Source organism: Mytilus trossulus, chromosome 10 (genome assembly GCF_036588685.1).
Source record: "Mytilus trossulus isolate FHL-02 chromosome 10, PNRI_Mtr1.1.1.hap1, whole genome shotgun sequence".
In the NCBI taxonomy this organism is placed as follows: domain Eukaryota; kingdom Metazoa; phylum Mollusca; class Bivalvia; order Mytilida; family Mytilidae; genus Mytilus; species Mytilus trossulus.
The window spans coordinates 70,423,360-70,566,427 of NC_086382.1; the positions used below are offsets into that span (position 1 = coordinate 70,423,360).

The window sequence follows — 143,068 nt, forward strand, 5'->3', positions numbered from 1 at the left end:
CTTGACCTTGATTTCTCGAATCGTGTATGTTTATGGTAAACTTGTAGTAAAATTTATAGTTATGACTATTAACATCAATGGTCATTAAGGCAGATTCAACTTTTCAGGGTGTGGGCTTTTGTTATATACGTTATTTTGTTATCAATATTAAATAAGTTGTATTTTTTAATTCATAGATGATACGGTTGTTCTGGATGGAGCAGGAGTAGGTTCGAGTGCGAATGAACACGAAAGCCATATACTTTTCCCTAGTATGTAACTTATTAGATCATTTTTTTCCACATAAGGTACCGCAACTCAATCGTGAATTCAAATTTAAAATGTATATGTTTAGTTGTTTTTGAAGCTGTTCTAGGATTTTCAAAATTAAGATAATCCTATCACTGTCTTACGCTCTCTCTTGCAATGCACATTGACGCGCAGTCTAATCTTGATTTTCCAACAATTGTTTGTGCTTCTGTATAGTGTAAAATGAAACAAAGGAATAAACAATAACTTTCTCTCAAAAAAGATACCCGATGCGTCGAGATGGACAGATGTTAAAAAACCTTTATTTTCATGATCATATAAAATTTTCCTTTATTTGACCGTTAAAGTCTGACTGTTAAAAAAATTGTCCACATGTACTTTAAAATATATACATATATCATTCAATTAATTTGTTCACATACATGTGCATGTGAAATTGAGATAAATAACGAAAATTTACAACGGGCATAAAAACATTTGAATAGCAGGTTAAAAAGTGGGAAGATATGCAATGATAACTATACAACTATGAATTAAACAATAAGAGACGCAATCCCTTTCGACGTGAATGTCGAAATGCGCCATCAGGAAAATATATTTTATTTCTAGTCCTCAATGCATTTCAGATGTGTACTTTACTTCGCCCTTTTAACTTTTTGATTCGAGCATGACTGATGAGACTTTTGTAGAAAAAACTTAAGTCCGGCAAATTTACTAAGTTCAATATTGGTATCTTTGGTGAATTTATTTGCACATCTATGTTTTTTTAAATTTAAAAGTTTCCTTTTCTTTAACTAAAATTAATCATCTATCAATTCTTAAGTAATGCCTTTCTAGAGAAACAAACATTTCCCTTGAACATATTTAAGAGAAAATAATTCAACAGCAACCGAAAAAATATATGCAAACTGACCTTATAAGCACTTTACATTGAACATCTGCTTCAAGATAGATTTTATCTGCGATATGTTATTCAAAACTTTTATCTGCTGCTATCATGTCTTATTAAACAACCAATGTTCGAAGCTTCAACACATCAACGACAAAGCAAAATTTGTTACCATTGTTGAGTAAAATTAAGCTCAAAGGTTAAAATAAGGTATCTTATATATTATGATGAAGATCATGATTAACCAATCAGTATAACTATCATGACTATTGCAGTAAAGTAATTTTCATAATAGTTTTACATTGTGCATTAAGTAAAACAAGAGAAAATAAAAATTTGGCAGTCATAATTAAATGTAAGGTGTAATCATTTCTAACAGAGTTTATAATCATGTTTTAGTTTTAAATAGTTACAAATAAGTGTGTAAATAAATATCTAAATGATTCGAGTTCAAGTTTTTCTATTACATTAACACATAAAGCAACTTATGACTGATATATGCCTTAAGACTAGGCCAAGTACTTAGACAGCTCTGATTAACACTTTAGACACTTTATTTCAGACACTGCTATTCCGTTGACAAACGATACCACACTCAAAACTTCCAGAGAAACAACTCGCCCATCTACCAAGACAAAAACGCTACGAACCTCTAAATGGAGCACAATTTGGACAACAGAAGCAAATACACGTCTGAATAATAAAGAAACTATACTTCTCGCTTCTGAAAAACCTGTTCTGCCAACTACTGAAAAACAGTCACTACCAACTACAAGAATGATTACACGACCAACAACAAGAAAGATTAGAGAATCAACAACACGAATGGTTACGCTACCAACCACCGGACATATTACGTTACCAATCACAGGGAAAGTTAAAATGCGAACTACTGGTGATATGACAGTACTTAACACCGAGGAAACTACACTGCCAACAACTAAAACACCTTCTTCGTCTACAACTGAAATAACTACTGGTTCAACAACTGCTACCACTACAATTCCTTGTATGTGTTATTTAGTCATTCTTTTTAGGATTTATGATTTAAACGTATACATGTTCCAAATTGATGTGCAAGTCAATTAGAACTTTTTTCTTCATTTTTATTATGAAAAGAAAATCTACGATAAATACACACATCTTGAAAGTGTTTGATTACACAAAACTTTTTTTCAGTGTTTCATTTACCTATAATCAATTTGCGAGAAATTATGCATGACATACATATATAAGTAATTTATTTATTGTTGTCTTTCTTTTAATTTTCTAAAGTGGCTACTGTTTATAAAGAATGTGGTAAGTAAAGTCTTTTCATGCAAACTACTTATTATTAAACAAAGCATATGACATATAACATGTAGCTTGATAATATACTATTGCTGTTTCAAAATTTCGTAATTCACGGGCCACAGAAGTGGTTATAACCCTTAAGGATCTACTTGAAGTCTTTTCACCAAATTCTCTTTTTCTACTAAATGCAATTACACTTTAGATAATACTGCTTTGTACAAAGTTTTCCCTTGGTATATGTACAAAATGGCCCATTTCTATTATTCATTATCTTTGCTGTTTTGATAATATTGCAGTTTGACAATTTCGTAATTGACAGGCCATAGCAGGGGCCATAAACCTTACCTGACTGGGTTTCCGCCTAAACTGTCCTAGGGACACTTTGGGGGAAAATTTCCTTCAGTTTTCTAACGAATTAGGGGTTGTTTAAACGCAACGATGATAATAAGCTTTTCAGTAGACAAAATACGAGTCTACACAAAACTCATAAGTGGTGCTCTAATCAGGACATTTAAACGCCCAATTCAATTACATAGAATCAGACGTTCAACCTGCTTGCATGCATGTTTACTAGTATACATTATTGGTTAAAAGAGAGACGCGTAAGATACAAAAGATATATTCTAACTCTTTATTCGAAAACGAACTAACAAAGCAATAACATAATATGAAAAACTCTTAAAACAGGCAACAATATACAAAACCAAACAAAGAAAATTAAAGACTGAACAACACGAACACAAACAACAACCTGAATTATCTCAGGTGTCTGGAAGAGTGAACAGACCCTGATGCACATGTGGCATCCTTCATGCTGCACATGCAAGTGATGAGTAGTTAGTTCATATTTGCAGAAGAAGGAACGGGATTGTGCATTTATTTACGACATTTTGAACATATCAGTCATCATCTGTGATACAGTTACTCAACAACGGTCAACCATTGGCTTTCTTAAAAAAATCCCCTTTGAACTCACCGCTTGCAAATCTTGGTTTAAAAGCTTGTTTGTAAGCAGAAACCATGCATTTAAAAAGTGTGCTTTATTTAGATTCGGCATAGTATACAAAAGGAGGACATAACATAAGATCTAGTGACCTTTTTATAATAGATTGACCAATACATTGTATATGCGTCTTTACTCACGATATATACATTGTTGTTGTCTTATATCTTTTGAAAACCTGAATAGTACGTTGTCTTATCTGTAAGTTGACCTATTTACTGCTATATCTTATTTTAAGGTAGTTGGATGGTATACCGCCATCTGGGATTGTACAATCACAGTAAAAACTAGAGGCTCTCAAGAGCCTGTGTCGCTCACCTTGGTTTATGTGCATATTAAACAATGGACACAGATAAATTCACAACAAAATTGTGTTTTGATAATGGTGATGTGTTTGTAGATGTTACTTTACAGAACATTCTTGTTGTTACAATTATCTCTATCTATAATGAACTTGGCCCAATAATTACAGTGGAAAATATTTTCTAAAAGTCTACAAAAATTTATGAAAAATGTAAAATATTGACTATAAAGGGCAATAACTCCTAAAGGGGTCAACTGACCATATTGGTCGTGTTGACTTATTTGTAACTCTTACTTTGCTGAACATTATTGCTGTTTACAGTTTATCTCTATCTATAATATTACTCAAGATAATAACCAAAAACAGCAAAATTTCATTAAAATTACCAATTCAGAGATAGCAACCCAACTAAAGGTTGTTCGATTCATCTGAAATTTTCAGGGCATATAGATCTTGACCTGATAAACAATTTAACCCATGTCAGATTTGCTTTAAATGCTTTGGTTTTTGAATTATAAGCCAAAAACTGCATTTTACCTCTATGTTCTATTTTTAGCCATGACGGCCATCTTGTATGGTTGACCGGGTCACCGGACACAATTTTTGAACAAGATACCCCAATGATAATTGTGGCCAAATTTTATTTAATTTGGCTCAGTTGTTTCTGAGGAGAAGATTTTTGTAAAAGATTACGAAGATTTACTAAAAATGGTTAAAATTGACTATAAAGGGCAATAACTCCTATAGGGGTCAACTGACCATTTCGGTCCTGTTGACTTATTTGTAAATCTTATTTTGCTGAACATTATTACTGTTTACAGTTTATCTCTTTCTATAATATTATTCAAGATAATAACCAAAAACAGCAAAATTTCCTTAAAATGACCAATTTAGGGGCAGCAACCCAACAAAGGGTTGTTTGATTCATCTGTAAAGTTCATCGCAGATAGATCTTGACCTGATAAACAATTTAACCCATGTCAGATTTGCTCAAAATGCTTTGGTTTTTGAGTTATAAGCCAAAAACTGCATTTTACCCCTATGTTCTATTTTTAGCCATGGCGGCCATCTTGGATGGTTGACCAGGTCACGGGACACAAATTTTAAACTAGATACTCCAATGATGATTGTGGCCAAGTTTTGTTTAATTTGGCCCAGTAGTTTCAGAGGAGAAGATTTTAGTAAAAGTTAACGACGACGACGGACGACGACGGACGACGACGGACTTTTTTTATCTTTATTACGGACGACGACGGACGACGACGGACGACGCCGGACGCCGGACGCAAAGTGATGGGAAAAGCTCACTTGGCCCTTCGGGCCAGGTGAGCTAAAAACGGTCTAGTTATTTGTCTAAATCTGCAAATTTGGAGACAGATTTGCAATTTGATGATTAAACTGTTTATTTATATAAGGAAAACTTGATTATTTATTGTTTTATACAAAATATTTATACAAATACCACTTTTGTTTGTTTTTAAAAATCATTTTCAAATGAGACATTTAAAGGAAGGTAACTCTTTTGACATGTTCAAAACTAAAATTGCAATGATGAGAACACGTGAATGATACGTTACAACAGATATGTACCAGTTTACTATCTTAAAGGCATGGCATTTGTACTATCTTATTAACATAGATTTCTAATAAAAAAAAGTAAATGATATATCTTTTTCGTTGAATTATTATATGTCACTGTTTCGAACAGAAACACCTGGAATTCTCTTCCTTCAAGATTCGCCAAAACAGTATTCCGGTCTGAAATAAAATCCAGGTTTTTTTTCTTATTTTGATGAATTTTATAATATCATATGTTAGGTTTTTTTTATTCAGCAATATATCGATTGAAAGGAGATTTAAAGAGCGGACAATTAAATTCTGTTAGATTCCAATGTTCTGGTGTTAATCATTACAGAGCTTGCAGGCTGAATCATAATACAACAGCAAGCATATTTTTGAATTTTACCTCTAGTAAGTATAACACTTGTATATCTAGATTGATAAATAAGCGATAAATTAAATGAAACTACGATTGTTTTTTTCAAAATTTATAGAATAACATACCGAAGAAAAAAACATTCAGCAAGTAACCGAACAACACATTAATTCACGGATGCACGTAGCGCACCATGAGTTAATTATCAATGTTGTTCGTTCACGAGTTATTAGAAATTATTGATTAGTTGTTCTTTTTATTACATTTCCAAATGTTGTTTTTTTATGAAATTGAAGCAGATAATGCAAGGAACTGTATCTGTTTCTACGTTTTCCGTCTTTTTTATCCGACGTAATTGACGTCTTGATAACGCTTATTGTCAGAGGAATGAAATAACCACGCTTATTGCACATATGAAATTATCGGGAAACCAATGCAATTAATTGCAACCAATGTTATAACAATTTTAAATACAATTTGTTTTCAAATTTTCTACTACAGATGTTGAAACAACAAAAGTAAAAACAATTGTTCGTGTAATACCTTATGGTATTCCCGATCTGTTACCTCTGTTCAGCCATGTTTTAATTAATGACGGAGATGAAGGTCTCCGATTTCTTGGTATTGAAGAAGATGCCTGTCTTCATAGAAATGTAGACCACTGCCATATAAAATCTGGAGAAGTTGTTCAATACTCTAACGCTGTTTTCATCAATCCAAGATATCCATTGGTAAGTTGCAATTGTAGTTTAATTAGTAGTTTGTGCAGGGTGGAAATTGACTATGGATAAAGTCATTTCATATACTAAATTATATTATATCACGCTCTGTAGCAATTGAATTAATTAACATTTGAATATTATATTGACTTTTTTTTAAATCTACTAGTAATAAGGTTAAACGTAAACTCCTAATTTGTGTAGTCAGCTTTAAATACTATTAAAAATTGTCACACGTTTAATATTTTTTGCATGCGAAGCGCTTTTGTGGATTAACTTTCATCAGGAACGATCAAAGTTAAACATTTGAAATCCAAAGATGTATAAGAAGTTTTTATTAATGCATTTAATGTGAATAATGGAATAGGTACGTATCGCAATCATAAGACACTTGAGGTATTTGGGGTATATTTAACCATGAAGTACCAAATGTTTTTAATGATGACTTGCCTAAACTTATTCAGGATATGGAATGAACAAGGTAAAGAAAGAGTTTTGTTTCGTCTTCACCTAAAAAATCAGAAATTCCCGGTATGATAATAGAACCTACCTACAGTATTTATTGTTAACATGATGTCCTTCAAGTAATGCATAAAATATTTGCTACTGTACACGCTATGTCTCTTGTTCGTGTGGCTTTGGTGATGCTCGAATCTAAAACCTTTCTTAAACCTGATAACCAGTTAAAGTGAAAGGGAAGTCAATTCTGCTGAAAGCCCTCCATGCAATATTCAGATTAAAATAAAAAGGAGTTTATTAGTACAACATAATTCCCTTAGTAAACTTTTCATAAATTATTCGTATGTTCGATTTAAATGAGCATTAATACTTGCAACTGAACAATAAGCAATTTCAGTCAAAAGTTAATTCATATGTAACAAATTAAATTTTAAGTTATTATGATAATCACCAGACGGTATTGAACAAACTAATAATAATTAAGGACCACTTCATCAATTGTGTCTCCTTTCAAATAATAGCCGTAAAAGTTATTGGCATTATTCAGAACATACATGTATTAGCTTTAAAAGACCTGAGACGTTCTTACAGTGGACACGGTTTGACAAATAATTGAATATTATGGACACGTCTGGGGGTAAAAGACACGTTTGGGGGAATCGGACAAGTTTGGTATAATGGACACGTTTGGGAGTGTTACATATTTTTTACCTCTTCTGTTAACTCCATGTTCGGTAATATCCGTTAGACGTGGCTCAAAGTTTACACATTCCTCAATTGCATTATTGTGATATGGTTATTTTTTGGTATTCTTGTCTTTTATTTTTGCTTTTGTGCTTTTTATTTATTGTATATATGCCTATTAGTTTTTATTGGTTTGGTGACATGTTGCTGTTTGTTTTAAAGTAATACAGTTATATCATATTGTATATTGCTGGACCCATTTTGGACATTTTCACCCATTTTTCTGTTTGGTTGGCTCACACGTTGTTGTCAATATAATGGAATGATTTTCAACTGTTTTACAAATGAATAGTTTAAATGCACCATTTTTTATTTGAAAAAAATGTCTATACCGAGTCAGGAATATAAGTTAATTTCCACTCGTTTGATGTATTTGAGTGTTTGATTTTGCCATTTGTTATAGACTTTCCGTTCTGAGTATTCCATGGAGTTTGGTTATTTTGCGATTTTACTTTTCCACAATTGCAATCACCTGGTCATGTACATCTACAACGTGATTACCAAATACTTTTCTTTATCGTGAAGATAAGCTAAGACAATGCGTATCCATTGTAATTACTGTGGAACTCTTATGGATGATCAATATTTACTTTCATGATGTAATTTCTCTCATTTACTTAGGATTCGACATATTCTTAGGTTCATTCTATTATTTCTCATGCATCAGTAGGTGTTAATGCATTATCCATCCGTAGAGATTCTATGCATCGATATACAGTTTCATACTTCGTTCATATATTTCATACTATAAGACCATATTTTGATTATTCATTTCACTTGCTTGATTATTGGTAAAGATAGCAAGATGTAAATACCAGTAAATTATTAAAGTAGAAAAAATATAAAAAAAAATATAAAAAAACAAAACAAAAACAGATTTACAAATATCGTAGCATGCCTTTATTATCAACTACTATTTCTTTTTTTTCAGGAACGTATGACCATAATACTTGCAATTAGAGATGATCAAGATAGAGATCTTGCTTGCATTAAATTTCCAATTGAAATATTTCAGTAGATAGTCATAATAAATATATTTTTTTGTCGCCATATTTTATCATAGGAAAATGCCTCCAGATGGGTTCAAAGGACTATTTTGATACACATTTGTTGTTAAACTGCTGCAAAATTACTATGGGCATAGGTCAGAAACGTTATAGGAGTCACATGTCATAATTAGCTGTAGCAGGTGCCATCACAATTTATTGGTCTATACAGAAATTGTGTTTCAAACATGTCTTATACAATAGCTGCTATGTGACCAATACCACGCCTTTTGGCATTATTTCCGGGTGTTTTTTTTTTATTTCAACAACAAATTAAACCGAAAAGTATATCTTCACATTGCTGAACTTTTTAATCGACAGCACAATATGTGTTGAGTTGATATTTTAGGAGATTGTCGGTATTCCAATAAGTACTAATTGTGCGTCACTATTGATTCTTTTTTATTCTTACTCAAAGATGCATACAAAACCTTCTCAAAGTCAAAAGCAAAAGTGTTTTGCAAAGATTCAACTTTCAGGTATGCTTGTGAAGTTCTGTCACACAAAACCCAATATTTTAATGAATGCTTACATCTCATTTATCGATGTGAACTTCAGATTAAGATACCACAAGTAGAATGTCTGTTTTATACTGTGGTCTTTTCTAAGATTATGACACAAATAGAAGACTTCAAAATAGAATCTTGAATACATTTAATGATTTAAACTTTCTAAATGTAACTTTCACATTTCTCATCATTAACATGCCCATTTCTCCGTCGCATGATCGTTACGTATTCCAGTTAATACGATAAACTCTTGCATTGTTTCACCATTCGGACTTTAATTACAGGGCTGCGCTCTTTACAGTTACCCTGGAATCGACACTATGGTCGCTATATCGATTTGGTTGACCGATACGATGTTTATCATGTATTCGCGGTCTTATTTTCAGGTACAAGTAAAGTAGTCTGATCATCAATTTGACCGATTGTGTCCAATTTACGAATGAATTCATATGGCGCGTGATGCATTTGTAGCAGGAGACGCTTACGCACCCAATCTCGCTTCTTTTGAAGATCACTAGAACAAAGCCACGAAATCGCGGGAATTTAGAGCTTGGTTGAAAGTATGTATACTGTTGTAGGGAGAAATTTTGTAAAAGATTTTTTGTCTGGAAACGGTAAGAAAAGGTAACACAATTCAAAGGTTCTTGGAAACAGTTTCAGCCCTCTCACTTGTTTTCAAAGTCCATTTATTTTTTCTCTGTTAAATTCCATTATTGTCGCGTTTCTGTATACCTACGTATCCTATAAATAAAGTGTATTTGCTATCAACTATCAATTTCAAGTTTCTTCTCACAGGCGACCACTGCTATATTGTAAAAAAAAATGGCCAACGTAGATACAAGAATCTTGTCTTAGGGAGGGATAAATCCTACTTTGTAAAGGATTACTCTGGTTCAAACAAAACATTCTCTGAAACTTATATTATCAAGATGCTTGATTTCTTGATTGACAACATATTTGTTACGTTCGGAGGACGTGTTTGTCAACAGATTGTCGGCATTCCAATTGGAACAAATTATGCCCCTGTACTTGCCGACTTTTTTCTTTATTATTATGAGGCTGACTTCATGCAGAAACTTCTAAGGAAGAAATATAAGAAGTTAGCAATATCCTTTAACTCTAATTTCCGCTATATAGATGATGTTCTTTCATTAAATAATTCAAAATTTGATGAATATGTGGACGCATCTTTCCCATCGAACTAGAGATAAAGGATACTACAGATACAGTAAAGTCGGCTTAATATCTTGACTTACATTTAGAAATTGACATTGCGGGTAGGTTTATAACAAAAATTTACGACAAAAGAGATGATTTCAGGTTTCCAATTGTGAACTTTCCATTTCTAAGTAGCAACATTCCAGCAGCACCTGCATACGGGGTATATACCTACCAATTGATACTAAGGCTTTTTCTACCTCAGGCAAAACTTACCTTAGCTGGATTTGGCAAAACTTTTAGGAATTTTGGTCCTTAATGCTCTTCAACGTCGTACTTTATTTAGCCTTTTTAACTTTTTTGGATACGAGCATCACTAATGAGTCTTTTGTAGACGAAACGCGCGTCTGGCGTATAAACAAAATTTAGTCCTGGTATCTATGATGAGCTTATTTACTACCACTGGGTCGTTTATTTATTTCCCTGATAGTATCACAAGCCCAGTAGTCAGCACTTTTGTGCTGACATGAATTATCATTGTTATGATTATATTAATTTTATAAATAATATGTTAACAATATTTAGAATTTTTGAAATACTATGGCTTTTCTTCCTCAGGCATAGATTGCCTTAGCTGCATTTACTTTTTTAGCTGGACTAACTTTTTTGGATTCGGGCGTCACTGATGAGTCTTTTGTAGACGAAACGCGCGTCTGGCGTATATACAAAATTTAGTCCTGGTATCTATGATAAGTTTATTTACTACTCCTGTGTCGATGCCACTGCTGATGGATATTTATTTCCCAGAGGGTATCACAAGCCCAGTAGTCAGCACTTTTGTGATGACATGAATTATCATTGATATGGTTATATTTATAAATTATATGTTAACAATATTTAGAATTTTTAAAATACTAAGGCTTTTCTACCTCAGGCATAGATTACCTTAGCTAGATTTGGCAAAACTTTTAGGAATTTTGGTCCTTAATGCTCTTCAACTTCGTTTTTTATTTTGCCTTTTTAAATTTTTTGGATTCGAGCGTCACTGATGAGTCTTTTTTAGACGAAACGCGCGTCTGGCGTATATACAAAATTTAGTCCTGGTACCTATGATGAGTTTATTTACTACCACTGAGTCGATGCCACTGCTCGTGGAGATTTATTTCCCTGAGTGTATCACAAGCCCAGTAGTCAGCACTTTTGTGCTGACATGCATTATCGTTGAAATGGTTATGTTTATAAATTATATCTTTACCAATTTTAAAATTTTTGAAATACTTAGGCTTTTCTACCTCAAGCATAGATTACCTTAGCTAGATTTGGCAAACTTTTAGGAATTTTGGTTCTTAATGCTCTTCAACTTCGTCTTTTATTTTGCCTTTTTAACTTTTTTGGATTCGAGCGTCACTGATGAGGCTTTTGTAGACGAAACGCGCGTCTAGCGTATATACAAAATTAAGTCCAGGTATCTCTGTTGAGTTTATGTTGTATCTTTCGTCCCTCTTTTATAGAGAGAAGTCTCTATCAAACTGATAATTATTGTGCTGTCCCCGATTACTATTATGAAATTTATGTGCAAGTTAAAACCGGAAGTCCGATTTGACTTAAAAGCGAAATCTCTTTTTGGAAGAATTTTGAAAACGATTTTATGTCTGGAGAATTTATGAAATATCAAAATTTATATAGGTACATATGGAGACAGGACAATATTTTTGAGCACTTTCTCTTTTTTTCAAAGTCGGTTATCATTTTGTTTTCTGTGTTATATTCATTTGTTTTCGCGTTTCTCAGTTAATACTATGAACAGAGACAAATAACACAGTCTTTGTCTCTGCTAGGAACATACGTATCCATATTATAAATATCAAAGTGTATTATATTTTCTATTAGCTATTAATTCTAAGTTTCTTCTCCATGGCGATCACTGCTATATTATATGGAGTGTCTATATATATTATAGTAGTATTTTAATTCAGTATACAGTACATGCCGATACACGCAAAGATAATTGTCCTGTACTCGTCCGAGTACTTATGAAAATCATGTGGAAGTTAAAGGGGCACTAGCTGTCAAATTCATGAACACTGATTTGACTCAAATTCTCATATTTGATTTATAACAATGTAAAACATTTATTCAAGCTTCCAAATGTCCAAAAGAAACAGTTTATAGAGCATGGGGTAGATAATATGTAGGTTCGTTTTGTGTGCATTTTAGTCCAGACGCCATCTAATTAACAATCGATTTGACCTCAAATGACCACATAAGCGATGTAAACATAAATAAAGATATGAATAGATTAAACCAAAACGTGCAATATGGATTTTTATAGGTCTGTTTGATATATTTTATTCAACATATATGTTTCTTATCGTTATTAACCGTATAAGAATAATTTTATAAGGATCGAATAAGTAATCAAATGGTTTACCGTAGTTTCACTTTCATTGTTGACATTATTTTTCTTTAAAAATATCCAGTACACGTACAATGCATGCGTTGTCAATCTCTAGCTAGGGGTTAAACTGAAGTTCACATGAATACAAATTTAATGAGGTCGACTGATTCACTTCCAAGTGAATTAGAAAATATCAATGTTTCTTTGCTTAATTTGACAAAATTGAACTATTTTGGCTGCTTAAAGCGAATTATTATTTCACTATTTCACTTTCATTGTGAAAAAAAAACCTGGATAAAACAGTTATGTGTGGTGTTGGAACTTTATTATTCAATTTTAAAAATTGAAACCAAATAGTATCATGACCAATTTCCAACAGAGCTGGTTTATGTTATCCATGCCCACCGTCATTTTCACCAAATTTATGAAATTTTGAAAGCCTTTTCCAATAATTCTCTAGAAAATATTTCAATAGTTTTAAAATTTATATTGTAAATTTACACACTGCAGTTATTTATAGTTAAATAAAAAATATAGTGTACCCTTACATCCAATCACACCGCTCTTAAGTTGACTCCCTACGCCATGTCTTGGGTACACAAAAGGCCAACCTAATGCTAGGAAAATGTAATACATGTACTACCGTTTTCCCTATACTGTGACATAAAGATATAAAGAATACTTATGACACTATTATTTCAATACTGGGTTATTGTGAAACCCTTGGCTATAATTAATACTTGAATGTCCCCATTACTTAAGAAAACATGGATCATTATATGTCCCCACCCCTACATGCTGGTTTACCTCTTTCTCTACTTCTTTCAGATAAGGCTTAGTAAACAATCTGTATCCAGTTATATCTTATCTTATTTAAAAAGAACAGTAAACAGTTCCATTAAAACAGATAGAATTTACAATTCCATTCAATTTATATTCATATCATTCAAAATTTGCAGCAAAAGCACAAATTTAAGATTTTCATACTAATCTCCATTCCATGCTTTAGTATATGCCATATTGTGGTGCAAAATTATAGAGGTTGTTATAAAATCAATTGTTCTGTCTTGAGATGATAAAAACAAAGATATTAGACACTAAAAACATTAAATATGCAAAATACTCAGCTGTAAAGTTACCTTTGTTGCCTGCTTTAATCTATGAACACGCTGAATTATGAATTATTAATTTCCAACATATGTCCTTTCAACAGTAGAAAATGGAAAATTATATATGCCTCATATAATTAAAGATATAAACTACACAATGAAGCACTTTTGAAATATTAACTGCACAAATTGACAAGAATATAAACAATTCTTACACAGAAGTGTATAAATTCTATCAAAATTTAGCCTCAAGTGGGCCTTTTTTTTCTTAAATGGACAATTTTCTGTGTGTGTTGCGTTTCGGTGTTGTGTCGTTGTTCTCCTCTTATATTTAATGCTTTTCGCTCAATTTTGGTTTGTTACCCCGATTTTGTTTTTTGTCCATGGATTTATGAGTTTTGAACAGCGGTTTACTACTGTTGCCTTTATTTAAATACTGAAAATGCTTCTAGTATGAACAAATATTACTCCATAAACAGTACAAAAACAAAAATACCCAATTGATACAATTAAGGAATTACAAAGCAAAAAAGACAAATATATCGCTTAAAAATATTTGTCGCTACTAGAATTCTGGGTTTTCCAATTGAATTGATCATTGCGAAAGGTGAAAACAAACACAAAAAAACAATAATTTGGTGCACTTTATACAATATAGTTAATATTGAAATCCTAGGATAAAGTTTTATATCAGCACCTATCAATTTTACTTATTATGAGGACTCAGCACTTTTCTCAACACGGTATTGTTCTCAGTTAAATTTCTATTCTTTGTAATGAAAATCAAAAATAGTATAATATGACTGACATTTATGTGCAAGTTTAAAACCGAAAGTCCGATTTGACTTAAAAGCGAAATCTTTTTGCTATCTTGAGTATAGGGAAAACGGTACTATTTATTCTGCCATAGGCGACAATGTTAAAACCGGTAGCCATGTCTGACATAAAAATCGGTCTGATGACGGAATAAATATCCATACACCTTTTTCTCGTTTGTCTTCCAAAATATTCCAAACTGAATAGTCATAAGAATGAATGACAAATGCGACTATAAATGGTCTCTATAGGACACAGAGGCATGATGATCAATTTATTGTGGGAGAAAGGGAAGCGGCATACAATATTGCTACCTTAACATTTCATCAAAGTTTCATTAAAATTGATGGAAGCGTTTTTGAGTTATTGTCAGAAAACTGGAACATTCCTCTTTTATTAAAGATAAAGAAAGCTTCATAAAATGGAAACGAAAAATCTGAAATTTATAAAAATCAAAAGTAAGCTTACGTCAATAGTTATAAACAATTCACCAAAGTTAATTACAGTTGAAAGAAGCGTTTTTTAGTTATTGTCTGAAAACTGGAAAATCCCCCTTTTGAAGGATGAAGCTTCAAAACATGGAAACGAAAAATCGGAAAATTAAAATAATCGAAAGGGGGCTTACGTCAAAAGATATAAACAATTTAGCAAAGTTTCAAAAAAGGTTGGTGAAAGCGTTTTCTAGTAATTATCCGAAGTGTGGATGATGGATGGACGAACAGACGGATGGAAAGACGGACAACGATTTACCATACTATGTCCCGTCTTAGACGGCGTATAAAAGTCGCAGTAGTCATTGTTTACAATTACCGCTTGTAAAGTTGTTTCTATAAAGTAGGATTTAAGGGGTATAGCTGTTTATTATGAAGGCTGTTGTAAGCTAACTTTTTTCATTTAAGTAGATATTATTGATGTTGAGTGATGAAAAACTAATCTGACAGTGAATAGACTCTAAGCAACATATGTCAGCACTGATTTGTATAGGCAATAAAACTTTAACGGGCCGATACATAAAATAAGACAGCCTTCAAATGTTGTAGATCAGATTGTCCTTGATATCCCACATTATAAACATCTGATATATCCCGAATTACATAAGATAAATTTCCAATTTGTGTGATCCAAACTGTGCAGTATTTATTCTCCAGTTGACATGATATTACAATGGTAAACGTTTCTACTAAGGATACTCGTAATGATGCTTTGGAAATAATAGTAAAATAGATGCCATTTTCGACTGTAAAAAAATGGATATCATGATGATTTGTTTGATCTTGATCGGATATCTGTATGTAAGATTATCAAGGTAGCAGCATTAGTCAAGAGTATATGACAATTGACAGCAGGAGCTGCTCGCCATTCCGGAGAATCTGATAATTTTCTCAACCTTTTGTTCAGGTTTTATCGACTGTTGTCATTTCGTCTTTCGTTTGGCTATGATGTTGTCTCAGTGTCCGACTTTTGGATATTGTCTCGCCATTGGTTCAGTTATTCCCTCCTTTGTCATCTCTTTACAATGTATTTTATTTTTTTGGTTTTTTGGGGTTTTTTTTTATTTTGTATTGGATCTTTCTCACTCTCAATTGATCATTCATTATAAAACCAGCCTCACTATTAACTAAACTCAAACATACCAGCGGATAATGGATGTCGACAATGTATTTGTATACTGGATTATCTCCCCTTTAGTAATATTTTAATGGTTAACATTGCTAATGCAACCGTCCTCGGCAACTCCGTTAAAACGGACACGAAGAAAAACTTCAGCGACACCATTTAGTATACCATGAACAACTGTTTTTACTTTGCTCGTATTAACATCTGGAAAAAAATACAAGTGATTTTAATAAACCACTATTAGAGGCTGATTCTTTATAATGTATTCAATATCGTTTTTGTAGTCGGTTTGATAATTTGATTTTCTATGTCAAAGGTTATTACAATTTGAAACTTCAAGGGTGGGATAATGATATTCATATCAAACGTAAATATGAGTTTAAAGTGTAGAAATGCGTTGTTTGATCCAAACATGTTCTTTTACATTTCAATATGATGCAGTTGACATTACGCTATGGGGCATCCTTTTTTAATTTCGATATCATTAGCCATTTCTACAGACAAAATCACCCAACTAGTATAACACTTTATATTTGTAATTTTTTTTTTTTTTATTATACAAAATTAAAATCTAATAAACTGATTGAAAGTTTCTTTTTCCTGGTACAAACTCAACAAAGATCGACCAAATAGATTATCTAAACTGCATTCTGTTACTTCTTGTTTAAACATCATTTTACATGATTAAAACAATTGTTCTTAAATATGACGAGCTGCTTTTGCTTTCTGTCAGAAATTTTGAATGTGCATGACCGGCATACAGGGTTTCCCCTGGGTCAATTATTTTTTTCGCCACCTCTTTCGCCAAAACAATATATTTTTCGCCACTTTATTATTTTTTTCGCCAAGAAACACAAATATTTTTTTTTCTCACATTTTCCTTTTTTCCAGCCCCCCCCCCTAAATAGGAAGTGTTTTTTACAACAAAACGAAGAATCTCATCACTAAGAATTGATCGCTCGTGTAAGGTGTAGTCATTACATTGAAGGGTAACTCTCATGCCAACCTTTTGAATAGATTTCTTCATAACGACAGTTTTCTTCTCTAGACCGGCATCGTAAATAAGTAAAACAAAATGCTTGAAACACGTGTGTTACTGCAACGACTTTGAAGTTCCAATTCAAAGCAATGACCTATATGAAAGTTAAATGATAGAGTTTTAAATCAGAGACCTTTCTTGCTTTTGAACATTTTTCGTCATAACAACAATTTTCTTTGCTAGACTCTCATTAAAAGAAGGAGAGGAAGCGTAAAAATTTTGCTTCAAACACGTGCGTCGCAAAGTGGTTAATATATCCCTTTTGTGACATGTGACAGAATCCATTTAACAATATCGTTTTGTCATATCATACAATCAACACCTTTATTAATTAGTCCTTTGATGTCGATAGCTATAAATGCAATCAGCTGATTATTGATTTTCTGTCAAAATCTTAACAAGTTCAAGGTGAATTCCGAGTATTGTCTGATCGGTAAGGTCAGAGAAACCCGATAAAAAGTAGATAAACAAGATGGCTGAAAATAAATCGTTATATATTTCTTTCGCCAATGACGAATTTTAATCGCCACAATTATAATTTTTTCGCAATTTGCGAAAATGGCGACCGCCAGCGGAAACCCTGCCGGCATATAAAAGAGTTATTCTTTTTAAGATTGGATCAGGTTTTTTTCTTTACTTCTTGTTTATAATTTAAAGAATAAAATATAGGTTTACAGTTGGGTTTTGAAAAATGACCTGCCTTTTCATTTATTAAATACTCACTTGAAGTAAAGTTTGTTGATATTGAAACATTTGTTCCACGCTGTAGTCTACAATAATTGTTAGATTCGACTCCAACACAACCGATATCAATCGATTTTAATAGTCCAGCTTTACTATCAGTTTAACTTAGACCTGTTAAAAAGATATGATAGATAATTGCATTGTCATTGCGAAGTATTGATAATTTTGACAAGCTTCGGTTTTGTCATTGGTTTTCTATGTGTATGTACATGGTAGTAACTTATATATTTATATATTTAATATTTATACAATATAACGGATGACATCGAAAGTTACCTGTAGCATCAAAAAAATAATTCAAATAGGTTTTTTGTAATGAGCCTTCCTAAACCCCTTGCTTAACTTAATTTGGGAGACATTGATTGACTATTTGACTAATTAGGATGTATATACTATCGATGTCAAATAATTAAACTTGCATTAATTTTGAAAAACCCAAAAACTGTTTGAATTAAGTTTTTTATCCTTCGTTGATTTTTTTCATGTCGTCCCTAAATGGAGGCAAACTACCATTATCCATTGTTTAGTCCTAAAGGAAAGACGCTAGTACAATAGGGACATTCAAGCTCATAATTGAAAAGTAAACTAACAACGACATGGCGAAAAAGTACCGAAAGGCAAACAATAGTACACAAAAACAAAACACAACACAGAACAGAACAGAAAACTAAAGAATGAGTGACACGAACCCTCCAAAACTTTATATGATCACAGGAGCTCCGGAAGGGTAGGATTACAAGTTTTAATAAAAAAATAAGTTTTTGTGTACGCCAGACGCGCGTTTCGTCTACATAAGACTCATCAGTGACGCTCAAATCAAAAATATTTATAAACCCTAACAAGTACAAAGTTGAAGAGCATTGATGATCCAAATTCCAAAAAGTTGTGCCAAATACGGCTAAGGTAATCTATGCCTGGGATAAGAACATCCTTAGTTTTTCAAAAAGTTCAAAGTTTTGTATACAGGAAATTTATAAAAATGACCACATTATTGATATTCATGTCAACACCGAAGTGTTGAAATCATAGTTAACTCCCCGCAATTGTGGTAAATTGGTACGCTACATCTAACAATATAACAACAGCTAGCAAGTAGTATTATAAAAAGGTACTTCATAGTAACAATGTAACGTGTTATTGGTATAAAATTCAAAGTATCTGAAAGTCAGAATTATTAAATAATCACCGTGATCACAAATATATACTACTACTACAAACAATGGGCTGATTTGTTGTATCCAATTGAGTTTCCATAACTGTATGGTCCCATAATCGGTTAAAAGTCAAGTCATGCTTATCATTTGTATTCTCCACAATAGTTCTCGTACGATGTTTGTTATCCTGACATTCAGATAAGCTGTTAAAGTGCAAAACCCTAAGCTTGATATTGAGTTTGCGTTTATACATGAAGCGATATTATGATTCAAGTATTTCATTATTTTAAAGACACTGATATGTGTTTTAATGAATGGAATGAACGAAAATGCATGATTCAGAAATAAATATGTGTGCGTTAATGTAAAATTCCTAATAAATATCTTTCGCGTTGTTGTGTTTTTTTTCGAACAAAACTCTCTATTGTTACAAATTGATCAAATGAATAAAGTAAATATAAATACAAAGTTCGTATCGCATTTCATACAATACTCATAAATGCAAGAGTTTCGCCACCGGTATTTAGGTAATGGTTCCCTTTCTATATATTTTCATTTTAGGGTTTCAATATTTGTTATCATCTAACTTATTGTAACTGATGATATGGTCATATTTATAAATCATCTTTTTTGCAAAAACTTCAAATGATAAGGCTTTACTCCCTCAGGAATAAATACCTTTATAATTAACAGCATAACTTATAACAATCTAAGTCTCAGATGCAATACCCTAAATTCAGTATGTCGATTTCTAGTGAAGATATAGTGAATCATGCTGATCACTTTTGCAGTTAACTTTGTTTTTATCTCGCTCTTTCAAGTTTCAAGATGACCTAAAAGAAATCTATGATAATCTGAACGTTTTTTCTGGCACAACAACATTAATATGCATAACATAGCTTCAATGATATTGAGATAATAGCCAAAGAATGGAAAAAGATAATCGAAACTTACACACCATGTAGAACGCCACATGCGGGGCGTCGGCTATGTTTGACAATTTGATGGCAATTTCTAAGGTAGAAAAACTATCGAGGTAAGTTCAAGTTTCCAAATTTCTTTTTTTTAGAACTCTCAGTACCATATATGTATTGCACGGAAAGAACTGAAACATATCATATTTCCTGCAAGCAGAAGCAGTCGTTTTCAGTGCTTTGTTTTCTAAAGCACCTTTCCCTAGTTTTCATATGCAAATTTTTTTTAATTAGTTTTTCGCTCGAGATGCGTCTAAGGGGGATAGAGGCTTTTAATAAAAAAAAAATAAAAAAAATTAGATCTGCATATATATCGGTCTTTATCTGATACTTTTTAGTTCAAACACCAAACACATCTACTTTATTATGACAACACATTACAAACTGAAGGTACTTCATTTTGCCTGTTTTTTTGTCTTATAAGACATGTGGTTTTGATTTCATACAAAGTAAAAAAATGACTCAAAAGATATTGTGCTAAAGCTAGAGAATGAGTTCTTTTCCTTTTCAGTTACTATCATGGTCAGAAAAAAGTCACGTCAGTGTCCCAATGCACCGAATCATGGAGAACAATCACAGATCATACCTCCATAAAAGATTTGCCCGAAGCAGTCAAACTCAATCAAAGTTCATCACCAGGTTCCTCTCAAAAGCACTCGTGCATGCCGCACAAAGCACTCACTCCAAAACGAATTCATTAACTCTCTCCAATGAAACACTCACCGTATCTTTTTCTTCAAATGACAAAACAGCTTCATTTCGACGTAAAGACCATGACACTGATATCCTTAACGATTTCAAAAACAGAGATTCAAAATCTTTAAAAATGTAATCAGGCAGTTGATTTTCTATCTTTTGTCCAAATGGTAAAAGAAAATATTTTTCTTTAGACAATACTTTCTCATTCTTTTCCTCGGTGACGGTCAGATTTAGGTCAAAAAGAATAGCATCGAAAATGTGGTATCGGGAAACAACAAAGAGGTTTTAGAAAACTGCCCCAAACTTTTTTACGGTTTTTTTTTATATTCTATGGGTGGACCAAAAGTATTGGACACATTACAGAAAACTTGTGTGAGCCCGGAATGGTCGATCATCAAGAATGCAAGACGCAAGAATTAATTTTGACTTTCCAAGCCAAAAGATACTACCAGACTTCAGCGCCATAGAACTTGATATTCCAAAGTCAACTTCTCCAGGCCTTCTTTATTCTATATTGAATATGTTACGTAACCAACAAAATGAGTAGTTTATGTTATATACTGATAGAAAAAAGGTAACAGCAGGGGTAGATGGCAAGAATGGGATGTAGACATTTTCGGTTTTGCAGATGGGATATTATTTAAGGCTAGGAAAATACTACTATAAGACCAAATAAATCATTATTTAGAGGTGTTATTTGTTTCACAGGTGTAATTGGTTTGGCTAACGGAACTTGTGGGAAATGGTATATTTTGTATCAAATCGGTTCTTTCTAGTGCAAGTGATATATTTGAAATACAATCATATTATGTTAATGAAAGTACAGTAGACATCTTGTATTAAGGAAACCATGTCAGCCTCATGGAACATGATGCAATGTTTCAACGTTAGAACCAATATATCTAAAGCAGAGGTCAGAACTTGGAATATTAAGTTCCATGGCGATGAAGTCTGATAATATATTTTGACTTCGAACTCCAAAATTAACTCCCCCGTCTTGGGGATCGGCCATTCCGCGTTCGACAAGATTTCTGTAATGTGTTCTCAATACTTATATTAAATGGTCCACAAATAAAATTGACCGTGAAAAAGTCTGTAGCCAGTTTTACAAAACCTCTTTGGTGTTTCCCGATACCACACTTCCTATGTTATCTTTTTGACATAAATCTGACCTAGGAATCACTAGGAAAAGAAGAAGAAAATATTGTCTAAAGGAAATTTATTTTCCTTTACCATTCGAATAAAAGATAGAAAATCAGCAGCTATATTAGTTTTTTTTAAAGATTTTGTCATTGTCTTCAGATCTTCTTGAAGATGTATTTTCAATTGATGAGGGTAGATAATATGTGGGTTCGTTTCGTGTGAATTGTAGTCCAGACGCTATCTAATTAACTATCGATTTGACCTCAAATGACCATATAAGCGATTTAAACATAATTAAGATATGAATAAATTAAACCAACACGTTCAATTAGATTTTTATAGGTCTGTTTGATTTGATTTTATAGATTAAACATATATGTTTCTCATTGTTTTTAACCGTATAAGAATGATTTCATATGGATCGAATAAGTAATCAAATAGTTTATCGTAGTTTCACTTCTATTGTTGACATTCTTTTTCTTTAAAAAAAATAACCAGTACACGTACAATGCATGCGTTGTCAATCTCTAGCTAAGGGTTAAACTGAAGTTCACATGAACACGGATGTAATGAGGTCGACTGATTCACTTGCAAGTGAATTCGGAAATATTAATGTTTCTTCGCGTAATTTGACAAAATTGAACTATTTTTGATTGCTAAAAGCGAACTATTATTTATTTAAGAAAAAAAATCTTTCTTTAGATTTTTTATATATCTCGTAGCTAGTACCCCTTAAAGGTTGAGAAAAGTTTAAAAAAAATAATAACCATTTGTTTCTAACGGTTATCATGGTTATTTAAGAAATGTATAATTAATGCAAGCTATAGATGTGTTAGAACTGTTAAGCACATGTCCTGGCCGAGCTATTCTGTTAATTGTATCGGTCTCTAATGCTAAGGGTGAAATTCGAACAACAATGCACATGTCCTGTGTAAATTGCCAACAAATATATGGCTTCCATGAATAATGTCATCGTACGGCTGTCAACAATGAGAAAAGATCATACCGCATAGTTAGCTATATAAGGCCCCTTAATGCCAATGTAAAACAATTCAAACGAGAAAAATTATGTTGTGTATAAATTTCAAATCTTGAAATGTGAACAGGTCTTTCTTATAATACATTTGTACTAAATTTATTTAAAATGCTTATATGGAATTTTATCACATTTAATCTGACCTTTTAGATGGTTTTTTTCAAATTTCATTTACATTTTATCTATTAAAAAAAGTTTGCAAATATTAAAAATGATACAATTTATTGCTTTAACTGAATTGGTCAATATAGCATTGTGTTATTACCTTACAGTGAGGACATGTTGATTTACAATAGGCAGGTGTTTCAGATTATACATTGTTATACAGGTTAGAATATTATGAAATGCAAATAATATTTAACCTCTGCGTTTCATGAAGAAGAAAATTATATCACTCCTGCGAAAACTCATATGAACATATTTGAATGTGCTTAAAATTACGGTTGACATCACCGAATGAAACTTATCTCCATATGTAAAAGGCACGCATTTATAGTATTGATATAAATCAACATTTCAATTCAAACCGATTGGAAAACGATAGGTTTCGCCTATATGTTCGATAACAGTCACATATTACAGACTACAAGAAGATAGATAAGTTGTAACGGCAATATAAAAGTAAAATAACTTTGGGGGAATGATAATTTCAATTTTAAAAATCTACTAGTTTGTCATAGGTTCTTGTATTTAGATGAACACTTATCCGTTTCTAGATATAAGTCTTAAAATGGGGCGAATGATTTCTTTTATCTCTTGGTTTGGTTGATATACTTATGGAACTCAATTACAAACAATCTAAATAAGATAGACCAACATCAAAGCTATTGTGTGTTTACTACGATACACACGACACGTCCCACAAATGAATTTGTGTTAGTTGGGTTCGTGTTGCATATATTGTTTAGTGTTGTATCCACTGTGTTGTGGATTGTTGTTAATCGTCTCATTGTTATTTTTTTTTTTGCCATTGTTTTTGGCGGTTTCTGCAACTTATGCGTTTCAACGACATCGGTGTTTTGTTGCTTTATCAAAATGTACAAACACAAAAAAAAAACGCTTCCCGAGGGTAATTTATTTTTTATTATTCTTTCATTTTGGAAAAACGAGTTTGAATATGACTATTTTATATTCGTGATACTATTATCAAAAATTCTAATGATCTGTAAGAGAAAACAAATTGAAATCACGCAAATTTTTTTTAAGAAACTCAAACCTTACACATCAACCTCTACTGACAAAGTGAAGATTTTTTTAGATGACCATGTGTGGAATATATTTTGGAAAATAATGTCGCCTAAACAATTGTTAATTAGAATGGCATATTCATACAACGATAATTAATATTTTTACAGTTTATTTTAAAGCAAAACATATGTAAACACAATATTTGGGATCGAAATTCTACCATGTTAGCAAGCTCGGTTTAATTCACAATTTCAACTGGTATTTTAATGCAAACTAGATTGTTGTTCTGGTCATCTCTAATTTCCCATTTTACGGTCAAACGGAGCTGAAACAGGTAATTACATTTAATGATACATTGTTCATGGAAATACATCGATAAAGAAAATAGATTTTAATGAACAGAATGTTTGACTAAAATAATATTGTGAAATTAAGCATTATTGAAACTTTACAGTTTGTATGCAAAATGGTATGGTATTAATGTTCTCATATAAACATGAACAAAAATCGTATTTTCAAATAGAGATATGATTTTGTTTATGCTTAGATATCTCTTCCATAGAACAGATGATGGCTAGCCAGTTCTAAGAGTCTGTTGACTGAACTCCGAAAATGATGCGGCAGTCTAATGCATCGTTTTATATTATCATTGTTTCGTAGTAGGTTTTAAGGGTAAAGTCGTGTATTACAAATGTATTAAGTAGGGTATTGTAACCTCAAATTTTGTCATGTGTATTTAAACAGATAGTATCGATGTTAAGTGGTATAACTAATCGTAAAGCAGACATTTGACTTAAAGAAACATATGTCAGCACTGTTTAAAGTCAATGTTTGAATTGGTATTAAAACTTCATGGGGGTTAATACATTTAAATAAAAGCCTTCGAATGTTGTCGATCAGATTGGCCGTGATTTCACACCTTATACACGTCTTATATATATAAAAAAAAAAAGAGAGAATATATAACGGTTGGTTATTAACTCTATTCATCAAAGAGACGAAATTAATTTTAGCTTTCCATAGTAAACTTTTGATTTATGTGAACCCAAAACAAAAAAAAACATATAGTTTGTTTATAACAAAAATCGTGATAATTTATGGAATCAATGACTCTTAATGGTAAAAAAGACGATATGTTTTACTGTTAATGAATAGATGTCACATGATTTGTTTGATAGTTGTCGAATATCTGTATGTCAGATCATCAGTTAATTGTAGGTACCAGCAACAGGCAAGAGAAACATGACAGATGACAGCAGGAGGCGCTAGCCTTTCTAGTGCATTCGAGAAAGTCCTCAACATTCTGTTTAATTTTTTTTTTTTAAATAATAGTGTTTTTATGGCTTCCTTTTGCTTATAGAATTGTCTCAGTGTCTGACCTTTTGTATTGTCTCGTCATTTCTCTGACATTTCTCTTTTTTTGGTATCTTTTTATGTTATTTTGATTTATATTTGTTTATCTTTCTGACTTTAAACATTTCATATAAAACCTCAGTTTAACGATTGATTAAACTCAAACATACCAGCGGGTAATGGACGTCGACAGGCAATGTATTGGTATAGTGGATAATCTCCCCTTTGGTTATATTACAATGGTTAACATTGCTTATGCAAGCGTCCTCGGTGACTCCGTTAAAACGCACACCTTCCTCTCCATCCTTGCTAAGTAGGTGAAGAAAAACTTCAGCGACACCATTAAGTATACCATGAACCACTGTTGTTACTTTGTTCGTATTAACATCTAAAAGGAAAATACATGAGACTTTTGATAAACTTTTCGTTTTGTAAAAACCAAAAGGGAATTCGAAACAATGTCAATATTAGTTAACGATGTAGGAATGCAATGAGTGATCCCTAAATGTTAATGTGTATCCCATAGTTAAAACCTTTTGTATGCAATACAAAGTCTTCTAACGGCTGTGCTATTTACTTTCGAATTATATATTTCATTTATATATAAAATGCATTAAAATGTTTAACATTCTTGACATTCTTTTAGAAAATAGATGTTTGTGATTTTGTACGACTTCCATGAATTCGTTATGATGATTTGATAGATTTTTCTTCTCTTTGATTCTCATATCTACATAAGGTCCGGTTTAAAAAAAAACTTTTGTTGACATTTATTTGTCTATCTCCATAATTTCATACCATCACTTTCATCATTTATTCACAAAGAATAAGAGAAATATACAATTGTAGGTTTTATTTATATTGATAAATGCATGAAATAGCATGTTTTACTTGGCCACAGTAGTGCATGAACTGAATGTGAATAACACAGTTATTTCCCTCAATCAGACTAATTCAATTTTATCATGATCAAAATGCTTGATTTTCCATATACCACTTTATAATTGTTTTCTCATATTTGTACTTTGGTGGTTTCTTGGGAGAAAATTGTGAACGGTCACGATCGCCATATAAAAGAGTAATACTGTTTTGACTACGAATAAGTCAATATTTGTTTTAATTTTTCTTAAAATTCGGCGAATACAGAAAGTTGTCCTCAGTTACATTAATGTTGCCGCAACGATTGCTTAATTGAAAATTACCTACCTAAATATCTTTAAATACTAACTTGAAGTAAAGTTTGTTGTTATTGACACATCTGTTCCACGCTTTAGCTTACAAGCATTATGAGCACTTAACCCAGCACAACCAATATCCAAAGATTTCAATACTCCAGTTTTACTATGAGATGTACTTGGACCTGGAAAAAGAGATGTACCAGATAATGGTAGCGCAAATACGAAAGGTTTGATAATATCAACAAGCGTCGATTTGTCATTGGTATTTTATATGTTTATATCCTTAGAATATATCTTAATATTTATCTTTTAAAAAAAAACTACTGAATGTTTGAGCTTAAACGTTAATAAGAATGCCATTATGAAAAAGTACACATTTCTAGTTAGTACGTAAAGTACTTATTAGTTTAAACATGAATAAGTTAAGGCAGATCACCTGTTTGAGCCGCTCAGTCCTCATAACATATGTGACTGTCATAGTTTTCTTTTTTCTTTTTCAAACAGTAAGAAAATAGTTACAAAAATATATCCTTGCCAATATAGAGTTCCTCAATGCATAAACGCACTCTCCGTTAGGACTCTAATTATCATATGAGTGCAAAATGAAATGTGACTAGTGAAAATAAATAACAAAGAAACAGAGCTATCACATTAAAAAGTAGGTTAAGGCGGCACTTTTTTCCTTGTCAGACTACTAGTATTTGGGTGTCATGATATTGGATTACCGGAATAGTTGGTAAATCTCAAAATCTGCTTATTAGTTCATTGAGCCTATGCCTGTAATCTATAAAAATCATAGACCATTACAACTATTAAATAAACCACGTTAGCGGCATAGTATCATCAAAAGTAAAGAGCCGTCAAAATTGAGGTAGAAATTTTAAAAACACACCATACATCATTTTGTTCATAATGATTTGTTATAAGTCTGCTAAGACATAAGACCGAGGTACGTAAATCGTTTTCAAAAGATTGTAGTGTCTTAGATAAAATTATACTGTAAGGAATAAGTTAAAGAAGTTATGGGCTAAAAAAATTAGCAGACTTTTATCAGTTATTAGTAATGAGGCATTCTTCTTTTGATGTACAAAACCTAGGGTTAAACATAATTCGTACTTTGAAGCTTTATGACACGAATGGTCCTGGCGAAAGACAAATTATTATTTGCATTCATAAGCAATTGTCTATAGAAGGGCTTATTTTCAACTCATAATTTTGACCCTTAGAATATGAATGAAAATTTGATAAAAACACGATGTTAAAAAATTAAACGGTTTTCTTTAGCGGTTTATTTTTGACGTCAAAAACGTAGGGTAAATATTTCAAAACTTATTTTTGGCATATTTGGTCAAATGTATGAATGTTTTCAGGAAATTTAACGGTAGCACCTCACCTTGCCATTTCTCGACACAAAGGACTAAAATGAATTCTATTGCTGTTGAAAGTCAGTATATTTGTAAATATGAAGCTGCTATACAATTATTTTTATGATACTTTCAAAAATAATACAGTTATTAATACATTGCAAAGAAGATTTTCTTCGTAAAAAAAACACATTTTCAGGACCTTTAATGGGGGGTATTACTACTTCTTATAGTAGAATAGTTTTATCAATTAACACTGAGCACACTAGTATGTATTCTAATTTGTCGTGTTATACTAGAATTGTATGAGAAAATACTACTTGCTTAAACACAATTAGTCTTTGTGAAATAGAAGATTTCAGATCCAGTACCAATCTTTCAAAGTACCTTGTATATATCAAATGAAGATAATACTAAACATATAGCTAGTTCACTTGTTACAATATAATGTTTAAACCTATTCATAAGCATAGTTAACTCACCGCACTCGTGGTAAGGTGGTAAGATACATCTAGCAGTATAGCAACAGCTAGCCAGTAGTATTACAGAAAGGTATTTCATATTAACTATACACCGATATAAATTCAAATGATCAGAAATCAGAATTATTTAACAATTACCATGATCACAAATATATACTACTACAAACAATGGGCTGATTTGAGGTATCCAATTGACTTTTCGTAATTGTATGGTCCCATATTCGGTTAAAAAGTCAAGTTCTGCTTATCATTTTTGCTCTCAACAATAGAACTCGTACGATGTTTATAATCTTTACTTTCAGATAAGCTGGAACAGTGTGCATGCATGCGTGAAGTGATATTATAATTGAAGTATTCCATTATTTCAAAAAGACACTGATGTGTGTTTTTTTACTGAATGAAATACAATAAAAAGCATGATGTTTTGATACTTTTGCTTGTGAATATTCGTTTATATCTTACTTATTGTAAGTGATGCTATTGTCATATTTATCAATCATCTTTTTACAATATTTTTATTTTCTACCTCAGGAATTTTGCCATTTATAAATAAAGGCATAATATTAAAAAAAAATAGGATTCTGGGGTAATGCCCCAAAACAGTTTGTCGAATTTAAATATTGAATTATGCTGATCACTTTTTCCGTTTACTTTTTTATTTCGCTCATTCAAGTTTCAAGATAACATTAAACAAATTTATGATAATATGGACATAGGATTTTTTGCTACAACAACAGCAGTATACATTCTTAACACAGCTTATGTGACGGGTGCCACATAGGGAGCAGGATCTGCATACCCTTCCGGCGCACCTGAGATCACCCCTAGTTTTTGGTGGGCTTCGTGTTGTTGTTTATTCTTTAGTTTTCTATGTTGTGTTATGTGTACTATTGTTTGTCTGTTTGTCTTCATTTTTAGCCATGGCTTTGTCAGTATATTGTCGATTGATGAGTTCGGCTGTCCCTTTGGTATCTTTCTGCCATCTTTTCTATGGTATTAAATAGGATAGTCCAAGAATGAAAAAAAGAGAATCGATGTTTAAGGGGGGATAACTTTAAAACAAAATGTATTATTTCCTCAATTTTTTTACGAAGAACTTGTTAACAATTGCTGATAATTTTTGCAATTAATATTTATACCTAGCTCCAAAGCTAAGGCGAAGTGAAACAAAATAGTTAAAAACCAAGCCTTCCAATTGATATTTTATCGTGTGTTTCCATGTCGTGATGTTGTATTAACGTTTCAGAAAAAGAGAGAAGTTTTGGTACCATTGAAACGTTTCATCCCGCTGCAAATGTTTGCACCTGTCCTACGTCAGGAATCTGATGTACAGAAGTTTTCGTTTGTTTATGTAATTTATACGTGTTTCTCGTTACTCGTTTTTTTTTAATATATATAAGGCTGTGGGTTTTCCCGTTTGAATGGTTTTGCACTAGTAATTTTGGGGCCCTTTATAGCTTATTGTTCGGTGTGAGCCACGGCTCCGTGTTGAAGGCCTATAACGGTTTACTTTTACAAATCATTATTTGGCTGGAGAGTTGTCTCATTCCACATCTTCGTATATCTATTCTGTAAAAGTGTCATCACAATTCAAGAAGGTTTGCAAATGTATCATGTAACCCTTCTTTTATCTTTCAGAAAAATACTTAAAACAATTATATTTTCAAGAGTATGCTTCAAACATTATCTCTTAATTGTTAAAAAAATGTTGCTTCAAAAGTTTCATAAAACTCTCTCAAGATTACAAAAAAGTCATTAATAAGTAACAAACTTTAACACCAGACTATATCTACTTGTTAACTGTAAAAAAAATATGTTTATTTATCAGTTTAATATTGAAACGTGAAAATTAATATTTACAATATTTTACTCTGGATACTTTTTTTTTTTTTTTTTTTTTTATCAAAACAGTTATCAAAGGTACCAAGATTACAAAAGACTCATCAGTGACGCTCAGATTAAAAAAGTTAAAAGGTCAAACAAGTACAAATTTGAAGAGCATTGAGGACCAAAAATTCCAAAAAGTTGTGCATAAACAAATTTCTGACCAAATTTTATAAAATTCCATGAAGGTTTTCAAACTAATTTGACGTAATCCTTTTCCTTCTTAACCTTTAACTGTGCCATCACTGAAAAGGGTTCTTGTTCCGATGTAGAATTCAAAGCAAATATATAGTTACATCAAGAGCATAAAATCACTTTTCGTATGCATATTAAATTAATAAACAAATATATTTTAGTACAGTAAAATGTTACTGCATTCAATCACAACAACTTAAACTAAATTAAGGCTGTAAAATAAAAATCAAAACAAAACACTGATACGTATCCCTCATGAATAACGTCAAATTATTTTCAGTATAATGTACAAACAAACTTGATATCACACCATTGCAGACAGTAGCAGTTCTTCAAAAGAATAATCAATATTTCAAGGAATAAATGAACCAAATTTGAGTTAATGATAGAGGGTCCCTTAATTTGCAAAAAAATTTCGTTTAAATCTTAGTTTCATATTCCAATCAAATAATATTCCCCGTATCATGTTTATGTTTCCTTTTAAAAGAATAACCTAAAAAAAATGAAGAAATTAATAATTGGTTAAGCTTGAAAAGAGTTGTAACTGCAAAGAAATGGAGGATTGATATGAAAACTTCTTTATTTCCTGGATATTTACGAGACCGCACAGCTGAATTGTACGAATCCTCAGATGAAGTTAAAAAGTGAAATTATCTAACACTATGTGACCCTTTACGAAAATGATGCATGCCAACAGAGTTATTATCGTTATATTCATGTAAGCATACTGGAGCAGAGGACAAAACATTGAAGATTTTGTATCAGAAACATGACTAAATAGTAATACGTGCATATCCAGACATGCAGAGAAACCTGAAAGTTGTGTGTATAAAGATATTTTATAAAAGGCTTAATCCCAGACTTCAATAGCTTTGATATGTTATCAAACCGTGAACAATCGGGGATTTCCACAAATAACATTAACACCCCGATTTTGTTTTTTGTCCATGGATTTATGAGTTTTGAACAGCGGTATACTACTGTTGCCTTTATTTATAGGAATGCAATAATACATGTATTTAATAAGAATTTAAAAAAGTTCGATCAGCAGTAACATTCTGAGAGATAATAAGATTTAAATGAATTCACAAAAGAATAAATGAGAAAAATGAAGTGGTAGAGGAAATCGAAGGAATTTTCAACCATGGGGAGAAAAGGAAAGGACCGGGGTAAGAGAACATAACAGAAATGTGAGTACAACGGACGGTAGGCACATTATCAACTGTTGTATTATTAGACTGTGTATCGATTGTGGACGGATAAATGAAGTAATGAAAAAGAACGTTTATCCAATACCTCGTAAAGACGAAATTTTCGGCGCTCTAAATAAGTCCAAATATATATAAATATATAGAGATATGTGTCAATAATGCAATTGAGTAATTTTCATTGAAGCTGACAAAAAACTCATCTTTTTCGGAGGTCATTATGCATTCAATGTTATGTTGTTTTGATTTTCCAACATTGCTCCTTATGTTGCACCGTCTCATGGGTATATTCCTTTCTTGATAACCCTACCCTCGTTTAGATCGACGAAAGCATTTTTTTCTCTTTAATTTCTATGATCAACAAGTGAAAAGAAAATGTCTTTATTAGATTGTTAGTGTCCTTCAGACATTTGTCCAAAACAAGAAAATCATAGAATCCAAATCATTTAATTTCACATTCGGATGTTTTGATGATGTCCTTTCAATTAACAATCCCAACTTTTCTAATTTATATATCCTCCTGAACAAGTATTATAGAAATGCCTGTTCTAAGTAAGGAAATAACAGTTGTTACCCATTCGTTTGATGTGTTTGACATTTTAATTTTGCTATTTGATTGGGGATTTCACGTTTTGAATTTTCCTGGGAGTTTGGTACTTTCGTTTTTTTTAATTTTCAAATCTCAAGGCAAAAAAGAAGTGTCTCTTTGCAAACAGAAGTTATTTTCTTTGGGCATTGTGTAAATGTACATGTGATCACAGATGTTTAGTAAGATTCATCACATATTATATGAAAATTGTTGCCGACTTGTATGAAACACTTAATTCAACATGAATGCGCAAGTTTTGCACTACTTAGCATTATTGGAAAACAAAAGTAGGAGGGTGACAGATTTGAAAACAGACTTAACAACTCATCACTATTGAGCTCCTGACCATATATGAAGTCATTCTGTTGAGAGGTTGTGAGAAAAGTGTGACAAAATATTTCAATGTCAATTCTACACATTAAAAATTATTTAAAAAACAGGAAAATCCGAAAAGTGATCATACACTACACTTATCACTGTTGAGCTGCTGATTTTAATATGAATAAATTATGTATAACAGATTCTGAGAAAATAGCAATGAAAATGTTTGTTGTATGGAGGGCTGAACATACAGACAGACCAACAGACAGACAAGATGGTTGCACTTTTGTATAATATTCTTGGCAGTCATAATCTCTTCAACTTCTTACTTTATTGTCCATTTAACATCTTTTGATTCGAGCGTCACTGATGCGTCTTTTGTAGATGAAACGTAAATGAAATGTTTTATAAAATTTTAATCCTGGTTTCTAAGATGAGTTTATTATCATAAAATAAATAAAGAAGAATTGATATATTATATTTTTATTTAGTATTACTGCTAGTATCAATAACATGTTTGTTTCATGTACAAAGTTCACAACCAATGAATGAGTGTCACAACCATGTACTTTAATGATATGTGGTCAAATAATCACATAGTGGAAACTTGTGGTCAGATATGTGGTCAAATAATCACATTGTGGAAACTTATGGTCAGATATGTGGTAACAAAATCACATTGTAGAATTAAATTTTATGGTGAGATATGTGGTAAAATAGTCATATCTTATTCAATTGAATTTGGTGGTCAGTTTATTCAATTATTATTACATGGAACTTAAATCTGGATATGTAATCATATTGGGAAACTGATGCAGATTTTAGATGACTATCAAATATCTGAGCTGTAGTGTTGCAAAAGTGAACATTTATTTTTAGTATTCACATATATAAAAAGAAAATCCGAAATAATTTTGGCAAGCATGAAGAGTAATGTTTACAAGCAAGATAGGTAGTCAGTCGTATATCATTCCACCATCTATGACAAAAGGGAAGCAAGGACATGCTTGTAATTGTGAATATTGTTATTCAAACTGTTATTTCATTCTTAAATTTAACTGAATATAACTTCCTTCCTTGCCTATAAGTTATTTGTTTGTCTTATGTTAATTTCAATTTTATTATTCATTTATAATGCTTTGAATTTAAAGGATATATTTGTTTGGAGAAAAATAATTATTTGACTGGAAGACAAACAATAAAGAAATACATTGTCCAATCAAAAGCAAAAGGTGCTAACAATGAAAGGATTGAAACTAGTATAGAAAAAATAGAGAAAATGGCATTAGAAACTATAACATGAATTCTTCTTATTTTAAATAATTTTCTTGAATACCTTCAAGTTTATGTTTAAATGAACACTACAAAATATAAGTTTTATCTCAGGGAGAAATGGTACAATCTTCAGTCCTCCCTAAGTATTTAGTAAGGTGTATTTGTTTCTGCATATAAAATTAACTTAAACCAGTTTATATTGTTTATAAATCTCCATAAACTGGAAATGTAAACGTATCTTTATAATACTGAATTTATCTAAATATGCTAATATAGAATTTGATCACACTTAATCTGACCTATTACATGTATTTGAAAATTTTATTTTCATTTGAACTATAAAACAAGTTTCTTTATTCCATATTGTAGTTATAAACTTTCCTAAATTCAAATATCAAAAATAATAAAATTCTACTGTGTAAATCCAATGTCTACATGGTATCCTAGCACTGCATAAATAAACCTATACTTCACCAACCTAGCACATGATATGAGATATGCAGTTGTTAAACAACTTGGTTAATATGAAATTATGTCACAATATATACTACCTGTATAGTATGGACACCTTGATTTACAATGTACAGGTGTTCCAGATTACACAGGGTAAATCAAATTCAGATACCAAAACAATAAATAAAATGTACAGCTTGTGTGTTCCATGAAGGAGAGAATAAAAAAATACTTGTCCTGAATATTGAAGTTTATTTAATTCTAATTTATGTATCATATCTTTTTATAATGATACTTTATTGTGTTGTCACTGGCTTCTATCCAAGACATGTGACTTGAAACTGTTAATTTGGTAAAATTCATAATTATGTATGGGAGAATATGTGGAAAATACTAGTAAACTAATTTGAAGTGGACAGTTATGTAATGCATATAATTAAGAAACACATATTCATTTTACATAGATTTACAACCTTCATATCCTGATCTTACATCCATAATTTCTTAAAAGGTGCTCCTTCAAAGGAGTAAATAAAATACAAAAGCTTGATAATGGTGCATAAATTTAGTACTATTATAACATATATAGATTTATAGAATGTAAACGATGGAAATGTAATGTATGTGGAATATATAATATATATATGTAATGTCTTAAAATTTGTTTCTTATTTACATATATACATATGATAATTATACTTATATACACCTTTAAAAGAAAGAGAAAAAAACAATATATAAAATAACAACCTTTCAATTTCACTTTCAACAAATAAATTTTCAGACATTTCACTCATTTTTTTACCATGTTTTACACACTTATTCTGGTACTTGTATAATGTTCAACTAATCAAATTTCTGTTTGATAAATAAAATGCATTGTATTTACATAATAAAATAGAATGATACACATTATTTGCTGTACTCAAGAACAAAATTGTGACTAAAAAAGGCACTCTTAAAAATGCATATTTAAGGGCAAAAAAATCTTAAATGTATAATTTCATAAATTCTGACTTCCTTTCATTGTATTCCTTTTAGAGAAATTTTCTTACAGATATTTTTTAAAATATTGTTAATAATCAGATGTATGCTATTAACCCTCATTGACACGGTGTTTAAGGAATTCTTTTAATGCAATATTGTTGCTAATAGAAAATAGAATATAGCAGTCAATGTAAAAAGTATTGTGAACATTTCCCGTATAATAATCTCTGTATAAGATTTAATGCTTATTTGTATTATTTTGTATATATAATTATGCATATTAAAAATAATTATATTCATGATTAACATGACATTACAACAGTAAATAAGAAACAAATATTCCAGCAGTGACAACCTTCATTCAAACAACCATTCACATTAAAAAAAAAAAAAATACTATTTCATATTAAAATTAACATCCCAAATAATATAAAGTAAAATAATTTTGCAAAGTAAAAACATCACAATCTGTAACAGTGTAATATAAAAGTTGACAAATAATATCCTACACTTATCAAATCACATGTTATATATATATAATTAATCTATGATTTCTCTAGAAAAATTCAAAGCAAAATTTTCACCAAATTTTTCTTCATTCTATGAAAGCACGAAACTTTTTTCTAGAGAAATAACATCAGAACTATTTCTTTTTAGCAACACCTTTAATCAAAGTACATGAAAAAATCCTTGTGTGCAATATGATGTGTCTATAGTCTTGTATTTCATTATTTACATACTGGAAATATACTAAAAAGAAATAATCTGACAACTTAAAAAATCCAATAAAATGCCTTTATAAAAATAAACTGTCCTCTGTATATTTGATCACTGTCCGTTATGTAACTGAGATTCTATATTTCTCAATGTCCGTGAAGCTTTTGGTTTTTCTTTTGGAGTATTTTCTCCTGCTTCTGCAGCGAAATATTTCATTTTATCTCTAAATGACATTCGTTCAGCCCCAGGCCCCTTTTTAATGTTAGCCTCTTTCTGAGCTGCTATTCGGTTTCTAGGATCTCTGTATATTTCCTGTGAACCAATAACACTGGGGGTATTTTCTGATGTTCTATATTTAGGTTCCACATGATTTTGTTGTGGTGAATTATTAAACACAGAATCATTTTGACTCGGTAATGGCATATTTTGTTCGAAACTAACATTGTTTGTGTCGGATGAAACTGACGATGTTCTGTATGATGACTGAGAACCATGAGGGGTATACAAATGAGTGTCTGGTTGTGTATTAAATGAAACTGATTTTTTCGTATTCATTCCAGGTGGAGCACTAATTTCGGGTCCAGGATGTGAACGTGACGTAGACATTCCACGATAATTATTTCCATTATTAGTTGGAACATTGGTCTGAATGTTAGAACGACTTCCAAATGACTGATTAGTCATTTCATACGACGACGTTCCTCTCTGTGGAGGAGGAGGGGCTCCTTTATCAAACTGTGACTGAGCTGGCAAGTTTGCGTAAGGTTGATAACCTGTGTGACTATTATTTGACATATTTTCAAGTCTCTTTCTTTCTTCATTAACTCTTATTTCTCTTTGTTCCTGTCGTTCTTTCTCCCTCTGTCGTTCCATCTCTTCCCGTCTGTATTCCTCCTCACGTCTCCTAGCCTCTGCCCTCAGTGCTGCCTCCTCAGCATCCCTCTGAGCCTGCATTCTCTGTAATTGTTCTCTTTCCTACAATTATCAAAACATTTTATATTATTTTGTTTAAGGGATGTATAGGTGCCAGGTCGTGTCTGCTTTGTGTTTTTGTCAGATGTGTTTCTGTTTGTGTCCATCTGATGAGTTGAGCCATTTTAATCAGGAGCCTACAGTTTAGCATTTGTCATTGGTTCATGTTAGTTATTAGTTTTTCGCAAACTGTTTTGTTCTAAATAAGGCTCAGTTTTCGAAATTGGATCATTTCATATTTTTATGTTGAGGCCTTTTAAAGCCGAACTTACGGTATGAGTGTCTTATTGTTGAAGGTCGTATAGTTCCCTATAATTGGTTACATCCACTTCATTTAACCTTTGTTGGATAGTTTTCTGATTGAATCATACCACATCTCTTTATTTTTATATTTTTATAAACACTTTTTTTCATCTTACAAAAAATATGTTTAAATTAAGAACTAGATGAGTATAACACATTTAGGTGTTCTGATATAATTCACAGCATACAAATCTCAACATAAAAAAGGTTATTATAAGATACTTATGTCTGTGGACTTTATCAGGTTTTATTTGATTTTTTTTACCCTATCATTAATTTTAATTAATAGGTGGAATTTGCAATGAAACAGCCTCAATTTTCTTAAGTGACAAAGAGAAAGTGCTTAGTTCTGTAGTTATAACAAATCCAAAACTACATCTGTTCTGCATACTTCACATTCATCTTAACTCCTTCTCCTATGAAACCAAATAACTCTCTCTCTCTCTCTCTCATAAATCAATCTTGCCTACTAACCATTTCCTTTCTCCTTTGAAGCTCCTCCTCCTTTCTCTGCTGTAGTTTCTCAGCTTCCTGTATATGAACACGTTTATTGGCTTCATATTCTTGTCTTTGTTTCTCTCGTAACTCCTACAACATAAATACAAATATCCTTTTAAAGAAGTGTGAACATTTATTCCCTCTCGTTGATAAGCTAATGACTTAAGTATATCAAATATACAATAGATGTTATAAAGTATTTCTTAATGATGATTGCTACAATGATAATATTTCAGTTTACCTTACTTTTTACATCAATTCAACACTTGGAATAAATATTCTTATGTCACATTCAAAGTCCATGGCGTAATTTTGTAAACATGTGTTGTTATTTTATGTATTCAACACCTCAAAATGAGAGAGTCAGTCCCGTAATTAATACTTATATTGCTGATTATTCTTCATTTTGCATTAAAACAAGGTTGATGCTTGATCACCATTGTGGAAGTGAGTGAAAACCTAACCCTGTAGCTGGAAAATCTGGTGTGAAAAACTATATATGGGTTTACAAGCTGATCATCTGCTTATATCAGAGTTGACCCTCCTTATCTAAGCATAATGTTAGTACAGTGTTATTTCTGTGATTTCATTCATTTTCATTGGTACCAATTTTCGTAGATTGCGGAAACTTTGCACTTTGTGGATATGTGACAAAGTGTGGATACAATTTTAAAGGAATTTATATTTCATTGAACATTTAAATTTGTTGTTCACCTGTACCCACGAAAATTAGTATCCAACAAATAACAGTGAATCCACAGTATCATGAATTATAATGTATTCATAATTGAATATATATCTTCTTGTATATGTTTTCCATACAGTAAATTAAAATGTCAATTAGTAAAAAGTAAAGCCCTAGATATGTTGATGGATAAACTTAAGGAGAGACAACTCATGTTGACCATACCAGCACTATTATAATTGATAAGTTTCCACACAAGTGCATTGATCAATACTACTCACTAAATTATCTATCTGCTCTTTCTACAAAAACATAATTAGTCTCATAAATTAGGTGTATTTCATTCCTAAGCTGTAAATTTATTTCCCAAATAGAAATTATTCTAGTTTGGTCTAATTGTCTTGGCAGTTTTTCACGCATAAAAACACAGCTTCCAAAGAAATTAAATCATTCAAATTTTTCAATTTTTGTTTTTTTTTATTTTTAGGTTTACTAACTAAAGGCAATCATGGATACCATTGAGAAATCAAGACCAATTACAGACAGAAAAACAATTACTTCATACTTTTGATAGATTCTGTGAACAAAAATTACTTTGTACATTATAGTTCTTACTGATAGTGCTTTGTTTGAGGGTCATTAGTTAATTTACATTTGTGATTTATTCTTTATTATAGCAATAGAATGCTGAGAAGAAAATTTACATCTGTATTGATGTAGATGTTTTTTTATACCAGATGTTGACTTGGCAGCAGTAAACTCAATAAAATTTACCTAAAATATAATTCTACCCCAATCAGTTTCTGGTTGAATTCATTCAACTGACAAACCTTTTTGAACAACTACTAATATTTACCCTCTTAATTTCCAGTCAAAAAATAAATAAATAAGTTACAGTATTTTTTTAGTACAAACCTTTTGTTTCCGTAAATATTCATCATGTTCTCTCTGTTTTCTCTCTTGTTGTTTCTGAAGCCTCTCCTGTCTTTCTTGTCTTTCTCTTTCAAATATTTCTAATTTTCTTTCAAGTCTATAAAGTGAAGGTTGGTTTATAAATATTGTACTGACCATTTCTAATTCAAGCCATATTTTAAATACTAACATTTGTTTATTCAGCATATGTATTGAGTCATGTGCTAAATAGCAAGTCAAATTACAAACAGTGGAGGCCTCTGTATATATTACACATTGTTAAGCATGCGAGTCATTCATATCAAGACGGTATTTTCTACTTTTGTGCTGTTTGCAATGAAACACATTTCCTTCATTAATATACATAATTTAAAAACAAAAAAATCAAAATACAGTAATATAATATCTACCGCCAAAATGGTTTTTAAAGTACTTTTCTTTTTTTCTGTCTATAAGATCTCATAAATCTCCAAGACTTTCTAAACTGTTATACTACTTCTATCATTTGTAAAACACTAGGTAAATACTTATATTATGAAGATTTGTTCCACAAGGCTATTTGTTGTCTATGAGTTCCATCATATTGTACACATTCTTGGGAGTTATATTCAAAAATGCTATGTTTTGACATTACATAATTTCCACTAATGTCTAACTACATTTTTTTTGAAAGCCTGTAATTAATCACCATCTGTTTAATTTGTTTATTGTGGTTTAATGTTGTTAAATGTTTCCCCAATGATGAATGTCGCCACTTACAGTAATGTTTGTACTAAGACAATAGATATACCAGTGACAATTAATCATCCAGTTTTCAATATCATAACTCTTGCACATTAACCCCTTGATCAGTACCACAAAACCACATCAAACACAAAAATTTAAACATTTTTTCAAAATTTACTTGTATTAAAGAAAAATGCGATGACAATATTTGTGTTTGCAGTATAAAAGATGTCTACGATTAGCCAAAAATACATAATCCTTCTAAATTTCCTTCCAACTACGAAAATCTTCCGGTTTTTTTTCAAACTTTGGCTTATTTTTTTTATTGAACATAATAAAAATCAAATGCGACTTTTTTTACTTGAAAAAGGAATCACATATTCAATGAAGTCTACAATAAATATTCCATACCTTTGCATTCTATCCTTTTCTTTCTCATATTCCTCAAAATGGTGTCTAGTTTCTAAATCTTTCATTCGTTTCTGAGCTTTATGAATATCATCTCTAATTGATGTTATCAAAAACTCACGCCCCTGAAATCCAATAAAAAGTTTAAATAATCCTGAATATTATTATTCATAGAAAAAAGAAAATTTAATTTTCATCTCTATGAACTGAAAAAAAAATCCTCTTCCAATCTACAATAATGAAAAGCTTATTTTGAAATTAAAAAAAAAACTCGGGTGATCAGCATTGTATCTTTAAAATAAATTAGGATTATTGCCTATTCTCATTCAATAGTAAAAATGGCATTGAAAATAAGCCACCATATAGCTGTCTTGTAAATGTATCTTTTAAATCAAAACACACATAATAGTATAACAATAAATAGTTGGTTTTGATTATACCTTATGTTACGTCTTATAATTTTCTTGTTTTTTTCCTTATCAATCAAATCTGAAACCATTATTACATAATTTCACATATTTCTTCATACTGTAGACTTTTCTTGTTAGTTTAAAACATCAGTATAAACGTACAGAATAATGTTTCACAAATAATAATTTCATCTCACTATGAAACTGATAGTAAATTACATGAAAACTGTATAATTATAAATAGATTGTTAATATTTACACTTGATGTTCTTGTCATTTCTGTATCAGAGTCATCATCATCATCTTCACGACTAGCTACCTCTTCAACACGTCTCTGAAATTCCTGTTCAAATCGTAACTTCCGCAGTCTATCCTGTTCTTGCGGTGACAGGTATGACTTGGCTTCTAAGAATGCTATTTCCTCATTCCTAGATCTAATGACTTCTTCCTCCTTTAATTTTTCTTGTTTTTCTTGTTCTTCTCTATCCCAAGGAGAACTTGGACCAACTTTTCCATCTTTTGTCCTATCTTGCATTTCTTGAACGATACGAACTTTACCCTGTTGAATTAACATTTGGTTCTGTTGTATCATGTTCTGTTGAAGCCCACCCATATTTCCTGGTAAGGTTTGTGCTCTGTGGTCGTACTGTTCATACCCAACGTGATTAGGTGATTGTTGGTGCGGTGAGTCGAATGAACGATTTTGATTTTTATTGTCGTATGTAATGTTCTGATAATCATGGTTCGTTTGAAATCTCTGTGGTGGTTGTGAGACCAGGCCTTTTGTTGGTTGCTGACGTTGTGGCTGCGTGATGCCCACATTCCTCTGAGGATTATCTTGTCGACCAGGCGGCTGAAACATATGTGTTGGTTGATGAGGGTTGAATGAAGGATGATGATATGGTTGAGGCCCATTCAAGTTAACACGAGCATCTCCCTGGTTGATATACTGTGGATCACCATGACCAGGGTATTCCTGCGTGGGTGGTGGCGGTAAGGGAGGCAACTCCTCTGACAAGTCATCCATTGCAGGAGGAGGTGGTAATTCGGGCGGTATATCTTGCGGAGGTGGAGGAAGTTCTGGACTTCTGTGTGTATTATACATTTCTCTACCAGGAGAAATCTTCTTGATAGGTCGACTCATTGGTGAATGGGCTTCTGCATAGCTTGTAGGAAGTCCTGTCATACTTGGACTGAAATTAGGCTGTGAGGTACGTGGTGATCTTTGATCAGTAGCCTGTAGTCTTGGATCAAAGAAGTGAGGTTGACTTTGACGATTATCAACTTCTACTTTTGGAATGTCAACTTGTGGCATTTTTTGTGGCATAGGTTTAGGTGCCACATGAGGTTTGTTTACATTAGGGAGTGACTTTGACTTATCAAACTGACTACCAGGTCCCTGTAGCTGATGGAATGCTGGAGAATTATCGTTTTGTCGTGGAACAGTATTTTCATAAAAGTTTGGCTGATATGACTCATTGTTTGCATTTAATTTTGGAATGTCACCTTGGTTTACATATCCAGCTAGTTGTGCAGTAGGTGGACGAGTGTTCATATAATTAGGATCTCGATGTTCGAAACTTTGATTATGTGGAGAGTTTTGTCCTGGGTCCATGCCATATTTTTGCTGCCACTCATGGACCTTGTTAGCATTGATCTCCATAGAATGAGGTCTATCTGTTCTAGAATCATGGCGTTCAGGTTGTTGTCCAAAGTATGCTGATTGTGGCCGTTCATCTCTGTAACTTGAATTAGAAGTCCGTGATGATGGAGGTTGTCTTTCAATTGTATTTTGAGGAAAGTTTCTTTCATTCCTAGTTGGGTCTATTGGACCTTTCTGTAGTCTAGCATCTAAGTTTTGGTGATTTTCATAATCATGTCCTCTAGGGTCATTCCTACGGTCACCTTGGTTGTAATAATCATTGATTGGTTGACCAGCATTTTGAAGAGCACCAACAGACGCAGCAGGTCTCATCATTTGATGTGGGTCTCTGGGATCATAGGGCTGCTCCATATGAAGGTTTGCCATGGACTTTGACTTGGGGTCTATTTCTCGTGGAACTCTTTGCTGAAATCTATCTGGTTGTGATGGAGGCATTGATGTGGGTGGACCTCTTCTCTCTGGACCTGGACCTGGACCAGGACCAACGTCATCTGAAATAAGTCAATATAAGAAATAAATGAAAGGTGTACATGGTCTTTTTAATTCTCTACACATTAAACTACTACTATCTTGCATATCAAAGTTTATAGTATTTACATAATTATTTTTTAATATACTAGCAGTGTGTGATATTCTAATAGGCAAAATGCTTGCTGGTTTTCTATTCTTAACTTGAGAAAATTATAATTGAACATGATCATATTTCTGTAAAATGATCCTTTATACTTAATAGTTGGCTGAACACTATTTACTAATATTCTCATATTATGTAACCCTGTTAGTATTGCATTCCTTCAAATACAATACTATTATCCCATAATTGTTATTTATGTAGTATAAGAAATCTTTGGATCCATTAAATTCCCATTAAGATTTTAAAATTATTGTGTAATCAAGTTTTGTTCATTATAAACTTATCTTTTGTTCATTTTTTTCACTTTTAATAACCCCTTTTTTCCAATTAATTCTTGCTGGTGTATTCATATAAAAGAAGATTTAAAGTTGAAATTTCGGATTATTTTTAAACTTAAAACAGAAATGTATTCCATTTGCTTGTAAAAGTTGATGACTTTACAGAATACTTAACACTTTAACGACATATAGTATAAGCTGCATCAGATAGAAAACTACCTTCTGCAAAGCACATGTACATCTGTGATGGATTTTCAAACATTCAAACATGAAATAATAGATAAAATCTGGTTGTTGTGTGGGTTTCTCATATTAACTCATTTTAAAACAGTTACAAACTTTATATCATTTTAATATGTATTTTTTTCAACCCACATATGAGTTGAGAGATGTATGCATATTCATTTGAATAAGGTTGATTTATTTCTGGTGCAGCTCATATCATACATAAATGTTCTATACATGAAAAAGTAATCTTAGGAAGATGTTTATGTCACAGCCCACATAAAATTAAACACTAGCGTCACCTAACACCCAAACTTACAAATTCTTGTACTCTTAGTTATACATTTACTCCTAGGATTTCGAGTAATCACGTTCTGTTTTACATTATACACAAATTCAGAATTATTTGAACTGCTGTTCGACATTCTGTCCTCCTCCGCCATTGTACTATTCATAAATCCAAACATGGAATTATGGGAGCTTTCTAATGAAGTTAATGACTTTGTTCTTCTATAGTCTGGTTTTTGTACATGGCGTCGTCCATGTGAGGACACAGGTTTGGTCAGACTTCTCTGACTAGTGTGCTGACTAAGTGAAGAGACCGATGGCTCACTGAATCCACTATCAGAATTACTGACAATATTTGTTCGGAAACATTTGTCTTTAAATGATTGGTAAGAAGACAGAGTAGAATCTAATGTATCGTATCCTGACTGGCCATTACTTTGTTTTGACCTATCCTGCGTGGTCTCGTATCCTGAATAGCCGTTACTTTGCTTTGACCTATCCTGAATATGTTCAACCTGCTGGTTGACAACATGTCTTATATCAGATCTGTATTGGGGATTGTGGTTAACATTCTTCACTCGACTTGTAATGAACAAATTTTTCATATAATTAGGATCATAATTTTGATTGAATCGAGAGTCATCATTTGGTAAATTATGTTCACGTTTAGAACTTGATAATTCCCTGAACGATTGACTACGTTTGTGTTTTCTAATTAAATTATTATTAACAGGATTTTTAAAGTCTGTTGTTTTAAGATTTTGAACCTCCTTTTGTATAAGACGTAAATCAACATCGTCTCTTTTTATCAAGAATTTAGCTTTTCTACGGATTTCGTCATGAATGTTTTCATTTAAGCCGTTATTTGAAGCCTTTCTATTGTCATAGTGGAAATTTTTTCTGGCCTCTTCAACAGATGTGATACTTTTACTACGCTGTCTTCGTTCTTTAAGGTCTCTTTGTCTAGCATTAGGAGACCTAGATTTTAAATCTTGGAGTTCTGCTTCTAATACAATCCTCCATAGCCCCTGGCCCCTTCCATAGATTGATTCCATGTCCTTGTGAGTCACACCATGGCGGTATTCTAATAAAATCAACTTCTGTCATTAGACATAACATTTATCTTATAACAAAAAATGTCAATACATTATAGAAACTAATTCTGTCAACTTTAGAATGTTTAACTTCTGGCGAGTGTATTCTATTTTTGAACTTTTGATTCAAATTTGTTGATTAGCTATACAACTGTTATCGTTTTTGACCCAATATCTGACTTTCCAAATGATCCATATTCTAATTATATTCGTTTGATTTGAGAAGTTAAACATTTTAAGAATTGACAGATTTAATCTCATGGGCCAAGCTTTGCCATTGTCCCCCCTTCCCGTTCATTGCACCCACTATCAATTACAAACACAGCTTTAGGCTTCAAAGGGAAAACCTACTATTTAATGCTGGCGATGATCTGCTATGTGCGGCATTCTGAAGACGTTTGTCGAAAGGTGGCTGTTCTCTATGTCCACCAGGTGGCATAGAACGTCTGTCCAGTCCGTCCTGTGTATAGGGAGGAGGTCCTTCATCAGCTGGACGATGCTTGATCGCCTGAGGTGAAGAGGGTTTCTTTGTTGCTGCTGAAATTAGATTTATATAGTTAAGTTTGTAATCTTTATTATTGTATAAAATAAATCAAACCATAAACAGTTCCCTTAAAGAAACTACTGTAAATCAGAAGTTGTTTTTCTATTATTGTAAAAAAATGTGACTGGGTTAAAATTGCAACAATTTAAACACGCACTTTGAAATTTTTTATATGAGTCATACAGGACTATACTCATTATCGCATAAAAAAAAATAACCACATCAGTAAATACACACAATAATATCTGTATTTACAATATTACTGCAATATCTAGCTAGTTCATACTTTTTGAATTTGATTTATAGTTAAAATAAATCAAAACAACAAAATATGTATTCCTATAAAGTTATTAACACTTGAGGTTCTACGCCCTGTCCATTCTCATATTTTAGAATTGCAAAAGATCCATGTTTTTCTAAACTGTTTACAACTTCTTTAACCTAAATCCATTGGATATGTACAGATTGATATTTAAGTATTTTAGTATTATATTTGAGACAAGATGTATTTTCATTTGTGTACACTTCAATGGAGTATGGTGTTTCAAGTCATTAGTCATTAGAATGTTTGTGCTTTGTGTCCCTCTGATTTTCAACTGTGTGTTTGACTTTTATGACATATTGTCTAAATAGGCAAAAATGGTGATTCTGTTCAAATTACACTGATTTCAACCCTTCAGATGGCATATTTGTTCCAAGTTAGGCTATATTTAGACTGCTGCTAACTTTTCACTTGTATAAGTGTACTATAAATCTTAGTGGGATATTATACAGAAACTAACGTAGTAATTTTATTTTTTTGCTTTTTGGACTAGTTGATCTGCTTCCCCTTCGCTTCACTATCTGTTTATATTCCATTCCAATCAAGCAAGGGATACTCAAGTTACAATCCAGAGAGCAGTTATTGACTTACAGAGTGATGGAAGAAATAAAGGAATGGCACAATAATTACAATATGCTCTGGAAATTTTTCTGTGTACCATAACTAGAATAGCAAGAATTCCAACTGTCAAGTATAATTCTCTGTGATCATAAAATGTAAGTCTTATTTTTACAACATTAGCCTATTTCATAGACATTGAAAGGTAATTTTACAATAACCTACCTCGCTGCATCACAGGTGATGGTTGACTTAGTTGTGTGGCTAGTCCATGATAAAATGCTCCTTGTTTAGCCACCTTCAATTTGACTGTCTGCCCAGTATGAGTCATTAATTCTGCTGCTCTGTAATTTGTAAATACAATTATATCAAATTACTTTCTTCTATATCTACTAAATGAACATTTTCTAATATATGTAGTGATTTTGTTCAAGGAAAAATAATGAAACCATAGATAAAATTCAAGAATGGTTGAAACCAAGCACGATTTGTCTACACTACATGAAACTATACTAGAAAACCTTCTTCACAGTAAATGAGCCAATGTCAGCCTGCAATATATTTTTAAATGTATTTATTTAGTATGCTTAATACTCTAGTTATTGTTTTACTTGTACATGTGACTGTTTTATCTGTAATTTTAATTTAACATGTAAAGCACAAAATTGTTTATTTTGAACTTAATTTGACTTTTAGAATACAAATACATGTTTTCTATAACAGTATATGAAGAACTATGGGCCAACTTTCATCCTTTGACATGATATTCTAAAGAACTGTTCAAAGCCAAAGTCCTGTTGTCATATGCTCATTTGCTTCCTTTAATGTTTTTAACTGTGTTAATATTTCTTTCTGAATTGATTTAGTCTTTTCGTCCAAGGTCTTTATAGCTTACTATACAGTATCTGTATTCACAGTCATTTATACCTTTTATCTTTGTTTGATATTTCTCTCATTGGCAATCATACCACATCTCCTTGATATTGTCATGTCCAAGTGCCATGTAAATTCTGTGTCACTAGCTTGGTATATTATGTTTATCCAGCTTGTTTAAAATTTAGTGTTTTCAATCAATTGACTTTTGGCTTCCTTATGTACAGTAATAATATGTCAAGCTAACTGGTGTAAAATACATGTTATTGGTTGTCCCACTGTTAAATCAGCATTATCATGGCTTTGTGATGTCAAATATGTTGACCGGGCCTTTATAACTTTGACTTGGACATATCAGCAACGTCACAATGTTTGAACCTATGTTGATAAGTTTGACCTGAACTTATCAAATCATCTTCAAACAAAGAAAAACACTTCCAAAAGACGTAAATACAGCCTGATGAATCATTTATAAGATTATCTTTTTAATGATATTGTAAAATATCAGCTGATCAACACAATATGAAGGCTTTTTGATGTTGTTCAATGAACTCACTCAACAAAAAGCTTCCCATTGTGATGAGCAGCTGATATTTTACAACATCAACATGCAGACAACCTGATAATTTTTACCTAACAATCTGTAAACTGTGGAGTTGACAAGGAATGTAGATCAGCAAGGAGATGTGTTTGCCATTGGAAAATATGGTCTTAAAGAGATAAATTAGAAATTAAGTTTTAAAAGAATTTGCCTACCAAGGGGGTCATGGTTACTTAAAATTTATTATCAAATTTCATTAATGTATAGCCAAAATCATGGCATTTCTCCCTATATATCTAGGATTTGATGTCCTTTTATAGACCAGTGGTAGTTTATTTGATAGGAGTAATTAGATTTTTATTTACATCAAGTATAATACAGATCTAACTTAGTTCATCCAGCGGTTTTAAAAAACAAACTTTGCATTTGAAGAAGAACAAATAAACAAAGATACATATGATTTCTAATGTACTATACCTTTCTTGTGTTAATCCAACCAAACTCTTCCCATCAACCTCTAGTAACTGATCACCAGACTGTAAACGTCCATCCTGTAATAAAATAATATATGGTCAGAAAATATGGTCATCAAATATTATTTGTTAGTGCAGATCAGAAAATAAGGTAATCTAATATTGTATGTTAGCTCTGGTCAGAAAAAAGGATCATCACATTTTGTATGTAAGCTCTTGCTTGCAGTAAAATTTCCAGATCAGTATGTTGTCTTCAATTTGCCAATCTTCAGTTAAGACTCCATATGATGTGTAGGAGATTCCAGAATAGTCTAGGGTGAAAATAACTTACTTTGGTCTTCAGAAACATAATTCACTTTTATATGTAATTAGCATGAACTAGATTACAGTAACTGTGAATACTGATAGACCAGTAATTTCTGTCTGTATGATAGGTGATTTTTTTGTGCTTCATTAGAAACCGATTGGTCAAGCCATATATGTAACTAAAATTTACATTTTGTTCCTAAGTTACAATGCTGGGTCACTGTCCCAGGTAAAGAAATTGAATGTTAAGAAACATGTTTAACACAGCCCCATTCTATGTGCCTGTCACAAGTGAGGAGACTGATTAATTGGTTGTCACTTCTGTTGTTGCCGTAAGGCTGTTTGTATTTTAAGGGACTTTAATAGGAACTATACAGCATGGGTTTTTCTCATTGTTGAAGGGTGTACAATTGCTTACATCACATCAGACAGATTTCTCATTAGCCATAGTACAACATCTCCAAATTATAAATCATCCTGCTTCAAACAAATGTCTGGCTTTAGAGAAACACCATACCCTTCATATGCGGCAGTATAATGTTATCCGCTGCTATAGGTTATATTTTGTGGCACTGCGATGAATTACATTTTTTTTTATGAAAACACTTATTCCTGTATCCCACATCAGTGGCGAACCCAGATATTCTCAAAAGTGGGGGCCCACTGACTGACTAAGAGGAGGCCCGCTCCAGTCATGCTTCAGTGATTCCCTATATAAGCAGACAATTTTTTTCCCAAAAAAGGGGGGGGGGGCAATCACCCCCCCCCCCCTAAATCCACCTCTGCACATTTATAATTACAGTGTTAGTTTTTCCACACATCTGAATTAATCTTTATTCCATTTTTTTTTTTTATTTCACCTCACTATGTATGTTGTCTTTAATTATATGGTTGACCAAAACTAACTATCTAAAATGTACTTACAATATCAGCTCCACCACCAGTCACCACAGATTTAATGTAAATTCCTCTTTCTTTCTGATTATCTCCCTGTAAATCAAAATAAGTATATTTATTAACTACCTGGTATGTCTCAACAACACCTGACATGTTAAAAACCCTAAAGAACTAGTAAATAAACTAACATTAGGTTTACAAGACACTTGTAAAAATGCTGTTTCTTTGCCTCAATATTAGAAATTATCCTAAAGTAGACATCACACATGCTTAAAATTGTATGTGATGTCTCCCATATTCAACAGGACATATGATATCTCTTCGACAAGAGTTCTTATCTTTGTGTTTTTGTCTCAATGGCAATCATAGCACATCTCTCAAATTTATATCTATTAGTATTCACCATTTTTGTAGTCGGACACTGTTTTCATTTATTTTTGACATTGTTTCTCAGTAATTCTCAATCATTGTTTTCATGCATTCTTCATAAATAAATTAGTAGTACGTGGACAATCATATAATACATAGGATTCAGCAGCTATTGTTTTATATCTTACCATTAAAGTGAACTAAAAACTTCCAGTGACTAATTGCATATTAGTATTAACTAAATGCTATAATTCAGCTCTTCGATGTTAAATGTCACATTTCAGTCTAACTTATTGTCTTTACTCCACCCCCCCCCCCCCCCCCCCTTTTCCCCCTGATCAAAATATCACATATCACATTCAATTATCATCAATTCTTCACATCCCCCCCCTTTTTACCCTGATATTAATCAACTTGTATAATATACCCACCTTGATAGGTTCTGTTACACTAAATGAACTGCATTCTAGACAGTTATAGATTTTACAATAATCAATTCTATATATACATATATATCAAATAACACTATTTAAACTTTCATTTGTAAGGCGATTCCCAAAAGACTACCCCGTAAACAATAATGGCAAAGCTTGATGGGTCTGAGACAAAGCAACATGTTCATCATACATATTTCAAATGATCAAAACAAAAATTATGATATCATAAATGCTGAAAATGATTATGAGGTTTCGAAAACCAAGTAAATAATTGCAGATAATTTTCATTTTAATATTGAATGAGCAGTTAGCCAATATTGTACATGTGCTTGGTCTCAGCTCCAAATAAAAAATATATGGTGTAAAATGAAATTGCAGTAATTTAATGCACAAGTTAAATTTATAAGATTTCAATAAAATTTCAATGATATAAATGTATGTTACCTTAGTAATATGTTTAAGAATCAATGTAAACAAGAAAGTTGATGTTTTATGATGATGTTTCTTCTAAGTGACAAATTATATAACATCAATGAATCACAATACAGGGGGCCCCCTTTTACAATTCAATGGTTTTATTTTCCGATACAAAATTTTAATTTTATTACTCAACAACAAAAATATTGTAAAATTTACACCTGAAAAGATCTCAATCCCTGTACTTAACAACTTCCAACAAAAAAGCGGAAAACTTGTTTCATTCTTGGTGATAAAATGATTTATATCGCCTAGCTTGACAGGAAGTCCATTGAAATTCTCCCTTTTACCAAAGGTAAATAAAACTTAAACAAAGACCTGCAGTTCTATACATTATATTTAATCTTGGCGCTTTATACTTTAAAATTTAAGATAACAATATCAGATGTATTGAATTTGAATTAAAAATAGTTCAAATTACTACACCGACACGCTTAGAACCTACTGACGCAACAGTTAGGAAGTACTTTTACAGGTGAAATGTTTGTCCTAAGCATGTATGACCAGTTCATTCTTATTTATAATGTCAGTTTTACTATATTTATAAAGTAAAGTGAAATATTAGCTTGAAGGGTATAGCTTATATCTCTTCATCTTTATATGAGTGTCTCTTTTCACAAAGATATTTAACAATTAAATTTTACATTTTAATCTCCAGAATTAGGACAAAATATCCTCATTGACCTAGTTAATACCAGTCCAGTCGACTTTCACTTATATTTTACATCATATAAGCATTTTCAAAATCCTTACCCAAAACAGAAGATTCCTTTAAGAACTCGGATGGTAGCACATCTGACAACAATTCCATAAATAATAATAACCAGTTAATATAATTCCAGTTTTATCCATTTTAAAATGTTTTATAACCCAAACTCAATGTAAAAGAAATCACTAACAGATCTGTAGTATTGTGTGCATGATTAGTTATTACTATTGCGTGTCTATTTCATGCTAAATATTGCATTCCATAGTTAATTAAACCTTGAAAACAGGACATAAAATTAAGTTGAAAATTATTTCTTAATTCAAATATAAGATTTATACCTGAGTAAACAACCATAAACTAATTTTTTCAAAATTCTTTAAATTTCCTGAGTTTCTTGTCAAAGAGGTTATAAATGCCTGAGCCAAAGATAATGATAAATCTGCTACAGTGTACAATACAAATTCTAAAGAATACATACTCAAACAAAAGAATTATTAGTTAATCTTGTCTGGGTGTAGTAAATTGGAACAGTGCCATATCAGAATAAAACGGTAGTAATCCAATTAGTGCACAGTTTTAAAAGATTTGAAATATTTTTAAAGACAATATTACCGCTATTAAGGCCAAAGGTAAAAGGAATTTTTAGTATTGCAGACAATATGCATACCACCAATTGTAAAGAAAGAATTTAAATCGTTGTGAGTTCCTTCCTTTCAGAAGACAAAGCACATCTTGACACACTCAAGCAAATATAAATGTACAGTAAGAAAATTTATTTGTAATGTTGCAATACTGCCTGCCGCAGGTATTTGTGGTGGTAGTTAGCAAATTTATTGTTGCTTACTTATAATGTTCAGTGGAAAATATTACATGCATATGCAGAACGAATGACCATTTAGCAGAACATGGAAGTACATGCCTACAGGAGTTTCACTAAGTTTACCTTTGATTGTTACTTTGACCTACTTAATACACCCTGCAGTTGAAGCCCCCCACTACTATTGAAGAAGATGCCTTTTGCATTTGAATTTTCTCCGTTTGAGTAATAAAATGGAATTTATACAGCTGTAAATTTAATGATGTAATCATTTGCCACAGATATTTGAATTCAATAACAACAGTTTTAACTTGTTTAATAAATTTGTGTAAACAATAAACTGTGAATGTATGTATTGTAGAAATTATGCTTTAAGTCAATACATTGAGTATGTACAAGAGGTTATTTTTATAGATTTTATGCTTTAAGTCAATAGTAAAGAGTTATTAAAATTCTTCACATTTCTAAAGATTATTTATTGTCAAATAATAACAAGCTATTGTTATCTTGTTAAAAAGAAACATTTTTCTGTAGGGTTAATACCTGTATGGGCAAAACTTCTATAGAAGTGGTGACATTATACTAATGTTTTAACGGAATATACCAGGAGAAAAAGATCTCACATGAACTCCCAACCTAGTTCATGAGTCTAATTTTAACACTAACACACATCCCAACCCTGTCTTATATTTTAGGATTGATTGATTGATTGTTTTTTGTTTAATGTGCAGTGGCCACTATAAAGACTTCATTGTACATCTTTAAACACACTAATTTAAAAATCTTTTGACTTGGAGTTTGAAGGAATTTACCTCATAATGAAGTTATCCTAAACATCTAAGGTTATCACAGCTTTTTGTAACAAGGCCATTTATGTGAGAGTACTGATAAGTGATTTAGTGGATAATTCTATACACAGCTAATCTCAGAAAAATAAGGACCAGTTTTAAAACAAATCTATCAAGAGTTAAGAATAACAAACCAATAATTACAATTCTTCCAATGTTATTTGGTATGCTTATTGTGCAAGTTAAAACAAGTTAAAACAGGTGAAGTATTTCAATTCAAAACTTTTGGTACTAGAAATAATGCATGGCTAGAACGAAAACGTGTGTAACTAAGGACTGAGGATATACAAAAGTAAATTTGAGACAACTTGAAATACAAGATTCAGTACTTTACACATATATGTTTATAGTTGCTCAACATGCAGGTGTAAATCATATATTTTCTGTTGAAGACTTGTAAATTCAAGACATGAAATAGGTAAAGAGCAAACTCATTGCAGTTGTTTCCCCTTAATAATCTACATGATAGAGGAGGGGCATACATCAACTAGTCAGCAACCCATCTAGGAGTCAACCATTGATCAGTCATTAAACCAGTTAGTATATACTCTATTAATAATCCAAAATCACATCTAGAGTCTTCATGTTTTAGACTATGGTCTAAACAGGTCAGTCCAGTATTATCTACATTCTATCTTGTTCTAGAGATTACAGTTTAGTAAAATTACAAGGATTCATATGATAAGTTATTAAATATGTCTCAAGGTTGTTGCCTCAGTACCGGGAAGATCTGGTCAAAAAAATAAGTTAATTGCCTAACAGTCATTCAGCAGCAGTATCTGCTAACTTGGGAACTAACAGCTGTTAAGTAGTGGTTTCATAAGAAAAGCTAAGAGTCTGAATCAGTAGAGGTCAAAACACAAGGATACACTTTGAGACGGTCTGGTCCGTGGGAAATTCAACATTGATTAGAATACACTATATGTTCATCATCAATAGTTTAATACATGTATTATATTTGGTGACTTAAACAGTCCATCAGTTGTGGGATCAACACAGTTGAAATAAGCATAAATAAGCTACAAAAGTCAAGGCCAAATGCCAATGCAAAGCTTTTTTTATTTTAAAACATTGAGAACTATTGGCAAAGAAAGTCTAAGTACAAATAAAAAGCTCAGATTTACAGTTTTTATTATGAATCATTTAAGGGATTTAGAAACAAATATTGTGCAGTTTTATGTATTTTTGCCTGTAACTTTGATGTGTTAAGATAATGCCAGTTTTGACAAGTGACACATGTGTGTTACGAGTTTTTATCATGCTACCAAATCTCATGGGAATCAACTGTGACCACCTTAAATACGGATTTACTTTCACTTTTATTATTTCTAATTTAAAAAAAATAATTTAAAAGGTTAAATGTGTTACCCAATTCTTTACTTTATTTTACATTAAAATGATTGAATTTAAACATTCAGAAAAGATATAAGCTTATGATAAACTGCCTGAAATAGTCACAAAATAAATTATTATGCTATAGCTTACAAACAATTTCTAATCTTCCATTTTAGGGATACACCAAAGAACAAAACCATACCTCTTTTTTAGTCATATTTTCACGTAAATTTTGATGTTATAACTGTCAAATGATGCATAGACATTATTATTTTGTCACAATTACACGTGTTGTTCGCATGCACAAATAACATGCTAACGGAAATGTTTTGATAATTAAATCCTTAATATCTAAATATGCAGACAAAATTATAATTTATTATGTAATAGGGTCGTCATGTATATACATGTACATGTGACAGTCTCATATTCTTACTCATAGCCATGTAAATACTGTCATTACTCTAATCCTGGTCTGACAAAAACATACACCAATTTTTCTTATTTTGTCAAAATACATGTTAGAAAGAATTTTACTTTTTATTAAAGTAGATGTTTAGTCATCAGCAAAAAATGTTCAGAAATGGATTTGTTTTTCTCACTACTTCTTGAAAAAAGTCAATAAGTAAATAATTTTGACAGAGAGGTTATAATTGGGTGGATTGTTACCAAACACCCACATAACTGGTAGACTAAAATATTTAAATAAGTCACCTTAATGTCTGACTATGTAAAAACTTTTACTTTTACATTGCTTTAACACCTAGCACAGTTAGAGTGGGACTATACACTTGAACAATATAGCTTTGGAGGCTCTTATCTATATAAGCCTGAGATTTCCGGTCGGAATAACTTTAAATCTAATGTTTCACTTTCAAATATTATGCAGTCAGATCCGAATGTTAAGTTTAACACCATTGCTGATAATGTTAGGTGCTTCAAATAAGTTTTATGGAACAATTTGGTACCACCGACATAAATCTGATGTAACTAAATTATGAACAGTATTTATTATCAGTTTGGAACAATCAAGAAGCAAATCTCAAGGCCTTAATAATTCATACCTTTAAAATAATTTATGGTTACTTACATTACTGAGGATTTGTATAGTAAGTCTAACTATACAAATCCTTGTTACAACCTAATTCATGTAGGATACCCAAATATCTATAAATCATGTAATTTTAAGTTTAAATACTATAATGTTATGTAGATTGATTTTGAGTTGTCACTTGCAGTCGTTAGAAAACATTGATTTATTCTATCTAATTAATTAGGTGTTTTCAGCACATCTGGGCTTGATATATTAGCTCCATATAAACTGTGTATCCTACCTAATGCTCAGTTAAAAAGTGTATTTTTTGGTATTTTATAGGGAACTGATGATCCTAGTCAATTAAGGGTGCTACTGAACAGTGCTGGAATTTGAACTTGCATAACCTAAGTGTTGACAGGATAGTGGTACAAAAGTTTAGAATGGAAAAGGGGATGCTGAGACTCTTACAGAGATGCCTTCATTGTCTGTTTATCATTACAGTCGTGTTACCTACATCAATATGGTATAACAATGATACTTAGTTTTTTCTTTACTCTTCCCTAGCTCACGTTTTTCAATCCCATGTAAAGTTTAACCTTCAGGACCATTTACCTAATTTCAAAAAGATGGAATTTCTGCAAGACATTAATCGGAACTTAAATGGATTTTTTTTTGTTTTGCAAATTATAAATCTATCATGTGTGACATTAATATGGTCATAAATGGTCCAACATATGGAAAATTATATCCAGATAAAATATTATTTATTAATACTTATATTTGGTTTATCCTTTTATTTATTTAACATATGAGGCCTGTTTTCATCTTCACAAAATAATTGAGGCTATCTGCCACATATTCATTTATGTTTTAAGAAATATATCTAAATAAAGGATGTCGTAATTTTTTTTAAATTAATAATTCCAGTTCTAACCACTTTATTTGCATCAATTCCAAATCTGATATGAAATAATTTTACAAAAACAAATGATAAAAAAAATATGGATCTAGACCAAAGATGGGGCTTTAAAAAATATTCAAATAATAATATTTCAAGAAATTAAATTTGAGATAAACATCATCATAAAACATTAAGCTTAATTCTTCTTTTTAAAATAAATATTTTGAAACATATGTTTTGTCTGTAAATTGCAACTCACGATACTGCTAACACTTTAATAGAGATGAAAGTTGACTATTCTGGAACTCTAAGTAATCCAAATTCTAGATGTAATTTGGTAAATAAGTAGAAAATTGTTCTTATAGTCAACTTCAAATCACTATTTCACTACACAAGATATCCACACCAAACTTGTACTTTGTTTAGAACTTCCAATACACAGGGAAACACCCAGGATTTTATCCAACAATATCTTTTTTTTTTTAATCTATGAATTTGTGTTTTTATACACTGTATGTAATGTATTCAATAAAAGTTTAAATTTTTCAGCAATCTTCTGTAATCAGATTCATTTAGATCTCACATATATATATCCAAGTTGAGGTTTGTAGTCCATCAATAGTTATCCATTAAACATGATTACACGTTTTTTCTCTCTTTATGAATCTTACACAAAAAATGTTCTCAGAAAAAAATGTCAAATTTTAAAATACATGTGACTTATGAAAATCTGGTGAAGAATTTGACCAGTTATTTAAGATTACAGGTGTGCAGAATTACCTGTAAGATGGTTTATAAATAGAATTCATTTAACCTATCCATTTTATTGGCCTCTACTAAATAGGGGTCATTCCAGGTTACTGGAGTGTTTAAGGAAACTGTTAAGCCTTACAAGAAAGTTCAGAATTTTTGTTACATTTCTAATAACATGCTCATTCGGAGGAGATTTGAATACAATGTAATGTTTCACAAGATATAATACAAGGTTACCTGAAAATACAGGTGAATGCAGTAGTGTTTACTTAAGTGCAGTACAAAAACATGTTTATTGACAAATCTCAATTCACATTAAAAATATTTCAAAAGACTTTTTAATGTTTAAGAAAAAATACAAAGCTTTATTTACATAAAGTAGATTGAAGTTGTAGTTCAGTTTATTTTGTGAGTTAAAACAACCCTATATTTCAAGGGTAAAGTTTTTTCCAAGTAAAGGTATAAAACTGTAGTACTGAGACAGTATTAGTACAGCTGTGAAGAATAATGTATAGCATGGAAGCTTTATTATTTCATACAACAACAAAATGTAGACTTTAATTCAGTTTAATGTTTCTAGACAATATATCAAGCTCTATAATCATTGGTAGCAGTCCTTTTGTGCCAATTACGGTTTTTCAGGGGTACCAATATTCGGTATTCATTTGCGCCAATTTACCTGTACACATATCTATCGTATATATAAGTCATTAATATATATTCATTCTTATTTTTTGGCTTAAAAAGTATCATATGTTCGTATATTTCACCATGAAATAAGCATCTGGAGAGAAATTACTTAAAATGCATATTTGAGTTTAGTAAATCTAATGGCTGCATGTAAAAAGAAATAATGATTTCTTTTCTTATCTATGTACAAATAAAATTACAAGAAGTTTTTAAGATTCTAATTAAAACAATCGATTCCAAATGGTCTCATTGACTAAAGCAGATAGTAGTTATCAAAGGTACCAGGCTAAGTAGTCACTGTTTGAAGTAGATCAGCAAGTATAACAAGCCAAGAGTGAAGGTCTATTCAGAACAAAGTCAACAGTAATACTTTAGTCATTGATATGGTTATCAATTTCAAGCTTTACATCATAAAATGAAAAGGTAATATGATACATCCATTTATAAATCATAGATATCTATGGTTTGATGTTCATACCTGCAGAACATTTAATTACTATGCACCTGTGATGCACAATTATTAAGAAAGAGAGTTGAGGTGATTAAGAAACTAAGAAATTACATACATGGATGAGATATTACTTTAAGGATAGATTGCCTGGGCTCCTGTGGTGAATGTTAGTACTTCATGATTATATACTACAGCTTTAAAGAAGTATCAAATCATCCAACCGTGACATTCAAATTGTTAATTTACAGAATACTTTAAATCCATTAAATCCTATGATTACATATCTGGAGACTTCATCAGGTGAACATAGAATAAGGTTGGATTGTGTCAAATCTAGGTTATGCTTGCCTTAAATAAATGTGATCATAATCCAGGGGAGGATCCAGCCATTTGAAAAAGAGGAGGTTCCCAACCCAGAGTAAAGGGGGGTTCCAAATATACGCTACCATTCAAATGCATTGAACGGCAAAAAAAAAGGGGAGGTTCCTACCCCTGGAACCCCCCCCCACCTGGATCTGCCAATGTAATCCATATGAATACCTTATATACAGGTCATTCTAGATGGTGTATTGGAGCAATACAATCATACTGGCATGCACAAAATGAGAAGTTCAAACTGTGGTCTAGTGAAAAGGTGTGATAACTATGGAAAGTCATTAAGAAATCAATAAAAGTGAGCAAACAAAATTGATTTCTAATGATTTGTTCTCCCACCAGTATTGTTCACACGTATGGTTTCCAACCCTTATTGTAGAGGAAATGATTCCAGGAAGTAAGAAATCCTAATGTAACTCTACAATTATTACTCCTGAGAAAACCTAAATTCAATCTTTTTTCAGTCACACAACCAAATCTTGCTTCCTCCAGTTAAATCCTATCGGACTTATGTTACCATTCAGTTGTTGTTCTGTTCAAGTCTCATTTGTAAACAAAACTTTTATTTTGGTTAGAAAAGGATATGTCAATGAAACTGACAAAATAAATATACCTCCAATTCCAATGTAATCCTATATCCAACTATTTACCCCAAAGACTACAGTAATACAGCATAGCATATAAGTATGATAATATAAACAGTTTTATAATTTAAACAGGACAGAACCTCACAGTATATTGGCTTTGCCTAGGGTATATTTTTGAAACAACAAACATGAAATAATTTCATTCAACAGATGTGTCACTTGAAACACATAGGGTACCACCCAAAACAAATAAAGGTTTTGTTAATAAATTGGCAAAATGTCTTCATTGTTTTCCCAACCATTTACAATGAAATACTTATAGAATATCAATATGTATTTCACCAGCAAATATAAGGTATAACTGTGCAGTATAAAGTGAAATTTAATATATAATATGCAAATTAGAAAGATATATATAGACAAGATCATGTAACAGTCTATGAAATACAATCTTTTATATATTACTGATACAATGTATGATTGTATTTCCGTCTTCACGAAGAAGCTCAGGTTCAAAGATATACTTCATTCTTTTTAATATAACTCTCAAGATATGACAACAAATTAATTACTTTGTTTTCAACTGTAACCTATTGTCTTATTCCAAATCTTTATAGTCAAACAGCAAACCAATATAGTCTTAATCAGAACCTCTGATACAGGAATTTCCAAGGGGTTATTTGGACTCATGAACTCGACTTTAACAGTCACAATTTGAAAAGAATGTTGACTTTATTAACAGTGCTTATTTGGTTTCAAGGGGGGTTCGTCCAAATCCCACCGAAACCCCCATGGCTACGGGTATGTGATCAAGCAGCCACTAATACTCTTGTCCCATACCTTATTATGATGCATACACTTAACTAACTCTAACATGTTGTTCTTCACAGGATGAAGGAGAAAAAGGATGTTATACTCTAATCAATGGTGGTATTAGGACCTAGCTGTTCAAGGACTACAGATCAAATATATAGGCCCCAATTCAAACGGTCAGATGGGGGCGCAATTGGCTCATGCCCCCTTAATAAGTTCAAATGTAATTTATGAGTAAAGTTACAACCAATTTTGGTCAAAATATGATACTCAAACTCCCCCTTACATAAAATCCTGGGTTTCATCTTTTTTATTTAGCCTTGTTCAGAAATGTATCTAATATTTTACAATCAAATTGTCAAAAAACTTATATAAAGACAGCTTAAACACCATAGCATAGAGACCACCTAGAATATTTTTTTCAAAATTTGAAAGATTAATTAATCTACAGATAGCAATCTAATCTTTGGTATGTATCAATAATACATTTTAAGATTAATTATAATGTCCTCAATTTTAATTTTTTATCCTTGGCTTCTTCAAATGTTTAAAACATTTCTATGTCTGTCATCTTGCCAAGTCCTGCTACTCAATCATCCTTTAACAAGATTACATCTCACACAGACATTTAACAATTTTAAAAGACAAATCAAAATTTCATTATGTCTTAAGACAACTAGATAAATTGGGTTGAGGTCCCATTCAAAGGAAGTGTGAAATGACTCGGATCAAAGATTTCAAATGAGCCAGATCTGTCACATGATTATGATGGTATGTAAAGAAATAATTACACAACACAAAAATGTATCTTTATGTGCATACGAAATGATTGAAATTATAAAAGAAATTCATGTCTGTCTGTTTACTCTTCAGACAAACAAGTCAACCTGATGTACATTTATACACTTTACAAAGTAGGGACAATTAATGCTTTGGTTATTATTATATCTTATCAAATAGGAATGATATATAAATCTAATCCAATCAAAAGAATTCTTTATTGATTTTCAAATATCAAATAACGATTAGCTCACTCCTTAATATTATATTTAATATCTATATGTCTGACTTACTTCTTTTTATATTAGCATTATTAACTCCTTTTTTCACAAGAATTGACATATAAAACAGAAATCATGAAAATTTCACGATAATTATAGTGAATTGTTCCAGACTTTTGTTATTGTAAAATATGTCATCCATTTCACTAACATGCACCTTGATGCAAAAGTGATCTTTCTCTTTGGACAGTACATAATATTTATATTTATATTAGGGTACATTTGCATTTATGCACATTAACACAAGAGTTAGGGTCTCCCTCTTTAAACAGTACCCGATGTGTATTTATACTGGGATACATTTGTTTTAAAAAGTTTTAAAAAAAAATTAATTAAATCCCGTTTGTTTTCATTTTGTTTAACATATGCATGATTCTGCCAAGCAGTTTCTTATGTGTTAATTTTTACTTTGGTAGCTGAGAAGATATTTGTATTTGAAAATAAAAAGATTGTGTAGGTCACTGCACCATTTGGTACGAGCGCAGCTCACTGAAACATTCAGTACAAGCTGGTCACGGCACCATTCAGTACCAAAACATAATGATTGTGGATTTCAAACAATTTTACATGTTGTTACAGATATCAATCATGCTTTTTCTAATCAGATTTACACTGAATGAATGTTTAAGATCACTGACTAAACATGTATATCATATATATTGTGTGCTATATATGCATTGTAATGTTGTATGGAATGGCTGGTAAAACTGAAACAACTTGCACCAACTATCTCTTACAATTTTAAAGTTTTTGCAGCATTTTTCCACACTTCAGTTTTTTTGATATCTTTAAGTCACTCATTTAATTAAACTTTAAACACATTTTTAATTGAATAGAAATCATCCTCTCTGATCATTTGAGTTATCTCCCCTTTAACATATAGGAAAAAAATCAAAACTCAAAATTTTCTTTTTAATGGGAAAAAAACGCATTATACAATAAATCATTTTCAAAAGCATTACAAGATAGCAGTAAAGTAGATGTTTGATTTGACACCTTTTGGTCCTATTATGCATGCTACATAAATCAATAGAAAATAATAACTTGATTTCAAAGGAAATTTTCAAAGGTTTCTATTTAAAGAAAGGTTGTTTTCAAAGTCTAACATAGACACGATTTCAAAGGAGTATTTATAATGATGTTTCTTTGTATGTCATTTCATGTTTTCTGTAGATGTGTCAAAGACTATGGTATACATGCTATTAGAACAGTTTTTAAAAGATAATGTTTTATTCGTTCATTCAAATTGTTTAACAGTGTACTAAAAGAGGGATGAAAGATACCAGAGGGACAGTCAAGCTCATAAATCGACAATAAACGCCATGGCAAAAAATGTAAAGGACAAGCAGACAAACAATAGTACACATAGCACAACATAGAAAACTTATAAACAACACAAACCCCACCAAAAACTAGGGGTGATCTCAGGTGTTCAGGGAGGGTGAGAACATCCTGCTCCACATGTGGCACCAGTCTTGTTGCTTATGAGATAACAAATCCGGTAAATAGTCTAATTCTGTAGGTCAGATTTATGAAAGGAAAGGAGACTGTAGCTATGATGTAAGGAACATATCCGATATCATTTGTGAAAGGGTTATTTCATAACGGTCAACAAACTCGTGATGGCGTCTGTAAAATTTACGAAGAGATGATTTAAACTTCACCATTTGGAACTCTTGATTTAACAGCTTTGATAAATACAACATTATGCATACAAAATAAATCATCATGCACAGTTGTAAACTATTTTACTATTTGAACTTGTATTTTCCAATTGACACTGTTATTGTTGGGGTTTTTCTTTAGATTGTGGAATAATCATTTTGTTAAACCCTTTTTCACAAGATGTATATTTTCTATATATATATATATACTATACTAATCAAAATTAAGAAAACTACTGAATCCTATGTATTTCAGATAATCATAAAACTTTGTTAACTTACCTGCCACAATAGTGATGCCCTTGACCTTCATACTTACTTGAGCTGCCACACTACTAAGCATAATGCTGACCTTGACCTTTATACTAACCTTAGCTGCCACAATACTGAGCCCCATGCTTCCTTTGACTTTGCCAAATGATATAACAGCCACTTCTGGTTCCGTAGACATGGGAGGTTTCTGGTCTGGGGGAGATCCACCATGTTGTTTTTGGTTAAGGTTTGGTTGACTTGGTTGGTTTTTACGTATAGCCTGCAATTATACAATTGAAAATCTCATTTACATGAAAAATGAAATGGTCATATAATTCATAATGCTATTATGTTTTCAATATTGCATTATAATAGGGTAGGCATCTGTGTAACAAACTGTTTATATAAAGTACTGATGGATTGTCATTTCAAATTTGATTTAAGATCTGGAAAACTTGGGAAAATATGAAAATAAGCAAACACAAAAAGTTTGGAAAACAGATGGACTATCAAACAGACAGACTGACAGACAAAGTGCACAGTTGCAAACCTAATGTCCCCTATGACTTTGACGGTTGGAGACTAATGAGGAGATGTGATATGATTGGCAGTGAGACAATTATCTACCAAAGTTCAATGGAAGTGGATATGACTAATTATAGTCAATCAAACGGCCAATGTAGTTCTCTTAAAATGTTCTCATAATTATAAATGGATGTTTCAGTTATTAGAAAATGATAATTTATGATGTAAATTTACCAAATTATTGCAATGTTTCATTTATGCTGAATCAACATTTTCTCTGAATAAAAGAAATACTTGAGATACAGTAATAAGAAACCATTCATTAATATTGTTAAAGGTCAGGTGATGTTATATGATCCATACTTTGACATTTCAGTACCGTCTTGTCTCAATATTAATAATCATTTTAATATTTATAAATAAAATAATTTCAAAAGGTTTTTTTCTGTAATTTTCTCTGGGTAATGTTGACTATAATGATAAATGATACAGTTATTACTGTAATAGTCTTAAAATCATCTTCAAGCTTGTTTTCTTCAAAAGATTCACTAAGACAGGACTACTTTAATGACATTTTATTACCAAATATTTATAACATTACTGGAATAATCTTATTAAGAGCTCCTATGCAAATTCAACATTTAATAGCTTCTGTTTCTTATTTCTTTTATATATGAATAAAAAAGAGATCTTGGTTGAGTTATGATGTAATCTGATTACAAGACAGATTTTCTTTTCATGTGTCCATGCTTTCCTAACAAGGATCTTGTGACACTTTAGACAAATATTGACATTAACTCACCAGCTAATGATGGGTAAAAGATTTTCTGGTTTGCCCAGATATAAGTGGTTCACCCTACATCAGTTAAACCCTAATTAAAATGGAATTCTGTATTGTGGGTATATGTTTCAGATGGTTATTAAAATTTGATTTGCATAATTCAAATTATAAAAAAAGTAGGGCATTTGTGCTCCAGAGTGTATCTTTGAGGGGGGATAGGAGGGGTCCTGATCCCGAAATCCCGGGCTTAAAAACATGAAATCCCGAAATCCTGAATTTAAAAAAAGTAAATGCAGACATCCTGAAATTCGAAAAAAAGATCCCGAAAGGGTCAATCCCGAAATTCCTGAGCTTAAAAACACCCGATCCCGGAGTCCCGATAAAGGTCCTATCCCCCCTCATCTTTCATAACAGTAGAAATGATTACACAATAAATAACAACACACTTGTAGACAAAAGATCAAAGTGCCAATATTTAACAGTCCAAAAATATCACAATCTAAATGAAATATTTCTTCTTTTCAAAATTTCAAGCTCTGTTTATTAGATTTGAAACCCAACTTATCTACATGCTTGACAAAGTTATATGTAGCATTCATATTGTATGGAAACTTGTCTGTCAGAGAGATTGTGACCTAGACATATTGTATGGACACTTGTCTGTCAGGGAGATTGTGACCTTGACATATTGTATGGACACTTGTCTGTCAGGGAGATTGTGACCTTGACATATTGTATGGACACATGTCTGACAGGGAGATTGTGACCTTGACATATTGTATGGACACTTGTCTGTCAGGGAGATTGTGACCTTGACATATTGTATGGAAACTTGTCTGTCAGGGAGATTGTGACCTAGACATATTGTATGGACACTTGTCTGTCAGGGAAATTGTGACCTTGACATATTGTATGGACACTTGTCTGTCAGGGAGATTGTGACCTTGACATATTGTTCAGACATTTGTAGGTCAGGAAGATTGTGACCTTGACATATAGTATGGACACTTGTCTGTCAGGGAGATTGTGACCTAGACATATTGTATGGAAACTTGTCTGTCAGAGAGATTGTGACCTAGACATATTGTATGGACACTTGTCTGTCAGGGAGATTGTGACCTTGACATATTGTATGGACACTTGTCTGTCAGGGAGATTGTGACCTTGACATATTGTATGGACACTTGTCTGTCAGGGAAATTGTGACCTTGAAATATTGTATGGACACTTGTCTGTCAGGGAGATTGTGAGTTAGACATATTGTATGGACATTTGTCTGTCAGGGAGATCGTGACCTAGACATATTGTATGGACACTTGTCTGTCAGGGAGATTTGCCCCAAAGATGATTCTCATGTGCACAATCAGTACTTAAATGACTTCAGGTTAATAGTATGCCATGGTTTCAGTCCTTATATCTTTGTGTTTCAGACCTTGAGGGTAAGCCAACCCCTCCCAAAAACACAATTTTGTCCATTTTAAATTTTTGAATTTGATATTTGAGCTCAAAATGGATATTAAAAGTGAGAAACATGACAATTAATAGTGTCAGATTGATGAAACATGCATACACTTCAAATTAAATGGCATTATGATGACCTCCAAATGTATGGAGTGCCATTAGTGCCAAATAATGGTGTTCTAGGTATGGCTGTTATATTACGGCCCCAGCATGGGAAGGGTTAACCATTTATTGACGTATTGAGACATAAGAGTCCATCTTTGGAGAATTATATGGATAATACATTTCCTTACTGTTATCCATGCTTTGATGTACCTCCTTTCACCAACACTTTCTATTGTCATTTTACTTATGAGACCTTTCCTGCTCAGCTTGTCGCGACATGACATTCTAAGTCCAGAACAATCGCATTGTACATAACTTATAATACTCCTTCCTCAGTAATTTCAACATATAAACATGAAAAATCTAATCGAATGGCACATTTTTTGTTCCCTTAGGAATATACATCTAATACATTTCCAATACATTTTTCTGGGTGTGAAATGCTCAATTCACACTTTTGTATAAAAATCAATATTTCACAGAATATTTTTTTATTAGTACCTGATTATGAAGGTAAGTCGATAATTCCAACATTGTTTTATATCCCTATCCTAATCAGCATTTCTAGTAATCTCAAAATCTTTAATCATTTTTTTTATCAGCAATAAACCACAATTTAGTGCTATTTTATTAAAACGTTAACTGTATTTCCTAATCCACAAATTATAATGTCAATATTTCCATTCAGTACAACTCATTGTTTCCAAATAGTAGTATTATGAATTAATAAACATCAAATATTTAAACTAATTGTATTTTGAATACACATAATCTATCATCATTACTTCGTTAAATTTGAGCTTAAAATTCATTTTCAATTTACACATATCCCTCAGCATTGAAAGTAAGCAGTATCTATGTCAAATGTTCCATCTTCCTTAATCCATTTTAGAATTTTGCACGACAAAATATCTCTGTCTCTAATCATAGCATCAAAATAATTTAACAGAATGATTAAATTCATCAGTGGCTACAGAAAAAACAATAATTTGACGTGAAAATGACAAACATGTAGAAATCTGATAAATCAGCCTTAGAATATAGCATCAGGAATCAAAATCAAATCTATTGGCTTATCTATATTATATGCGGGATTATAAACTTTATGTATACATTCTCTTCCAAAATAATGTATCACGTGTATCAGTGGACACTTCATCTGACACAAACCAAACAATTATCTAACATGTGTCCATTACAGACTGGTCATTATGAGCCAGTAGATATCAAATATCCTCATCAACATCACAGGTGAAAATCAATACAATCATATTCACCTTTAATTAGTCAACAGTCAGAATTGTTCATCAACAAATTTTTATCATATATTGGTTTCTTTCAGATTTTTTTCGGATTAGAAATTTAAGTCAAAGCTGATTTTAAAAGGTTTATTATTGGAGACATAATATTTAATGTTATTACGGTGAAAAACAAAAAATATCAGGATGTTTGGATTGACAGAAGGTAAATCAGGATCTGACATCTAATTCAATATGTGAAACAGTGGATAAGATGACTTTAGGAGGATTAACCCTCATGGCTTAGGGACATTTATAAACAACACATCTTCAGAATAACTGAAGGATGCTAGGACTGTCTTTTCATACTTAAAGTGGAATAATTTTTGCTTAAGAACATCTATAAACAATTCATCTTCAGCATAACTGAAGGATTCTAGGATAGCATTTTCATTCCGCATAAATGATTTTAATCTTTGTCTAGGTGTGGACCAAATATCCCTTACCTCAAAAATAATACATCAAATATTGTCTAGAATAAAAGTATTAACAAGACTGCATTGGGTAACATGTTCAAGACTTTACTATAGGTATCATTTTAACTATCATTTTCAATGGCCTATCAAAGGAAGTAAAGATCAGCTTCAGATTTATACCCTTCCATACACCCAAATAATAACAAACCTCTCACCATTTATCATTGACTTTACATTAGTGGTCCATCTTAACTGACCTAACTATCAACATGATCAAACAGGACTGAGTTAATATTTCCTCCTTCATATTGTATGTCAATAAGATAGAAAATTTCAATGTAATGTAGGCAAAAGTGTAACAGGAATAATTCCTTTGCATTTGGTCTACAGATAATCAATGAAAAAAACAATGAGCAAACATACAGACCTGGAACATAATACCAGCACTGTAACCAGATTTTTTATTACAGTTAATTGATTATTAAAATAAAAATCAACAGCAGCCTTTTGTTTACACTTGCTGGAAATTTCTCTTTAAATCAATATTTATTAGCTTGCATATATTTGCAGTTTAAACATTCTAACATGTTATGTAAGACAAGTTTTAATTATGTTATAAATATGGAGTTTAACCTAATAAAATAGACTCTTACTACAATTGTTACTCAAATGGTACAATAAAATAACACTGTCCTTGGTTTCTCTTTAATTACACTCATGTATGGTTAACCAATTTTGAAAATACCAGAAACAATATTTGAATATTTACATTACATGCAGGTTTTAATCAAGATTCTGTGATTTTGATTGGCTTCCAACAACCATAAGGTAAATAAAATGCAGCATTCATGTCAACATGTGCTTCCTATGAAAATGTCACAACATTGCAGAAAAAAAAGATTTATCAAAGAGAAAATACGAATGATCCAAGGAAAATGCTGATAAATATGCATGAAAATATATGAGTCTCACGTAAAGTAAATGAGACTTGACAGCACTGATCTATGCATATCACACTTGCATTGAAAGATACAAACCTTCTCCAAAAAATCTCTAACTATTCATTTGGACCAAATGTTTGAGAATTAAACACATGAGAAGCATTTTGTTTAAACCCCAACGATCTATAAAAAAAATGTTCATATTCTTGTAACTGTTACTAAATTCTGATGAATAAACAACCAACCACAGTTAATCATCTTGTGCTTCCCATAACCAAACTACTATCAATTCAGGATTAGTCCTTACATTTTCAAAGTTTTACAATGAATTTGGTTTTTGGTCCACTCTTATACTTACTAAATTGAATGTTTAAATTCAAGATAGATATTCACCATAAATGTTGTACATTTTTATTTCAAATATATTAAATATGTTAAGCTTGAACCAACTGACATCAATAGGTTTAAATTTGTAGGACCAGATAATGAGATGGAAAACATAACATAATGTAACAATTAGATGAAAATCCATTAGTACACTGGGTGTGGGATATTCTCAATGTGTTGAAGACTTATTGGTGGCCTTGGGCTGTTTTTTGCTCTTTAGTCAGGTCATTGTCTCTTTGACACATTCCCTAATTTCCATGCTCAATTTTATAACAAATTAGTAAAGTAAACTACCATATCCACTGTAGTAGCTTAGTTTGTTCTCTGATTAATGGAAACCAGGAAACTATATAGTATTTGCAGAGACCTGAAGTATAGCCTCATGGGAAGAAACCATAATATTTTAATTTATGACTTTTTCTGTCTCAATCACTATTAATCTAAAACCACTTCTGCCAATAATGAAGATAAATTCTGTAAATATGATGAAAAATAACAAAAAAGAAAATTAAAATAATAAAATTGATACAAATTTAGAGGAAAAGTTAAAGTAGAGGGTTACACCCCTTTGAAATATGCACTTATGATATATATATTAACTGACCTGTTCTATATTAGCATCATCTACATGCATATAGACTGTCCATTCTCCACTGGACCCTGGCTGTGCTACCATTCTACACACACCTTAAATAATCAACATTCCTATTATATTCTGAATAAATTGAGTTTCTTCATAATAAATGCTGGTACCTAAAGAGAGATGGTAGGTTCTAAAGCTAAGTAATGTAATCTATACTTTCAAAGCTAAATTCAGATTCACAAATTTTGTTCCGTAAATTTTTAATATAGTGTATTTAATGTCCACCTTAAACTTAAAACTGTACAGTAAAGAATAGACTAAGTAGTATTTTCAATTCAAAAATTCATATTTCCCCAAACAATGGGCTTTTTTATTTTTCTTACCAGCTCTTGCTAATGGTTCGACGAATTCTCCCAGTCCATTCGGAATGCCTCTGATAGTATCACATGAATAACCATCTTCAGGAAGTAGGAATGGTAATTGTAAATCGGGATCTTCCTCCAGACGAACATCTCGTCCGTCAGATTTTATCTTCTCATCCTCCATGTTTTCTGCTACTCTGACGACTTGGTCGATTAAGTTTTGTGGAATGGGTGGTTCATTAGGTTCTGGAATGTACTGTTGGAGTAACTCACGTAGCTGTAGCGAGTTCAGTTTAAAACATGTGGAACAAATATTGGCAATATCATCAGCAATAGTCTTTGGGGCTTCAAGTAAATGGGCAGCCTAGAAAAATAATCAACATTTCAATTACAAAATATTGAGAATAATCAGAAATGTTGGTGTATTATTTATTGACAAAGCAAGTGATCAATATATTCAGTCCTTTATATTTATAACTAACACTAACCATACACGATGCTAAATGTTCAGTTGACTTGCTGCAAAAAAACAAATAAAAGAACAGTTCCTTTATTAATCCAAATAATCAATATTTTCATAAAGATGTTTTTTTACAACAAAATTTTGTTGATGCTTGTATTCTTCTTACATTAGGTCCATTCTGATTTAATATAAGACAGTTATTATTGTAAAGTTGTATAAAGTCTTATATCATTCATAAATAAGCCAGTTGTCTACCTTCAAAAGATGGATTTTTTAAAATGAACTAGTCTGTATATAATTCTGATCTTAGAACTTATCTATTGATATATTAATTATCTCAATACTTGTTTTTCTTAATATGATCCATTGAAATTCCTTCCAAATACATTTTTTAACTCCATGTAAATTTGATATCTATAAACTTTTCTATAAGCATGAAAAACATGAAGTTTAAACTGACCTGAATAATCCTACAGAGATGACAATCTGCTGCCAGCTCTAGTCCTTGTTTCTCAGCCCATGCCTCCACTCTACCTAATCGTCTCTTTAGTCTCATACCCCACGACCGTGTACAGAACTGCACTCTTTTTTCTGTCACTAGTACATTAAACAACCACATATTTACATAATGGAACAACTGAGAGAAGAGTTGAATGGTCAGTGCAGCGTTTACTCGACATCGACGTAATAAGTTCATTGCTGATGACAATGTGTCTAACACATCGCCTAGAGTTGGTTTACCTGAATAACGCTGACGATCTTCTGAAAGATAAAACTATAACTTATTAATAAAGTATCTTACAGGTTATAGAATTATTAAACATAAACCCTATTTTTTCATTAATTTCTAAAAGAAATAGAACTAGATTAAGGTTCCACTAAAGTCAAAATATAGGACTTTTCATAAACATCTAAATTTTGCCTGTATTTTTCAAACTATAAGGAATAAAGTCATAAACTATGAGAACATGTGTTCATTTAAACATACTTTACATATACACGCTGTATAAATTGTAAATAAACTTGAAATTGTTATGTTGTGGCCAAACCGGTTCTTGGGGTAAACAATAAAATTTTTTAAAAATCTGGAGGCCTGCAAGACGACTTAATTTGCTTAAAATAGGTATGGACGAATACTATTACATGTAATGCAGGGCAAGCGCATGTTGATTTTTTTTTTAAATGTATTGATTTTCGAGTTTCAGTTAATTTCATGTATCTAAGTGAATGAATATCGAAGGTACAATACAGAAATTGGACAAATATGCCATTAAAACATGTGTATGTGACAAATCAGCATGGGCTTGCCCTCCATTACATGTAACAGTATTCGTCCATACCAATTTTAAGCAAATTTAGTCGTCTTGCAGGCCTTCAGATTTTTTTGAAAATTTAGTGTTCACCCCAAGAACCGGTTTGGCCACAACATAACAATTTCAAGTTTATCTACAATCTACACAATGTGTATATATAAAGTATGTTAAAATGAACATATGTCCTCATAGTTTATGACTTTATTCATTATAGGTTGAAAAATACAGGCATAGTTTAGATTTTATGAAGTATCCTATATTTTGACTTTAGTGGAACCTTAAGCAAACTGTTTCAAATACATTTACCTCTGGTCTTGTAGTATAAACTTTTCTTTCTGAATACTCTAGATCTTTATGCAGATTAACACAGATTACTCAAGTGCAGCAAACAAAGAATACACTATTGTTACCGACTTCATTCAGCTCATTTATTTTGAAATTTTATTATCCAACAAGCATATATTTTCCAATATCTTCCAAAATTTGTACCAAGAAAGACTACTCTAGCATACAATGAATTTTAAATTAATAAATTTTACTTGTATTAATTACAATACATAATATAATGACAATCAAGTATTTGGATCCTTTTTTGTACAATCAATTAATTTGTAGGGTTGAATATCTCATTTTGCTGTAAAAATCCGAAATATTTTTCCTAAACAGTTCAACCGCTTAGTCTCCTAATTTGAGAGGAATAATTGTACTGACCTCCCATTTCATCATCATCAGCAGCATCATTCTCGTCAAGGAAGGCTGTCATAGTTCTCTGTAGATCATACTGTAGACAGTTGACTAAGTGATGGAACGCTAACTGTACTGACTCAGCTAGGATCTCCTGGGCTTCCAGACTGAAGGGGTGGATATCATGGTCTTGTTTGAAGAAGTTTAATATCTCTGATGCATTAGCCATCCATAGAGCTAATGCTACTGGGTTATCTCGGTTATTCTGGAAAAGTAAATTGGTAAGACTTTAATTGACAATAACACTAACTTTAAATCATCTAAATGAGAGTTAGTTTAAAGGAAAGAGACCTTTAATATTAACATTTAATAAACTTTTCATTATCTATATTTTTTTTATTAGAAGAGGCTACATGCATTGTTAATTAAAAAAACACAAACTTTCAAACATGTGCTATCAGCACCGAAGTCACATAATGACTAAATCAGTGTAATGTTCTAGTTGTAAAGTGATTAGGCTTTTACTGAGATCAACAGTTTTGATACAGTCCCTGTTAATCCTATCATATTGAGTTACCTGAACTGCTTGGTGTACTAGGTTAGATATCTTATTTACAAGTCCCGTAACCCTGTGAGCCCTGTCGTGCGGTGACATATCTGGCCTGTATCCACCAGATATACAATATCTTACTGCCATGTAAGATGTATAGGTCGGAGCCAGTTTAAACTGGGTACCAGATGAGTTGATTTCCAGTATTACAGATCTAAGGAAACTATCTTCCTCTATAATAAAGAAAATTAGTTGGAATAATGTTTAATTCATTTTATCAAATCTTTTAAAAATTTGGAAAAGATTGTTTCATTATAACATATGTAAGACTCTCTAAAATTAGAATTACTCCTCGTTCACTCTTTGTTTTAATTAGTTGTATTTCTGATCAGTTACTCTTTTTTCAACTGATTTTTTTTGTTCGTTATGTTACAGTACTGTCCCAGGTTAGGGGAGGGTTGGGATCCTGCCAACATGTTTAACCCCGCCATATTCAGTATGTATGTGCCTGCCCCATGTCAGGAGCTTTTATTTCAGTGGTTGTCGTTTTTTGCTGTGTTACATGCTTGCTTTTCTATGAGACTAGCTGACTATGCGGTATGGTCTTTGTTGAAGGCTGTACAGTTACCATTAGCTGTTAATTTCTGTGTCATTCTGGAGTTGTCTAATCCACAAGCACACCTCGTCATCTTTATTTATATTTAACCATACAAACAACTATCACATTATTCATGCATTTGAATTCTAAAATAGGAATGTGTCCCCAGTACACAGATGCCTCATCTGCCTTATCATTTTCTATGTTCAGTGGACCGTGAAAATGGGGGGAAATCTCCAATTTGGCATTGAAATTTGAAAGATCATATCATAGGAACATGTGTACTAAGTTTCAAGTTGATTTGACATAATGAATGGGGCATAAAAAAGATTTTGACTAGCTATCCTTGTTAAAAGTTTAAGTCCTCTCTAAACATAACAATATACAAAGCTGGATAAAATCTATCATTAGAAAGAAAAGTTTATACATACTATCTTCTCGAAATTCTAACACAGCAGGAAGAGCATCTTCTTGTCTGGATGGTGGCGGTCGACCATCTAACATATCACGTGGAGACACCTGATTGGCTGGAGGAGGCCTGTAATAAAACAAAAACTATGTGGAGACATGTTAAGTAGGACATGTTAAGTCACTGAAAGATGGTAAGAATATAAACAATAGCTTCAATGAGTTCAGAAAGTTCAGGGATTCTAGTTATTATAATATTAATTTAACAAAACATTGATGTATGCTGCATTGTGCTGGATGTAAATATAAACTTCATTATCCTTCCTTTAAAAGTGTCAGGAGCCTGTTCAGTGGTTGTTGTTTGTTGATGTCGTTCATAAGTGTTTCTTGTTTTTAATATAGATTAGACTTGGTTTCCAGTTGAATTGTTTTACACTAGTATTTTTGGGGCTCTTTATAGCTTGGATGGATAGATGTTACATTGGTACTCATACCTCATCTTCTTATTTCTTTACACAGTATATTTAAACAAAAATTAATTGTCTCCTATGAATTAACCAAATAACTTAATTATAACCCTACCTTTTCTGTTGAACCTCCATAGGTTCTGGACCCATATCACTACCCCTAGGAGAAGAACTTCCCTGTGACTCCACTTTACCATCCACATCAAAATTAGTCTCATGTAATTTGGGATGTGATTGATGCTGGGGTCCAGGTCGTTGTTTCTGTTGGAAATCCATTGGCATCTGTCCTTTCCTCATTTTCTACAAAACATTAAACATCACACTTCAGTAGATATTCATACGTTATTGACTAAAGGTAGTATTAAATTTTCTTTACTCCCTCTTTCAACGGGGTGTGTGTATGTGTGTGAATATGTGCAATTTGATGACTGTGAAATCCTCCTAAAGAGTAAAGTCTGTTTTAATTTTCATTACTTTGTTAGTAGTTTTAAAGTACAAATTAGATTCATTTTTGGGATTTTGACAATTTGTTTCGCCTATTTGACAAGCATAAAACCCCAAAATGTAAAAAAATGATCCATCCCATTTGATGACAAAAATAAGTTCTTGAGAATAAAAAAAAATCTTACCTCCTCAAAATGAGGGTCCATAAATTTAAAGACATTAAGTTTTCCAAATCTGAGTGTCATTCCATGTCTAAGTGTTGTCGTCTCCTGAATCCGCTGGTTGTTGACGATAGTTTCAGATTCTGGAGTCTTTGGTGTGATAGTAACAATACCATCTGACTGAGTCAGACCAATCACACAGTGCCGTGGCTGTACATTGGGACCATGAAGCTAAAAACAAATAGTCTCAATATTAAAAGAATTACAGGATTTTGCCTAAAGCTAAACACAAGTTATACAAATAGTCAGTATATCAAACCAATTTTAATTTGACTGTATTTTGACAAATAATTGAACATCATTTGTAAATAATTCCTACTGATACAATATAATGGTTTGAATTCAAATTTCTTTTTTTCAGTAATATTTGACAACAGAATAAATGCAAATGTACACATGGTCATATTCTATAAAACAAACTATTATTGTTCCTACAACTGAGGTTGCAATTCCCTAATGAAAAATTAACCATATACCATGTAAACAGATTCAGCTGTTCTGATGAGCATCCTAAAAAAAAACCACTTATTTTTAATGTTTGGCATCTCATTATGTTGGTCTTGAGCCATACTGATGAAAGTTGTTACATAAACATGTGTAATTCACGGGGCACTGTATAAAGTCTAAAAGGCCTAGTTATAATTTCATACATGACAGAAAGTTGACATAGTGATAAAACACACAGGTTTGTACATTTAAAAGTATCAACCCCAATAGTTACTCTGCCATTAACACCAAAAATGTTGTGGATTCATTTTTATACATTGGATACCAAATTTGTGTGTTTCGTGGGTACAGGTGAACCACAAATTTGAATGTTTAACAAATTACAAATATTCTATATGAAGAGAGTGACTAAACCACAAAATCAAATATCCACGAAAATACAAGATTACCACATTCCATGAAAAAAAATTGATACCCACGAATATAAATGAATCAACAGCGGTTAGGCAAATGATGCAATATCTTTTCTTATGAAATATTAAAAGGTGTTTACTATCAAAACAAATATCATTCTCCCAAAAATATTGTCACAATAATGTGGATTCATTATTATTCGTTGGATACCAATTTTCGTGGATTTCGTGGATACCGAAGAACCACAAATTTTCTTAAAGAATGTATGCAGACTTTACAAAAACCACGAATTTAAATATCCACGACTATGCAAGTTTTTCTCAAACCACGAAAATTGGTATCCACGAAAATAAATGAATCCACAGTAATTGTCAGTCATGGTCTTTGAACCGTCTACATACCTGAATCAGCATATTTCTATCTGTTCCTACTTCTGTAAACTTCATATTCAGTCTGTACACTTTACCTTTAGGATTATCTGATCCATCTGTAAAACAAAACAGGAATTAATAGGAGTTGTCTACATAAATAACTTACATGAATGAATTGCCTGTTAATAGCACAATATGGCGTCTCTTGTGGATATGCACATGACATGATTAAGAGTAAACACTTATAAATCTTTAACAATATAACATTTCTTTTGAGGCAATAAATATGGTAAAAAGTTCTAAATTCACAGTATCCTTTGACCTTGACACAGAAAAAATAATCATATGTTAGAGTCACCCATCTATGTTAGACCCCATATGTTAAACAACAGAAGTCAGTCGTGTGAGTCTTTATTTATTTATAGGTTGCTGTCTCTCTTTTTTAGTTCATATAAGTCCATGTATTATATTGTTTGATCTTTTTGAAAACTTTGCAAAAATATGATAGAAAAACTTACTGATCCTGTCCCAAATCTGGAGCCTGTAATTAAGTGGTTGACATTTGTTGCTGTATATCATAATTGTTTTTTGTCTATTATTTTGCACATAAATCAGGCCATTGGTTTTCTAGTTGGAATTGTTTTACATTTTTTCATTTCTGCTTTTTATAGCTTTCTATTCTGTGTAGTTTTTGCTCATTGTTGAAGGCCCTAGTGTCCAATAGTTACTAACATAATTTTGTCTCTAGTTATTAATATTAGTTGTCTAATTGGCAATTTTTATTATGTGTTGAAGACTTAATTATTTTTTTCTGAGGACTTATATTTCTTCCATACCAGGATTTAACTCCACCAGATATGGTAATTGATGAGGTGGTATAGTGTCTTTAGTGGGACGTAAATCCTCATGAGACACGGCTCTGATCTTTTTATGTTTTGTCTTTTTAGCATCAGCAGGACGTCTCTTTAACTGAAACATGACTGTTCCTGAAATTAATATAATACATTATTACTAGAATGTCCTAACTTATTATTCTTTTACATCGCTAATCCTACTTCATATTTTACAAGATATACTTTATATATACATGTACCATCATACTGTGTAAAAGATTTTTAAACATCAAATTGAGATAAAAGACCAACATAAAAATCAAATCAACTTGCCTTTCTGATCTACACATGTGTATTTAATGAGCAGTTCTACCAAAAAAATCCATGGAAAAAAAGAGCATGTTTAAATTTGTATTGTCAAGATTTAGCTTAACTTACAGGTTGGTGATTTCTACCATGAATTATCCTTTTAACTCATCCAAAGATATAAGGAGAGTATAGTTTAAGTATCAATGATTATTTTCTCATACATTGAAATGTTGTATCAGATTTTCCTTTTGTGATTATCTTCTATATATGCATCTAAACTAACCTTCACTGGGTGGAAACCTCATTGCAATACCTAGAGGACATTCATGTGATTCCATCACCCTTTCTTGACCAATGGCTCCTCCATGATATTCTCTCTCTCCAGTTGGTACCAATACCTACAATAAATAATATGTCAGAAATAGTCACTTCATATACATGTTTCATAAAGCATTAATTAAACACATGTGTAGATTTTTTGGACATTTATAGGGTGTGAACATATCAGTGATATTTTTTATTACCAAATTTATTTTTATCATTTCATTCAAATGTTTTCTACATTCATTTTTTTTATTATTTTCCACATTATCTCCCCTTAAAATATTATATTAAAGCTGTTTTTTTTATAATTAAATACTTGTTATTTTTTAAGAATATTCATATTTCTCCAAGATAAATCTTTTGAGTATGAAACATATACCTGCTATCTATTAAATCAGAACAAATGTGCACTTTTTAAAGATTGGAGTGTGGGCTAATATGGAGTATAAAAATAAGCTTGTCTGTAGCTATAAATCACAAACCTGGAAGAGACAAAAGTCTGATGGATCTTCTTTATCCAGATCATATTTTTCTAGAGCCTCCTTGATGACATATTCCACATCATCTCCAGTAGATAACAGTAAAGTTTTATAAGGAATGTCTGGCCTTAATGTCTCGCCATAAATCTTTAATGTTCCTCCTGAAATACAAACAAATAGCATAAGAATATGAAAATTTACACAATCTCTATTTGGAGATCTGACATGGTCAGCTTTTACATCATGCGGTTACATAAAAAAGGTCTGAGAAAACTTAATAAGAATATTGTAAATCTATTGCATCACATAGATAACATACTAACTATTCACACCCATAGAAATAATCTATACATTGCACAAGGATCATCTTAACACCTTAACAAATATAAACATATTTTTATTCATTTACCTACTCTTAATACATAATACAGAGAGACGAAGGGAAGACACTTTAACATATATATACACTAAATCTTTTAGTAAACAGTAAAGCTGATGATCTTTTTTATAATGTTAATTGTTTTTCTTACAGTAACTTGATTACAATGATGATACTTTTAGATAACCTGTTGATGATCCTTTCACTTAAGTTACATGATAATACAATTTTAATGACCTCAAAGTTTGCTGAAGGCATTATCCATGCAGAATTTCTATTTATTTTTTGGTTCAATTATTTTTTGTCTGTATTGTGACTGAAATTACTACTTTTCTCTATATTGTTGTGCTTATGTGATAGTATTGTTGTCTTAAAATGTTAGCATCACAGCACCTCTTTTTATAGAAGATACTTCCTTTGAAGATAAGCACTAGCAGTAAGGATGCTGCTCCTATGATATATATATTAAAATTAAACATTGGGAAAGCAGTCATTTCAGTCCTGTCCTTTTTCCCACATTTATTAATTTAACTTTTCTATTAATTGAAGTTAATTGACTTTTTTACAGTACTATGTTTTTAAATGGATCATGAAGTTTGAAGATCAAAATTTTAAACTCCTAATATGTTTTGAATGAATACACATGTGATGTCAATGTTCTCTGAATGTAGATCTTATTTCTATATAAGTACATCGTGAGATGTTACCTACCAATATATACAGGTACAGTAGGATAAATACATTTTATGTTTACCTGTACACACTTAAAAACAGATGACATATTTAAAATCCTTCAGGAATTTAATTAAGAATATTTGATTTTTAATCTGTCTATCTAATCTTTTTAAAGGCATTGGTTATAGAAACTGTTTATTTGCTAGTTAAAACTTTTGAAAGTATAATTATTTCCATTTTATTTACACAAACTCCCACCTAATTATGAGGCTATCCTTGTCAGTACAGTTTATGTCCTGGGAAGGCCCACTCAACAATGTATAGATATCCTATGCCCCAGTAAACATGCAGGTATACCTATCAATTTGATCAAAGAACATCTTAAAACAATGAATAAATTTCATACCTCAATGATATGATGCTTTCTGGTGAATAAAATAGGTGTCACCTAGACATTAAACTTTTACACGTAGATGGTCATGTTCATTTTCAAACAGAAATAAACTTTCATCATAACTTTCATCATATGGTAATGCTTTGCTTCTCATATGGTACTGGTAAAAGATTGACATGGAGAATCGAGACATTTTTGGGGAATGGATATTTATATTTCTCTCCAAACAACATAAAAAGATTTTGAACATTATAGTATGGTGATATTTTAGTTGCCATATGCCATGTATGCTATTCAAACAAACAAATTGTGTTTCATTCCAAACTTCCTGTGACATTGATGTTTCAGTCCTGATTTTACAATCTTTAAAGTTCGTGTACATCCTTTAACACAGTACAGACCTTGTCCATCCTGTCCTCGGCACTGTTGTAATTTCTTCTCTACTTTCATCTGTCTTCTCCTTTTCATGACAGCCTCAGGATTTGAGATAGACCTGGTGAACTTTGACTCGGGCATATCTGTATACAGCTTGTCAGCTAAACCTCCACCATGGTCTTTCTGCTTCTGTTTATCTTGCTTTTTCTTTTCTTTTTTCTCTCTTTTAGACAGTTTTCTGGTGAATGTTTTATTAGTACCAGTATTTTCTTTATCCATGGCTGATATTGTAGGAACACCCTGGCAAAATAAAAGACATAGTGGTGAGACAATATCAACAAAAGTCAGATGTAAATTGCAGTATGCACAAAACTGTGCAGAAATTGAAGGTTTGTAAGCAATTCAGAATATTGATGTCTCCCTATCAATAGTGGAACAAATACCAATAATATGTATGTAATATTATAACTCCTATTGTTTTACTCTTTCACATGAATATGGCATAAGTCAGGAGCCTGTTATTCAGTTGTTGTCGTTTGTTTGAGTGTTACACTTTCGTTTTTTGTACATTTTTTGTACATTAATTAGGCTGTTAGTTTTCTTGATTGAATTGTTTAACTTACATTGTCATGTCGGTGCCCTTTATAGCTGACTATGTAGTATCGGCTTTGCTCATTGTTGAAGGCCGCAAGTTTACCCATAGTTGATAAACTCTGTGTCATTTTAGTCTCTTGTGGAGAGTTGTCTCATTGGCAATCATAACACATCTTCTTTTGTATTCTGGCTCAGACATTACATCTATATAGGGTTTATACATCTATGCTAGGACCACTTTGTTGATTTTGTAATGACTTTGAACTTGTAAACTATGTTAAAAGGAGTGATTGTGTATAACCTTCCACAGTGGTTTATGATATAACACTTCTATCTAAATGAAATTACTTCAATTGAGTCACCATGGTGAAAGCAACCAGATGTTAAATATGTATCTCTAATATAAACAGTGATAATTTAACTTTAATGAGTTCAAGTTTACCTACATCCCAGTCATCCATTAATCCCAGGGGAAGAGCCAGGAAAGAATTACATAACATATCAGAACATTGTATGTACTTTATAGGTGCTAGACAAAGAGGAATAAAACTCCATCGTAATCAAAGTTCTTAAAAGGGAAATGTAGTAAATGTACAATATAGTTAAAAGCGTTTACTATGAATATGGGTTCAAATTACATTCACAGAACCAGCCATACAATGTATTGTTAGTGTATTTTAATACATGCACACTCAGGACTCTGATTCAGGAGTAGTAAACATGATGATGACAATAGAGAGAATAGGTAACAAAACTTATTACCTTGTAAATTCACACATTTTATTGTCTTTTAATTGTATATCTGACAAGTTATTCATGTACCATGGCTGACAGATTGAAATAATTCACAGCTTCAACAAGACAACTATTCATATCTTAAATAGGTTTTATTGTACAATTTGCAATTACCTGTGAAAAGTTAACACTTAATATATGATATCTATCTTAAACAGTATTATTTTCTTCTTCCCTTACTATCTCACGATTGAAAATATGGATATGTTTATATCTGAGTAAAATAACTGAACCATGCATTTTGCAACTGAACTTTAAAGACCTTAAACTTTCCCTTTAGTTTACATTAGTTTGAAATTTGTGAACGATGACTTCATATGTGAACAATTGTTCATGTTAATTCTTTCTGCAGTCCTAATATTTCTTATCTGAAATTTGAATTCAATTCTTTGATGAACCATTTTTTTCTTTTTAAATATTTTTTTTTATTTCCTTTCACTAGTTATTCTGAACAGCAATCAAATCATTATAAAACTTTTACTCCAGCGACAAACTGCCTTGTTTTTAAACTGTAGGCGTTACCTATGTAGCATCTCTCATTTCACAAATTAACTAAAACAATAAATCTGTCACCATAATCTGATAACTTGAGATTCTGCTACTGTTGGTATTTTTACTATCTGTATACACTAAATATTTCAAATAAATCTTTCAATTCACAACAATGTTAATGAGTCATCTAGTTTTTCATGTATTCCTTTGTTTGAGTTTATCAATATATAAATATGCAATTTATAAAAGACAATAGAAAATTTCAAATAATATGTAGAAAGTTTATATAGTGTGATACAGTCTATAAGTCATGATTGATTATTAATGAAAAAACAAGAAGAAGAAGAAGAAGAATTCAATGGGAAACAGCAACTATGGTAGGTTTATTTTTTTTTTACTTTTAAATTAAATGTTTATCAAAGTCAAAGTTCAATATTGCTAGGAAAATAGTTTAGAGCTACATCCATAATATTCTAGTGTAATTACAATACTGTAAATCATAACTGAAACAACCAAGAATTGTAACCCTTTCAAATAGAAAACAATTCCATCTTTTAAAGACATGGATTTCTACAATACATAATAAAATTCAATTTTAAAGAATTACTACATGTATGCTGTTATATATACCAATCTAAAGAATTTTGCATGTATTATATAGCTGCATGTTATGCCAAAGAATAGTTGATGCAACTAGCTTCAACTTGCTTAAATAAAGACCTGACCCACTGCAATTACTTACAGAAAAGTTTCCATCATGTATTAAAACCGACCGTGTGAGTGCCTTATAAGTGCATCAAGGCCAAAATGCAATTTACACTTTTACCAAAGACAAACCAATATAAAACCTATGGGCACTTAATGATTATACATTTGCAATAGATTTAATTTTTTTAAGGGGGGGGGGGGCTTTTACAGCATACACACTTTTCCTTGATGTTCACAAAAATAGGGAATCATTTTTTATTCTTTACTATTTGTTCTTCCAAGTTGATCCTGATTAGGGAAACTCAAGCAAAATTTATTGTTTTCACTCCTTTTTTTGTTCTTTTCTTAGGTTCACTTTTCTGTACTTGCCTTGAATAAGTTGGGATTTGAAGTAGATGCCTATGGATTGAATATAGATGCTGAAAAGTTCTTTCAATTTTTGAAACAAAATCGCACAAATCAAGATTCCAAAATAATAAAGAAACAAAATATACTACGGGAAATTTCAACATTCAAAAATGGCTTGTTTGAAGATGATGGAGTTAAGAAACTTCGTGTAACATCTGTATTTCGATACCTTTTTTCACATTTCGATGATTATGAAATTTGTCAGGAACTTTGTCAGGACATTATCTGTCATTCAACAGGAAATCAGACAAAGGAAAAACAAGACTCTAAAACCAACTTAAGCCTCTATCAAGAACTCATTTCCAGTTGTATCATATATCACAATGAGCAAAGTGCTAAAATACAAGATTCCGAGCTAGAATATATCCAACTTAACCATAAAGATTTATTCACAGATAGTGAGTGGAATCAAATTAAATTGTTTGAATGGAATTTTCAGAACTATACTTCAGTAAGGGATGGAACAAGATATGAAACTTTATTAGAAAAGAAGTTCAAGTTTTATGAGTTGTGTACGACAACTGTAGCAAGCGCTGTTGCTTTACAACCTGTGTGTGAAAAAGCAATACGTACAAATTTAGCTAGAAAGGCAGTCTCTGATGTAACTTTAAATGGAATATTAGTAACTGCAAATTCAAAGCACAGACCTGAGTTAATAGAAATCGAAGTAAGAAATGTTGTAAAGACTTCTTTCGGTATTGAGTTGATTAGAAATGTTTTATGCATTGGTTGTAGCAAGAATTGCTGTCATAAAGCTGGGATTCATTTGATACTTGAGCTTTCTGCAAATGTGGACCTTTCTATAATACATGACATATCGACTTTGCTTTCAAATTACATCCAACGCACACATTTTGAATTTGTCAGAGAAATGCATTTTCTAAAGGAAGGAAGTATAGAAACAAAAGCAGATGGTTTCCCACCAAGATTTTGTACAAGAGATTTGATTCAGAACAGAAAAATAAACGACAAAATTGTACACGCTATTCTGTCAAAAGGCAATGAAAATGATGACAGCTTAGGTTCACAAGAAAGTTGTTTGCATGGCACTTTTTGCACAGCTTGTTTTAATGAGTATGAGAAACATTTAAATTACCCTTTGAATGTATATTCATTTGACATTACTAAGGAATGGACAATTTTTATGCCTTTGCCGTTACGATTGTTCTTTGAAAATATTTTTGTAAAAAAGGATACAACACATGAGACAAAAGTTTCGAAATTATCTTCATTGTATTGTCTAACAGAGGCACTGTTTAACATCAAGAATAAACATTACCATGGTATCACACAAGATGTTAACACTGATGAATTGCTTATTCACTATCACAATGTGTCATCAGTTTTCGAAGTTACATCACATGTTGGCTTAACACAGTCACAAAGGACAGGTGACAGACGTCTGAAGTATAATGCAGATCCAGAACTTTGTTATTACCAAACATACTTAAGACAATATTCCCTTAGTTACAAAGCAGTTCATGACTCAGTTGAATGCAAACATGATGTTTCATTACAGCAATGTCATTTAGCCTTGTTAATGGATAACTTAGTTCATCTAACAATTAAAACTGATCCGCTACCCGGGGAGTCAAGGACAAACCAGATATGTACCTTGCCTCTGACTATAAAAGGAATACCTAAAGACTCATGCTTAGTAGAAAGCTGGCATGGTGAGGACTGCGATGGTTCTGAACACTGCATATGCAAAAACCAAGATAAATTATCAAAGACGGATATCAACACTGTGTTTTTGGATCTTAATGATGATGAGAAGAAAATTTACAAAACTTTTAAAAGGGAATCGCTATGGACAATAGGACATATTTGGAATAAAATGGAAATTATCAATCTTATAGACAAGGATCCAACTAAACCTGGAAACATAACCAGTGCCAATGCAGCTGGGGAAGAATTGAATAAGACATTTGAATCACTGACCTTAGAGACAAGTATTGACATGGCTGAGGCTGACCCATTGACAGATGTAGATAAAAGTATGGAATCGTTATCCTTAAATGAAGATGAGGAAGAGCTAGTAGATAAAAGTATGGAATCGTTATCCTTAAATGAAGATGAGGAAGAGCTAGTAGATAAAAGTATGGAATCGTTATCCTTAAATGAAGACGAGGAAGAGCTTGTAAATATCATACATGAGACAGGAGAAAGCGACAGTGATGGGGAGTTAAGCCTACCTGAAATGCCATCTCCAAATTTGTCAATGATAGAAAGTGATTCGGATACCATTAGTTTGGAAGATTATGAGTTACAACTTGAAGATGATACTGAAAATATCCTAGAAATTGAAATGTTACTCAGAGCTGTAAACAACTCAGATAGTCAGAAAGGAACGGAGAGTGATGATAGACAACGTCCTGAAAAAGCATCTAGTGGTGAAAATAACCAATTAGAGGAATCTGAAAACAACCATGAAAGTGTAGAGACCACATCTGTTGGTGATGGTGATGGGAACAGCCCATTTAGAATATTTTTGCCAAGGCCAATATTAACCAGACATCCACCACCTGCATCAGGTCGTGATGATGATATTAATGTCTTAAGAAGTGTATTAGATGACATTCTATTAAAACTTGAAATTTCAAAGACAAATGAGAGAGTTCTTTTTGCACCAGATTTCAAAATAGCTAACAATCTCTTTAAACTAATGGACTGCAACCCAAAATATCAAGCCTTTTTACCAGAATTTCCTGTTCTACATTTACGAAAGTCAAAAATTACAAATCTAATATCCGCTTACAAAGATTCAGGACTAATTCATATACTCCAGTATATGAAAGATGACGAAAATGAAAAGGACTGGGCTAAACTGTTAACAATTGCAAATATTGAGACAGCAACAAGAAACATATGGAGACTTTCAACTGCAATCCATGTAACACTTTGTATTGCTTTTTTGAAGAGTTTACCAAACAATGAAGCTCAAACCTTACTGAGATTGTTTGAAAGTTCATCTTCCACACAGACATTTGATGACCAGTTTGGAAATAAAATTGAAGATTTTATAAAGGTGTCATGCGAACAGAATGCAACATTTTGCCTGCATCATGAGATTATGATACATTGTGATGAGATAGTTGCAATAGGCATCTCTGAGAGAATAGGAGGGACAGATGGACATAATTTGTTGTTAGCAAGTGTTAAGTCATCACTACCATTTTCATTTTTGAATGGTGCATCGAGCTATGCTGGCTTTTGTTCAAGATTATTACTGGAGCATTATCAAGCTGGATTGTTTCATAAGAATTTTAAGCAATCAATGTACACTTTGCCCTACGATGATAGCAACGTAAATTTTGGTTTGGACACCTTGAGGGAAATTGATCACAGATCTGCAAAGAAGTGTATCCGACCTGGATCAACACTTGAAACCCTACTGCCAAAAATGTCAACTGTTGATAAACAAAAACAACTTCATGCAGTCAGGAAATCTATTGTATGTGGCCAAACAGTCGGAGATGATGACATCGATAAAGTTGATAACAAGGCAGTAAAGTCTTCCGCTTCAAAATATTTAGGAAAGAAACTGTCTGCATCTGACAAAGAACACATTGAAAGGACTATTAAGCTTATGCTAAGACAAAATGCATTTCATACTGAAAAAGACTTAATTCCAAGAAATATCTACCATTCAAATCTCCCAGAAGTATCAACTGTAATACTGGATAAAAACACATATGATGTAGGAAGATACCTAATAAAAAGGTTTGCATGTGACAAAAAATATCTGGATTTGACACAGGAAGATTATCCTTCCTTGGAGGATATGAATGGACCTAAAGAGCTGATAAGCCGTGTAAAAAGGAATCAGAGTGTAACTATCAAAAGAACAACATGTAAACCAAAAAACAAACCAAAAACAGACAGAGATCGGGAAGAAAAGCAGCGAACAGCAAAAGTAAAAAAACTATCTAAAGTAATTGACTGCATGTCCTCAAGCAAGAACACATGCCAAGCTGTTTTGAAACCTGATGGGTCCAAAAATATGACAAACAAATCAGCAGGGGTAAAGAAAGCCTTAATAAATCTTATAAAAAGATGTCTGTGATACAGCAACAAATCCGAAACTTGACAGTAGTAACACGGAACTAAACAACTTAATACTTACTGATTTCACTACACTTCCACTTGCAATACAACAGTCTGGAGTTATATCTATCGTGGAATTTGCTGGAACCAAATTCAAAGTGTTTGCAACATCTGGACAACAATACTTAAATTATATTTCGAATGGAATTGTAAAGAAGTTGTTGAATTATCTTCCTAACTTGGAGCGCATAATAATATGTGAGGAAAAATATGCATTTACACCTAATGACTTTAAAGCCAACACCAGACAGAAACGTAAGCAGAAAGAGAAGGTTACAATATCCCACTTAAAAGAAGACCAAGAAATTGTTAGTTCAGAAAATTTTAGCAAACAAGCAGTGGTTGGTACAATGGCTGGAAAAATTCTAATAAGCCGATACTTAGCAACACAAATGGAACATTTAAAGATCAAAGCTGACTTAGAGATTAATGTTGATAGCGAAGCCTATACATCAAAATGCAACTGCCAAAAAGAACATGACGAAAGCTGTTCAAGGTACACAATACCAGTACGAGTGATGTATAACAAACAGACCGGATACGTTAAGGAAGGATTTATAGATGAAGTAAAACAAAGAAAGGGAGAGGCTGAAATGGCCCAGGCAGACTGGTTACTGGATGCTGACATACAAAAAAGCTTAGGTAACGGCAAATGTGTAGTTAACTATGTTACATCAGCTGACATTGACACTGTAGTCATACACATATTAGCAGTTAGCCAGTTCTGGCCAAGGAATGAAGACAACACTTTTAAATATCCTGTGTATCTTATACTTCAGAAGAAGAAACCAGAGTTATTTAACATTACTGGACTGTTGACACTTTTTGAAAAAACATACAACAGAGATATCGGGCTAACTATAGCATGCGTCCTGTCTATGGGTGGTAATGACTTTTTGCCAAACTTTCATGGGATTTCTCATGATAGTTTATTATCAGAGGTCTTGAAAGATGAAGACTTGCGCAACAACTTAGTGACTGTGTCTAGAGACGAACATCAACTTCATCTAAGCAAACGATTCCTTCTCAACATAAACATGTACATCTGTCTATACAAACGAATGTATTGTCCCTCAAATCTAAAAAATGAGTTACTATTACTCGAGGAAATACAGCAACTTTCAATAAAACCTCCCGATAAAGACTTTAAACATCCCCAAAACTGGATGCCACCAAAGACAGCCTTACAGCAATTAGGGAAATTAGTACAATGTCAACTGGATTACTTTGAAACAATAGGACATCATGAGGCATCTTTACCCAACTTTATTTCCAAAGGTTGTTTAAGCAAACTCGACGATGGATCTATTCAGATTGAACTGGGATCGGACACATTTATCCAAGATCAAAAATCACTTATCACAATAGAAGAAAATACACTCAAGGAGAAACTGAGACAATGCCAACAGTCAGACAACAAAAAGAGCAGAGCAACAAAACGGAGGTTACTGGACACACCACAGAAAGGGAAAAGTGGCAAAAGGGTACAGACACAATCTACTCCAAGGTACTTTGATTTCATGTCTAAAATATTACAATATTATATTTGTTCATTTATTTATTAGGAGTTATATTTAATGTAAGTTAATAGTAAGGCATGAAGCATTTGTATTTTGAGGAGGCATGGGTTTTTTCAAGGACTATAATGAAAGCAAAAATTCTGAATAAAAAAAAGATATTAAAAAAATTGCCAACCACATTACAAGAATTGTAGATGCGTAATTAATATTGTTTTTTTATCACTGTAAAAATAATGGCAAAATGTTTTTGATGTACTTCATGTAAAATCCATCGGAAAGGAACTTTTAAACAGGAAATTCATGATGATTAGTCTTTTGCTATATGAACATGTATAAATGATATATATTGAAGCTGTTAAATGTGAAAATTTCATTATTTTGGAACCATAAACTAGGGACAATTTCACTCCTTCTTTAGACTTTAAATAAACTTGCTAAACTATTTACCATTTGAATGTAATTATCGAAACCATTCAATAATTAGTTGAATTAGAAATATTAATATTTTGTTTTATATCTATATAGAGGTTATTTTTTATTTTCAGAAAATTGAAGACTACAGATTAAAACTGAGAAACAAATTAATGCGGTGGACATAATCCTTCTTTGTGTATTTATCATAATTTGACTTGTATTGTGATTTATTTTTCTGTGTAACACTTTAAAACCGAAAATGTAATTATTAAAACATCGTCTGCTACTATAAACATATTGTTTGTGTTACATATGTTATCAGCAATAGAGGTACAGCTTATCTCAGTATGGGTCACATTCCTAGTGCAATTAGAATTGTCAATCAAGAAGGGTGATCATTTTGATCAACAAACCAGAGCTTTGTCGCTGGAGTACTTTCATTTGCATGTAATTAATTTACATTATTTTATCTATGATAGGCAGCTGTTAATATGTTACATTTTATTGGCGATAGTATGAATTTCATACATGTGTCATATATGGATTCTCGTGTTTTAAAAATGTTTTTTCTCATCTTCAGCATAGTTCAGCTTGTTGTTAGAATTTTAGAATTTAGAAGTTTTTAGAATTATCTTACTTCAATTTGTTGTTATAAAGTTTTTAGAATTATGTTAATTCAATTTGTAAGGTGTTTTTTTCGTCTCTACAAAACAAACATTCAGTGTTTATATTTTTAAACAGAACAAAAAATATAATTCATGACACAAAAAAAAACAAGACAAATACACTGTGCATCAAACATGCTTCAAAATAATATGAAGAAAATTATGTCTTCATCTCTGATTCAAAGTTGATTTTAAAAAAAATATGAAATCATATTGGTATCATTTTAATGCCACATACATAATGGTGTTACTTTAATTTCCATCAAGTAATGACACCATTTCAAAAACATACATATACATGCTGTTTACCTGATGATCCTATAAATACCAAATAAAGACATTAAAAAACAATTAACTTTGATCTGTTTGACTCCATTCCAATAACCCTAATAATGAACACATCCATGTACAACTAATTATTGAAGTTATTTAAATTGAATAGTAAACAAATTGACCGATTTATGAGAATTTATGTCCCAGTTAATGGTTAATATTAACTTAAAAGCAATACATTTTCAAAGATGGAGGATTCCGAAATTTGTAGCAGCAATTTTCTCACCTAACCTGGCCGAAATGATGTAGAAATGAATGAACTGTAAATATTACAAGTAAACAAAATCAAAATGTGTTTTTGTTTTCAATTCCCTTTTTTATTTGTATTTTGTTGTTGATGTTTTGCATATATATACAATACATATAACTGAGGTTTCATTGATTTTTTTTTATGTTATGGCAATTAATCACCGATTTTCATAGATTGAGAAAAAATGTACTTTCATGGATTTTTGGTTTCATAATTTTGTCAAAGACTATAAATCAGCCTAATGAAAATGTGCGCTTCATTGAACATTTGAATTTGTCTTTCACCTATGCCTTTACCCATCAAACCCACAAATAATGAATCCTGAGTGCATGTGATCAATGGCTGCTGGCAATAATACATGCAGTTTTGTCCCTTAATGACATCAGGTACAGAACTATTGGGTCACTTATCATTTCCATCTTAGAAATCAATGATGTGTGACATAGATTAAACCTTATCAGATAAACTATGACAATTATGAGGGATTAAAGTGTGATTTAAAATTAAGATTATCTAAAGATTAAACACTGGAATTACTAGTAACCTTAAGGTCTTTTTACATCCCTAATGTACTATGTAATGCAATGTAAAAATAAGAAGATGGTAAAAATCTTTCCACAAGAGACCAAATGATCATAAGTTAACAACAATATAGATCTGACACTAAATAACCTTCAACAATGAGCATTTTTTTTTTCCTTCAAGACTTTGAACAGCATTCTCACCAAAATTTCCCTTAAAGCAACCTAATAAACATGGGATTTTTAAAGCTATCAGGTTTTTAAAATCATTACATCCCATACCAGCAATAATATAACCCCTTGCCATGATGCATATTTGGTAGAACAATACTGTCATGTATATACAAAACAGTACTATTAAAAATTTCATTTTTATTTCAACATTTTGGGGGTCTTTAACAGATCCTAAAATATCCCCATGAAAAAAATCATTACATCTCTATGTATATTACACAGGACAACATTAACAATGGCAGAGGTTCAATAAAGAAACAATCGTAAATTCTTGAGATAAATTTTTATCTTAAGAATGTTTGTTTTACTTGTGGTTTAATGGAGTCATTAGCATCATTGTCCAAGGGTTAACCCTCACATAACTACTTTTACATGTATTTACAAATAAGTTAATATCTTTGTAAACTTTCGAAAATGAAATTATCTTGATAACATTCAAACCAACATTTTTATTTATTTATACATTCTTATATATATAACAATATCAAAATTGTCGTATACATACATATATAAAACCAGTCTTTTATAAATCACTCTTAATGTTTATGTGAATTTGTGAACAAAAAATTGAAATTGAGTATAATTTAAAAGACAATGTGGAAAGCAAAACACTACACTACACTGACTGAGAGATCTCTGGAAGGGTCAAGGCATATGAGACATGGCAGGTGAAGGTTGAATGATACAAATAAACTCATCATAGATACCAGGACAAAACATTGTCTTATGGCATCAACTAATCTGTACAATCAACTTCTGACAAGACTGTATGTTTCTTCTCTTATTAATGCTCCCTTCATATATATGCTTCTAAGTAGTTTCTACATGGTATATGAGGATAAATATAACATTTACATGTTCACTGAACTCTTGAAATTATATTAGGGTCAAATCCTAATTTAGTTTATGTTTCAATAACAATGAACATGCATATATACTAAGTTTTAATTTGATGTGACTTTTCTATCATAGACAGGGTATAAGACAATGGATGACCAGGGCTGTATTTACCTCTTGTTTAAGGAGAAATCGTCCCTCTCTGACATCTTTGCCCCAGTTAAGTTGTACAAATAATACTTTTTCATTGTCTAGTAATCTCCTTTCATCTGAAATATAAAATAGTCATTATTAAAGTCTGTAACTGGTTTAGTGCCTGCCAGACTTACTAATTTTGGAACCAACCCTCTCTCTCTGCTCTGGTCCTTTTTTGTGGTCACACAAATTTAATAAATCAACAACTGCTTTCTTAGTCATTTACATCATCATGACTATTTTATAACAGATGATCACAATTGCGATATTCTATATAATATTTCATATGTCAAATATATGTACAGTATATATGTATCATATGACAGCTCTTTAAGTTGCACTATTTTTCATCTGTTCTATACACTCATGCAATATATTGTTAGAAAATATCAAACTTATATGTATGAGCTTTAAGTACAAGAAAGATAGTGAGGCTTGTGGGCTTTTCTCCTTATATGTAGCTAAGTTGACATTGCCTAAATGTGGTCTGAGTCATGATGAGGTCTTCAAAATGATCAGTGACATGATATGATTACCAAGGAGACATAGTTCTATCAACAGACCTAAAGATGAGGATGTTAAAGCTGGCAAGTTACTGTACAGCCTTCATCAATGAGCAAAAGGCATAAAGGTGTTACAAGTATCATAGTCAGCTATAAAAGGCCACAAATTGACATAATGTGAATCAATTAAAGAGAAAATTAACAGCTGGTTTTATCCTAAAAACAACAAATATGTGATGAACAACAAATTATTTCATTAACAAAATAACATAACATCTCATTAATGTAATTATGATGTACTGACTTAATTTCAAATGTGATACGTAACAATTATATTTCTATATAATGAGTAAGTTAAAACATATGAAGAACATACATGACACATGAAGAGAGACAATTACAAGATTTTTCTTTAATCTGCATAATCAAATTGTGGTAAAATAACACCCTTGAAGCTATTGGTATAATATTATATTCATACATGTACGTACATAAGTCAATTTTTAAATAACCCGAAGGTAATTAACCATGTGTAAACTAAAGCCACTACTAGTAACATTCTTGTCATACTTGGTGTAGCAACTTTCTGTAATGTTTTGTCAGCTTGGCTTTATCTCCTTAGATAATACTAATCACCTTAGACAATTCACCAGATACTATAAGCTTTAAACAGCTTACAAAGGGTCATTCATAAATCTATAGAGGTTCTTCTTAAAAAGTCACCTTAAAGTTAATTATTTTTTAAACTTGTTTCCAATTTTATTTTAAAGGTAATGATGATTTAATAACAAATTAAATAAGTTTTACAATGAATGATATTGTAGAAATATGTTAATTATTTCTGCATTTCAACATATTCAATAATTATTTCAATTACATTTTTTTTCTAACTGTTCTTTATCTGCAGATTAACAAAATTTGATACAATGTATCTTTGAGTTTTAGCTATTTTTAAAATGTTTCAATCAGCATGATCAGTGGGAAAACATAGAACACTACACAATGTACCTTGACTAAATCAAGTTTTGCACAAAATCAACAGATCTAGTTGTACCTAAATATATAATTTTGGCACTGGATGTTAACCAATCAACAATCAATCGATTGATCCATGTATTTATCTTACATGTACCTGTACACTAACAGTCATCAACATTAATCTTGACTGATTGGTTTAATCCTTCACATGTGCTTCTAAACAGTTAAAGTCTAAACCCACAAATATGTTTAAAGAATAGTGAGCATAACATTGCGTGTTGGTTGCTTCCATCATAAAATGTCAACAGCAGTAAAATGCTTGACCCTTTAAAATATATGCATTTTGTAAAACTTTGGAGGGACTAAAATAACATAAGTCTATAACGATGAGGAACATCATGCCAAAAAAAAACAACATAACAGAATAAATATACTGGTATGTTAACAACATACACAATATAAAAGTTGGAGCAATATGAAACACTAGTACTGGAATTGAACTAATGTGCTCTAAAAAGGTAACCAGCTCCTGCTCCAATAAGTGAACCAGTTGTTTTTCTCTCAGCAAATAAAAACTAGATATTCCATCACTAATGGTTCCCCCACCCCTCTAAGTATTCAATTACAGGATGTTGATAAGCACTGGATGTGATAAGCACCACATATTTGATAGAATAGCATGTTTTGATAGAGCTCTATACCAATGCAATGGATTTTGGGGGTTTACATTTACATGTGTACCTGAGAAAATACAAAGCATTATGATTTCATACATGGCCATGATGTGTAAGAAAACATGAACAAGTAAGCAATCAATACTCAATAGGTGATGCAGTGTTCTATCAAGGGCTGATACATGCAGTGAAAAAACACTGCACGTGTAGGTACATTATATATTAGGGAAACAGGAAGTACATGTACATGAAGAATAGTGATGGATGAGACAATGTATCACAAGTTATATCATTCCGTCATGTACATGTAGCTTTTGCCACTTTGAGGAAGCTCTGGTTAGTTCAGATTAATGGGTAGAAAATTTCCTGTGATGGTATTAAGGAGACAGAGCAGAATACAAGCATACCCCCTCCTATGCCGGTATAAATACCTTAAACTATAAACCAATGACTTGGATTAAGTTTGTTTGGTTGCAGGGGATCCATTCTTAGTTTAAACATATTTATTTATATTGGATAGGGAAACAAGTTATTGCAAGTTATTGCAACTTATATTAATCCCTTTCTACTTTGTGGATGTGAGTGCTGTCTTGTAGTGAAGTTGTAGTGGCATTAGCCTGCTCTTTTTAGAAATCCAAAAGGGCTTCTTTTACATGAAAGATATATGGCTCTTTCTAAACACGGGTCAGCCATATATTGTCCCTTTACGATGGTCTATCATAAATTCCTCAAGACCATATACTTGCAAATGGTGTCAAGGGAGAGCCGAAAAGTCAGTCCCTGAAATTTTCTCCCCAAAGCGGGGATTGAACCAGGAACCCTTGTGTTAGTTGTCCAATGCACTAACCACTACACCATGGCTCTCTTTATAATTTTACATGAATTGTATTACAGGTACTTGCTGTACCTGCCTACGAATAAAGTATCCATATATAAAAGTTTTAAAATTGGAAAGTACTGACAAATATATTAAATTGTACCACACTAAGTCCAGGTTAACAAAGTTATGTCAGTATCTACTGAAGTAGGTGTACTACTGGTAATATAAAGTAACCCCCCACCTTGGGATAACCCTTAAAATATATCCTGTACAGATAAAACAAGATAATGATTCTATCAAGTGTCACATTAAGTTATGTTATGCCCCACCAGAATGCTTCAGATTTACATGATAAAGTTATCCAGAGCTCTGCTGTGTGATAATATGGTTTTTCTTCCTCTGTTTCATTGCAACTATTGTCAAGTATAGAATACAAATCTTCTTTTTATTAACTTGTATGTGAACTTTAACATTATGAAGTTTTATGCCTTATCATTTGTTAATGCAAAAAGAAATAAACTTGACATTCTTTGGTTGTTTTTAAGTGAAGCAGGAAAACATATAAAAGACATATATATTCTAGCCACTACTGGCAAAAATAAAAAATATTGTTTATACCTCCATTTACATGGACTTCATACAAAGCATATGAATTTCTTGTCAGCATTCTCATATCTGGACGGAACTTCTCTATCAAAACATCGACAACCTCCTTCGTGGAGGCCGTACTGGCTACACGTATACATTTTGTCACTACGTTTGCACCGTCCTGGAAATAAAATCTCACTACACCATGGAATTCCAAATTCTGGAAATAAAAAAACAAAATGTTAGATTTCTCAATGACCAAAGTAAAATGCACACCTTTAAAACATTGGTACAACAGGCTTGATATTAATAAATGGTTGTAAATGTCTTTTTTCACATTATCTTGAAGCTATAGTTACAACTAGCCCAGACAAAGGTAAGTTTTTGGAAAGATTTACATGTAACAGTATTATTTTGGGAGTTTCTCAGAATGTTAGAACTCCCTAAATTTTAAGCTCAACATATTGCTACAAGTAGCTATATATAAGATGTGGTATGATTGCCAGTGGAGACAACTCTCCAACCAAGTCACAATTTGTAAAAGTAAATCATTATAGGTCAAAGTACAGTCTTCAACACGGAGCCATGCCTCACACTGTTGACTGTGGTTCAAAATAAATAATGGATCATAAAATATAATTGTGTTTATTTGTACATAATGTTATGAGTACACTTGTATACTTATAATGTACAATGAATGTTTACTACTAAAAAACACTTGAGGAAAATGTAAAACATTTGACAACATTATGTTTTTACACTGTAACAAATTTTTACAATGAAAAGTGTCACATTAGCTATATTGTGTAGGTAATATAATACTTAATAATTAGGCTAAAGTAGGGTACCCTTTAATACTTTCACATTTTGAGATGACCCAATTAACAAAATAACTACTTATCACATGACAAGATAAATCTAAGGTCTGATTTACTTAAAAACATACAGGTAATATGAGATCATGTGACTACACAGGGGTAACTTCCTATTCATAATGACCTGTACTGGACATCAATCAGTCCATGAATATGATGTAAGTGGACTAAATGTGTACAAATTGTACATGTAACTTCTCATAAAACTATACACTGGTTAAAGATTTTACTGGGCTCAATAATACTGATTTCAAATAAAATTGGTACAAATGCAGTCCAAATTTAATGATCAGAAAATTTCTTAAAAAATTCTATCCTGTTGACTAATTAACATGATTTGAAGAAGGAAAACCAATATTTAACCAAAGACATATATGTTTAAATAGACATATTAAAGTATACAGTGTACATGTTGTATGTTTAAATTTTAAAACAATAGTCAATATTGGTATGACTGAATTGCCAATTGAGACAATCCTACAGCAAAAAGTTAGCAACACATGAGCAAAACCAATACTGAACAGCAAGCTATAAAAGGAAATGACAAGACAAATGTTATACAATTCAAACCAACAAGCTACACTATACATTGTGATTACCTGATTGATTTAAGTATATTTTTTCAATAAATGAAAAACACATATATGATACACTGTAAAACAACAACTGAATGTGCACATCATAACACTTATTTTACATAACCAGGGTCCCTACCAATTTTTTCAATTATAAATTTAAATTATTAACATCTAAATAATGTTTCTGTCCCCCCCCCCCGCATAAAATAAATAAAATATCAAACAGAATTTGAAACTCTTGTTACAAATAATAGCTTATACACATGTTTGCAAATTCAACAACACTCAATTAAATTGAAGTGATTATCAATTTATGGATGCCTTATCTTTCTTTCAATAATTAACTATAAGGGATGTCCTTTTTAATGGATGAATAAACATGTGACCTGATTGTCCCCAAATTGGCAATATGCACCTGTTGGTCAATAGGTCAATTATCTTTATGACCCTCTTGGGACAATTAATGTGAACTCACAGCCAGTGTCAGACTCAAATTAAATCAACATTGTTTTGAAGTATTTTCAAAGGGAAACAGTTGGATAGTCTAAGTGATGAACTGCATGGGAACCTTAAATTTAGATACTTTTTATATATCGCATGAACTGAATTCTAATTAAAGATTACCAAAACATGACATATCATTGGTGCATGTCTGTAAAGAAGGGGGTGTTATGGTGCAAACATTTTGGAACTAGCTATTTTTAAGGCAACAACCAATGTAAACATGTTAAACAACTTTTTGGGTCTAAGCCGCTGATGTACATGTATATATATACAATGCCCTTATATTGAATATTGTGCATTATATCCTCAATCTTCTTTTTCAAAACTCAGAAGAAAATATAAAAGAGGATACAATGTTAATCACATATGTTGAATGGAACATTGAATATAAATGTACACTACTTGGTACTGGACCCATAGCTTATATTTTTTTTTAACAAACAACTGATCAACATACATTTTGTGCATTACCCATTACTCTACAGGTACACATTATTCTGGCCATTAGGGACGACATCAAAAGTTCAATGAAGGATAAAAAACTTAATTCAAATAGTTTTTTCACTGACCTCCCTAAACCCTATCAACTTAATTTGGGAAAAATTGATTGACCCATATGGATGTACATGTACAAAATGTATGTAAAAATCAATGTCGGATAACCAAATCTTGCAGCAGTTCAACCTCCCACCCCCAAACTATTTGAATTAAGTTTTTTATCTTACATTGATCTTTTGATGTCGTCCCTTACAAACCAGTATTTGTGATTTCGCTCAATATGCCTTTCATATATATGCTGTATGCTTACATTTTGTGCTTAGCAGGAACACAATGTCAATGAATATCACTCATAGACATACAAACCCAATGAATGGTTGAACTTGGCAGACTGAGAGGGTTTAATTTTAAACCAACAACTTTGGCCTGGGTGATCTAGTTCTTATGGAACCTGTGACCATGTGTCCCAAATAGTTGTCTGTAATCTGTTGACATCAGAGCTGTTTCAGGTTTCTCTCTTATTATTTTTTAAGGCAAGTCCAGGGACTCAACATTTTTGGCCTTAGTAAATCCAACTGGGAGAAGATGAATTTAATTATTAAGTACAGTCTGCACGATAAAACAGAGCAAGGAAATGGAATTAAGGTTAGATTCAGAGGCAGATATAGAGGTTTTTTCTGAGGCCCAGGCACCCCCCTTTTTTGTAAAAAAAATTGGTTGATCATATAGGGAATCACTGAAGCATGACTGAACGGGTCCCCTCTTAGGCAGTCAGTTGGCCCCACTTATGAACAAATGATGAAAATATATGGATCCGCCACTGAGATTTTTCTCTTAATCTTAGTAATAAAATTATGATATTCATCAGCCCATGATTTCATTTTGCTGGCAAGTAGCACTTTATTGTATAGAAAAGAACACAAGTCTCAAACACTCTAAAAACTGAATTGTTTCATAGAATTTCAAGAAAAATTCAAATGTTGGACAATTTTTTGTTTTGTTTTAGAAAAGACACATTCAGTGATACATATATATGCATGTAGTTCTGCCTTTAATTATGTTCAAGTAGCTTTAAGTTTTCTGATGTCGCCTTCAAATAAACCAGGAGCATACACCAGTAACATTTTTTAGAGGATAAGAAGAGTAACTAATATACACAAAATGTACGTAATAGCTATGTATGTAGATAAATCTGAATACACATTTTACAGATACAAATTTCTAGCCAGTGCCACAAGACTTTTGGAACTTTCAGACTTATTACTTCAAGCTTAAAGTGGATTGGGACTATTTAATTGCGCATAATTTCAGGCATGAATTACAATGCACACAATAAGTTAGTCTGAGATACTCTGACATCCGAGGGCTGTTTTGCCAGACAAGCTCGGACCGTGGGAAGTCAGAGCTTGTCCCATATCAAAAAGTGGAAACATGTATATGCCCAACCAAAATAGATGCACTGCTTCGTCGCTTCTGGAGCCGACTGAGGGCCTTGGAATTATATAAATCAGGCTTCAATCTCTTCATTTTTCATTTATCTCTTTATTTATGTAAGTTTCACCTACCTGCCAACCTTTATTTTTCTCATAATTAGACAGTTTTCACAGTGACCCATTGATTAATGCATTTTGTCTTTCGTTTTCAAAGATTATCACAAGACCACGAGAAAACAGTGCAATTGACTATAAGTATAATGTAACACCTCGTTCATTTACGATGCAAGTTACCAAAATGTCCGAGAGCTTCCAATTGTTATCATGGTCAGAACTAAATGCTTATTACCAATCTCCTGTAAACATGGTAAAGGAGGTGAAAAAACGTGGTTGCTTCTAAATGTTAAACATCGTTCACCTATAAAGGAGGTAAAAAAAAATACAAATATGCAAACAAATATTTGCATATTTGCGTCTCGAGGCCACCAACTCTCTCATAAATTGAGTCGACGTCCATTTGAAAGTGAAAGTCAAAATGCAGAAAAATTTGAAAGCTATTAAAATACATCTTCGCTAGCCAAGGGTTACGATCCACTCCCGCTCTCTTCACCCTTGGCGGATTGAGATAAAATTTGTGATAACAATGTTGCGCCATCTATCGGAAGATAAAAATCACGCCAATTCCGAATACATTAGTCTTGACCAATGGTAGCACTTGAACTCTTCAATTTGGAGGTAAAAACATGGTAGCGTCTAGATTCTACAAACTTGGTAAAGCCGGAAATGAAAGCATACGTCAACATTCATGCATTTGTGCATGAAACTTACACAGGAACTTCTATTTGTTGATTAAAAACATTCAAGTTTTCACTTAATATAGTCGTATGTTTAGGGATGTAAAGGCTTGTTGCACAAAAAACACGTGGCAATTGTTTACAAACACTTTCTACATTTACACGTGATCATGTTATAGGCGCATTTTGATTGGATGCAGCGAGTTTTGACTGCAACCAATAACAATCCTTACCTTGTGTCTCCAAAATTTTATCTCAATCCGCCAAGGGTGAAGAGAGCGGGAGTGGATCGCAACCCTTGGCTAGCGAAGATGTTAAAATATAGAAAAATAAAGGTTGGCAGGTAGGTAAAACTTACATAAATGAAGAGATTAAAGCAGCGCATCTATTTTGGGTGGGCAAATATCCGTTTTTTGATATGGGACCAGCTCTGACGTCCCATGGCCCCAGCTTGTCTGGCAAAACAGCCGTCGGAGGTCAGAGTTATCTCGGACTAAAAAAAAGTTGGCAAAACAGCCGTCGTAGGTCAGAGTAATCTCGGACTAACGAAAAGTATGTGTCACAAATCGATATTATTTTTTTTAAATATTTTGATTGATAAGAAATGTTAAATCATTGTAGTTATGTCACTCAAGAAATATAATCGTTATTATGTGTGTCTGTAAAAGGGGTTTACTTCCTATTATTGGGTATACAGGGATGTGCCAAAAATTTGGGTCATAATTTTATAAGATTCTATATAAAAATGACCCTGCTTTTTAATGACATGTCATCCTAAATTAAAATGCATTTACATGTACGTTTGATGACTGTATATTGATACTGTGCATGATATGCGCTTATTTTACACTTGCTTATACCCCCGCAGTTTGAAGAGCTTGTGACAAGAGGGTTTCATATGAAATAAAATTTTAAAAAATAAAATCCACCCCATTTTTTTCAAAAAATCTGGATGAAAATCTACTAATTATTTTTAGTTGGCTTTAGGTACATTTACAAATATAAATTTACTACATGTACATTAAGATGTGTTGATAGAAGAGAAATGACACATGCTTTATTATATATGGAAATTATACATCATGTAGCAAAAATGTATTTTGATAAAGCCTTTCCTAATTCCTTATGTAGGATGCATTCCATAACATGTCAATATCAATATTGTGAGTAATCCAATGAGGTCATGTCAACATCCAAGGGGGACAATTCAAAACTTATTTACTTCCCCAATTTTACAGGTAACTAACATTTGATAATGCAATATAAACCTAAATTCTGAAATTTTATTCTGAGTACATGTAATTTCAGGTGTATGAAGTAAGTTTATGTTGTTTTATACTTAGTTTGACTTTGGGATGGGGGCAGCCATATTGAAAATTGTTGACCGTTTTAGCGACACCTGAGTTTACCTGTCAAAACCCATATGCACAGCATCTAATTTATTCATAGGTAAAATTACACTTTCAAGTAATTCTTCATCATTCAAACAATAAAAAGCATTGAAACACGGGGTTAATAGCAGATTCTTTACCTCGTTTGGCCTACTAAGTTCAAAAATATCGTAGTGGTCCTGATTCCACTGGTGGATAAGAGTAGCTAAACGTTCCTGATCTTGTATTTTCTCCATTTGAATTATCCTTTTGGTATAAACTCCATTAAGAAATTAAATTCGACTAAAAACAATACTAAGATTTTCACTAAAAAATAAACAAATGTGATATCCCATTCAAATATAGAGTATTGTTTCCGTATTTTACACAGCGGTACACAGCGACCTCCTTGGAAGATTGAATTTATACGCATGCGTAGTTTACCTGTCAATGCAAATTGTCGATGTCGCACCTTACACTTCCTGCGGGGTCGTCTCACAATGGATAACATTCAAAAAACGTCTGACACCACATAGGCTGAGCCTGAGGTAACGAAAAAAACCTACGAAAACAAACCTTTAAAAATCTTTTAAAGGGCACTAGCTGCCATCTATTCCATAACATAAAATACGATTCTTTTTGTTTCAACTCAATTCAATATTTTATTGCAAAGAGCACAAAAAAGAGGGTCGAAAGATACCAAAGGGACAGTCAAACTCATAAATCTAAAACAAACTGACAACGCCATGGCTAAAAATAAAAAAAGACAAACAAAAAAGCAATAGTACACATGACACAACATAGAAAACCAAAGAATTATTATAAACAACACGAACCCCACAAATAACTAGAGGTGATATCAGGTGCTCTGGAAGGGTTAGCAGATCCTGCTCCACATGTCATATGGGAACCCGTCGTGTTGCTTATGTGATATAAAATCCGGTTAATAGTCTAATTTGGTATGTCACAATAGAGGCGGGATCCGGAACTTTACCTAACTAAGGGGGCCCGCTGACTGACCTAAAAGGAGGGCGCTCCACTCATACTTAAATGTTTCCCCATATAAACCAACCATTTTCCCCCCACGAAAGGGGGCCCGGCCCCCAGCCCCCCCCTCCCCCCCCCCCCCTGGATCCGCCTATGTGGTCCATATACAGTGACAATTATTATATTTTGTTTTAAAAAAAACCATGTAAATGTGAAATAAAGATGCATGAAAAAAATAATGCCCTTAAAAATGAAGATTAGAGAATAATGGGCAAAAAAAATAAAGATTGGAGAAATGCGTGGTCTAAAAATATAATGAATATTGAATGATTAATAAAAGAAAACGCTAAAAATTAACTGTTAACAGAATTTTCCCTTCTTAAAATTTAAAGAAATCTATCAAAATTATCATTGTAAAAATATGATAAAAGTGAAAACAAACTTGGTAAACCTTTTTTGGTTTCCTGCATGATAACAGACTTATAGGATTCAGTCAAAGTGAACTGGTCTCCAATATTTCTACTCGGACTTTTTATTCAGTGGCTGATCCAGAGGAGGACATAGAGGGCATACGCTCAGACTTGTTCAGACTTTTTTTTTTAAATGATTAATCAGACTAGGACTTAATTCGTGAACATGGTGAACTTTACCATTTCCCGTGTACTACTATTTAATTTTTATACGACAATTCTTGACTTATAAAGATTTTTTTCGCTGCAATTTACTAATTATCAAAGTCATGTGATTCTTTATGGTGGAGTTGACCTGCAGTGCGTCGAATAAAACGTCTCTCAGTCATTTTGAAATTCAAATTACAGTAACACATTGCGTAGGCTGAGGATGACAATCACGACACCTTCATAGCGACACAGGATTTAGCAAGAACATATTGACTTCTATTTCACTATTCCACCAAACAGAAAGTAAATGCCCTACAGACTATTTGTCCCATTTTGAAATGTGTGCACTTTGGCGGTATCGTTAACGGGACAAGCACAGGCTGTACTTAGAGATTTAATAAGTGAGACATATGAAAGACAAAACTTTTCCGATTTAGCCTCAGCGCACTTGAAGAGCGATATTCGCGCCTTCTAGTCAAACTGAGTTATACAGAGTTCAGTTTAAAGAAAGACGTCAAAAGGCCAGCGAATCTCTTCCCGAATTAGGCCAGTCAATTCGGAGATTGCCCAACTTGGCATATCCTACTGCCTTGTTGGACGTACGAGAAACTCTCGGGAAAGAGCAGTTGATTGACGCGCTCGTTGATTCGGAAATGCGACTTAGAATAAAACAATCACGACCGAAAGGTTTGAATGATGCCGTAATTAGGCTTGCCGTTGAATTAGAGGCTTACAATAAAGCCGAAAATAAAGTGAGAAAGGGACGAGGTTATTTACGGCAAACTAGGAACGATGACGAGTTAAGTAGGGAAGGAAAGATTACAAATAGTGACTCTACAACGAAAGACATTGCATCATGGAAAAGTCTAAGTACACTTACTATACTGAAATATGCATGCCCCACACCAGGAACCGTTTAAAAAGTGCATATTGCTCTTATTTATGTTTTTAGTCCTAAAAAGGGGCCCCAAAAAATGTTCGCCTCGCTTCGCTCATCTATCTTAATAACTACAGCCCCTTTTTCAAAAAACCTGAATCCGCCCCTGTTATAGCTGACTATGCGGTTGACTTTTGCCATACTTTTGCTCATGGTTGAATACCGTACAGTGACCTATAGTTGTTAACTTCTGTGTCATTTGGCCTCTTTGAAGAGTTGTCTCATTGGCAATTACACCACATCTTCTTATATGTAGTCAAAATCACTGGAAAGAACTGATGAGAACTTGGACTTGTTACTTCAAGGAACTAGCACTTTAATCATGCAGAACAATCAGTTCAGTTCAGTTTCTTGTATATTCCTCCATTAAATGTGGAGCACTACCCAAAGGGTATAGTTTGAGCAACTATTTACACCTTAAAACATAGGGAAACAATTAATTAAAATTATATACAGATGACTGAATTTGGTTATAATGATCAATAAATAATAGATATCATAATTAATTCATAGGATTGTCATCAAAAAGTTTTTAAAAATATATAATAGTTTATATGTGCTAGGGTGTAGGAAAGTGTTAAAGAACAACTGCATATACATGTATTTACAAGATAATGACATCAACACGTCATTGTTGAGAAACAAATGAAAGCCTTGCTGTTGTTTGGAAATCACCGTTCTTATTCATTTAAAAGAATGTTTTTTACTTTTTTTTAAAGAGTAAAGGAAACTGGGGGAAAAAATAGAGAATAATGCGTAAACAATCACTTTTAAAGAATAGACTTATTTTATGAAGATTAGAGAAAAAAGGGGTGAAAATTAAATGTTTACAGAATAAGAGACCCCCCATTCAGACCCTCTTCTATGTATACCATTACAGTTACCATTACATTATAAACTGTTATTGATACCATAAACTTATACATCAGTATTATTCTAAATTTTCATAAATTTACTTAAAACACACAATATAAGATATATGTGTATATGCACGAACTACTGTAAAAGATTATTATCTGATGAAACGGTATGGTGGTCTCTCTAATCAAGGGCTTCTTCAATATACATACAAATAGATTTTAATTCTTTTTCAGACATAGGATTTAACATTTTGGTAAAGATTAAGTTTTCGTCCAAAATATTTGAATTAATATCATTATTTTATATTTAGATCTAATTTTGTTATATTGCGGACACTCAATCAAAATATGTTTCAATAATAAAAAAAAATCTGATTAAACTATTTCGTTTTTATAGGCAGTCAGTTTGGTCCAAACAGACACATATTGTATATGTCTTCGGTTTAAGTTTGTCAAAATAAGCTAAAAGGATTGCTGTTAACTTGTGATGTTGACTTGCAAGTAAAAAAATCACACCTCATGTGAACCGTATTTGTGTGACTCCTGACCTTCTATATATATATATATATATAACTCTATAAAGCTGACGGATATGACTTATGCATGTATTATGCGTGTTCAGCTATTAAAAGGAAAATAATGTCAATATGTAAGTGAATAGGTACCAGTCTTGTATTACAACTCCAGTTTAAACAAAATAGTGCATTTTTTCTGATTTTTTTCTGTTTGATTATAGGTTTATGCTGAATTGAAACATATATATAGACTTCCAAAAAATCTTGAATCTTTTGGGGATACCAATCCAGGAAAGTGGAAGGATATCATATTTACTGGAAGTGTTGCGGGCTAGTAAATACAGTAAACAAAAAGTAGAGAAAAAACATTTTTGACTTCAGGATTACGTAACTTTTTATTCGTGACTTCGTGGCATGACCCACTTTTTTTTTATTATTATTAAATCACAACTTTACATTAGTGCATACATGATATGAACATGATTTTTTTTTCTATGTAGCATTTTGAATTTTTTTATTTTCAAAGATAATCTGTTTTGCATGTAAGTCTATGTAGCAGTCAATAACAAGACTTAAAGATGATGAACGACAAAAAAATCATTCTTAACAGATAAAATCGATGATTAATACGTTTTACATAAAATCACGAAATCAAACAAACCTTAAAAATCCAATCGCACATGCTCGCTATCATGCGATTTTTGTCGACTTAAAAGGCCAGAGGCGCCCGACTTGGGACATGCAGGCGCAAACATGTGGCGGGGCTAAACATGATATTTTTTATATCTATACCCTACCCCTATACCTCTAGCCAATGTAAAAAAAAAACGCACAACAATACGCACAGTAAAACTTGGTTCAAAAGAAGTCCGAGTCCAATGTCAGAATAGGTATCAAAAGAAATTCTAAACAAAATGGCAATGAAACATATATTAACAAAGGACTACTAGCAGTTACCGACATGCCATCTCCAGACCTCAATTAAACTGGTTGAAAGATTATGTCTTCGTCATATGAATATCATGTACAACCCCTCCCGTTAGGGGTTAAGTTTAGTAATATCCAATCATAAAATATATGATGAGAAGAACATAATCAAGCCCGGTATGAAATAAGCAGGGGCCCACGTGACAGGCTAACTATGGTTTCATATATAAATATCATGTACAACCGCTCCCGTTATGGGTTTAGTTTAGTATTATACCATTATAAAATATATGGGAAGAAAATAATCAGGGTATGAAATTAGCAGGGGCCCACAGGCCAATGGCCCCTAAATGGTTTAATAGCTCCTTGTGAGCTGCAACCCTCTATCAAGAAATTCACGATAAGACATAAAAGCACGGGAATATCGTACCAATTGGGAGCTATATATATACCACGTATGTAGGTGCTGCTGGAATGTTGCCACGAAGTTCACAACTGGAAAGCTGAATTAAACAGATTGATCCAGAAAATTTTATAATATTGGGGGCCCACTGACTACATAAGAATGGGCCTGTTCCGGTCATGCTTCATTGATTCCCTATATATAGATATATTCAAAATCAACCATTTTTTTGTCAGGAAAAAGGGGCTGGCTCCGCCCTAAATGAGGGGGGGGGGCAAGGGGTTTAACTGTTATGCTGTTATGAGGCATTTTAATTCTTTGTTATCTGTTATTCTGAAAATATATTTACTGTTAGCTGTTATTATCTTATTCTTTGTTAGCTGTTATAGGACTTTTATCTATTTTGTTATCTGTTATTGTGAGAACCTATTTGCTGTTACCTGTTATTGAAAATTGGAATGTTAGCATCATTTGAAAGCCAATCTTCCGTAGAAATTGAAGATAATTGAAAATTGTGATTTGAATGGATAATAGTCTCATTGGCAAGCTTACCACATCTTCTTACAATGTATATCATTGATGTCTTTCTACTGGTAGTATTGGGTGACCCTGTATGTGCAGAAGAATATCAGTAACATACATCACATATATAAACATATTAAAATCAATTGGACCAAGGACCATTCCAGTATATATTGTTATTGTCCTTTGTAATAAATTCCGTTGTCTGTGAACATGTAGCATTTTGTACAAATTATAATTCACTCATTACTTGTACAATAACTTATAGTATGGATTTTGTTATAAAAAAGCATTGGTACACCCAATAGATATTTCTTATTCAATGACCACATAATAATCTTTATGTTGTACTTTTACACCACTGTCCCTGATTAGGGGAGGATGAGACACCAACTAGCATGATTCAGTTGACGCAGGCACACTCTGTATGTGACTATTTCCAAGTCAGGAGGGAGCCTGGATTCAGTGGTTGTAGTTTGTTACTGTGTTACTAAATTTCCCGTTCACTATTTTGTGGATAAATTAGGCAGTTAGTTTACTCCTTTGAATTGTTTTACATTCCTAAGTGGTATGGGCTGAATTATGGCTTTGGAAACTATACAACATCTTTTTCTTTTAGCATTTATATTATCAGTGCTATTCCTTAGCTCTCTTTTCACTCACCCTATTTTAAAAAGCTTTTTAACTGCTTCACATGGCGAAAATTGAAGCTCAGAAACCATTGATACAAATAAAGATGTGCCTTCAGTTTAATATTTCGACAAATACCCTATTTAAAATCCTACAGCTTCTCTAATGCTGTACCCAAATTTTCCATATTCTATAATTTCACGTAAGATGCATGATTGGTGTTTCAATAGGTCCAATCTCTATTATACTATCAGAATATTGAAAACAACACGTTATTAATTTCTTGCGTCCGAAGCGCTTTTCTGGATTTACCTTCATCAGGAACGCTCAATGCCAAACATTTGAAATCCGAAGATGTATAAGTACCGAAACCGTTGAAGAGCTGTATGTCAAAAATACCTAAAATAAATAGCCAAATTCATCTAAAGCCAACTTTGCCTGAGGGAGTTGAAACCTTAGTTTCTTAATAATTTATAAATTTATAAACGGACAAATTTTAGTAAAGTTTGTTAAATCATGTCAGTACCGAAATACTGACTATACTGAGCTGATGATACCCTCGGGGACTGATAGTCCACCAGCATTGTCACTTGAGTCAATTTCTATTATCAGAATAACCATAACTGGCATTCGTGTGTCAGTTACTTGTCCTGTCTTATCTGATCTGGGTATTTTTGTATTTTATCAGTTAGTTTCATCATGAGGTCATTAAATAAAAAAAAATATATTGTGCATCAATGTTTTTTTGTATATTACTTGTAAAGTATAAATAATAAAAAATATAAAAATATAATCGTGATAATAAAGTGTCACTGGCTGCACTACTTTCAAAATTAATTAAAAAAAACTAAATCATTAAAAATTGATCCCTCAAATGCCCTAGATTAAAAATATCCCTATTTCAAAAACAGAAACTAGTGATTTCGTTCAGAAAAAATCAACATCCATACTAAAACTTATTGTACAAGTTACAGAAAAAAAATCAACCAAGGCAGAACTGCCTCAATGACCGAAACGTCTTGTTTACACAAATTATTACAATTTTCTAGGTCCATACCACAAGTTACATGCTAAGATCTACGAGTCATGTACTGTAGTCCGAGATTACTCTGACGTCCGACTGCTGTTTTGTCAGAGTAATCTCGGACTAATCTACTGGATTGGTCGTGGACAGATTTATTTTCATATTTCATTTACTGTTATCTGTTATTGTCCCTTTTCAATTCTTTGTTATCTGTTTTTCACCAAATCAATTCATTGTTTTGCTGTTATTGGGACCCCCCTTGCCCCCCCCCTCCAAAATCCACCTCTGATTCTTCAATACCAATGTCATCATACTCATGAGAACTGTTTTTGCTGTATAAATCCCCATATTTTTCTTTGGGTCACCTAGCCACTATTGTTCCGTCAGTAACTTTGTTCCTGCGGAACTTTTCAAATAGTTATTTAGTTCCGACGGAACTTTCCGACTACTAAATAGTTGTTTTATTCCTAGTGCAGTCGAAAATCAAAATCACATTCTCCCGAGAAATACAAGAACCTTTATAATATCACAAAAAAAACTGAAGCAGTATAACACCTTAAATAAATCTTGTTATCGCCGGGATATATCAGGTTTTTCGTTAATTTTTTGTACATAAATAAGGCTGTTCGTTTTCTCAATTGAATTGTTTTACATTGTCATTTCGGGGCCTTCTATATCAGACTATGCAGTATCGGCTTTTGCTTATTGTTGAAGGCCGTAAGGTGACCTTTAAATTTTAATTTCGACGGTGTCATTTTGGTCACTTGTGGAGAGCTGTTTCATTGGCACTCATACCCCACTTCTTTATTTTTGTAAAACATTTAGTAACTTGAGAATTTCAGAAAAGGTATCAAAAGTCATAGATAATTTGGGACAAGATAATTGTTTTTTCTTGCCCGGCTCCTCCTTTTTCCACAAAAAAATCCTTTTTTGTTTGTTTGTTCTTTATTTTAATTTTAATGACAAATAAATAATTTTAGCGCTTATCTGTATATTGTGAACATTCATTAAAGGGGGGTCGGGGCAGAGGCGGATTTAAGGGGCCCGCCACTCCCTTTCTGGAAAATAATTGGTTGCTTATATAGGGAATCACTGAAGCATGACCGGAGCGGGCCCCTCTTAGGCAGTCAACGGGCTCCTGCGTATGAAAATTTCTGGATCCGCCACTGCGGAGGGGCCCTGATCCCAATATCCCGGGCTTAAAAACATGAAAACCTGAGGTTCTGAATGTATTATACAAATTAAATATCTCGACATCCCGAAATTCAAAAAAAGAAATCCCGGATCCCGATATGGTCAATCCTGAAATTTCGAGCTTAAAAACACCTGTTCCAGACGTCCCGAAAGTGTATTTTCTTAGTTTGATAATTGATCCACAGCGGTCATAAATATATTATTCAGACCCTCTGTATTAAATAAAGCCTGTGACTGCCGTCAAGGATTTGTATAGTGAGACTATACAAATCCTTGCTGCCGTGGATAGTAAACTTGAAATGATATCAAACAGAAAATACACTTTATTCGTTATGTATATGATTGTATTTGTTTAAAAAAAACGGAGGTCTAAGCTGACTTAAATTTCGCCCAATGACGGATATAAGACAGAAAATACACTGTATTCGTAGTTTTAATGTATGTTCAAAGTATACAGAAAAACGCAAACCGGAAGTATAATCTGACTTAAAATTTCGCCCAATATATCCGGAAACATATCCGGACGTCTTTTTTCTCGTTTTTCACCCAAAATAACTCAATCTGAATAATCATATGAATGGATGATAAATGCGATTATGCACTGTACCCATAGGACACAGAGGCATGATGATTAATCTATTGTGGAAAGAAGAGAAGCGACACCCAAAATGAGGTCTTCTCGTTTAATAGTATAGATGTTTACAAGCTTTGTGTGATATGGAGAGGTATATAATAGCCACGCTTCAGGCCCAATTTTATTTTCACTTTCGAGTATTTTACATATGAATCGTGTTGCAGAGACGTGAAAAAAATTGCAGTTGAACGCTACCCAAACCTTGAAAATTTGGAAAAGATGATTTGTTTTCCTCTCGTATTCGGTAATACACAACTTTTTTCACAGCTTAAAAACCTCATCTAAACGAACAACCCCAGTCATCGGATTTTTTTTAATACTTTGTGGTCTTGTTGATAGTATCTGACTATCAAGAAAATTCTATCCGAGGAAATATGTAACAGATGATCCCCCATGAATAGCGTCCCGAATCGATGTCGCAAATGAAAGTTTATTTGTAAAAATCGTCGAAATCCGACATTGGACATGTTGCAAGACATTTTCCAGAAGCCGTTGCATTGTAATATGTGGTGTGAGTGCTGCAAACATTCTATTTTGATATGTACTATATATGTGCTTTTGAGAGCATTTAACTTATACCAACGAAATTTTATATAATCTATTATTCTAAAACCTTTAAATTTTGAAAATTATAACATTTTCCTAAATCTGACCATAATGGTCTATTTGTTTTTGTAAATAAATAGCGTTGATCGTTACAGAAACGCATATTCAGTAATATTGTAATACTATATATATACATAGAGCATATCATTCCGTGATTCAAATTTTCGCGGATATAAATCTGTTTTAAAAAAACACAAACACCCTTGCTAAACTGAGTTATTAAGGGCGGATCTAAGGGGGGGTCCGGGGTTTTGAACCCCCTTTTTTTGCCAATCATTGCATTTGAATGGGGACATATAGTTGCCCCCCCCCCCCTTTATACTGGGTTGGTCCTCTTTTTTTAAAATGGCTGGATCCGCCCCTGACAGACGCACGCAATAAATCTTATGTAACAATGGTAAAAAATCGCGTAATTTAGATTTTGGCGTCCTTGATTCCCTTTTATCCTTTCAACGACATAAGTAGCTTTCCGAAACAAAATTTGAAAACTGATAGTAATTTATGACTTTTATTATGGGATGTGCCTATTTATATGTACTAAGCACTGTTTATTATAGATAATCTGTATTGTCATATATACACAAATTAAACATATTTGTGATAAAATGAAAAAAAAATCTTTGCTCGTCCCAAGAAGTCTCAGTTTCAATTTATTTCCCTTTCGCTAGTTTCTTTCCCCTCTTGAACAAGTCCCATAGTTGCATGCAGGGAAATAAACCAACCAGCATGGGTTTAGTCTTTGATCACACAGAGTGCTTACTTTTACCAAGTGTAGCGGCAACTTTAACCTGTGGGAAATTTCTTGATAAAAACTCCGAATTTTTCAAGAAATTGGTGTATGAAACAAACATAAGAATTTCTCAAAAAAATACAGAAAGGGGAGTGAACTATGTATTTTCAGGGATGTTTGCCGATTTGACTCGTGCTAATACAATAATCGTCAATTTCATTGAGGATTTAAGAACGAAAATAAACGAAGTACAGACCTCCTTGCTCTTTGAAAGTAGAAATGGAGCTGTTAGAAATAATCTTGTTGGTACACATACACAATTAGTAATAAAAGAGGAATTAGACACAGAAAATATGACCAGAGCTAAAATCCAGACTTTATCAGAAGATCATACAGCGAACACAGAGAACCTTCAAATAAGGAACACAGGGAACATTCAGTTAGATAACACAGAGAATGATAAATGCAGAAAAAAAAGAAAACTTGTAGATGAAAACCAAACAGAAAACATCAAAAAAGAAAATTTGGAGAACGTCCAAACAGAAGGACTCCAAATAGAAAACACGGAGAACACCCCAAAAAATAGCACATTTAACATCCAAAAAGAGAAGAATTGTTTAAACCAAGGTAAACATGAATATGGTAAAGAGAAAAACAGAACACTGAGAAAATGGAGAAGGAAACAACTCAGAATTAAACAAAAAGAAGAATATAAATATAGAAAAATGTCCGAAAACATCCAAACAAAGAACATAGAGATCATGATGAACATCAAAAAATACAATTCAGTGAACATCCCAAAAGACATCTGCAAGAAAATCCGAGAAGAGTCATATATGACTTGGAGAAAATGGAGAAAGACCCAACTTAGTATTATACTTCAAGAACAAATAAGAAAGGAGGATCAAGAGAAATACGGCATGTACGGAATGAAGAGAAAAATGTCATCTGGCAAAATTATAAAAGACATGAAAAGTACAGAGACAATGGTTTCGTGCAGACTCTGCCGGGATGAGACCTTTTTTTTCAACAAGAGGCAAAATTTTTATCTACATATGGATACGGTACACAAGAAGAAATTTGAATTTTGTCGTTATGTTGTATATCAAGGGTTAGAAAAATAATGTTTTTCAAATCCTATAATCAATAGGGGCCAGCCTGATTTTGGATGAATGTAATGAATCATTTCTGTGTGGCAGATATCAATTGACCTTGACCTCATTTTTATATTGATTGTTCAAGTTAAGATTTTTTTGAAGTTTAAATTTTTTCTGGGAAACTGTTTAAAGCATAGAGGTCAACTGGGAAGATTATAAGATTCACACTTGGCAGAGTTAAAAAATTGTCATCATGTTCATGTTTTTTTTTGTATTTCATGATTTGAGTATAAGCAATACATGTAGTTGTTGTTTAATTGTGTAGAATGAATGTGTGGACAGTGGTTACATGCCAACTGGCAAGGTTCATCTTACCTTGACCTTGTTTTCAATAGTCATTGGTCAACTTAAGTACATTTTCAGACCTGTACTGTAAGCAATTTAGGTTATAAGTTCATGTAAAGTCTAAGTGCTACTAGAAGTAAAACCTTTAGTTTAAAAAGTTTCAGCACAAATTCCATCATCTATTCAAAGTATATCATTCACTAAGGCCAAAATAAAAAATAGGTTTGTTTGCCCAAACGCTACCTACCCAGAAAAAAGCTGCCTACTCAAATTCTTTTATTGTCCTGATTTGAAAAAGTTTTTTTTAATCAAATAGGCATGAAGACTTACTAACATCTGATACTTCAATTTCTTTTTTTGAAATAAAAAAAAGAAAATGCCTACCTACCTACCCACTGTCTCAACCTTTGGGTAGGGTTTGGGCAAACCAAAATATTTTTAAGTGTGGCCTAAATTTGTAAGATATTCATTTTTTAATTATACTAATGAGATGAACTTGCCCTCACTGAAATTAACTTGCCCTTCAACATGTGCAAATGGTTCAAAAAAGGAATGAGATAACTATTGACTGGACAAGTTGGCAAGTTAATCTCCAGTCAACTTGCCCTTTTATACATAATCTACTAGATTTACATATGTTATTTTGACTTCTAGCTCAGACCCTCTGTATATATACATATGTATATGTAGAACATTGGGATTTTTCTTAAATATTTTGTGCAAATGTTTCATTTTGTTTTATAGTTGTTTTTCAATATTTGATATTAATAAATTGTATAAGATATATAGATAGTTTTTCCTGTTTTTATATAATACAGTAGGAAAAGATCTGGAATTTGCCACCCATGATATCACTTTTTTATTAATAAATAATCAGATAAATGACACACAGAAATTTAAGTGGTGTGAACATGATTAATGAGACAATTATCCAATTACCTAAAAAACATCATCTGAAGGTTTCAATGAGACACCTGCCAATTGACACACAAAATGATTGTACTGATGTTAATGATACTCAATTCCCAATTACACATGCAATCTTTAGGTGTAAATGAGACAAAAAATATTGTGTTAATGAGACTGTTAACTACCTGATGCATTAACATTTTGTGTTGATAATGAAACAAATATCTAATGACACATGCTGATAATAAGACAACTACACATGGCCAATGAGACACAAGAGTAACAATTTTGTGGTGTTAATAAAATGGGTTACTAATGACACATAAAGTAGTGTGCTGTTAGTGAGACAAATATTCAATGACAGATAACAGTGTGTTTGTAATGATAAAATAACCCAATGACACATACAATATTGTGTTGTGAATTAGACAACTTACCAATAACACATACAGTAGTATGTTGTGAATGAGACCACTAATAGATGACACATAATCTTGAGCTGTTTGTAAGACAACTTCCCATTGGCAAGGAGAAAACTTGAGTTGTTAATGAGACAGCTCCCCAATGACATGTAAGATCTTGAGGTTTAAATCAAATGGCTTATCAATAACTAACAAAGATTTACAGGTGTTAATATGAGACAGCTTAGTAACCTAACAACACAAAAAACCGAAGGTGTTTATAATGAGAAAAACAAAATGACACAACACTTCAGTTTTGTTTATGAGACAGCTACTACACAACATACATAAAGTTGTTAATGAGATAGCATAAGATGACGCCAAGCAAAGTTTGTGGTGTTTATAAAATGGCTACCAAATGACATGCAGAATATGAGTGCTGTTATTGAGACCGATACACAATGACACATAAATTTAAAAGTGTCTCAAGGAGATGCAGAAACCAATCAAGGTGGTTTAGAGACCGCAGACAAATAGCACAGAAAATTGAAGGGGTGCTTGTGATTTATCCACCCAATGATATACAGAAAAGTCTTAGAGTTGTGAATGATTCATCCATTCAAAAACACAGAAGATTCGAGAGATGTTAACGAAATGATACAGAGAATAATCTACTGGTGTTAATGATACAGGTACCCAATTACACAAAAAAACCGTCTTAGAGGTGTAAACGATATGGCTAACAAATGACAGAATACACCAGAGGTGTTAATTATACGGCCCCCAAATGACACAAACAAATCTTAGATGTATCAATAATGCAGCCCCAAAAACAAACAAAATTTTTGGGTGTAAAGATACACTCTAAAGGTGTTAATGACACATCCCTCCAATGACAGACACAAAATGATACAGCTGCTTTATAACATACATACAATTCTAAAGGTGTTCACGATACTGCTACCCAATGATCACATAAAACTCCAATGGTGTTAATGACACAATAAAACTCAAAAGGTGTTAATGACACAGCAGCCTCCCAATATCAAAACTAAAACTATAAAGGGGATAATGAAAACAAAACATATTCCTAATGACACGCAGAAAACTTTAGGGGTGATAATGACGCACAGAAAACTCTTAGTGGTGCTAACGAAACAGCCACCCGCAATGACGCACAGAAAAACTCTAGAGGTGTTGACGAAGCAGCCACCCAATAACACACAGAAAACTCTACAGGTGTTAATGACACACAGAAAACTCTACAGGTGTTAATGAAAAACTAGAGATGTTAACGAAACAGCCAACCAATGACGCACAGAAAAACTACAGGTGTAAATGAAACAGCTATCCAATGACGCACAGAAAAACTCTAGAGGTGTTAATGAAGCAGCTTCCCAATGAACGGCACAGAAAAACTAGACAGGTGTTAATGAAACAGCTACCCAATGACGCACAGAAAAACTCTAGAGGTGTTAATGAAACAGCTTCCCAATGAACGGCACAGAAAAACTCTACATGTGTTAATGAAACAGCTACCCAATGACGCACAGAAAAACTCTAGAGGTGTTAATGAAACAGCTTCCCAATGAACGGCACAGAAAATCTCTACAGGTGTTAATGAAACAGCTACCCAATGACGCACAGAAAAACTCTAGAGGTGTTAATGAAACAGCTTCCCAATGAACGGCACAGAAAATCTCTACAGGTGTTAATGAAACAGCTACCCAATGACGCACAGAAAAACTCTACAGGTGTTAATGAAACAGCTACGAAATGCCACAGAAAGTTATAAACTTGTTAATGGTTCAGCCATCCAAGGACATAGGAGATTCAAGAGGTGTCAATAAGACAGGTCAAAATGATACACACAAATAAAATCTGGTTTTGTATATGATATAAATACACAATGACACAAAAAGACTAGAGGTGTTAATGATACGGCCAACCAATGTATAAAAACCTAAGAGGTATTTATGAACAAGAATAAAATAATGGTGTTAACTATACGGCCACCTTGTCTTGTCTTGTAGTAATTCCGTCCTATATAGGACCACCTCCAGAAACCGGAGTAAATTATGGATTCACAAATTGTTCTAATTAAAAATGTTTTTGTTTAGGAACAGTAATTTACAGAGGGGTGGCTGCCCTTAAACCCTTTCTATTGCTACTAGGCAAAGCGTTCAGAATGTTATTTCTGGCTACGTGCAAAGAAAAGCATAGTCTACGGCTAAGGTGTTCTAGCAGGTTTAGTTTTTGCTTACAGTTACATTTACAATCACAACCACAAAATACAGCACTCGGGTTCAGAATACATAGTGTATCTACTGTTTTATTGTTGTCGGAACACTTAGTACACACAGACATTTTAAGCAGATTATCATATTCAAGCAGGAAAGACATGCGTATAGATAATAAAGCACTGCATTTGAAGATAAAGTGCTCTAGTGTTTCTGACTCTAAGTTGCAGAGCTGGCATGTAGGGTGTACTTGATTCTGGTTAAAAGCTGCTCTTGTTCTCTGTAGTTGGTATGTTCCAGTCAATAATTTTAGCTTCACTGGTAATCTTGCGACATCTCTAGTTGATGTTGTGATACTTGGTGGTGTTAATGATTCAGCCATTCAATGACACACAGAAAACTCAGTGGTGTTAACGATAGACATACAGTTACTAACAGAAACCTATAAAGGTGTTAATGACACAGAGAAAAATTATTGTTAATGATACGACCACTCGATGACACACTAAAAACTACATGTGTCTATGCAACAGCACTCATTGGCTTACAAAAATACAAGTGTTAATTAAACAGCCGTCAAAATAAACTAACAATTGTTGCTGATGAATTATTCACCTACAAAGTTATTGAATCCGTATATATATATATGTAAACCTTCAATTTAATCCCTTGGATGGAGATGGGTTACAACTTACTCAAAAACTAGACGTGTACAGTTATTGTTAAAGGAAAATGATAACATTTATGTGTACATTGTCTTTTTATGTTGTGATGTTATTCAACTGTTTTAGAAAAGGGAGAAGGTTTGGTACCAATAAAACGTTTAATCCTGATCAATCCTTCTGCAATTGTTTAAACCTGTCCTCAGTCAGGAATCTGATGTTCAGTTGTTGTCGTTTGTTTATGTGGTTCATATGTGTTTATCGTTTCTCGTTTTTAGCCCGAAGGGCCCCATGTGAGCTTATGCCATGACTTGGCGTCCGTCGTCGGTCGTCGTCGTCTGTCGTCGAAAACTATTCAAAAAATCTTCTCCTCTAAAACTGCTGGGTCAAATACCTTCAAACTTTAACTAAATGTTCCTTCGGGTATCTTGTTTACAAATTGTATCCGAAGTTGATCCACCAGTAAACATGGGCGCCATGGCTAAAAATAGAACATAAGGGTCAAATGCAGTTTTTAGCTTATATCTAAAAAATAGAGCTTTTAGAGCAAACCTGACATGGTATTAAATTATTCAATTGGTCAAGATCTATCGGTCCTGAAATTATCAGCCGAATCGGACAACCCAATGTTGGAGATCCTGCTCCACATGTTGCACCTGTCGTGTTGCTGATGTTATAACAAATCCGGTAAATAGTATAATTTGGTAGGTCACATTCATGAAAGGGAAGGGAATTGTAGTTACGACGTAAGGAATATATCCGATATCATTTGTGAAACGGTTGTTATTCAATATAAAGGGTCAACCAACTCTTGGTTTAATAGCTTCCTTGTGAGCAGCAAGTTGCCAACCCTCTATAAAAAAAAAACAATGATAGGAAATGCAAGCACGGGAATGTCGTATCAATTGAGAGATGTATACCCCGTATGCAGGTGCTCCTGGAATGCTGCTACTTAGAAATGGAAAGTTCATAATTGGAAAGCAGAAATCAACCGACCTTCATTGTCAATTTATAGATGTAAGTCAGGGTATGAGGCCGACTTAACTGTATCTGTTGTATCCTTTATCTCTAATTCGATGGGATAGATGCGTTCAACATAGTCACCAAAAGTTGAAGTATTTAGTGAAAGAACATCATCTATAATATAGCAGAAGGTAAAGTTAAAGGATAGTGCTAACTTTTTATCTTTCTTCCTAGGAAGTTCATGTATGAAGTCAGCCTCATAATATTAATGAAACAAGTCGACAAGATGAGGGGCACCATTGTTTCCCTTTGGAATGCCGACAGTCTGTTGAAAAACACGTCCTCCGAACGTAACAAATATGTTGTCAATCAAGAAATCAAGCATCTTGATAATGTCAGTTCCAGAGAATTTTTGTTTGAATCAGAGTGATCCTTTACAAAGTACGATTTATCTCTCCCTAAGACAAGATACTTGCATAAACGTTGGCCATTGCCCGACCATAGAGCAGACAATAGACGAACGCCACCGAAAGATCTTCAATGCAGCGATAATCTCCCGTACCAGGAGGCGTCCTTCAGTTGGCTTCTTTACAAATATGTACACTAGTTCAGTGATAAATGACGTCAATCTAAACTCCGAATTATACACAAGAAACTAAAATTAAAAATCATACAAGACTAAAAAAGGCCAGAGGCTCCCGACTCTGGACAGGCGCAAAATTGCGGCGGGGTTAAACATGTTATTGAGATCGCAACCCTTCCCTATACGTCTAGCTATAGCCAGTGTAGAAAAAAAACGTACAACGATACGCACAGTAGAACTCAGTTTAAGAGAAGTCCGAGTCCGATGTCAGAATATGAAACGAAAGAAAATAAACAAAATGACAATAATACATAAATAACAACAGACTACTAGCAGTTACGGACATGCTAGCTTCAGACTTAAATTAAACTGATTGAAAGATTATGTCTTCATCATATGAATATCATGTACAATCCCTCCTGTCAGGGTTTATATTATACCATCGTGAAATATTTGAGAACATTACCCGTGTCATGCCAACAACTGGTTTTGGAATAAATGTGTTTTATTTCGATGCAAAGACCCTATAAAGTCAGTATAAGTGAATCGATATTAAAGCCAAAATATGCAATCTTTAATGACCTGACAACAGTGTGGTAACTATATCCCTTCTTAATAAGTACATGTATGTTTAAATGTTTTGTTAGCTTTGGAGGTGAATACTGACATTTCTGTGTAAAGAATATTACCATAAAAGATTGGATGTGAAATACCTGAACGTATAAGATGTTTGCATGTTGAGTTATATTAACGAATGATTTCCTTATTTTTTTCTAATACAGATGATAAAATTTAGTAAATGTTTTGACTAGTTTGTGTTTGTGATATCGAAAACCCTGTTGTAATGATTTTTCAGTAATACATAAATTTCTCTCGCTAAAATCTAATACGTTGTTACATACACGAGCGAACAGTACAAGTTGAGATATATAAACACCACAAGATGGTGACAAGGGAAGTCTACATCTACAAATAGCTAATTAACGATAGGAAATGAAAAATCATCTCCTTTTTCAAAATGTTTTGTATTTAGCTTCCATTTATTTAATGATAAAGATATCAAGATCGAGGAAAGGGCAGTGGTCATTGTACGAATTAGCTTTATTTAAAGTAAGTTCAACAGGATAAATTGGTTAAATACTGAAGTCGTCATTATTGAGAGCCACTATATCATCCAAATATCTTAAAGTATTGTTAAATTTTTGTATCAAATATTGTTTCGATGGGTCTTTGCTGATGTTAGTAATATATAAATTGAAACTCATAACGATGCAAAAACAGGTCCGCGATAAGTGGTGGCCGGTGGCCCGGTGGTGGATCTAGAACTTTTCCTAAGGGGGGCCCGCTGACTGACCTAAAAGGGGGGGGGGGGCGCCCGCTCTAGTCATGCTTCAATGATTCCCTATATAATGAACCAAATTTTTCCCACGAAAGGGGGGCCCGGGCCCCAAGGGTCCCCCTGGATCCGCCTATGGGTGCACAGTTAACCCCCATTGGAATTCCAATAACTTGATAATATACGGAATCAGTTGAAAGAATTAGAAAACCACTATCCACGAAAACACATTGACAACTTTAACAAACACTGAATAACCAGTTTAAAATTACAGCAAAGTAATATATACAAGACTGAATGATATTCCAAATGCAAGACATCCATTTTATATCAATCAATATCTAAAAATACATCTAATGTAATTATTGTAATATTAATTTGGTATGACCGTTATCGATTAGAAGCTAGTAGGGAGAATTCGAATTTGGAGGCTTATGCAGAGCGATTTATAATCAATTACAGTTGCATGCAAAAGTAGCTTGTATTACGCATTTGTACACTGTATGATTTAGAATATTACATGTAAGCCGCATCTTAAACATCAATCGCTATATTTTTATTTAATATTTATGATATAATTGATAGTCTGTGCTAGTAAATTCTCCCTTCTACATTTGTAAATTCAGATGCAAAAAATGTGTGTTGATTGATCTGATATAAAATATATCGAAACTTTTATTTCTTCAAATTAATACATATGCCGGGTTGGTTCTGGATTATTTAATTCTCATTCTAAATGTCAATTTTAACTAATTTATTGTATATTGGTTGGGAGAATAAGAATTTTTCTACGGCAACATATCAAATTTTTAAATTCGTACATTTCTTGAAATATACAAAACAACATATTTCGTGCAAAAAATAGCATTTTAGAGAAACAAGTTTACAATAGTTCATGATAACATTCAGTCTAAAAACTTGCTACCAGAAAACTGCATACCATTTTCTCCCTACGATTAAAAAGTTTGAAATCAATGCTCAGTAATATGACGTATCAAATATCTTTTTTTTTAACCATAATATATATTTATTTATTAAATATTACACATTTATGAAAACATATGATTGAAACGAAAGTTCTCGGTGTAGTAATCTTTTTGATTAGTATATAGCGTTATCTTTATTCTCCCTACTATGAATTCCCGGATTCTATCATACCAACTATAAGTTAGAGTTCTTTACAAACCATATTCTCCCAACAATATCATTCGTAATCTCGTGATTATTGATTCAAACAAGAAATAACTTGTACTATATATATCGTTGATTTATGACGTAGTATGAAAAGGTATATAAACTCAGATTTAGGAAACAATGTATTACAATTCAACAATAAATCCTACTACACTGGAATCAAATTGAAACTGTTAAAAAGGTAAAATAAATTTTCAGTAGCAAATATTTGGAGAAAAGTGGAGTATGATTTTCTGTAATTTTACCCCTCTTTTCAAAGACCAAATTTGTATTGATCGATTCGTCTCAAATATTTGAAAAAATAATCTTGTCAGATTCTTTCATACTCTCTCATAGCAGCATGAGAGCTCAGTGAGTTTTGACATTTCTGTGATTTTACATCCTTTTATTGCAAGTCTATCATCTTTCAGGTACAAATATGGCAATTCCTGGAGAACCGATGGAAATTTGTTTTTCTTTTGACACAACTGGCTCGATGGGTGCCTGTATCAACGAGGTAAAAGGCAAACTTCAGGATCTAATCCAAAGACTCCAAGCTGACATCCCTGGCATCCGAATGGCTGTCTTTGCACATGGTGACTACTGTGACAAACACAATTATATCACGAAGCACATTGACTTTTCAACGGATGTAACCGAGTTGTGTGATTGGGTGAAAACTGTGGGTACCACTGGAGGCGGAGACGGAGATGAATGTTACGAACTTGTATTACAGGAGGTTCAGTCTTTGTCATGGACCCCTGGATCAAAGAGAGCATTGGTGATGATTGGAGATGCTGATCCACATGAACCGGGATATAATTATGGCGGGAAAACATACAAAATTGATTGGAGGGATGAAACCTACAAACTTCTGATGATGGTAAATATTTTATTCATAGATTAAGCATCTAATATTTTTTCAAAACGCTCAATTCATAATTATTACTAGTAATGTAATCACATTATAACATACGGCGCTGATTTATATATAAATAAATGAACATCATTTTGAATTTAAAATTTAATTCATCAATTGAATTTATTTATATATATAACTACAACTTTTATTTTATTTTATTTATAGAATATCAGAATATATGGAGTACAATGTGGTTACTATGGTTCATCAAAGGATTTCTACAACAAAATTACCCAAGCTACAGACGGAAAATGTCTTAAACTTGCTGACTTTGCAAACATGTTTGACTTTATGATGGCCATATGTTATAGAGAACACGATGAAACTCTTTTACAGGTAGATTTGTTTTATCTTATTACTTGTAAATCCTGGTTGTCTTCTTTGACTTTATTTGATAATTATAACATAACTTAGAAATTTTGTGATATTGAAAGAAAATCGATTAGAATACTAAAACTGTACATGAATATAAATGATAGAAATTTGACTCTATCGGTCTTATAATTTTTACTTCTTTGTAAAAAGTACTAACGTCTTGGATTTTAACTTATAGAATTATGAAACAGAAGTTCGAGCTAGAGGGACCACTATTAACAAAGACTTAGAAGCTTTATTTGGTAAACTAAGACGTGCAGATACAGAAGTCATGGATACAAGTACATCCGCCCCGACAGCTCTTACAAAAATACCGTCACTGACAAAGCCACCATCAGTTAAAATCCTGAAACCAAGTGTAAAGACAACGGTTAAAATCATAAGAAAACCGCGTACAACAAGGTTTAGATCTAAACATGAACGATTGATGGATAGACGAAATCAGGAACGTTTGGAAAAATACAAGGTAACTATCCGCTTTAATTGGGTTCACCTGTAAAGATAAAAGTAAAGTTTTGTATTTCTGATTTTGATATAAGTAAGCTAGTTTTGTATGTAAATTCGTCTTTCTGTTGCTCTTCTTTCGTTCAATTCTTGTCGTTCATGAAGTCTTTTTTTAATCATTCTTGCCGACGAAAAAAGTATTTCCATAACTTGGAAAACAAATGTGGTGGACTCAAATTACTTTCATCTTACATAATAAGATCTATCCGTCTTAAAACGGAAAACAAATGTAGTGGACTCAAATTACTTTCATCTTACATAATAAGATCTATCTGTCTAAAACATTTGTTGTTTTATTCATTTGCTTTAGGAACATTATTTTCATGTCAACATATATTCTTGTTTGTAGTTGAAAAATCTACCAAAACTGAGAAGAGAAAATGTTCCGGAGTCAAACTTCATGCTTAATGATGCTCCTTGGTCTAAATGGCAGCTAGCAGTAACACCAGCCTTACCGGAAGGAACCGAATCTAAGTTTTGGGAAAAAAGGCGTGGTGATTTAACAGGATTCCGAAGGAAAGAAATATGTGATGGACAATATCAGAAACCTGCACTGTATGAATTCGCTGTACAAACAGCTGAACATTGCAAGCGATATGTTGTGTACTGTAAATGTAACAAAGGTTTCATGTTGGACAAAGGATCATGGGAGTCGCGGCTGTTGAATACATCAGACGTTAGAACAGAAGTAGAAGATGTGCTCAAGAAAGGTTTTCGTTTGTTTGTAAGACGTTTCCCATTAAAGAAAACATGTACAACAACAAACAAGATGACCGATCTTGGTCACTACGATTACGCTTGGAGAGGTCAGCGAAAAGAAAGAACATCCCCTCGTGTTGTGGAATACAATCTTTGATCTGTTAGCAAGAGTCAAGGGATCAGTTGTAAATAATACTCATTTCATTATAAGGATCAGTAAATATTTCATGGTACGAGAACTTTAGACGTATTTGAAATTAATGTATTGTTATTTATTTAGTTTGTTACAATTGTTGTTGAATAAAACTTGTTTAAGTAAATTAGTGTTTACATTTACATTGCTTAAAATGAAAAACATGGTTCTAAGCGACTAAGATAGACATGTTTAAATCGTTAACTGAGTTTGAAAATACCAGGGAATTCATCCTGCATAAAATGATAAAATTTAGATAAACCCAATATTTTTATCATATTTTAAGAAAATTTTAGCAAGTGTAATTGATTTAATTAACATCAATTCACCCTAAGAAACATCAGAAAAGAAACTGGGGTTTGGTAAGTATGAGTACAAAACCCTATCGCACATTGAGTCACTTCAACTAAACTTTCAAAGATTTAAAAGGGAAAAGGCAAACTTGGGTCAAGATTTTTAATTTTGCTTCAAAAATACATTATGTCTATACTTTATCACTCCTCTATTTTGCATAAATGTATACAGGGAGAAGTCGTCTAAATTAGTTTTTATCCAGAAATTGGCATATAAAACCTCAAAATGCAAAGACCCTACAAAGTCAGTATAAGTGAATCAATATTAAAGACACAATATTCAATATTTAATGACATGACAACAGTGTGGTAACTATATCCCTTCTTTTAAATAAGTACATGTATGTTTAAATGTTTTGTTAGCGTTGGAGGTGAATACTGACATTTCCGTGTAAAGAATAATACCATAATAGATTGGATGTAAAATACCTGAACGTATTAGATGTCTCCATGTTAAGTTATGTTAACGAATGAATGATTTCCTTATTTTTGCTAATACCGTTGATAAAATTTAGTAAATGTTTTGACTAGTTTGTGATATCGATAACCATGTTGTAATAATTTTTCAGTCAAACATAAATTTCTCTCGGTTGTTACATATACGAGCGAATCGTACAAGTTGAGATATATAAACACCATGATAAGATGGTGACAAGGGAATGTCTCCATCTACAAATAGCTAATAACGATAGGAAATGAGAAATCATATCCTTTATCAAAATGTTTTGTTTTAAGCTTCAATTTATTTAATGATAAAGATATCAAGATCGAGGAAAGGGCAGTGGTCATTGTTAGAATTAGCTTTATTTAAAGTAAGTTCAACAGGATAAATTTCTTTGGTATACATACTAAAGTTGTCATTATTGAGAGCCACGATATCATCCAAATATCTAAACGCATCGTTAAATTTTTGTATCAAATATTGTTTCGATGGGTCTTTGCTGATGTTAGTCATATATAAATTGTAACTCATAACGATGCAAACGCAGGTCCATTATAAGTGGTGCACATTTAGTTCCCTTTGGAATTCCAATAACTTGATAATATACAGAATCTCCGAAGGGACAAGTTTTTAACAAGTAAAAAATCATGCGCAGATATAGTATCAAAGCATGTTCAATCGACACTGTTCTTTTGTTTGTTGCTATTAAAAAATGACCTCAAAGATAAATTAATTTTCTAAATAAATCATATACAGAAAAATCAATCAAAATCGCACATCAATGACCAGTTGAAAGAATTAGAAACCCACTATCCACGAAAACACATTGAAAACTTTAGCAAACACGCCAGTTTAAAATTACAGCAAAGTAATGTATACAAGAATGATATTCCAAGTGCAAGACATCCATTTTATATCAATCAATATCTAAAAATACCTCATTTTTCAATACTAAACAACAACATATACACATATACTACTTTTAATAAGAAAACAACAAAGCAGTCCGCAGCTTTTTAGAAAGCTCAAACTTATATGATGTACGTGCGATATTTCAATAACATAGAATACAAAAGGGAAATGAGGATTGAATCAAAAGATCATAGTATATTTTTCTTTGTTTATACTAGCTGCTCCTCATTTTATCGATAACAAAATATGATAACGTCTGTTAAAAGAACAAGAATACATTAAAAATGCAAATAAGTAAACATGTCAAAGAGTTATAACCAAAAAAAAAGTAAAATCTAAAAGCAAAAGAAAGCAGAGGTATCATGACTTCGAAACGCCTGTGATTCATGTAACATAACACAATCTACCTTGTTTTTTCTTCGGGGTATATTGGGGTATGTTGTGAAATACGACAACCTATATAATCGTAGTCATATCATTCAATATAATATTTGTAATCACTCTTCATTATAGAATCCTTTCTGAAATGGATTTTCATTTCTTTCCATTGTTTCTTTTTATTTTACCTTGTTAAATATTGTAATAATAATTTGGTATTAGCGTTATCGATTAGAAGCTAGTAGGGAGAATTCGAATTTGGAGGCTTATGCAGAGCGATTTATAATCAATTACAGTTGCATGCAAAAGTAGCTTGTATTACGCATTTGTACACTGTATGATTTAGAATATTACATGTAAGCCGCATCTTAAACATCAATCGCTATATTTTTATTTAATATTTATGATATAATTAATAGTCTGTGCTAGTAAATTCTCCCTTCTACATTTGTAAAATCAGATGCAAAAAATGTGTGTTGATTGATCTGATATAAAATATATCGAAACTTTTATTTCTTCAAATTAATACATATGCCGGGTTGGTTCTGGATTATTTAATTCTCATTCTAAATGTCAATTTTAACTAATTTATTGTATATTGGTTGGGAGAATAAGAATTTTTCTACGGCAACATATCAAATTTTTAAATTCGTACATTTCTTGAAATATACAAAACAACATATTTCGTGCAAAAAATAGCATTTTAGAGAAACAAGTTTACAATAGTTCATGATAACATTCAGTCTAAAAACTTGCTACCAGAAAACTGCATACCATTTTCTCCCTACGATTAAAAAGTTCAAGTTGAAGTCAATGCTCAGTAACATGACGTATCAAATGTCTTTTTTTAACCATAATATATATATTTCTTAATTAAATATTACACATTTATGAATACATATGATTGAGACGAAAGTTCTCGGTATAGTGATCTTTTTGGTTAGTATATAGCGTTATCTTTATTCTCCCTACTATGAATCCTCGGATTCTATCATACCAACTATAAGTTAGAGTTATTTACAAATCATATTCTCCCAACAATATCATTCGTAATCTCGTGATTATTGATTCAAACAAGAAATAACTTGTACTATATATATCCGTTAATTTATGACGTAGTATGCAAGGGTATATAAACTCAGATGTAAGAAACATTGTTATACAATTTGACAATAAATCCGACTACACTGTTCAAGACAAACTGAAACTGTTTAAAGGTAAAATTAAGTTCAGTAGCAAAAATTTAAAGAGAAGTGGCGTATGATTTCCTGTAATTTTTACCCCACTTTAAAGACCAAACTCTCTTTTTCTTTTTAGATTTTTTTTTTAAATATGAGAGCTCGGAGAATTTTAACATTGTTGTAAGTTTGCATCCTTTTATTAAAGTTCATTATCTTTCAGGTACAAATATGGCAATTCCTGGAGGACCGATGGAAATTTGTTTTTCTTTTGACACAACTGGCTCGATGGGTGCCTGTATCAACGAGGTAAAAGGCAAAGTTCAGGACCTAATCCAAAGACTCCAAGCTGACATCCCTGGCATCCGAATGGCTGTCTTTGCACATGGTGACTACTGTGACAAACACAGTTATATCACGAAGCACATTGACTTCTCAACAGATGTAACTGAGTTGTGTAATTGGGTGAAAACTGTGGGTAGCACTGGAGGCGGAGACGGAGATGAATGTTACGAACTTGTATTACAGGAGGTTCAGTCTCTGTCATGGACTCCAGGATCAAAGAGAGCATTGGTGATGATTGGAGATGCTGATCCACATGAACTGGGATATAATTATGGCGGGAAAACATACAACATTGATTGGAGGGATGAAACCTACAAACTTCTGATGATGGTAAATATATAATTTATTTATTCATAAATTCAGCATCTAGTAGTTTTTTTTATAACGCTCAATTCATAATTACTATTAGTAACGATTGTAAATACATTATAACATACGGCCGCTGATTTATATAGATTGTATATATTATAACATACGGCCGCTGATTTATATATTAGTGAACATCATTTGAATTTGATATTTAATTCATTAAATGAATTTATTTATAATCTAACTACAATTTTTTTTTATAGAATATCAGAATATATGGAGTACAATGTGCTTACTATGGTTCAAGAAAAGATTTCTACAACAAAATTTCCCAAGCTACAGACGGAAAATGTCTTAAACTTGCTGACTTTGCAAACATGTTTGACTTTATGATGGCCATATGTTATAGAGAACACGATGAAACTCTTTTACAGGTAGATTTGTTTTATCTTATTACTTGTAAATCCTGGTTGTCTTCTTTGACTTTATTTGATAATTATAACATAACGAAGAAATTTTGTGATATTGAAAGAAAATCGATTAGAATACTAAAACTATACATGAATATAAATGATAGAAATTTGACTCTATCGGTCTTATAATTTTTACTTCTTTGTAAAAAGTACTAACGTCTTGGATTTTAACTTGTAGAATTATGAAACAGAAGTTCGAGCTAGAGGGACCACTATTAACAAAGACTTAGAAGCTTTATTTGGTAAACTAAGACGTGCAGATACAGAAGTCATGGATACAAGTACATCCGTCCCGACAGCTCTTACAAAAATACCGTCACTGACAAAGCCACCATCAGTTAAAATCCTGAAACCAAGTGAAAAGACAACGGTTAAAATCATAAGAAAACCACGTACAACAAGGTTTAGATCTAAACATGAACGATTGATGGATAGACGAAATCAGGAACGTTTGGAAAAATACAAGGTAACTATCCGCTTTAATTGGGTTCACCTGTAAAGATAAAAGTAAAGTTTTGTATTTCTGATTTTGATATAAGTAAGCTAGTTTTGTATGTAAATTCGTCTTTCTGTGTCTCTTCTTTCGTTCAATTCTTGTCGTTCATGAAGTCTTTTTTTAATCATTCTTGCTGATGAAAAAAGTATTTCCATAACTTGGAAAACAAATGTAGTGGACTCAAATTACTTTCATCTTACATAATAAGATCTATCTGTCTAAAACATTTGTTGTTTTATTCATTTGCTTTAGGAACATTATTTTCATGTCAACATATATTCTTGTTTGTAGTTGAAAAATCTACCAAAACTAAGAAGAGAAAATGTTCCGGAGTCAAACTTCATGCTTAATGATGCTCCTTGGTCTAAATGGCAGCTAGCAGTAACACCAGACTTACCAGAAGGAACTGAATCTAAGTTATGGGAAAAGAGGCGTGGTGATTTAACAGGCTTCCGAAGGAAAGAAATATGTGATGGACAATATCAGAAACCTGCACTGTATGAATTCGCTGTACAAACAGCTGAACATTGCAAGCGATATGTTGTGTACTGTAAATGTAACAAAGGTTTCATGTTGGACAAAGGATCATGGGAGTCGCGGCTGTTGAATACATCAGACGTTAGAACAGAAGTAGAAGATGTACTCAAGAAAGGTTTTCGTTTGTTTGTAAGACGTTTCCCATTAAAGAAAACATGTACAACAACAAACAAGATGACCGATCTTGGTCACTACGATTACGCTTGGAGAGGTCAGCGAAAAGAAAGGACATCCCCTCGTGTTGTGGAATACAAACTTTGATCTGTTAACAAGAGACAAGGGATCATTTGTAAATAATACTCATTTCATTATAAGGATCAATAAATATTTGATGGTACCAGAACTTTAGACGTATTTGAAATTAATGTATTGTCATTTATTTAGTTTGTTACAATTGTTGTTGAATAAAAATTGTTGAAGTATATTGGTGTTTACGTTGCTTAAAATGAAAAACATGGTTCTGAGCGACTAAGATAGACATGTTTAAATCGTTAACTGCGTTTGAAAATACCAGTTGATTCATCCTGCATGAAATGATATTTTTTTTATAATATTTAAAGAGAATTTTATCAAGTTGTGATTGATTTAATTCACATCCCAATTGTATTATCTGATACATTTACATGTTTCTTAGGGTGAAATTCACCCTAAGAAACATAAAAAAAAAGAAACTGAGGTTTGGTAAGTATGAGTACAAAACCCTATCGCACATTGAGTCACTTCAACTAAACTTTCAAAGGTTTCAAAGGGAAAAAGCAAACTTGGGTCAAGATTTTTAATTTTGCTGCAAAAACACATAATGCCTATACTTTATCACTCCTCTATTTTGCATAGAATATTTCGTTTTCGTTTCGGTTAGTTTTTATTTTTGATTGTAACACCAATAGTCAGTCACATTCAGTTTGTAACATTATAGATCCGAGTTATGTCGCTTTGTCCTACACATATATATCGCTTTAAACCAATAAAACTAACGAAAAATAGGATATCACACATTATATTAACAAAACTTAGAAAACAGTTGAAACGTGATACAACATTTGTTCTAACTGCTGTTTTTTTCTGCAAGGAACAAAATACACCTCTCAAAACTTACACCAAACACATTGGGTAAAAAGTAGGTTAAAATTTAATTTTGGAATGCCTCCACAGTCTTACCAGCAATTTATCAAAGACGAAACTTAGATATAACGAGGAAAATTGTCGTCCATTTGCGTGAAGATAAACATATTTGCTTTATTTCCTTTCAGGACTTTAAGATGTACTTTTAGTTCAATCAGTTCTTTAACGTTTGTAGTATAATTTGTCTTTTCAAGTTTTGACCCTGTGCATCACTGAAGTATTTGAAATTGTCAAAATCACTGGTGCATTTAAATGTGAAACAGTTTCCAGTAATTTGGTTCTTTTGTAAGTTTGTTTCGGGGTTTGTGTTTGGTGCCGAAAATTTCCGAATGTAAACTTTTAATAAACAATGCAAACAGAATCATTGAGCAAATGAAAAATAACTGAGTTGATCTGAGTTTTCCATGCGTTCCCGTTTGATAATTAAGCTTTGTCAAAACGTTTTTAAGGTTTATGACCCCTTCTGTAGCCATTTTTGTACGAACTTTTCAAACTTCAATTGCATCAAGTTTCTCCTTGGTGTATGTACAAAATGACCTATCTATTTTTCATTATATCTGTAGTTTTGATACAATTTAAGTTTGAAAAGTTCGTACAAAAATGGCTACAGAAGGGGTCATAAACCTTAAATGATTGAGTGGATACATTTTTTCAGAACCAATTGCCAATGAGACAATTATCATCCAAAGATTAAATGACGCAGGTATTGAATTGTTTTTGTGATTTGTTGTTTTTAAGCTTTTTTTTTTTTTAATTTGGTTACCTCTACATTATCTTTTTGTTTATTAGTACTGTGACTTTAACAATCTAGCGTCCCGTCTCCTTAGTTTGAAAGTTTAGAGAAAATTACACCGGATTATCTGTCTTTGTATGGTTAATTAAGCTTCCCTGTATGTATTAAGTGAGCATGAAAGTCTGCAATGTAGATTGTAGATATAATAGATACATTTTCCAAAATTTAGTTTATGTTATGACAAAAGATTGACATGCAAAAAGAATTTAAGAGGTATATTTGGGTTAAAACTATACAGCACTGGAACAAATGATTACAAATTAGAACAAAACAGAAACAGTTATTAAGTAAAGTATTCCAAAACACAGTTTATATAAGTAGCTCATATATTTGTAGCTGGATTTTAAAAACAAGTAAACAATTGTTGTCATGGCTACAATTATTTACAGAAGGTGTTTGCATACCCAATACTTGTTTGCTTGTAAAGGCGTTGCATCTATCTCAGTAAAACATCTCAATTTGCTTATAACAAAACGATTTGTTTTGATAGTATGCTAAAACTGTTCGATGCGTTATATGTGCGCTTTGCAGTTACCTGCAATGTAATCGGGTCCATGGTTCTGACAAACTATTGCAGTGTTTCAGAATGGCATATACTAAAATAAATACAGTTTGAGAGCTTGCAAGTCTGCCAATTTAATCAAAATCACGTAATTTATAGAAATAATATAAACTACAAGGTAAAGTAAAAGTTAAATAAATGCACAAATCACTGTGAGCCACTTGAAGTAATATACTTTTCAGGTATACTTGATCATGCAATTATCATCAATCAGAACAAACCTTGGTCTACATGAACTGATAAGTTCTCAAGTCGAAAAGAAGATATCCTTTCTTCATCCCCCCAAAAAGTAGAAAATTGTGAAACACCAATTATGTTATCAACGACGAAAATGGTTATATGACATTGTCAGAAATACTTAGAATTTAAACTGAATAGTAAAACAAAATCAATATGACATCGAAAAAAATAATGAAAATAACTTAAAATAGTGAGAAAATGTCAACAGGACATCACAAGACATACTTACAAGTTACAGAGGCAATAGTACCAATGTCAACAGGACATCACAAGACATACTTACAAGTTACAGAGGCAATAGTACCAATGTCAACAGGACATCACAAGACATACTTACAAGTTACAGAGGCAATAGTATTTATGTCAACAGGACATCACAAGACATACTTACAAGTTACAGAGGCAATAGTACCATTGTCAACAGGACATCACAAGACATACTTACAAGTTACAGAGGCAATAGTACCAATGTCAACAGGACATCACAAGACATACTTACAAGTTACAGAGGCAATAGTACCATTGTCAACAGGACATCACAAGACATACTTACAAGTTACAGAGGCAATAGTACCAATGTCAACAGGACATCACAAGACATACTTACAAGTTACAGAGGCAATAGTACCAATGTCAACAGGACATCACAAGACATACTTACAAGTTACAGAGGCAATAGTATTTATGTCAACAGGACATCACAAGACATACTTACAAGTTACAGAGGCAATAGTACCAATGTCAACAGGACATCACAAGACATACTTACACGTTACAGAGGCAATAGTACCAATGTCAACAGGACATCACAAGACATACTTACACGTTACAGAGGCAATAGTACCAATGTCAACAGGACATCACAAGACATACTTACAAGTTACAGAGGCAATAGTACCAATGTCAACAGGACATCACAAGACATACTTACAAGTTACAGAGGCAATAGTACCAATGTCAACAGGACATCACAAGACATACTTACAAGTTACAGAGGCAATAGTACCAATGTCAACAGGACATCACAAGACATACTTACAAGTTACAGAGGCAATAGTACCAATGTCAACAGGACATCACAAGACATACTGGCACGTTACAGAGGCAATAGTACCAATGTCAACAGGACATCACAAGACATACTTGCACGTTACAGAGGCAATAGTACCAATGTCAACAGGACATCACAAGACATACTTACAAGTTACAGAGGCAATAGTACCAATGTCAACAGGACATCACAAGACATACTGGCACGTTACAGAGGCAATAGTACCAATGTCAACAGGACATCACAAGACATACTTACACGTTACAGAGGCAATAGTACCAATGTCAACAGGACATCACAAGACATACTTACAAGTTACAGAGGCAATAGTACCAATGTCAACAGGACATCACAAGACATACTTGCACGTTACAGAGGCAATAGTACCAATGTCAACAGGACATCACAAGACATACTTGCACGTTACAGAGGCAATAGTACCAATGTCAACAGGACATCACAAGACATACTTGCACGTTACAGAGGCAATAGTACCAATGTCAACAGGACATCACAAGACATACTTACACGTTACAGAGGCAATAGTACCAATGTCAACAGGACATCACAAGACATACTTACAAGTTACAGAGGCAATAGTACCAATGTCAACAGGACATCACAAGACATACTTACAAGTAACAGTAGTACCAATGTCAACAGGACATCACAAGACATACTTACAAGTTACAGAGGCAATAGTACCAATGTCAACAGGACATCACAAGACATACTTACAAGTTACAGAGGCAATAGTTCCAATGTCAACAGGACATCACAAGATATACTAACAAGTTACAGAGGCAATAGTACCAATGTCAACAGGACATCACAAGACATACTGGCACGTTACAGAGGCAATAGTACCAATGTCAACAGGACATCACAAGACATACTTGCACGTTACAGAGGCAGTAGTACCAATGTCAACAGGACATCACAAGACATACTTGCACGTTACAGAGGCAATAGTACCAATGTCAACAGGACATCACAAGACATACTTACAAGTTACAGAGGCAATAGTACCAATGTCAACAGGACATCACAAGACATACTTACAAGTTACAGAGGCAATAGTACCAATGTCAACAGGACATCACAAGACATACTTACAAGTTACAGAGGCAATATTACCAATGTCAACAGGACATCACAAGACATACTTACAAGTTACAGAGGCAATAGTACCAATGTCAACAGGACATCACAAGACATACTTACAAGTTACAGAGGCAATAGTACCAATGTCAACTACGGGGCGCCGAATGGGACTCTTGTGGTTTTGTACAAAATTCAATTCTGTCATAACAAAATCATTTTTGTCTTACAAAACTATGTGCTACAGACTTGTTTTGTGAGAACTTCAATTTTGTGATGACAAAATTCATTTGTGTAGACAAAATTCATTTTTGTCATGACAAAATTCATTTTTGTAGACAAAATTCATTTTTGTAGACAAAATTCATATTTGTCATGACAAAAGTCAATGTTGTCTTAAAGGTATGCAAATATAAACATATTTGCATACAAAATTGACTTTTGTTACCTGATATGGAAATTAAATCACAAAAGTCAATTGTGTACGGTAAGATTCAATTTTGTGAGACAAAATTGACTTTTGTGAGACAAAATTTACTTTTGTGAGACAAAATTGACTTTTGTGAGACAAAATTGACTTTTGTGAGACAAAATTGACTTTTGTGAGACAAAATTCAATTTTGTGAGACAAAATTCAATTTTGTCATTTTTGTTGAGACAAAATTCAATTTTGTCATTTTTGTTGAGACAAAATTCAATTTTGTCATTTTTGTTGAGACAAAATTCAATTTTGTCATTTTTGTTGAGACAAAAGTCAATTTTGTTAATTTTGTTGAGACAAAAGTCAATTTTGTAAATTTTGTTGAGACAAAAGTCAATTTTGTCAATTTTGTTGAGACAAAAGTCAATTTTGTCAATTTTGTTGAGACAAAAGTCAATTTTGTCAATTTTGTTGAGACAAAAGTCAATTTTGTGACGACAAAATTCATTTTTGTGATGACAAAATTCAATTTTGTAACAACAAAATTGACTTTTATGAGACAAAATTGACTTTCGTGAGACAAAATTGACTTTCGTGAGACAAAATTGACTTTCGTGAGACAAAAATCTATTTTGTTGAGACAAAATTCAATTTTGTTAATTTTGTTGAGACAAAATTCAATTTTGTCAACTTTATGGAGACAAAATTCAATTTTGTCAATTTTGTTGACACAAAATTCAATTTTGTCAATTTTGTTGAGACAAAATTCAATTTTGTCAATTTTGTTGAGACAAAAGTCAATTTTGTCAATTTTGTTGAGACAAAAGTCAATTTTGTCAATTTTGTCTCACAAAAGTCAATTTTGTCAATTTTGTCTATCAAAAGTCAATTTTGTCTCACAAAAGTCAATTTTGTCTCACAAAAGTCAATTTTGTGTAACAAAAGTAAATTTTGTGTAACAAAAGTCAATTTTGTGTAACAAAAGTCAATTTTGTGTAACAACAGTAATTTTTGTGTAACAAAAGTCAATGTTGTGTAACAAAAGTCGATTTTGTATGCAAATTAGTTCACAGAAACCAAACTAAACTAATTTAAATACAAAATTGACTTTTGTCGCTCAATTTTCAAATTAGGTAACAAAAGTCAAGTCTGTGTAACAAAAATAAATTTTGTCATGACAAAAGTGACTTTTGTCCGCTGATAGATAATTTTGTATGACAAAATTTCAAATTTGTAGTATGATACAAATTTTGTTAAACTGAACTCATTTTTGTTGAACAAAAGTCACTTTTGTCCGTACAAAATTGAATTTTGAGTACAAAACCACAAGAGTCCCATTCGGCGCCCCGTAGTCAACAGGACATCACAAGACATACTTACACGTTACAGAGGCAATAGTACCAATGTCAACAGGACATCACAAGACATACTTACAAGTTACAGAGGCAATAGTACCAATGTCAACAGGACATCACAAGACATACTTACAAGTTACAGAGGCAATAGTACCAATGTCAACAGGACATCACAAGACATACTTACAAGTTACAGAGGCAATAGTACCAATGTCAACAGGACATCACAAGACATACTTACAAGTTACAGAGGTAATAGTACCAATGTCAACAGGACATCACAAGACATACTTACAAGTTACAGAGGCAATAGTACCAATGTCAACAGGACATCACAAGACATACTTACAAGTTACAGAGGCAATAGTACCAATGTCAACAGGACATCACAAGACATACTTACACGTTACAGAGGCAATAGTACCAATGTCAACAGGACATCACAAGACATACTGGCACGTTACAGAGGCAATAGTACCAATGTCAACAGGACATCACAAGACATACTTACAAGTTACAGAGGCAATAGTACCAATGTCAACAGGACATCACAAGACATACTTACAAGTTACAGAGGCAATAGTACCAATGTCAACAGGACATCACAAGACATACTTACACGTTACAGAGGCAATAGTACCAATGTCAACAGGACATCACAAGACATACTTACACGTTACAGAGGCAATAGTACCAATGTCAACAGGACATCACAAGACATACTTACAAGTTACAGAGGCAATAGTATTTATGTCAACAGGACATCACAAGACATACTTGCACGTTACAGAGGCAATAGTACCAATGTCAACAGGACATCACAAGACATACTTACAAGTTACAGAGGCAATAGTACCAATGTCAACAGGACATCACAAGACATACTTACAAGTTACAGAGGCAATAGTACCAATGTCAACAGGACATCACAAGACATACTTACACGTTACAGAGGCAATAGTACCAATGTCAACAGGACATCACAAGACATACTTACAAGTTACAGAGGCAATAGTACCAATGTCAACAGGACATCACAAGACATACTGGCACGTTACAGAGGCAATAGTACCAATGTCAACAGGACATCACAAGACATACTTACAAGTTACAGATGCAATAGTATTTATGTCAACAGGACATCACAAGACATACTTGCACGTTACAGAGGCAATAGTACCAATGTCAACAGGACATCACAAGACATACTTACAAGTTACAGAGGCAATAGTATTTATGTCAACAGGACATCACAAGACATACTTGCACGTTACAGAGGCAATAGTACCAATGTCAACAGGACATCACAAGACATACTTACAAGTTACAGAGGCAATAGTACCAATGTCAACAGGACATCACAAGACATACTTACAAGTTACAGAGGCAATAGTACCAATGTCAACAGGACATCACAAGACATACTGGCACGTTACAGAGGCAATAGTACCAATGTCAACAGGACATCACAAGACATACTTACAAGTTACAGAGGCAATAGTACCAATGTCAACAGGACATCACAAGACATACTGGCACGTTACAGAGGCAATAGTACCAATGTCAACAGGACATCACAAGACACACTTACACGTTACAGAGGCAATAGTACCAATGTCAACAGGACATCACAAGACATACTTACAAGTTACAGAGGCAATAGTACCAATGTCAACAGGACATCACAAGACATACTGACACGTTACAGAGGCAATAGTACCAATGTCAACAGGACATCACAAGACATACTTACAAGTTACAGAGGCAATAGTACCAATGAGATATTAATAGGACATCGCAAGACATACTTACAAGTTACAGAGGCAATAGTACCAATGAGATATTCAAACTCATAAGTCGGGAACTAATGACATTATGACATCACAAGAAAATAATAAATGTCAATAGGACATTGCGAGAAGGGCACCGCGGAACATGTTGACTTAATTTAAAAAATTTTTTTTTTACTGATTGCTTAAGGCACCACGGTGACATATCGTTGCTATGTCATGTGATCACTGGAGGATAGTTCTTTTATTGTCCCTCAAACCACATCTTATATTTATGAAGATAACAATCGGCGTCCTTATCGCAATATTTTAAGAATAAAAAGAACAAAACACTAAGAGGCTTTTCATTTCCTGTCGAAAACTTAGCAAAGGAATATCTTTTGTGCATTGTTCATTAGTTAATTAGTATAACAATTTCATATTTAAAATTAAAATTACTTTGAAAATATTGAAAATATCTGCTTTCAGTTGATGTTTGTTTAACTCGAATTGTTTATAATACCGGAGCTGCTGATAGCAATGCAGTGGAAACTACAGAAAGCGCGTAATTAATATCCTTAATAATAATATTTTCCTTCCTGTTTTTCAATCACTTTATATAATGTGTTATGTAAACATGTTGATTAAGAATATGCAAACACGGAATTGTTTTACAGTGACAAAGAGGCATTGGTTAACAGAATTAAAGTGCATATGATTTCTTTTCCTTTTCTTTTTCGGTTGTTAAATTCTACATTTAAAAATGCCTGTATCAAATCAGGAAAATGGCAGTTGTTGTCCATTCGTTTGTTGTGTTCTATCACTATATTTTGGACTTTTCGTATTGAATTTTCCTCGGAGTTCAGTATTTTTGTGATTTTACTTTTTTTGTGGTGCTGTTGATGTTTGGTGTGTTATCAACTTGATTTTTGGGAGTTAGACATTGTTTTCTATTTTTCTGACATTTTGATGTCATGATTAGTTATAATTCGTTGACCATTCTACATTTAAGGGCTTCAATAAATCTACTTTTTATATAATCATTGTGACATTTACACAGAGAGCACCATTATAGTTGATCTTTTCTACTTGTTTTGTTAAAGTTTGCTAACCCGTTTTCCATTACTGCTTTACTACTATTACCACCTTGGTTTGTCTGATCACTTAAAGCCTCCTAATAGATACATACTTGCCCCTGTCTATAGCAACAACAATATATGATGATCATTCATCAGATAAATGTAATTAGTAATGAGACAATTAATCCTTACAAGCATACAGTTTCTTTGATAACCAAAGGTAAGTGTCACTTTGTTGCAGTGATTTTACAATAGGCATGATACATGTCATGATCATGCAGGTTTGGGGTACAGACGGCAAAAAGATACAGAAACAGAATGACCCCTCCGTTTCAGCGTGGGCATAACAAAAATACTGAACATGTTTGAGTGTTCAAGGAGTAAACGCTGTCATTTCTGGTCTGAAATAGTTCATGATAGACAATTGCCCCAGAATTTTAAATTTAAAAAGAAGTAAAGCAACCGTTACATAGTAAAGTGTTGCATGATTTTTTGTCAGTTTTGTATGTAATACCATCTGAATCCCTAGCAGCCATTCATCTTACATTTATATAAGTATAATGCGTTCTGAAATCGTTTCAGACATTCTGTGCAATGGCTTCTGAAATCGTTTCAGCCCATCATCAAACCTTTATATGAAATCGTACTTTATTGTCAATGAGTTAACCCTTCACAGGAGACCCACAATATTATTTAGAAATGCCTGTTCCAAACCAGGAATCGTAGTTGTTTTCCATAGTTGGTTGATATTAAAGTTAAAAAAAAAATTGAATGATTCATATTAATTGATGACACAGAGATATGTCTTGTCTGTACATAATTGGATGGCAAAACGTAATTGCTGAAATTAAAATTGAAATACTTTCGAACATATGCTAGGCAAAGATTATGTTAATGAACAAAGACTGAAGATACAGGGCTAAATAACCTTCAAGGACATAAGATGTTAAAACCCTTATACAACTTCATACCAAATATACTTGACCTCCCCTTACACTTATACAACTTCATACCAAATATACTTGACCTCCCCTTACACTTATACAACTTCATACCAAATATACTTGACCTCCCCTTACACTTATACAACTTCATACCAAATATACTTGACCTCCCCTTACACAACTTCATACCAAATATACTTGACCTCCCCTTACACTTATACAACTTCATACCAAATATACTTGACCTCCCCTTACACAACTTCATACCAAATATACTTGACCTCCCCTTACACTTATACAACTTCATACCAAATATACTTGACCTCCCCTTACACAACTTCATACCAAATATACTTGACATCCCCTTACACTTATACAACTTCATACCAAATATACTTGACCTCCCCTTACACAACTTCATACCAAATATACTTGACCTCCCCTTACACTTATACAACTTCATACCAAATATACTTGACCTCCCCTTACACAACTTCATACCAAATATACTTGACCTCCCCTTACACTTATACAACTTCATACCAAATATACTTGACCTCCCCTTACACAACTTCATACCAAATATACTTGACCTCCCCTTACACTTATACAACTTCATACCAAATATACTTGACCTCCCCTTACACAACTTCATACCAAATATACTTGACCTCCCCTTACACTTATACAACTTCATACCAAATATACTTGACCTCCCCTTACACTTATACAACTTCATACCAAATATACTTGACCTCCCCTTACACTTATAAAACTTCATACCAAATATACTTGACCTCCCCTTACACTTATACAACTTCATACCAAATATACTTGACCTCCCCTTACACTTATAAAACTTCATACCAAATATACTTGACCTCCCCTTACACTTATACAACTTCATACCAAATATACTTGACCTCCCCTTACACTTATAAAACTTCATACCAAATATACTTGACCTCCCCTTACACTTATACAACTTCATACCAAATATACTTGACCTCCCCTTACACTAACCTAATCATAAGCAGAAACATGTGAACTATGTTAAGATCCAAGTAAATAGACCTTGACTGAGGGGAGCAATGCTAATGCAACTAAACATCTAGTCATCATCGACTTACCATAAATGGTTCATCTTAAAATGACATAATCACAAGCTTTGAAAAACTTGTTTATTTATCAAGTAAACAGACCATGCCTGAGGTGAAGGGCCACATAATCTCCATGCAATAATAAAACAACTACCAAATATCATTGGCCCTAACATCTAGTGGTTTCCCTAACACTGATATATAATTACAAACTTGACCCCACTACTTGAAAGAACACGCTAAGTCTTGTCATTGAAACTTTGTTGTGGTGAGACAAAAATTGTGTTTCAATGTGATAAAACAAATTGGAGAGGTAAATGTCTCTATGACAGTGACAGTATTACATATTACAGGGTCCGAGAGGTAAAGGTCTCTATGATAGGGATAGTATTACAGGGTCCGAGAGGTAAAGGTCTCTATGACAGTGACAGTATTACAGGGTCTGAGAGGTAAAGGTCTCTATGACAGTGACAGTATTACAGGGTCTGAGAGGTAAAGGTCTCTATGATAGGGATAGTATTACAGGGTCCGAGAGGTAAAGGTCTCTATGACAGTGACAGTATTACAGGGTCTGAGAGGTAAAGGTCTCTATGATAGGGATAGTATTACAGGGTCCACATTATGATCTTTGTAAAACTCTAAGAGACTGTTAAAATAGATCAGCCTGACTCAAACCAATTAATAAGTAAAAAATAAAACTTCATACAATTAAGGACAATTTATTTTGCATCTGATAGTGAAAAGATTTAACAAATGAAAAAAACAAAATAAATATCCTTTAGAACAAGGTGGATCACAGTCAAAATATTAAACTAAAGTAATTATATATATATAGCATTGATTTTGTACATCTATTAATAATCAGTTTAACTTATTATAAATACAAACATAATGGTATTAAATACAGTTGGTAATTTATAGGATAGAGGAGAAAACTGACAATTAGTCCACAAAGTTATATATATATATATATTTTTTTTTGAGTTGTGAGGAATATTTTCTTGT

General features: G+C 32.5%; 5 protein-coding genes across 5 annotated transcripts; 3 read left to right on the top strand and 2 right to left on the bottom strand.

The window, feature by feature from the left end:
- Positions 1–24,434: 24,434 nt before the first annotated feature.
- Positions 24,435–28,736, bottom strand: LOC134686591 (NPC intracellular cholesterol transporter 2-like). Its single transcript, XM_063546265.1, has 4 exons — positions 28,604–28,736; positions 26,808–26,939; positions 25,750–25,967; positions 24,435–24,551 (listed from the first exon to the last, which is right to left on the bottom strand). The coding sequence occupies exons 1-4, from the start codon at positions 28,680–28,682 to the stop codon at positions 24,465–24,467; spliced, it is 516 nt and encodes a 171-aa protein (XP_063402335.1). The 5' UTR covers positions 28,683–28,736; the 3' UTR covers positions 24,435–24,464.
- A 4,531-nt stretch (positions 28,737–33,267) lies between these two features.
- On the bottom strand, positions 33,268–102,551 carry LOC134688126 (afadin-like). Its single transcript, XM_063548598.1, has 27 exons — positions 102,274–102,551; positions 96,091–96,280; positions 92,477–92,571; positions 80,451–80,724; positions 78,605–78,762; positions 78,082–78,196; positions 77,493–77,642; positions 76,687–76,772; positions 75,389–75,595; positions 74,875–75,059; positions 74,316–74,422; positions 73,314–73,519; positions 72,764–73,001; positions 71,200–71,501; positions 70,298–70,640; positions 69,936–70,018; positions 63,536–63,697; positions 49,870–49,935; positions 48,644–48,717; positions 46,978–47,096; positions 45,680–45,865; positions 44,254–45,318; positions 41,406–43,300; positions 40,740–40,861; positions 39,606–39,720; positions 37,982–38,095; positions 33,268–37,207 (listed from the first exon to the last, which is right to left on the bottom strand). The coding sequence occupies exons 1-27, from the start codon at positions 102,367–102,369 to the stop codon at positions 36,344–36,346; spliced, it is 7,617 nt and encodes a 2,538-aa protein (XP_063404668.1). The 5' UTR covers positions 102,370–102,551; the 3' UTR covers positions 33,268–36,343.
- Positions 88,691–89,843, top strand: LOC134688452 (uncharacterized). The gene is made up of 2 exons (XM_063549173.1): positions 88,691–89,035; positions 89,594–89,843. The coding sequence occupies exons 1-2, from the start codon at positions 88,695–88,697 to the stop codon at positions 89,613–89,615; spliced, it is 363 nt and encodes a 120-aa protein (XP_063405243.1). The 5' UTR covers positions 88,691–88,694; the 3' UTR covers positions 89,616–89,843.
- A 20,017-nt stretch (positions 102,552–122,568) lies between the features above and the next one.
- LOC134688453 (uncharacterized) lies at positions 122,569–125,220 on the top strand. Its single transcript, XM_063549174.1, has 5 exons — positions 122,569–122,612; positions 122,842–123,293; positions 123,498–123,668; positions 123,886–124,173; positions 124,561–125,220. The coding sequence occupies exons 2-5, from the start codon at positions 122,850–122,852 to the stop codon at positions 125,065–125,067; spliced, it is 1,410 nt and encodes a 469-aa protein (XP_063405244.1). The 5' UTR covers positions 122,569–122,612; positions 122,842–122,849; the 3' UTR covers positions 125,068–125,220.
- A 3,095-nt stretch (positions 125,221–128,315) lies between these two features.
- On the top strand, positions 128,316–130,948 carry LOC134688454 (uncharacterized). The gene is made up of 5 exons (XM_063549175.1): positions 128,316–128,405; positions 128,590–129,041; positions 129,284–129,454; positions 129,672–129,959; positions 130,281–130,948. The coding sequence occupies exons 2-5, from the start codon at positions 128,598–128,600 to the stop codon at positions 130,785–130,787; spliced, it is 1,410 nt and encodes a 469-aa protein (XP_063405245.1). The 5' UTR covers positions 128,316–128,405; positions 128,590–128,597; the 3' UTR covers positions 130,788–130,948.
- Positions 130,949–143,068: the final 12,120 nt, after the last annotated feature.

Excerpts from the sequence above, each read along its gene's own strand:
- LOC134688454 (XM_063549175.1), top strand. The coding sequence starts at position 128,598 with ATGGCAATTCCTGGAGGACCGATGGAAATTTGTTTTTCTTTTGACACA. Across the intron at positions 129,455-129,671 it reads ACGATGAAACTCTTTTACAG|AATTATGAAACAGAAGTTCG; the intron begins GTAGATTTGTTT and ends TTTAACTTGTAG. Across the intron at positions 129,960-130,280 it reads AACGTTTGGAAAAATACAAG|TTGAAAAATCTACCAAAACT; the intron begins GTAACTATCCGC and ends TCTTGTTTGTAG.
- LOC134688126 (XM_063548598.1), bottom strand. The coding sequence starts at position 102,369 with ATGGAGAAAATACAAGATCAGGAACGTTTAGCTACTCTTATCCACCAG. Across the intron at positions 80,725-92,476 it reads GATTTCTCCTTAAACAAGAG|GGTGTTCCTACAATATCAGC; the intron begins GTAAATACAGCC and ends TTATTTTGCCAG. Across the intron at positions 71,502-72,763 it reads TGATGATGATGAAATGGGAG|AAGATCGTCAGCGTTATTCA; the intron begins GTCAGTACAATT and ends TTTATCTTTCAG.
- LOC134688452 (XM_063549173.1), top strand. The coding sequence starts at position 88,695 with ATGCCACCAAAGACAGCCTTACAGCAATTAGGGAAATTAGTACAATGT. Across the intron at positions 89,036-89,593 it reads CAGACACAATCTACTCCAAG|AAAATTGAAGACTACAGATT; the intron begins GTACTTTGATTT and ends TTTTATTTTCAG.
- LOC134688453 (XM_063549174.1), top strand. The coding sequence starts at position 122,850 with ATGGCAATTCCTGGAGAACCGATGGAAATTTGTTTTTCTTTTGACACA. Across the intron at positions 123,669-123,885 it reads ACGATGAAACTCTTTTACAG|AATTATGAAACAGAAGTTCG; the intron begins GTAGATTTGTTT and ends TTTAACTTATAG. Across the intron at positions 124,174-124,560 it reads AACGTTTGGAAAAATACAAG|TTGAAAAATCTACCAAAACT; the intron begins GTAACTATCCGC and ends TCTTGTTTGTAG.
- LOC134686591 (XM_063546265.1), bottom strand. The coding sequence starts at position 28,682 with ATGAAATACCTTTCTGTAATACTACTGGCTAGCTGTTGCTATACTGCT. Across the intron at positions 26,940-28,603 it reads ACCACCTTACCACGAGTGCG|GTCCAAGTACATCTCATAGT; the intron begins GTGAGTTAACTA and ends CTCTTTTTCCAG. Across the intron at positions 24,552-25,749 it reads TCGACGTCCATTACCCGCTG|CTCCGTTTGACCGTAAAATG; the intron begins GTATGTTTGAGT and ends TACCTGTTTCAG.